Genomic DNA, 121,896 nt, shown 5'->3' with positions numbered 1-121,896 from the left:
CTCTCCCCAGCCCGCCCCCTCCTCCCCACTCTTCCTATCCTCCTCCCTGCCTCCCCGCCCCTCCTGCCCCCTCCTCCCTGCAGCCCTCCTAGCCTCTCCTCCTTGTCTCCCAGCCCCTCCTGCCCCCTCCTCCCTGCAGCCCTCCTAGCCTCTCCTCCTTGTCTCCCAGCCCCTCCTGCCCCCTCCTCCCTGCAGCCCTCCCAGCCCCTCCTCCCTGCAATCAATCAGTCGTATTTATTGAGCGCCTACTGTGTGCAGAGCACTGTACTGAGCGCATAGAGAAGCAGCGTGGTTCCGTGGAAAGAGCATGGGTTTTGGAGTCAGAGGTCGGGGGTTCAAATCCCAGTTCCACCAACTGTCAGCAGTGCGACTTTGGGCAAGTCATTTCACTTCTCTGTGCCTCAGTTACCTCATCTGTAAGATGGGGATTAAGACTGTGAGCCCCCCGTGGGACAACCTTATCACCTTGTAACCTCCCCAGCGCTTAGAACAGTGCTTTGCACATAGTAAGCACTTAATAAATGCCATTATAAATGCCACTATAAACCCTCCCTCCCCTCCTGACCCCTCCTCCCTGCAGTGAGCCCCCCGTGGGACAACTTTATCACTTTGTAACCTCCCCAGCGCTTAGAACAGTGCTTTGTACATAGTAAGCACTTAATAAATGCCATTATAAATGCCATTATAAACGCTCCCTCCCCTCCTGCCCCCACCTCCCTGCGGCCCGCCCAGCCCCTCCTCCCTGCCTCCCAGCCCCTCCTGCAGCCGTCCCAGCCCCTCCTGCCCCCTCCTCCCTGCTGGCCTCCCTCCCCTCCTCCCTCCCCACCCCTCCCCGCTCCTCCTCCTCCTCCTCCTCCTCCTCCTCCTCTTCCTCCTGCCCGCCCCCAGCCCCTGCCATAAGGGGAGCGAGGCGAGGCGGGGCAGTGAGGAGCTTGGTGTCGGACCCGTCCGGCTCATCCCGCCCCCGGGACCCCCGGCCATGGAGGGCCCGTGGGGGTGGGCGTTGCTGCTGCTGCTGGGGCTGCTGCCTCTGCTCCTGCTCCTGCTCCCGGAGCTCAGCCGCACCGTCAAGTTCCAGCTCAAGATCGGCTTCTACTGCCTGATCTGCCTGGTGGCCTCCGGGGTGGCCTCCCTCTTCTGCCTCCTAAGGCACGGCGGAAGGACCGTCGACAACATGAGGCAAGGACCGGCCCCGGGACCAGCCACCCAAGCCCACCCCTCTCCCCCCTTCCCCACTCTCTTCTAGTTTTGCCCCATCGCCTTCCCACCCCGCTCTCGTCTTCCGCTTCCCTAACTTTCTTCGCCTTTTCCCCGCGGTCTCCTCCTCCCTCTTGCCTTCTCGGCTGCGGGATCAGCCTCACAAGCCCCCCGACCCCCAGCCTGGACCCGGGACCCTCCCCACCTCCAAGACAACCTGCTGCCCCCCGCCCCCCAGGCCTGACAAGGCCCAGAAACCAGCTGACTTTTCCTGGGGCTCGTGTGTGTGTGTATATGACAGAGAATAATAATTGTTTTGTTGTCTGTCTCCCCCTTCTAGGCTGTGAGCCCGTTGTTGGGTAGGGACCGTCTCTATATGTTGCCGACTTGTACTTCCCAAACGCTTAGTACAGTGCTCTGCACACAGTAAGCGCTCCGTAAGTACGACTGAATGACTGATAAGGCCCAGAAACCAGCTGACTTTTCCTGGGGCTCGTGTGTTTGTGTGTGACAGAGAATAATAATTGTTTTGTTGTCTGTCTCCCCCTTCTAGACTGTGAGCCCGTTGTTGGGTAGGGACCGTCTCTATATGTTGCCGACTTGTACTTCCCAAGCGCTTAGTACAGTGCTCTGCACTCAGTAAATACGATTGAATGACTGATAAGGCCCAGAAACCAGCTGACTTTTCCTGGGGCTCGTGTGTTTGTGTGTGACAGAGAATAAGAATTGTTTTGTTGTCTGTCTCCCCCTTCTAGACTGTGAGCCCGTTGTTGGGTAGGGACCGTCTCTATATGTTGCCGACTTGTCCCTCCCAAGCGCTTAGTACAGTGCTGTGCACACAGTAAGCGCTCAGTAAATACGATTGAATGACTGATAAGGCCCAGAAACCAGCTGACTTTTCCTGGGGCTCGTGTGTTTGTGTGTGACAGAGAATAAGAATTGTTTTGTTGTCTGTCTCCCCCTTCTAGACTGTGAGCCCGTTGTTGGGTAGGGATCGTCTCTATATGTTGCCGACTTGTCCCTCCCAAGAGCTTAGTACAGTGCTGTGCACACAGTAAGCGCTCAGTAAATACGATTAAATGACTGATAAGGCCCAGAAACCAGCTGACTTTTCCTGGGGCTCGTGTGTGTGTGTATATGACAGAGAATAATAATTGTTTTGTTGTCTGTCTCCCCCTTCTAGACTGTGAGCCCGTTGTTGGGTAGGGATCGTCCCTATATGTTGCCGACTTGTCCCTCCCAAGCGCTTAGTACAGTGCTGTGCACACAGTAAGCGCTCAGTAAATACGATTAAATGACTGATAAGGCCCAGAAACCAGCTGACTTTTCCTGGGGCTCGTGTGTTTGTGTGTGACAGAATAATAATTGTTTTGTTGTCTGTCTCCCCCTTCTAGACTGTGAGCCCGTTGTTGGGTAGGGACCGTCTCTATATGTTGCCGACTTGTCCTTCCCAAGTGCTTAGTACAGTGCTCTGCCCACAGTAAGCGCTCAGTAAATACGATTGAATGACTGATAAGGCCCAGAAGCCAGCTGACTTTTCCTGGGGCTCGTGTGTGTGACAGAGAATAATAATTGTTTTGTTGTCTGTCTCCCCCTTCTAGACTGCGAACCTGTTGTTGGGTAGGGACCGTCTCTATATGTTCCCAACTTGTACTTCCCAAGCGCTTAGTACAGTGTTCTGCACACAGTAAGTGCTTAGTAAATACGATTGAATAAATATTAATAATAATAACAATGTTGGTATTTAAGTGCTACTCTGTGCTAAGCGCTCGGGTAGATACAAGCTAATCAGGTTGTCCCCCGAGGGACAGTCTTGATCCCCATTTTACAGATGAGGTCACTGAGGTACAGATAATCTAAGTGACTTGCCCAAGGTCACACAGCTGACAAGTGGCAGAGCCGGGATTAAAACCCACGTCCTCTAACTCCCAAGCCCCTGCTCTTTCCACTAAGCCACGCTGCTGGAAAACAGTGGAAAGCAACTGACAACAGCGGGAGGGAGCTGGAAATAATAATAATCATCATAGTGTTTGTAAAGCGCTTACTATGTGCCAAGCTTCGTTCTAAGTGCTGGGGTAGATACAAGGTCATCAGGTTGTCCCACGTGGGGCTCACAGTGTTCATCCCCATTTGATAGATGAGGAGACTGAGGCCCGGAGAAGCGAAGTGACTTGCCCAAGGTCACACAGCAGACAAGTGGCGGAGGCAGGGGTAGAACACACGTCCTCCGCCTCCCAAGCCCGGGCACTTGCCAATAGGCCACTCTAGAAAGACAGCAAGGCAGCCTGTCACATGCTTTCTAAATCTGTGCTAACAGCTAAGTGTCTGTGTGACTGTGTGTGACTGTGTGTGTGTGTGTGTGTGTTAGTGTCACCCGGCTGCTAGGGTTAGGTAGAGCCAGTCCGTTTGGGGAACGCCTCCTCAACTGACACTTTCAGTGAAGTTGAAACAGCTGCAAGGGTCAGAAGAGAAGTAGCGAAAAAGCTGATTCTTGTCGGTGCCCCTCCCTCCCCAGGAGCCCCAATCACTTTCCCATGGATCCTCTCCCACCTGGGGAAGAGAGCCCCATCCCCAGGACTACTAGAGAAGCAGCGTGGCTCAGTGGGCTTGGGAGTCAGAAGTCATGGGTTCTAATCCTGGCTCTGCCTCTTGTCAGCTGTGTGACTCTGGGCAAGTCACCTAACTTCTCTGTGCCTGTTAAAATGGGGATTAAGACTGTGAGCCCCATGTGGGACAATCTGATCATCTTGTGTCCTCCCCAGTGCTTAGAACAGTGCTTTGCCCATAGTAAGCACTTAACAAATGCCATTATTATTATTATTATTATTATTGTTACTATTTATTATTATTATTGTTACTGTTTTAAGTTCCAACTCCGGCAGAGCGGGAAGCCGAGAAGGCATCAGTCAGTCAGTGGTATTTACTGAGCACTTAGTGTGTGCAGAGCACTGTAGTAAACACTTGGGAGAGCCCAAAATGACAGTTGGTAGGTGTGTTCCCTAACCACAGTGAGTTGAACCAAGCTGAGGCATCATCTTGGAATTCTGATCTTGGCTCATTTTTAGGGTCTGGGGGTGATGCCTGTGCCTGCCAAGGGACACTGGAAGGTTTCTCTGTTTCTCCAGGAGACCTAAGTTCAGCGCATGGGGCCCCTGCCACACTACTTTTCTTCTGAATGATAATGCCCTCCAAGTGGGCTAAGTGTAAGAGCACCTGGATGTGTTAGGGCACTGGGGGGAGAGGGATGGACCCTCACTTGGGAGCTGGTGGGCTAGAAGTTAGAACTAGAGGAACATATCCCAAGAACCGCTGCTGGCTGAGGTCCTGTAGTCATAATGGGAAATTCTGAGGCTTTGCTGGAGCCTTTTTCTGCTGTCCTTTTGCTGGCTAGGAAAAGTTAAATCTAAAACAAACCAGAAAGGTCTTAGTGTTTCCTAAAGGGCACATTCTCCCCTGGGGCCTAACCCAATAAAAAAAAAAAAAAGTCTGTACAAAAGCCACAAGCAAGGTGGCCCTAAGCCAGATGGTTAGGTGGGGCAGAGGAACCAGGAATTAGTTGGAGACTGTATTGGAGGGGGGCGGGGGGGAACCCAACAAAAACACATTCTTTTTTGATGTTTCACAGGCTGATAAATTTCCAGTGTTTTGTGCTTCAAGTTGCCTAACAATCCTCTCTGCTGCATAAGAAGTGCTGCTTCTAGACTGTAAGCCCGTTGTTGGGTAGGGACCGTCTCTATAAGTTGGCAACTTGTACTTCCCAAGGGCTTAGTACAGTGCTCTGCACACAGTAAACACTCAATAAATACAATTGAATGCTGAGGTTTTTACTGTCTCAGTGCCTCCAGATGGACCAGATGCTTCCATGTGGGAAGAGGTGAAAACCAAAAAGGCCACTCTGGGAGCCCACCCTCTTCCCTAGGATGAGTTCCTATTTTGGGCAAGGGCAGTCTTTTTTTATTGTATTTGTTACATGCTTACTATGTGCTAGGCACTGTACTAAGTGCTGGGGTAGATACAAACTAATTGGTTTGGACCCAGTCCATATCCCACATTGGGCTCACAGTCTTAGCCCCCACTTTTACAGAGGAGGTAACTGAGGCATGAGGAAGTGAAGTGACTTGCTCAGAGTCCCATAGCAGAAATATGGCAGAGCCAGAATTAGAATCCATGACCTTCTGACTCCGGGCCTGTGCTCTATCCACTATGCCATGAGGAGGGTAGTAAACACAGCTGGCTTTTGTTTTGTTTTGTTTTTTGCTGTGTTGGGGGGTGCAATTTCTACACTCAGAATGAGCATCTTTTATAGCCAGTAGATCTAGGCTGAGATGGCTTTAGGTGAATAATATCCTGAGCTAGTGACTTTCACCCGCAATAGGTGTTGGGATACTTCTTGGGATATTGTATTTCTTCTTCTACAAAAGGAGCTTGCTGTTTTAAGTCCCGCGGTCTTTCAGTGGAGGAGCCGGAAAGCACTTGTGGAAGTATCATTATGTAATTTGCTCTCAGTGTGTCTTAGAAGCACTTCAGTTACCTTTCCTGCTAGGGAAATCTATCCCATGGCCTGACCCCTGAAAAGGGGTCAGGTGAGTTATTTGCATTGCCCAATTGTGCTTTATTAATAGGCCAGAAAAATCTGAAGTTTGACCTCTGTGTTGGACCTGGCCTCATTTAGAATTTCTTGGCCTCCTGAAGTATTTAAAGGCAAATGCTTATCCCATGGAATAGAAAGGACCACTGATTTGGCTTTTGTCCAGAAAGCTTCTTGCGGTGTGCTCTCTAAGTGGCTTTCAAGTGGAGAGTGGAGAAGGGATAAGGAGAAGTAGGAAGAAATTGTTGATGGGGAGACCACAGTCTGAAACAGTTCAGGATAGAGCCCTCCACGAGCCCAGACTGCCTCTTGGATCTTGGGCTCACTTGCAGAAATGTGGACTGGGCTTAGTCAAGATGGACTCCTTTTTCTCTCTTTCTCCCTCAAGTGGCTTCAGTGTGACTACAAACCTGCTTCTACCCATTTTGGAAGAAAGTTTGGGCCTAGATGTCTCCCCCTCTGGACTGTAAGCTTGTTGTGGGCAGAAAACGTGTCTGCTAACTATACACTGCACATAGTGCTCAATACATTCTACTGATAATAAACTCTGTACTCAGGAAAGTCCTTTCCTGACCCCATTATCACAATCAAAACTCGGGACCAGAGAACAAAAACTCAATGGATTTAAATGTCCAACTGGTAGATGGACACTGATGCCTTTTGGAGTAATGGTCTCTGATTTTCTTTTTTCTATTTGACTTCCAAAACCTGCATTGTTGTTTCTGTTACCCTTGGACGTGAGGCTTCTTCTTTGAAATATATATTAGAAATCACTCATTTTTATTAATGCCTGTCACCCCTTCTAGACTGTAAGCTCATTGGGAGCAGGGAACGCGCCTGCTAATTTTTTTGTATTATACTCTCCCAAGCACTGAGTACAGTGTTCTGCACCTAGTAAGCGCTCAGTAAATACCATTGATCACCCAGCTGTATTTTCTAAAACAATGAGCTCTGACTTAGTTTACGGCTTTCTAGCAAATGGGGAAAGTCAGATGCATTGGTCCTTGGTCTATTGGTGGAGGCTGAGGGATTGCTTGTGAAGCAGAGAACTTCAGAATCATCAATGATGTACTATATGCACAGAATAAACAAGTGATAATAATAATAATAATTGTGGTGTTTAAGCACTTAGTGAGCCAGACAGTGTACTAAGCACTGGGGTAGATACAAGCAAATGAGGTTGGACACAGTCCCTGTCCCACATTGGACCCATGGTCCTAATCCCCATTTTACAGATGAGGTAACTGAGACACAGAGCAATGAAATAACTAGCCCAAGATCACATAAGGGATGAATAGCAGAGTGGGGATTAGAATCCAGGTCCTTCTGATTCCCAGGCCCGTGCTCTATCACTAGGCCATGATGATTTCCGAGTGATGCATTCTCTGCCCACAGGAGCTTACCCTCTAACAGGAAAGACAAACGCCTTCAGCTAGAGTGATCAAAATAAGTATACAAGAGTACTAAGGTGGAGTGTAAATGAATTTGAGTATGTGTTCAAGTAGGAGGGTAGGGGGGCTGTACATGGTGAAGTGTGTGTATATGTATAATGGAAAGAGCCTGGGCTTTGGAGTCAGAGGTCAGGGGTTCAAGTCCTGGCTCTGACAATTGTCAGCTGCATGACTTTGGGCAAGTCACTTAACTTCTCTGGGCCTCAGTTACCTCATCTGTAAAATGGTGATTAAGACTGTGAGCCCCCTGGGGAACAACCTGATCACCTTGTAACCTCCCCAGTGCTTAGAACAGTGTTTTGCACATAGCGCTTAATAAATGCCATTATTGTTATTATTATTAAATATGTATAATTTATTCCTCATGGAAGACTCATTCATGGCCAAAGTGGGCAAGAGGCTATGTGAAAAGTGTCAGTGTTAAGCAGTAGTACCATGATCCACCATGATTAATATTTGCCACCCACATTAACCAGCTACCTTTCAGGATGCTTGCCAGGCCTGCCCACTTCATGGACCACCCAAACTGGTTATTCGGTCCAAAACCTTCACCCCAGGTGGCAGAACGTCTTCAGACAGAACTGGGATGGAAATCCAGTTCTCCTGATTCCCAGAACAGATCTCCTCTCACTGGATCAAAAGCAGCCTTAAACTTGGGGCTGCAGGCAGAAGAAAGATACAGGAACAAAAATCTAGACTTGCTCCTTAGCTCTCAAGATGCTCATGATATAAATGAGAGAAAGAGGGTGAGAACTGGCAATTAACACAACACAATCTTATTTATTGAGTGCTTACTGTGTGTAGAACATTGTACTAAATGCTGGGGAGAAAAAAATATATCAGAATTGGTAGACACAAGGAAAGAAAACTTAGGATAATATAACCACCTTCTGTTTCCCTGCCTTCACCAGTGAGTTGCTCTTTGTAAAGAAGATGCATCCAGAATGGAAACTAATATATATACTCAGTCATTGCTCTTGTCTCTGAGTTGTGTACTTTAAAGGGAAGTGTCTTATATGAAGAGCAATTGGCTGATACCTTCAGGCCGCCCCAGCCTCCTTCTGGAAGGCAAGATGATTCAAGGTGGTGCTTTTGAATTCTTTAGGCCAGAGTGGGTGGTGGCATTTGATTCCCTCCCTCCCCACTTCTCAGATACTCATCTGGCACTTAGAGAACTCATTTAATTACTCTTCCCTCCTCAATGAGCTAGACTGTCAGCCTACAAGAAGCTCTGGGACTTTCAGTAAGGGGTTAGTGATTAATCCAGCTCTGCACTTCAAAAGTGCTGTTCCATTTAAACTGTGGCAGGTGACCTACATGAGCACTGGAGAAGCTTATAAATATTCAAGTGTCTGGGACACCGATTCCTGTTTGCTCACCTGCCCAACCGGGCTTTGTTTGGCCGTTCTGCCTAGGGGATCACTATCAGTTACTTACTGCTGGAGTGCTTCTGGCAGAGAATGCCTTTTAGTGAATTTTTCCAGAAATGTTTAGGTGATTGGATGGGGACACTGATCCCTCTCATGTCCAGGTCGAGCATTTTCTCCAGCTTTCCATGCCGGAACTTCTTAGCAAGGATAATGAACACTGATGAGAAGCAGTGTGGCCTAGTGAATAAAACATGGGCCTGGGAATCAGAAGTCAGTCAGTCATCTTTATTGAGCACATACTGTGTTCTGGACAGAGAGGACCTGGGTTCTATTCTCGGCTTTGCCACTTATCTGTTGTGTGACCTTGGGCAAGTCACTTAACCTCTCCGTGCCTTAGTAACCTCATCCACTGATACTATCACCCCATGTGAGACATGGACTGTGTCTAATTTGATTAGCTTATAACTACCCCAACTCTTAGTATAGTGCCTGGCATGTAATTAGCACTTAACAAATACCACAAAAAAAACCACTTATGCTAAAATTTTTAAAACAAACAATACTGTGTATATTTCCACGTCTCAGATTCAGCATGTGAAAGGTCAGCTTGGATTATTCCCAGGGAAATGTTCCTTGTTGGGCAAAGATCATAGAATGTGGGTACCCTTGTCACTCTGTCAGAAATACAATCAGTGCTCCCACCGTGGCTGGGAAGTGTAGGTGAAGATGTAGTAATTGTATTTGCGTACCCACTGGGTGTGATGCATTGTACCAAGCACTTGGGAGAACTACAGCAGGAGCATGGGACATGTTCCTGTCACAAGGAAGAGTGGGGTTTGATTCCCCAATGGGGAGGCAGAGTTCTTCAGAGAAGCGCTGTGGCCTACTGGAAAGAGCATGGGGTTGGAAGTCAGATGACCTTGGGTTCTAATCCTGGCTCCACCACTTGTAAGCTGTGTGACCTTGGCCCATAGCAGAACAGAGGGAGGGCTAAGGATGGGCCAAGGCATTTAAAGTCTCTCTGCCATCTTCCCAGTTGCCCCTCTTCCCAACAGCCTCTGCACACCTCTTACTGTAAGATCGTTGTGGGCAGGGAATGTCTGTTGTTGTGCTGTACTCTCCCAAGCACTTAATATCATGATCCGCACAAAGTAAGCGCTCATAAATGCAATTGAATGAATGAATATGGTTTAGAAAGCTCCACACCAGCTCGGGTAGTTTGGCACAAGAGCTTAGCTGGGTAGGATAAGCGAAGAGATGACAACCCTGTTGGGAACTATTTTATGCTGAATTTTGGCACACTCCTTCATAGTAGCTGTTATTTGATATTCTTTTATTTTTGGCAGAAAAATCACGAACTTGACTGAGCAATGGGGAGGAACAAGACCTCTTCCCCAGTAACCCAGAGAGCATGCTTTGCTTATAGGCTACTCAACCTCTGGACTCACCCACCTCTGGCAGACAGTGTTTACTGTACAGTGCTGGAGATAGAACCTAGCCTCTATTTAAAAAATCACTTGGTTAATTCAAACCTAAAAATACTTCTGGCCCCATATATCCAAATAATACTGGGCCAAGAAAAAATTCTTTGACTGAAAATATCCAGGTAATTTGAACTCTAAAAAAAATTCGTTAGGCTTGTGGCCTAGTGGAAAGGGCATGGGGCTGGAAGTAAGAAGACCTGGGTTGTACTTCCAGCTCCAATTGCTTCTCTGATTTGTGACCTTGGGCAAGTCAGAATTCTTCAGTACCTCAGTTTCTCATCTGTAATATGGAGACTTGAATATCTTTCTCATTTAGAAGGTGATCCCTGCTTGGGATAAGACTGTGAGCCCCATGTGGGACAACCGGATTACTTTCTCCCCCAGTGCTTAGAACAGTGCGTGGCACATAGAAAGTGCTTAACAATTACCATTATTATTACTATATGGATTGTGTCTGACCTAATTATCTTGTATCTACTGTGGAACTTAGCTCAGTGCTTGATCCAAATAAGCACTTAAAATTATTATTGTTACCTTAGACTAATTTTCTAATGATGACCAGCCTAAAACTATAATAATAATAATAATAATAATGGCATTTATTAAGTACTTACTATGTGCAAAGCACTGTTCAAAGCGCTGGGGAGGTTACAAGGTGATCAGGTTGCCCCACCGGGGGGATAGTCTTAATCCCCATTTTACAGATGAGGTAACTGAGGCACAGAGAAGTTAAGTGACTTGCCCAAAGTCACACAGCTGACAATTGGCAGAGCTGGGATTTGAACCCATGACCTCTGACTCCAAAGCCCATGCTCTTTCCACTGAGCCACGCTGCTTCCTGGAGGCTTTCCGGTTTAAATCGTTTATCTCAATTGCTTAGAAAGATAGTTGCTCATCATGCCATTTCAGTGTCCATGGCCACAAAAAGACCATGCTGTTCTCAAACCCGGATTTAATTCCTTGGTATCAGGTTTCAGGTTGCCCTGAAAGGTTGGGGTTAGTGACGTCAAGCCCACTGCCTGGGTACATAAAACCTGAAGTTGCAATCTGGACAAGGTTCATGTCCTGTATGATTAGCCTGGCGGTCAGGGTGGCCTTTGGCGAGAGAAAAAACTCAACCTTGAATCAGTGGCCTGAATGTTGGCTTTGATAGCCATTCAGTCTACGACAAAATGAAAATCAAGGTGGCCTTTGGTGAGAGAAAAAACTCAACCTTGAATCAGGGGCCTGAATGTTGGCTTTGATAGCCATTCAGTCTACGACAAAATGAAAATCAGGATGAGGGAGACTAACTGGTTTTACTTATGAATGCTTGGTGTGGGATTAATAGCGATCACCTAGTCTCCGTCTCTGCCCCCTCTTTTATTTTTATTTTTTCCATTTCCTCTCCTGAGATTTGAAAGTACAGGCCATGTTTTGAAGGCAAAAGTATTCAGCCTGTCGTGGCCTGCCACAGTACTGAGAGGCTCAATGTATTCCAGTGCGGTTGGAAAAGGCATTGCCCATAATTGACAGAGAGACACGGCTCTAACCTCACACCCAAAACAGACAAGGGGGATATTTTTTTTTAACTCCCCAAATGCAACGAACTTGTTCATACACATCCAATTGGTTCTATAAAAAGAACTGTGGTACTGAAGTGCTTACTTGCACGAAGCATTAAATGAAGCTCCGGGGTAGCTACAGGATGATCAGGTCAGACACGATTCCTGTTCCACATAGTGCTCACAGTCTAATCGGGAGGAAGAACAGGTATTGAATTGCCATTTTACGGATGAAGAAATTTAAGCACAGAAGTTGTGACTTGCCCAAGATCACACGGCAGGCAGGTACGGCAGCCAGGTACTCTCCTTCTACAACCCAGCCCGCACACTTCGCTCTTCTAATGCTAACCTTCTCATTGTGCCTCAATCTCACCTATCCTGCTGTACGCCCCAGCACACATCCTGGAATGCCCTCCTTCCTCAAATCCAACAGACAGTTACTCTCCCCCTCTTCAAAGCCTAATTGAGGGTGCATCTCCTCCAAGAGGTCTTCCCAGACTAAGCCCCTCCGTTCCTCTTCTCCCATGCCCTGACTTGTTCCCTCTGTTCTTCCCCTCTCCCAACCCCACAGCACTTAATGTACATATCTGTAATTTATTTATTTGTATGGAAGTCTGCTTCCCCACCTCTGTTTATTGTTGTACTCTCCCAAGAGCTTAGTACAGTGCTCTGTGCAGAGTAAATCCTCAATAAATACCGTTGAATGAATGAATGAACCGAGGTCTCTTGATCCCCAGGCCTGTACTCTTTCCACTAGGCCATGCAACTTCGCTGTCTTCTATGACTTGGGCTTTTGGTTTGCCCATCTCTGATGGTCAAATACCAACAGAGGCCAGGTGGCCTAGTACAGTGACACAAGATCAGTAAGTATGTTCTGTGGTGAACGTGGCCTGTCAAGAAACCCTGTCCGCTCTCCCAAGCTGCTGTCATTCCAATTCGTGTAGGAAGCTCTGGAGTGTCACTACTCCCTCCTCCCGCACTCCCCGTTTGTGTGAGCACACACTGCTTGTGCACACACACATACACACAGAGTGTGACAGAGTTAACCACTGGGGCTGTTAGGTCACTCCCTGCTCAGATGAGCAACAGAAGCTGACTCGGAGATGATTGGCCCCCAGGGCCAGGCCATCCCAGTCTGAACTTCTGACTCATGACCAGTCTGGGCCTCCCACTTTTTACTGCCTTGTGGGGAGAGGACAGCCTGCCTTCCTGAGGACTTTGAGTCTCCGGAGTCCTGTCAGTCTCCTGTCCCAGCCCTGATGCCTAGCTCCTGGCACCTAGACTGACTTTAAAAGGCCCTGCTAAAAGCATCTCTCCCCACTTCTTATTCTTTCTGCGTAGGGAGGGGTGGGAGTGAGGGCCCAGAGAAGGGCATACCCAACTCCTGGCACTGTTTTAAATTGGTCTGGGGTTTGGGGGCATCAGAGGCAGGAGGGAGGGAGGTCACCGGCACCTTGGGTGATCTTACAAGCCACATTTGGCTTGAGGGTCTGTGATGGGACCACGCTGACTCTGGCATTAATTTGGTCAACTCTGAATAATAATAATAATAATAATGATGATGATGGCATTTGTTAAGCACTTACTATGTGCAAAGCACTGTTCTGAGCACTGGAAGGGGAATACAAGGTGATCAGGCTGTCCCACATGGGGCTCACAGTCTTTATCGCCATTTTACAGCTGAAGTAACTGAGGCACAGAGAAGTTAAGTGACTTGCCCAAAGTCACTCAGCTGATCATTGGCAGCATCGGGATTAGAATTTATGACCTCTGGCTCCCAAGCCTGTACTGCAGCCCAAATACCTTTCCTCCACTGCCTCTGGAGCCTGGGGAATATTTTTGCCTCAGAATGATCCAGGCCCTGACTATTGCAGAAACACCAAGCTTCAACCCACTCTCTGGGGCTTAGTGTCTCTCAAATGGAAACCTCTACTCCCTGGCTTGGGCAGGGATGGTATCAGGTCCTGAATATGATTGGGTAATCTCATAATATAATAATAATAAGTGATATTTTTTGAGCAATTACTATGTGCCAAGCACATAGGTGCTACATGGGGCAGTGAGGCTCAGTGGAAAGAGCCCAGGGTTTGGAGTCAGAGGTCATGGTTTCAAATCCTGGCTCCCCCACATGTCAGCTGTGTGACCTTGGGCAAGTCACTTAACTTCTCTGAGCCTCAGTTCCCTCATCTGTAAAATGGAGTTTGACTGTGAGCCCCACGTGGGACAACCTGATCACCTTGTATACCCCCCAGAGCTTAGAACAGTGCTTTGTACATAGTAAGCACTTAAGTGCTATTATTATTATTATTATTCTAAGTAGGAAGGAGAAATCTCATCAGGTCTTTCCCTCAGCTTTACCAGGTTCAGGGTGGCCTCATGTACAGTCTCGTGAAAACTTTTGAGGTTTTGGTGCTGGTCTGTGTGCCTCTTTTAAAAAAACAAAACAAAAACTTCTGGTGAAAGGATTGAACTTGGTGTTAGGGCTTCACATGGCTCATGTTGGCAGTATGAGAGCTTTGCTTAAAATAAGGTTTTCAAGGCCCACGCGTTCACTGTTTAACAACTGAAAATCCAACAACCTGTCTGCTGAGCTTGTCACAGCAGCTTCTTCTGACGTCTGGGTTTTTGGGTGACTAGAGATGCAGAGGTTCAAATTGGGGAAGAAGCTGATTCTTCCTTGCCTGAGAGCAATGTGGGGAGTGTGTTCTCTCTTTCTCTTTCTTGCTTTAAAAAAAAATGTCTGCTAGGAGACAGATGGAACCCACTCACTTTTAGATGCTAGGGACCCTCTCAAAGTCTCTCTGTGCCTGGAGTGAAGGTTATTAAACTTTTGCAGACTCAAGGGATGTGGAATTAGAGCAGCAATGAACTCAGTCTTTCATTTAGCTTTTTGGACTCTCAAGTTCATTTATCTTTAGGTATATATTTTTTTTTTTCTTAAGGTCTAGAAATGTTTCTGCAGTCATTATGCCCCACCTGTTCTCTACCTAAACTACCTTCTCTTGTTACCCTCAACACTGCTCTAGCCACTGAACTCAACTTCCTCTCTCCCCGCCCTGTGCCAATCTCATTCTCTTAATCTGCAGCCCTGGATCACCTCCACAGTCTGTCTCCTCTGTTCCTGTGTGAGAGTTACAGAGTACTGCTGGCAGAAATCCAGACAGACGTTGGGCTGACCTCATCCATCTCATTCATTTTCACCTGCTTCAACTCCACCCTCTCCTCTGCCTGGCAACATTGTTTCTCCACCTTTATTGATGCCCATGCCCACCCAAAACCCCCTCTCCCTCTGCCCTTCTGCTCCATCTCTTGTCTCTAATTTACCTGGCCACATATTTTATTGGTAAAATTGAAACCATCGGGTCTGAGTTCCCTAAAATCTCCCCTGTTCTTCTTCAGTCCCTCTCTCTGCTTGCCCCTTCTTTGACTCTCCTAGCAGTATCTCAGGTGAAAGTTGTTTGTCCACCTCCCCTCAAAATCTACCCTTTCCACCTGTGCTTCTGTCCCCAGCCCTTCAAGCCTCATCAAAATACTTGCCCTCTCCCGAGTGCCATCTTCAACTGCTCACTTTCCAATGGTTTGTTCCCCACTGCTTTCAACTATGCTGATTTTTCCCTTATTGTAAAAAAAAAAACCAAAAAACAAAAAACCCTCCCTTGGCCCACTAGCCTCCTCCAATTATTACCCCATCTCCCTCCCTCCTACTATTCCTCTCCAAACTCCCTGAGCAGGTTGTCTATGCCTGCTGCCTTCACTTTCTCACCTTGACCTTCTCCAATCTGGCTTCCACCCCTTTCACTCCATGAAAACTGCCCTCTCTAAGGTCACCGATGACAACCTCCTTGCCATATTCAACAGCCTCTACTCCCTCTTAAATCTCCTTGACCTCTCAGCTCCCTTTGACACTGTACCATCTCCTTAAAACTGTATTTAACCTTTGCTTCGCTGACACTATCCTCTCCTGGTTCTCCTAACCCTTTGGCTTCTCCTTCGCAGACTCCTCCACTACTGCCTACACTCTAACCATGAGGCTTCCTCGAGGCTCAGTCTGGGTCCCCTTTTACCCTCCATCTACACCCACTTCCTTGGAGAACTCATTCACTTAATAATAATGGCATTGATTAAACACTTACTATGTGCAAAGCATTGTTCTAATCACTGTGGGGGATACAAGGTGATCAGGTTGTGTCATGGAGGGGCTGGCAGTCTTCATCCCCATTTTACAGATGAGGTACTGAGGCCCAGAGAAGTTAAGTGACTTGCCCAAAAAGTCACACAGCTGACAACTGGTGGAGCCAGGATTTGAATTCATGACCACTGACTCCAAAGCCCGGGCTGTTTCCACTGAGCCACGCTGCTTCTTTATTCTTCTGCACTACTCTAGTCAACACTTCTATTGCTTCAACAACTAACACTACACATATGATTCTCAATTCTCCTCTCTAACCCTGACGTCTTTCTCCAGAGTCTCACATTACCTCCTACCTTCAGGATATCCTACTTTGATGTCCTGCTGACACCACAAACTTAACAAGTCCAAAACAGAACTACTCATCTTCCTACACAAACCCATAATGTTGGCATTATCCTAGATTTCATCTCATCCAACCCACATGTTCAGTCTGTCACAAAATCCAGTTGGTTCCATCTTTACATCATTAAAACCTGCTCTTTACTCTCCATCCAAACTGCTATGTTGTTACAAGCACTTATTGTATCCTACCCTGACTACTGCATATGCCTCCTTGCTAACCTCCCTGGCTCCTGTCTCTCCCCATTCCAGTCCATCCTTCACTCTGTGGCCATTTTTCTAAACAAAAAGCATTCAGCTCGCATTTCCCCACTCCTCAAAACCCTTCAGTGGTTGCCGATACACCTCTGCATCAAACAGAAGCTCCTCACCATTGGCTTTAAAGTACTGTCCAATCTTAGATGGTTTTTCTACTACATCCAGTTCTCATGCTTCGCTCCCCCCATGCTAACCTTCTCACTTTACCTTGAGCTCATTTATTTCACCACCCAAATCCTCCCTCTGATCTGGAATTCCCTCCCACTTCATATATGACAGATTACCACTCTTTCCTCAAAGCCATATTAAAATCACATCTCCCAGAAGCCTTTTTCCAAATAAGCCCTAATTTAATAACTGTGGGATCTGTTAACCGCTTACTATGTGCCAGGCACTTTACTAAGTGCTGGGTTGGATACAAGCAAATCAAGTTGGACATAGTCCCTGTCCCACATGGGGCTCCCATTCTCATTTCTCCTAGTCACTGTCCCTTCTGCATCACCTATGCACTTGGAACTATACTGGACCAACATCATTGACCAATCAGTCTGTCAATCCAACAATCTACAATCACCCTTCCCCACCCCCCTTCAAAGCCCTACTGAAGGCTCACCTCCTCCAAGAAGCCTTCCCCCTTTCCCTCAACTTCCCCTCCGTCTTGCCTGACTTGTTCCCTTTGCTCTACCCACCTTCCCCCACGGCATTTGTGCATATATGTACATATCTATAATTGTATTTATATTGATGCCTGTTTACTTGTTTTGATGATTGTCTCCCCGCTTCTAGGCTGTAAGCCCGGTGAGGGCAGAGATTTTCTCTCTTCATTGCTGAATTGTACTTTCCAAGCTCTTAGTAGAGTGCTCAGCACACAGTAAGCGCTCAATAAATATGATTGAATGAATAGGGGGAAAAAGCATGGACTTGAGAGTCAGAGAACCTAGGTTTTAAACCCAGCTCCACCACATATCTGCTATGTGACCTTGGGCAAGTCACCTCACTTCTCTGTGCCTAAATTACCTCATCTGAAAATGAGGATTGAGGCTATGAGCCCATGTGGGACATAGACTGTGCCCAATCTGATTAGACTGTACCTACCCCAGCGCTTAGTAATGTACCTGGCACATAGCAAGTGCTTTACAAATACCGTTGGAAAAACAACAACAAGAAAAAGGCTTTTTATCAAGCTTTTCCTTCATCCTGGAATGTTGTTCCTTCATAGCCCTACTGAGAGCTCACCTCCTCCAGGAGGCCTTCCCAGACTGAGCCCCCTCCTTCCTCTCCCCCTCCTCCCCCTCCCCATCCCCCTGCCTTACCTCCTTTCCCTCCCCCACAGCACCTGTATATATGTATATATGTTTGTATTTATTACTCTATTTGTACACATTTATTCTATTTATTTTATTCTGTTAATATGTTTTGTTGTCTGTCTCCCCCTTCTAGACTGTGAGCCTGCTGTTGGGTAGGGACGGTTTCTATATGTTGCCAACTTGTACTTCCCAAGTGCTTAGTACAGTGCTCTGCACACAGTAAGCACTCAATAAATATGATTGAATGAATGTTGGAACTGAAGCAATCAATCAATGGTATTTGAGTGCTTCCTGTTTGCAGAACACTGTACCAAGTGCTTGGGAGAATACTACAGAGTTGGTAGACATGTTGCCTGCCCAGTAGGCACTTAGTCTAGAGAGGAAGGCATATATTAAAATAAATTATGGATATGTTCATAAATGCTGAGGGTGAATATCAAGTAGTAATAGTAATAATTATTATGGTATTTAAGTGCTTACTATGTGCCATGCACTACTCTAAGTGCTGGGGGAGATACAAGATAATTGGGTTGGACACTGTCCCTGTCCCAGATAGAGCTCATTAAGACTGTCTTAATCCCCATTTTACAGATGAGGTTATTGAGGCCCAGAGAAGTCAAGTGTGTGTCCAAGGTCACATAGCAGACAAGTGATGGAGTTGGCATTAGAATCCAGGTCCTTTGACTCTCAGGCCCATGCTTTTTGTGCACTAATTAATTAATAATGGCATTTATTAAGTGCAAACTATGTGCAAAGCACTGTTCTAAGTGCTGGGGAGGTTACAAGATGATCAGGTTGTCCCCCGTGGGGCTCACGGTCTTAACCCCCATTTTACAGATGAGGTAACTGAGGCACAGAGAAGTTAAGTGACTTGCCCAAAGTCACAACTGACAATTGCAGAGCCAGGATTTGAACCCATGACCTCTGACTTCAAAGCCCGTGCTCTTTCCACAGAGCCATGCTGCTCCACGCTGCTGCTCTGAGTTGGATTGACAGGCTGGTCAATGATGTTTGGTGCTATTCTTCTACCTGACTTGTGTCTGTTCCAGAATGGGGCAGGAGATGGTGGGAGGGAAGTCAACTGTGAAGGGGAGCAATTGTTCAGTTCTCCCTTAAGGACAGAATAATAAACCCATTCTAAGCCCAAGTTGCTTATCTGAATCTTTAATCAGCTTCTTTAAGGACTCATTAGGGAAGGGAGGAGGCCTCATGTCACTGGGATCTCAGTCAAGAATCTAGACTTCTGTCCCTTTGTTTGGAAAATTATCATAAGAGTGGTATTTGTTTATCGCTTACTGTGTGTCAAGCACTGGGGTAAACCAAGTCCCTGTGCTAAACCAAGTGATGTAGAATTGAATTGGAATTCTCTTTGGGCAGACTGAACCCCTAGGGCTTGGCAGCATGTCTTGAATTCAATCAGTCCATCAGGGTTATTTACTGAGTGCTTATTGCTGGCAGAACACTGGATTTGGGAGAAAAAAATCTAGAGAGCAGGGATTGGGTCTTCCAACAGTAATCTTAAAATCTAGTGGAATTGACCAAACATGTACTGCCAAGTGGTGTTCTCTCTCCCAGGCCATCACCTTCTCCTACCTGATGAGTGGCTCAGATTAGAAGCTTCCAAATAAGGATTATACTGACCTCCTTACAACCTTAGGTGTCTCGATTTGAGACTTATTTTTTCTTCAGCCCTTAAATTTCCAGCAGATTGCTGCTTTCAGACCAGTACCTTTCTAATGCTATTTAAGGTAACAACAGGCACCAGTTTTGGTTGGCCATGAATCTCATTCCTGCCTGGTTTCATCCCAGATATGTGAAATCCTGCTGATTGTTCCAAGCTGTTATGTTCCTTCCAATTTCCCGCTATTCATACATTCATTCAATCAATCGTATGTATTGAGTGCTTACTGTGTGCAGAGTACAGTACTAAGCACTCGGGAGAGTATAATATAATAATGTTATTTGTTAAGGGCTTACTATGTGCCCAGTGACCTTTCAGTCTAGAGGGAGGGAAATGGATGTGAATACAAATAAATAAAAGTAATAATAATAATGATGGCATTTATTAAGTGCTTACTATGTGCAAAGCACTGTTCTAAATGTTGGGGAGGTTACAAGGTGATCAGGTTGTCCCATGGGGGGCTCACAGTCTTAATTCCCATTTTCCAGATGAGGTAACTGAGGCACAGAGAAGTTAAGTGACTTGCCCAAAGTCACACAGCTGACAATTGGCGGAGCCAGGATTTGAACCCATGACCTCCAACTCCAAAGCCCGGACCTTTTCCACTGAGCCATGTACATAAGTCCTGCGGGGCTGGGAGAGGGGAAGAGCAAAGGGAACAAGTCAGGATGACACAGAAAGGAGTGGGAGATGAGGAAAGGTGCTACAGCTGCTATCTCTTCAGTGATAGTCAAAACAAATACAAATTTCAGTTTTTTCCCTCTGATACAATAAAGGCTCAGGCTTCTGGTAGGGGAAGTGGAATCAGAGGTGCCAGTTCACTTTGGGAGCAGGGAGAAAATCGGCCTTGAACACTACATGAACCTTGGAGCAGTTAACACGCTGCACCCACTCTGACCAACATTCCGATCTGATAATGGGAAAGCACTCAACCGCCTCTTTTTGCATTTAGAGCCCAGAACCAGAGAGGAAACCAGACAGGTTGGCTTATTTTTCCTTCCTTCCCTGGCACGGGAGTTAAAGCAGACTTTTGGAGGTGAAGCTAGTCTCCCGTCTCCATCAGAGGAGTCCTCAGTCTGTGGTTGCCTGACTTCATCCGAAGTGTCAAATGCTATTCAGTCACTTCATTCAGTCAATCAATCATTCATTCATTCAATCATATTTATTGAGCGCTTACTGTGTGCTGAGCACTATACTAAGCGCTTGGGAAATACAAATTGGCGACATACAGAGACGGTCCCTACCCAACAAGGGGCTCGCAGTCTAGAAGGGGTAGACAGACTACAAAACAAAACATAAATCATATTTATTGAGTGCTTACTGTGTGCAGAGCACTGTGCTAAGCGCTTGGGAAGTACAAGTCGGCAACATATAGAGATGGTCCCTACCCAACAATGGGCTCACAGTCTAGAAGGGGGTGACAGACAACAAAACAAAACATGTGGACAGGTGTCAAGCCGTCAGAACAAATAGAATTAAAGCTCGATGCACATTAACAAAATAAATAGAATAGTAAATATGTACAAGTAAAATAAATTAATAAATCTGTACAAACATATACAGGTGCTATGGGGAGGTGAAGGAGGGGAGGCAGGGAGGATGGGGAGGAGAGGAAAAAGGGGGCTCAGTCTGGGGGTTCAGTCACTTCCTTGTTACCACACCTATCCAAGAGCTGAGGGCTCTCTACTCTGTTGGAGGGGCTAGGGGTGACTGAGGGAATTATTTACACTTTCTGATGAGTGCCCCCCCCCACCTTTTTTTTAAATGGTATTTGTTTAGAGCTTACTATGTGTCAAGTTTCGTTCTAAGCCCTAGTGTAGATTCAAGTTAATCAGGTCAGACGCAAGTCCCTGCATGAGGCTCTCAATCTTAAATAGGAGTGGGGGACAGGTATTGAATCCTCGTTTTATATTTGAGGAAACTGAAGCACTGAGAAGTGAAGTGACTTGCCCAAGGTCACACTACAAACAAGTAGAAGAACTGGGATTAGAACCCAGATCCTCTGACTTCCAGGCCTGGATTTTTTCCACTAGGCCACGCTGCTTCCCCTTTCTCCTTTCCTGCTTTGTCCTGAAATCTGCCTTCTACTTGTCTTGCTTTGCTGCCCAGACCTAGGAAGAGAATCTTATTTGTGTTTGGCCACCTGCGAATGGGCTTCCGAGCTGAACAGGAGAACTAAATCCATGCATTCTCTTATCTCACATAGTATCATCAAGAGGTTTGTCCAGACCTTCAAGTATATCTATGGCCTGAAGTTTGAGCTGAAAGGCTTGGAGAAATTTGAGATGAAAGGACCCTGCGTCATCATCTCCAACCACCAGAGCATTTTGGACATGATGGGTAAGTGGCTGGGCACCCTGTGTAGCCAAGTGAGGGCGGGAGGGGAGTGGGGAAGTGAGGCCGCCAGCAAGATGCTCGTAAACGGACTTGCAGTGTAAGTGGTCCTCTCCTGAACCCTACAACTGCTGACTCTCCTTCAAGGACTGAGCAGTCCCTTCTGGTGAACCTTGTCGAAGCCATCTAGTGCTGCACATGATTTAGAGAGCATGAACTGACTCATAGTTGGGGGATGGGGAAAAAAAAACTGGTTTGCCAAGGGGAAACTGAAAGGAGCAGATGTGCACGCTTAAGAAGATTGACACAGTGCCATCACTGGGTCACAGGACAAGTCAGTCCGTGATAGTGGCAATAGTTTCTCTCCTTGACACACAGATAATCTCATGGTTAGCGATGTACCAGCTACCATCCTAACTCTGCCCTTTACATCCCTAATTTTCCCTCTGGAAGCCCATGAATTATTTTGAATGTTTGTTTGAATCTACTGGTACATTTTGTCCACGCAGCTTCCTGTGGTGTCTTCCTTCCCCTCCCAGAATGTTTGCTCCCCTGAAATAAACACAGTTGGAACTCTGGATTATCAATGATCTATTCAGAATCCATTTCTTCCTTCTCAGGCATTTTTGACTCCCTGTCAGAGTGCAGCAATATGGAAATATTGGATAATGACCACATACCTGCTTCTTAATTCCCAAAGCAGAAACTTCCACTTTTTAGAGTGGAGTGGGGCTGGTAGGGCTTTGTTCATTTGTCCCACATGTTCCTGTTGGACATATTTACTTGTGCTAGGAGCAGGCAAGTGCTGAAATAAGCTGCCAACCCCCTCTCTGGTCCATGGTCTAACAGGTGTTGACTCTCCAATATTTGATGGGCAAGTGGAGGAGAAGAGAGGGCAGTTTCTTAAACTAGAGTGGCCCTGAGTTGTGCTGGAACTGAGTTTCACCTTAGTGATAAGAAAACCGGTTCCGCACATGAGCCAAGTGCCAGAGCCAAAGCAGTCAGACAGGTCTAAAGGGAATTGCTCAGCGAGTCTTTTTTCTGTAACTCTTTTGTCAGGTTCTTATAAGGGAGGGGTTTTGATGGGGAAGAGTGAATGTGTTTAGGGACAAGTGCTCTTGGCCTAATGACACAAGGAACAGTAGCCATTCCAGCACTCTTAAGATCTATCAGTGGTATTTATTGAGCACTTGTTGTGTAGAGCACAGTTCTAAGCTCCTGGGAGAGAACAGTACGACACAGTTGGTAGACACATTCCCGGCCGACAACACATTTACAGTCTAGAGGATGAGGGAAAAGGGAATGGGCAACAGAGGGGAAGGGCCAATGCCAGTTTTCAGACTGGAGAAGACATTTTCAGGTATCTAGATTCCAAAACATCTTGGAGGCTGTTGTCCCTTCCCAGGTGAAATGGGCAGGTTTAATAATAATTGTGGTATTTAAGTGCTTCCTATGTGCCAAACACTGTTCTAAGCATGGGGATGGATGCAAGATAATCGGATCCCATGTGGGACTCACAGTAGGAGGGAGGACAGATTTTGAATCCCCATTTTTTAGATGAGGGAAATGAGGCACAGAGAAGTGAAATGACTTGCCAAGGTCACACAACAGGTATGTAGCAGAGCTGGGATTAACCCAGGTTCTCTGACCCCCAGGCCCACACTCTTTCTATTAGGCCAGGCTGCTTCCCTTAATCCCGATACCTAAAAATACCCCATTAGCCTGGAACTGCTCCCTGGCATATAGACTGTGGGAAGAATTGGAAAGTGAGCGGAGGCTGCCAGGGGTACTGAACTCGCTCACTCCACCTGTCTCTCCCCTATCCTCTGGCATTCAGGCCTGATGGAGATTCTCCCAGATCGATGCATCCAGATAGCCAAGAAGGAGCTGATGTACATGGGCACCGTGGGCCTAATAATGTACCTCGGGGGTGTCATCTTCATCAACAGGAAGCGGACCAGCACCGCCATGTCCGCTCTAATGGAAGTGGGCGACACCATGGTGAAGGAGAATGTGAGTACCACCTCATTGCTCGGGTAGAGGCCGGGACCCATTGGATGCAGGTGGGAGGGAGACCTAGCACTGCTGTGCTAGGCTATATACTAGATGGCAAGCTCTTTAAGGGGAGGCATCATGACTACTAACTCTGTTGTCCTTTCCTGAGAACTTAGTACAGAGATTCGCAATCAACCTATTTAATGAGCACTTACTATGTACAGAGCACTGTACTAAGTGCTTGGGAGAGTACAGTATAACAGCTTGTAGAGATGTTCTCTGCCCACAGTAAGCTTACAGTCTAGCGGGGAGAAGACATTCAATAAACACCATTGACTGACTCAGGAGGTCCAGGCAAGAGCCCATGGATGGTTTGATGCATCCTTTCTCTTCTGGAAGGACTTCCTGAACTCTGGTCCTGCAGGCAGTGAAATACAAATCTTTGTAAGGGAGACATCCCCAACATGTTGGTCGCTCAGCTCAAGAGCAACTCTGTTGATGATCGTCCCTAATGAATCTAGAAAAGCAAATTCAGAACTGTTAGCCGCTCATTGGGAACACTGGACCCAGAGGGTAGGCAAAGAAGAACCATTCAAAAACCATGCTGGCCACAGCTGTGGCTGCAAAATAGAAGAGTTCGCCCATGAGCACTGAGAGGATGGAACTGTGGATCACACATGTCTTACTGGTCACTGAGGGTGGGCACTATTAGAGTAATGTGATGTCTAATATCAGGGGCAGATGAATATCTGTGGTCACAATAGCCCAAGGTGAGAGAACATGTCTGCTCTCTACTAGTTCACAGGTCTAGCCTGACTGTCAGACAGTTTTATCTTGGGCCTGGCCCCAACTGAATGTGACTATGGGCTCTCCTCTGTTGGAAAGCTTGACTTAGCTCTAGGGAAAAGACTTGTTCTGGATGTCAGCCGAGATTGTGCAGTAGCAGAAAGAACTTTAGTTTCTTGATCTCTTTCCTTCTCTCTTCCTCTCCTTGGATTCGCCAATAGCTGAAGGTGTGGATTTACCCCGAGGGAACCCGGAATGGAAATGGAGACTTGTTGCCCTTCAAGAAAGGGGCCTTCCATCTGGCCATTCACTCAAAGGTGAGGGGCTAGCATCTGTGGGGAAGAGGGAATTTGTCAGGCTCGTGTTGGCAGGGGGAAGAAGGGAGGACATGAGCGGGACTTAGCGGCAGCCCAACTGACTGTCCAGTCAAGAAAGAAATGCCTGCTCCTGGTTGGGCACCTCCTAACAGGATGGAGTGACCCTCTTTAGTTTTGAAAGCAGCAATGGGTGGAGGGGATTTCCCTGTGGGACCCATGGGTTCTCACAGAGAACCCCCTCTCCCACACACAGTCCTACACTGTGGAATTGGGCCTCAGACTCTGGCCATATCCTCCGTGTCTGAGGTGAAAATTGTATTTTTATACAATTTTACTTCCCTCAAGTGCCTCAATAGTATCCTGCAAGTAAAACCTTGAAGTGTTTGATTGCTTCATTGAAATGTCTTGTGTTGGAGTTCAGCCCAGAATAACGTAAAGTGTTAGACTGAAGCGATAAAGTTGGGTCATCCTCCCTCTGTCAGCTGTGAGACTGTCTTCTACTGCAGCTTCCTGACTGGCATGGAAGTTTGTCCAGATAATAGCAGGTGGCCCTGGGGACTACCTCCTCCCACCCCCAGGCATTCAGTCAATTGATCAGTGGTATTTATTGAGCACTTATTGTGTTCTACTTCTCTCTCTGCCAAGCTACCCAAAGTCAGAAGAGCAGGTCCTGGGGTTCAGAAAGGGTCACCACAATGATTCCGTGATTGGACCATGGGACAGCAATGGATTGTTCTTTCCCAGGTCTCCCCACAAGTCTTCCCAATTGGTTTTTCAGACACTTTCCTGTGGGGAGGGTAGCTCTGCTGCTGGGAATGACTCTCTCTCCCCCCCCCCCCCCCCCCCCCCCCCAAAACCCCATCCCATGCTCCAGGGAGTGGATCAAAGACAGGCTCTTGGTTGGAGATTTCCTGTACTCACATTCACACCCTTCCCTCAGCTTTGTGGGTTTGTTTTCCTGTGAAATCACTGGCTCTTTCAGAGGAGCCATATGGCTGGGTTTATTGCCTGAAAATTTTGGCAGTTGGCAGTGCTTAGGCAGGGGAACTGGGACAATCACAGTCCTGGCTCTGACTCCGTTCCCCACTGAGTGTGTTCTTACCTGTGTAAAATAGGGATCCTGCATCTGCCCTCCTGGTTCCTCTGCTCAGGCCAGGCAAGAGAGCCATCAATCATTGGTATTTGAGTGTTTACTGGGCACAGAGTACCGTACTAAGCACTTGGGAGAGTTTTATATTAGAGACTTGCTAGACACATTCCCTTGCCCACAGTGAGCTTACACCCCCAAAAAAATCAATCAATCGTATTTACTGAGCGCTTACTGTGTGCAGAGCTTGGGAGAGTATAGTAGCAGAAGCAGCATGGCTCAGGGGAAAAGAGCCCGGGCTTTGGAGTCAGAGGTCATGGGTTCAAATCCCAGCTCCGCCAATTGTCAGCTGACTTAGGGCAAGTCACTTAACTTCTCTGTGCCTCAGTTCCCTCATCTGTAAAATGGGGATTAAGACTGTGAGCCACACATGGGACAACCTGACCACCTTGTAACCTCCCCAGCACTTAGAACAGTATATTGCACATAGTAAGCGCTTAATAAATGCCATTATTATTATTATTATTATAGTATAACAGAGTTGGTAGACACGTTCCCTGCCTACGATGACCTTCGGCAGGTAAAGTTGTCCCTAGCCCTGTTTGGTTTCCTTTGTCGTGGCTACATAGGATGTTGCTCCCAAGCACTTCGTACAGTGCTCCGCAGAGTAAGCACTGAGTAAATACTATTGCTTGCCTGATGGGGCATTCCCTCTCTGTTTCCAGTCCCAGCAAAACAAAGCCTAAAAAACCTCTATGTATTACTCCATGGTAAATTCTTCTAGGTTGGAGAAAAGGGAGCACCTCTTGTGGTGTTGGGTTTGGATTTGAGAGGCTGGAGGTGGTTGATTTGTCCAGGGGCCATTTCCCCTCATCTTTTCACCCCACCTCCCCAGCCTGTTGGGAAGCTCAGCCCCTTTAAAGGGGTGCATGTAAGTGGCCTCTTAACCAGAAGGCAGTCTTAATCCTCCTTTTACAGACAAGGTAACTGAGCCTAGAGAAGTTATATGATTTTCTCAAGTTCACACAGCAGACAAGTGGCAGAGCCAGTATTAGAACCCAGGTCCTTTTGGCTCTCAGGCCCATCCTCTATCCACGTATGCCATGCTGCCTCTCAGCTAGTGGACTTGGATGGGGATGAGGGAGAGGCCTGAGAGGACTCTGAACTTGACAGAGGAAGGGACAGTGGGTGGTTCTGTGGAGGTTTCCAGTGACTCACTGGTACTAGTCACCCTCATCCACTGTCTCATCAGCTCAGATCTTGTCTCTTGCCACCTCCTCCTCCACTTCTTTCTTTCTACTAGGTTCAGTGGAGCTGAGTTTGTTCCAGTGTGGCCTCTATGTTCTCTCTTGCCGGCTATCTGGGGGCTGGGCACAGTGGCACCGTTCCCAGTAGGGGAGGAAGGGAACAGGACAGGAGTAAGAGTGGGAAAGCTGAAGGAGAGCAGAAGAGAGAATGGGAAAATGGGCCCAACCCCTCCTCTCCCACAGACATTTCAATTCTGAATCAAAATATCTGTCCAGGCAACTCCCAATAGACCATCCCCAATGCTGAGTAGACTTTGGTACCCCGATCTCCTCTAAATATGAAAACACACCCCAAGGAATCAGGACTTAATCATTGTGGTATCTATTAAGCATCTACTGTGTACTAAGCACTGGCATAGATATGAGATAAGTAGATCAGGCACAGTCCCTATCCCATAAGGGATTCTCAATCTAAGTAGGAGGGAGGACAGCTGTGGAAAATAAGGTCCAGAGAAGTTAAATGACTTGTTCAAAGTCACAAAGCAGGCAAAAATTTAGAACCCAGGTCTTCTGACTGACTGACACTCCCAGGCCCATGCTCTTTCCACAGGGCCACAGGGCTTCTCACTTGTTCTGTAAGGGGAGATGAGGAGGGCTGAGACTCAGAGACTTTATTAATCTTCATTTTTGTAATGATATTTGTATTCTCTCCACCCAAAAGGTTCCAGTCATCCCTGTGGTGTATTCATCTTTCACATCCTTTTACCGGCCAGAAACAAAGCTTTTCACATCAGGTACTTTGTGGTTTGAGGGGTTGGGGAGGAGGTTGTGTTGTATTGTTGTGTGTGTGTGTCCAGCCCTCCTGCCCTTGCCAACTTTTGCCCTTGGAAACCTGCATGAGGACCCAAGCAGCTGCATCCCTTGGGATTCCCTGTTCCAGCCACTGCCCTTGGGGGTAGTTTATAGTAATAACTGTGGTATTTGTTAAACTCTTACTGAGTGGCACTGTTCTAAGTGCTGGGAAGGTACAAGATTATCAGGTCTCACAGGGGTCTCGGAGTCTAATTAGAAGGGAGAAGCAGAATTAGAATTAGAATTGGAGAAGCAGCATGGTGCAGTGGAAAGAGCATGGGCTTTGGAGTCAGAGGTCATGGGTTCAAATCCTGGCTCCACCAACTGTTAGCTGTGTGACTTTGGGCAAGTCACTTAACTTCTCTGTGCCTCAGTTACCTCATCTGGAAAATGGGGATTAAAACTGTGAGTCCCCCCCGTGGGACAACCTGATCACCTTGTAACCTCCCCAGTGTTTTGCACATAGTAAGTGCTTAACAAATACCATCATTGTTATTAAGGGAGAACAGGTATTGAATCCCCATTTTGCAGATGAGGGAACTGAATGAAGCAAAGAAAAGTTAAGTGACCTGCCCAAGGTCACACAGCAGGTATGTGGCAGAGTGAGGATTAGAACCCAGGTCCTCTGATTCTCAGATCCATGGTCTTTCGACTAGGCCGTGATGCTTCTCAAATAGAAACTTTTAAGTGCTCTCCAGCTCCAGGGCCCCTACTTTTTCCATGCCATTTAGGGGTCTACAAAGCTAGAGCTCTCATGCTGTGCTAATTGGATTGTTGGCAACCCAAAGTCAAAGAGAGAGAGAGACAGACCTTGGTTCTGGTTAGGGCCACGTTTTGAGCTCTGAGTTGCCTTTGGCAGAAGGCAGGAGGCCCCTGACTTCACCAACTGGGGCCTCTGTGGGCAGCTGGCCTGGAGATTTTCGGAGATTTTCTCCTCTTTCTGGGGACAAGACATTCTGGAAGGTTATGAGGCTGAGAGCCCAGGGGGCTGGGTGGGAGCTGCCAGCTTCAGTGATGCTGGTATTCAGAGGTTGTGAATGGAGAGGTTGGGCCTCTCTGCTGGATTGTACCACCGATGGCTCTTGGACTGCAGAGAGCTGAGTCTTGTCTTTTCAGAGCTAAGAACAGTGCTTGGCACATAGTAAGCGCTTAACAAATACCACAATTATCATTATTATTATTTTTCTGCTGTTGTCTCTGACCCAAGCTAGGAATGGAATGGGTAGGCCTCTGCCTGACTCTCCCTCCCAAAGTTGAGACTGGTAGAGTACTGGAAATTCTCCAGGTGCTGCCCTGAGAGGGGTAAAGGGCTGACTAGAAAGGGCAAACCTTAGGATTTTTAGTACTCTCCCCCTATAGACTGTAAACTCATTATGGGCAAGGAATGTGTGCTAATTCTTTTGTACTGAACTCTCCCAAGTGCTTAGTATAGTGTACCAAGCATTTAATACAGTGCACATAGGGAGAGAGGGAGATTGCCTCTAATGATGACGATGGTATTTAAGTGCTTACTATGTGTTAAGCATTGTTCTATGCATTGGAGTAGATACAAGCTAATCAGGTTGGACAAAGTCCCGGTCCCACATGGGGCTTAATCTCCATTTTTATAGATAAGGTAACTGAGGCACAGAGAAATTAAGTGACTTGCCCAAGGTCACACAGAAGACAAGTGGCAGATCTGGGTTTTGAACCCAGGTCCTTCTGATTCCCAGGCCTATGCTCTATCTGCTAGGCCATGCTGCTTCCCTGTAATGGTTCCTTCTGTGTATGGAGCCACCTCCCCAGTCTTCCGTAGCAATAGTCCAGTCCCTGTGATGAAACCAGAGGGAAGTGGGGTGTGCGTGCGTGCATGCCTGGAGCAGTTTTGGAAGAAGTGACAAGGCTACCGTTCCTGCCCTCTCATTTCGGTCAGATTTATTGGCTGCTCTCCTTTCCAGCTGGCACGGCTCTCAGCCCAGCCTCTCCCTGCAAACCTTCAGTGGGAGAATCGGGTATTATGCTTGGGTCTGCGGACTGGACATTACCAGAATCAGATTTGGCTGGTGTCGGGGCTGTCAGGGTGGGCCAACCTGTGGGCTGGGCAGGATTTGAAACTTGAGTTTTCCTGCCCGGCCCTGGCATGGTCAGCCCCAAGGGGACACTGTGTGAGAGAGAGCTTGCATACCTCCTAGAAGAGCACCCAGAGAGAAACAAGACCTGGCCCCGAGAACTGACTGAGAATGCTGGGCAGGTGGGTGGGCAGGAAGACTGAGGGGAGAAAAGCTCCCCTTTTGCTTACCCATCCTTGTTTGGTATGGCCATGGGATGGGTAAGGAGGAGGTGCTTGGGATGGTCTGGAGCTATGTCCAGTTTCTTGTCGTCCTCTGGCTTACCTGAGCAGAGGCAAAAATCAGCATGTGCAGTAGAGAGGGCCCTATTCATGTCCCTTTTTCAAGGGACAATTTCCCTTGTCCCTTTCCTCCCGTGTGTGTGTGCGTGTGTGTGTGCGTATATATATGTGTGTGTGTATATATATATATATATATATATATATATATATATATATATACATATGCACACACACACACATCCATCCTTCTGTTCATCCCAGGAATCTACTTTCCCGCTGCAGCTGCAAACTTTAAGAAAAATAATAATTATGGTACTTATTAAGCACTTACTCTGTGTCAAGCACCGTTTTAAGTACTGGGGTAGATTCAGATTGATCAGGGTGGACACAGCCTCTGTCCCATATGGGGCTCACAGTCTTAATCGCCATTTTACAGATGAGGTAACTGAGGCCCAGAAAAGTGAAATGACTTTCCCTAGGTCACACAGCAGACATGGTGGAACTGGGATTAGAACCCAGAGTCTCTAGACTCTCAGACCTGTGCTGTAACCACTAAGCACACAATAAGCACTCAATAAATACAAATGAATGAACGATTGAATAAGCAACGCGGGTTCTCTAACTTTATAAACTGTTAGAGGATCCCTAGTTAATGACCGCATTGCCAGTCTGTAGTGCCCAAAATAAAATGGCCATGGATGTGCTGACAGTCGGGGAGTGGGAATCTGACACTACTACCTCCTTGCTTACCTTAAGCAGATGGCAGGGCAGATAGAGGAGCCAAGCAGGTGCCCCAGCTTGTGCAGTACTGCTTATCCCTTGTGTTTTTAATTTATCCCGCCCCCATCAGTACACTGACTTGCTTCCTCTCTCCTCTCCCTCCCCCTGCAGGAAAGATCAAGGTTGAAGTCCTCGATCCCATCGAGACCAAAGAGATGACAGCGGAGAACGTGCCTGAGCTCATGGAGAGGTGCCACTCCATCATGCGGGAGAGCTTTCTCAGACTATCCGATTTCCCGAACAAGGCCAATGGGGCCCATGGGACCACCTCTGCCCCAGCACAGTAGCCTAGGCCCATGTATAAGGGAAGTAGGGCAGGATGGTTGTGGGGGTTGGGGGCTGAGAGCAGGGGCTTCTCTGGGTCACCAAATGTTAAGGGCTAGCTCCTTAGCCCCTCCCACTCTCACCAAGTACCCCACCTCCATCAAGGCAAGTGTCTTCCTCTGGCCTCCCACGGTTCTGTTAATGGAAGCCGATCCTCCCCAGATGGAAGGATTTGACGCTGCCGTCGGCCAGCTCTGTCCTGTGTCTCACAAAGGTCCCATTCTCCTCACACCCCCAATTTCCTTCCTCTGGGGTCTTTGGATGCTGAGACGTTCCCTCCGGGGCTCCATCTTTGCCTCTGTGAGGAAGCCCAGGTGGTGGACCCCCATCCCTCCCAGCCCACCGCCCACATTGAGGCAGCATTTCTCTCTAAGGGCAAGGCCCATTCCAGGTGAATGGAAAGAAGGTGTGTGTGTCTGTCTGTCTGTCTTTCACCCCCACTACACCTCCAGCACAAACGATGGCATAAACAGAGCCTCCTGGCCTCATGCTCCCGTCCTGGGGTTCTAGGTGTTATAACCACAGCTCTGGAACTGTTGATCAATCAGAAAACTGCGTCTTGCTCAGAAGACTGGGGAGCATTAATGGACGCTTATTGTGCCTTCCTCTTCCTCTCTCCTAGCCATGGCCCTGAACTGCCTCCTCCCTGCAGCCACCTCCCAGCTGGCTAGCCCGCTACGTGGAGTCAGACCACCCAGCTAACCAGAGTGGGGGATGGGCTGGGGGTTGTGCTTCAGAGGGCTAAATTTAGGCCCCTGCACGCACTGTTCTTTCAGGCACGCAGGCAGTGAGGCATTCTGGTGGGTAAACAGACCCTGTCCTGTGAGCACCCAAGAGGGGAGGTATGCACCAGTCCTTGGGCATCCTTGTCACTTGTCCCCCTTTCTGGCAGCTGGCACAGGCTAGATGCCAGACTAACCTCCCCCCCCTCCCACCCACCCCCACCCCCCCCGCAATCTTGTGGGAAGGGAGTGAACTTTGATATCACAAGAGCTCATCCACAACCTGGTGGGAATTTTCAGGAGAGACTGAGGCAGGGCCCATACAAAGGGTAAAGGAACAGGGCTAAGGGATAGTGGTGAGAGGAAATGGAGAGAAAACCTCTCCCCTCCCCAAATCATGGAAGGTTTGCCTACTAGAGTGCAGTGTGTATGGTGGGGGTGGGGGGCAGGGGTGGTGGTGAGGGTGGGGGAGAGTCAGTCTGAAATGAGATAGGTGTAGGGGTGGAGAAAGAGAGGAATTACCTTAAATAAATGGTTAGGGTTGGCAGTCAGCTTCCATGCCAAATCCAGTGACCAGGGGAGGTAGAGAGCACAGCTATGGAATAAGCCACTTGACCTTCGCTGGATGCCTTATCGGCTGCTGGGGTGAAAGGAAGTAGCCCTAAACCTTATTGATCTAGCCGCTGCCTGTTGGTCCTCAGGCTGAGTCCCCAGAAGCTGAGGTTGCCAGGCAACCAAGGCTCATGTTAGTGATTGAAGAGATGGCCCAAAAGCAGGGTTTGCAGCCATTATGGGGTCAGGAGAGGTGAGGCAGGGTCACTAATGGGGCTGGGATTCGAGCTTCCTTCCTCTATCCTCTCCCTGCCCCCGCCCCAGAGCTCTGGGTAGCCTTCTCTTTTTGACTCCCAGCACTTCCAGAGAAAAAGCCATGTGTTCAAAGTTCCCCCTCCTTATCAGTGTTTACAGATAAGACAGAAAATGTATGTCATTGTGGGCATGCTCAGTTGATTTGAACTTGGAGAATGGGTGGAAGGGGGGTGTGTGTGTGTGCGCGCTCCAATCCATATTATGCTGAAATTAGCACTTTTGCAAATAGGCTTGGAAGTGGGTTGGCAGATATCTGGAATCCCTTTTCCTTAGTGAACAAGGAGGTAAATTACATCGTGAAGCTCCTGGTGGGAAATCTGCTCCTAGCCTGGAGAAAGGGACAGTGGGTGGGTGGGAACGGGAGCCTGCAGAGGGGCTGTTTGGCCAAAGATGGGCTGAAAGTGTTTGCTGTAAAAACGAATCTGAGTGCTTCTTCTGGAAAAGTGCCTCTGGACATACTAAGGCAGCTGCCTTCTATTGAGTTTTAGTTCTGTTAAAAATGTATATTTGATCAAACTTGTACAATTTTTTTTATAAAGGAATTAAATAATGCCCCGTGTGGTAGTCTGCTTGGAGGTAAAGCCATCTCAGTCATGGAAAATTTGAGATAAATGTTCCTTATCATTCTTTGTCCAGGAAATGAGGGTGGAGGCGGCAGAACCTGCCGTGATCTTTCCAGCTTGCTGCATGGGAGTCAGAGGAATTGTATTCTAATTCCAGTTCTGCCAGTTGCTTTCTGCATATCCTTGGGCAAGTCACTTAACTTCTCCGTACCTCAGTTTCCTCAAATGTAAAATGGAGATTCAATAACTGTTCTCCCTCTTGTACTGTGAACCTCATTCAGGACAAGGACTGTATCCAACCTAATTAACTTGTACCTATCCCACTGCTTAGAACAGTGTTTGACACCAAGTGCTCAACAAGTACCATAAAACAAACAGTTTTGTTGAGAAGCAGCATGGCTGAGAAGCAGCGCGGCTCAGTGGAAAGAGCATGGGCTTTGGAGTCAGAGTTCATGGGTTCAAATGCTGGCTCTGCCAATTATCAGCTGTGTGACTTTGGGCAAGTCACTTAACTTCTCTGTGCCTCAGTTCTTCATCTGTAAAATGGGGATTAAGACTCTGAGCCCCCCATGGGACAAGCTGATCACCTTGTAATAATAATAATAATGATGGCATTTCTTAAGCACTTACTATGTGCAAAGCACTGTTCTAAGCGCTGGGGGGGATATAATGTGAGCAGGTTGTCCCACGTGGGGCTCCCAGTCTTAATCCCCATTTTACAGATGAGGTAACTGGCTCAGTGAAGTGACTTGCCTAAGGTCACACAGCAGACATGTGGCAGAGCTGGGATCAGTCGATCATATTTACTGAGCTCTTCCTGTGTGCAGAGCACTGTAGCAAGTGCTTGGGAGAGTATAATATTCATGCATTCACTCAATCGTATTTATTGAGAGCTTAATGTGTGCTGAGCACTGTACTAAGTGCTTGGGAAGTACAAGTTGCCAACATATAGAGGCAGTCCCTATCCAACAACGGGCAACCTCCTCAGCGCTTAGAACAGTGCTTTGCACATAGTAAGCGCTTAATAAATGCCATCATTATTATTATTAAACAGGTCAGTGAAATATAATTCCTTTGCATGCCCATGAGGGGTTAACTGGAAGCCCTGATTCCCCTTCCTAACCACCTAGTCTTTAGATTCTCTGCTGGGCTCCTCCTGGCATGAAAATGAATTTCTGTACCCTGAAAGTTGGGTGTCTTTCTGTATCTGGAACAGCAAACCTGTAAAATAATTCAGCTGGGGCAAGTTGGCTACCAAGGCTCAGGATTGGCTAGCATTGCCACCTGCCCTTGGTGTCCACCAGCCTTCTGGGCAGGATCTGGTTCGATCATCATCATCGATCCTAGCCAGACCTTTGAGATTCAGCCTAGAGCCGTTTGCTGAGGGGTACAAGAGTGTTGGTAGCCTTGGCCTGCTAAAGTCAGGTTGTTGGATGGATAGCTCTGGCTGTAGCTGGGGAAAGGAGAAATGTGAGGAGCAGCTCAAGATGCCCTGTCTACAGTGTCTAAATATCATTTCACAGCAGGGCCCAAGGGAAAGAACTCAGGCCTGGGAGTCCTGGGTTCTAATCCCAGCTCCAATACTTGCTTGCTGTGTGACCAATTACCTTGTAAAATAGAGATTTTATAAGGTAAAATGGAATACCTCTTTTCCAGCCCTCCTAGACTGTGAGCCCCATTTTGGACAGGGACTGCTGGGCCTCATTATCTTGTATCTACTCCAGTGCTTAGTATACTGCTTGGCACAGAGTAAGCACTTAAATACCATGGCTGTTAGTATGGAGAACCAAAGTGGGCTGTATGACACTTCACTCCCTTCACAGATTATGACCTGAGCTCATGCCTGTATACAAACGTTCTCACCTTTGTCAGTGTAAATGGACAAAACAGGTTATTTCTTCTGGGCCAAGTTACCTAATCACTGCAGTCCTAATTGGAGAGAGGAGAGTCCACTGCCCTCCTATGCCTTCTACTTAGATTCCCTTATTACTTGGGCCCTGTCAGCTGGGTTTGGCTAAGGATGAGAGGACAAAAGCCAGATCCACTTTTCACTGTTTCTCTCCTTCTCTCCCTGTCTCTGCCTCTCCTCTAATCAGCAGCAGGCTTCACTATTCCAAGTCACTGTTTATAGCAATAACTTACGCCACTGGTCCATGCTGAGTGCTGGAAGGGAGATCAATGAGATCATGCATTGAGCTTGCAACAGCGTATCCAAACTGTAAGATGGTCATTCTCTCCATTTGTGCTTTAGCCTTCTTTTAATTAACAGATGCTGCCAGTTTTGGTATAATTGCAAACTTATTTAAATGTAAATTCCTTCTTGTGATGTCTCCAACCTCCCATGTTTTCTAGCCTTTGCTCCTGAAAGGGCTATTTGCCTTTTAGTTCTTTTTACCTGGTATCAATACAGAAACCCCTTGCTTGTTAGCAGTGGCAATGGGATGAGTTTCTCTGATACAACAGGCTTATGGCTACTGGGTGTCAAAGCAGAAAAGCAAGTCCCACAGATTGCTGTACTTAAAAAAAAAATCAATGGGTATTAATAACAAAATGACCCCTTAAGAGTTAATTCAGGGTAAAGGGCTTGTGAGTTGGGAATAGGAAATCCCAGTTTAACTATGTTTGTGGATTTTAATACCCTGTAAGTTAGAGAAACTGCCTGAGAGGACTGCTCTGCTGACTCATGCATTCATCTTAGAGTTTTAAATAACTTCTCTGATATTTTTTCCCCCAAACTCAAGAGCTGGAAGGACTCTATTCCATTGTATCTTCCCAAGCACTTAGCACAATCCTCTGTACAGAGTAAGCATTCAATAAATACCACTGATTGATTAAAGGGCATAAGTTCAGCAAATCCAGCCTACTGCCTCAAGGCAGGCATAAAACCACCATCCAGGACCAATGTTGTTTTCTTTATGGAATTTGCTAAGCCCTTACTATATGCCCTTACAGCACTTACTACCAAACACCAAACTAAGCAGAGAGGTAGATACAACCTAATCAGGTTGGACACAGTCCATGTAATAATAAAAAAAGTGTTACTTAAGTGCTTGGTGTTCTAAATGCTGGGGTAGATACAAGTTAATCAGGTTGGACCCCTGGTCCTTGTCCCACATGGGACTCACACTGTTGATCCCCATTTTACAGATGAGGTAACAGGCCCAGAGAAGTTAAGTGACTTGCTGAAGGTCACACAGCAGACCTAGCAGAACAGGGATTAGAACCCAGGTCTCTCTAAATCCAAGGCCTGTGCTGTATCCACTAAGCCATGCTGCTTCCCACATGGGGCTCACAGTCTTAATCCCCATTTTACAGAATAGGTAACTAAGGTACAGAAAAGTGAAGTGACTTACCCAAGGTCACACAACTCTTTCTTAAAGAGCTGTCTCTGGGGGGGATTCTACCACCTTTTGAATCATTCTAATTTCCTGGTCATCCACCCAGCATCTATCCAGTTGCATTTTTGATTCAGTCCTTTGAGAACAGGGGGAACATCTGGTCAGCATCCTCCCCATAAAATCCCTTTCATTAGACAAGAAGCAGAGTGATGTAAGGAGAAGCAGCGTGGCTCAGTGGAAAGAGCCTGGGCTTTGGAGTCAGAGGTCATGGGTTCAAATCCCAGCTCCGCCAAATGTCAGCTGTGTGACTTTGGGCAAGTCACTTCACTTCTCTGGGCCTCAGTTCCCTCGTCTGTAAAATGGGGATGAAGCCTGTGAGCCCCCTATGGGCCAACCTGACCACCATGTAATCTCCCCAGTGCTTAGAACAGTGCTTTGCACATAGTAAGCACTTAATAAATGCTATCGTTATTATTATTAAAGGGCCCAGGACCAGGAGTCAGTAGATCTGGGTTCTAATCTTGGCTCCACTGCTTACCTGCTGTGTGTCCTGGCTAAATCACTTAATTTCTGTGGACGGTGGCTTCCTCAGCTATAAAATGGGGAGTCAATATTTGTTCTCCCTCCACCACTAAGGCAGGGCCTGTAGCTGTGATTGAATTGTAGCTACTCTGGTTCTTGGCACATAGGCTCCTATGGGCAGGAAACACGTCTATCACCTCAGTTTTATTGTACTCTCCCAAGTGTTTAGTACAGTGCACTGCACACAGTAAGCACTCAGCAAATGACTGATTAACCAAAACCACAATCATAACGGTGATGAACCGGTCACTTACTCGGACCTTGACTTTTTCTAAATGAAGTTCAATTCCTTTAACCTCGCTTCTTCGGACCCATTTTTGCCCCTTCCTGAAGAGAACCTGCCTGGGATTGCAATAACAAATGATGATGATAATTAATAATAATAGTATTAAGATCTAACTACGTGCCAAGCACTGGTTGATGCAAGATAATCCAGCGCTTAGAACAGTGCTCTGCACATAGTAAGCGCTTAATAAATGCCATTAAAAAAAAAAAAGATAATGAGGTTGGCACAGTAAGTGAATAGTGCCCCACCTACTGGCAGTGAGGTAGAGAGACAACAGCGCTGAGCCTAATTTGAAATATTTACGACCTTTTCCAAGGTGGGGCAGGCACAGTGAAAATAGATTCATGGTTCAAATTACAAGTCCCCTAAAATCCTTGGATGTTATTCCCCCCTGCCCCACCAGACCCCTCACAGGTTAAAGAGAAACATGTTTTTCAATTTAAATCAATTTGTGCCTGTAGGAACTAGCACACCTGACACTGTAATCATGGTGGTAATTGTATTTAAGCACTTATGTGACAAGCACTGTACTAAGTGGTGGGGTAGATACAAGATAAGCAGATCAGAGCTTCACCAGTGGCTCACATTCTAAAGGGGAGGGAGACTGGGTACCAAATTCCCATTTTACAGTTGAGAAAACAGGCACAGTTAAAAAGCAGCGTGGCTTAGTGGAAAGAGCCTGAGGGTCAGAGGACCTGGGTTCTGATCTTGGCTCTGCCACTTGCCTTGGGTAAGTCACTTCTCTGTGCCTCAGTTCCCTCATCTACAAAATGAGAATTCACACTTTTTTCCTCCCTCCTACTTAGACTGTAAGCCCTATGTAGGACCTGATTATGGTGTATCTACTCCAATCAATCGATCTTATTTATTGAGCGCTTACTGTATGCAGAGCACTGTACTAAGCGCTTGGGAAGTACAAGTTGGCAACATATACAGTCCCTACCCAACAGTGGGCTCACAGTCTAAAAGAGTGCTTAGTACAGTGCTTGATATGTAGTAATTGCTTAACAGAAACCACCATTGTTATTATTTGCCCAAGGTCATACAGAGGTGAAAGGTAGAGAAAGGATTAGGTCTCACCTTTCTGCTTTTTACCTTAGGCCACGCTACTTCTCCAATACTGGAACCCAGGTCTTGCTAGGGCTCAGCAGAGTGATGCCCAGATCCACACTGCCATCAGACAGACTGCACACCTCAACCCTCATAATAGTTTCTGTGTCTGGAATTTAATTATTTGGTTTTATACAAGGGCTGGATGAGACACAGCAGTAACAAGCAGCACACACTTCCAAATCTGATGGGAGTCGAAGCGACCCTGTCGTACCTTCAGTCTCGCTGGTTTTGTCTAGACGGGTCAGCTAGTCTGGTGGAAGGTTAGTGGCCTGCTCCGTGTCTTCCTCGCCCCAGGGCCCAGCAGCCAGCTGGGGCCCCTTGATCAAAGCAGAAGGAAGTCAGGATGGGGGAGAGGTGGAGTACCTCAGTCATTGCCTCTCAGGGCTGCTGCCTGGTCAACTAAGTACAGGGTTGGGGCACGGCTCTAAATTGATGCTGACAGGAGGTCAGGGCGGAGCCTGGGTTGCTGTCCGAGGAGGTGCCAAGCCCTGGAGCAGCACCAGGTGACTTCTGGCCACCCTCGGGGCTGGAAGAGGCCTTCTGAACAACTCCTTGGCGCTATCGCAGGCTCCCTGGGAGCGGATGGGGAAAGGGAGGAAGGCCCTGGAAGTGGGAGTATAGGCAGCAAGCGGAGGACACGAAGTACCGGAAGTGATGAACGCTGGCCCGCAGGTTGAATCCATGATCTGGCTTCGTGGGGTGTGAGCTGGGGAAGCCTGCCTGAGGGTGGTGATTTCTACACAGAGCAAGAGACTGGCATCGTCCCTGAACTGGACCTTTGGCCCAAACTAGCTCTGGAAAAAAAATCACGCCAGGTAGTCCTGGCCTCTTGAAGTGGGGAATGGTGAGCTCTGCTGGTGGAGGCCATCCATTTGGTAGTGATGTCTTCACAGCTTGTTCTTGCATGAACCTAAATGGCACAGGGAAGTAGCAGAGAAGTGAGTGGGCTCTGGGCAAAGTGTCTGAGTTTCCAGGTCCCCTCGTCTTCTCCACCTCCAGGTCCTGGTTACTGTAGATGGGGCGTGGGCACCCCCACCTCTGAATTCCCCAACAGTCATCCCCAGGCTAGGCAAGTCTATCCCAGGGCCATGGAATCCAGAGCTCATAGTTAGAGTCAGGAGACAGAGTCAGGAGTCAGAAGGACCTGGGTTCTAATCCAGCTCCTCCACTTGTCTGCTGTGTGACCTTGGGCCAGTCACTTGACTCCTCAGGGCTGCAGTTCCCTCATCTGTAAAATAGGGATTAAGACTGTGAGCCCCTCCTGGAACAGGGACTGAGTCCAACCCAATTTCCTTGTATCTACCACATAGTACTTAACAAATACTACAATTATTATTATTATTATTATCACTGTTGGGTCCATCCTAATGATTCTCGACAGAAATCACATGTCCCACCCTTGGCTGATGCACATACGCCATTCCCTGTGATGGGATATATCTGAGTAACTCTGAACTTTTGCCTGAAGTATATTAAGACTAAAATAAATGGTGGTTTCAATAAAGTTTTCTATGGCTGCTGATATTGCTGCATCTTGAGCCCTGAAAGCCCTTTTTCCCACAGCACTTTGGCCCTATTCCTTCCTTTCAAAGGCAGAGACCACCCCTCGTTCCTTGGGAAAGGGGTCTTTGACACCAAAATTTTAAAACAGCTGGCAGAGACTCTTCGAACCTCTTCCATCTTGTTAGTTAGAAGGGAAAGAAGTTTTCCCAGGCTGTACAGCTTGACCCCAGAAGGGACTAAGATCAGCAGTGAAACTCCATTTTCCAAGGAAAGAAGGGGCAGTCAGACAACAAATATTTGTCAAATTCTTTATCCTGCACATAGGGTGACCAATCATCTTGTTCCCATATAGGGCAGTCCAATCTTCAGCAGATCTGTCCCTTGCTCTGTGTGCAGGTGTTGGGGGCAGGGGGGGGAGGCAGGGAGAGGGGTCAGTGGTCACCCTAGTTGTACCCCAAACCCTTAGCAGAAGATGACTTCCCCCTCAAGATGTTTCCAGATTGAAAGGGAAACTGAGGCCCACATGCAAACAATCAATCTGCCTATGCCCTCACAAGGATAATAGTTGCAAGCGTGAACAATGAGGAACAAGTGGATCATACATGACGTAAGCTGGCTGGAGAATGGGTGGAATCAATCAGGGAGGGCTTTCTGGAGGAAGGTGGCTCCTGAGCTGCAATGAATTGAAACTCAGAACCTCTCCTAACTTATTTCCACTTCAACATCTTTCCCACAAATGTTTTAGTACAGCCACCTAGGGACAGACTTGTGTTTCCTGCCCTCTTCCAGCCCAGGCATCACCTGGACCGGTGGGGAGTTGTACTGCAGAGCTTGTCTGCCATCATATGCAGGGGGAAGAAGTTGGAGTCAGAGGGGTGGGTAGGGAGAGGATGGGGGCCTCCTCTACCCACAATCTGCATCAGCAGCTCCCATTGAAGTTGCTGGATCTGCTGGCTGCTCTCCAACTCTGTGAGAAGGAGGGAGGTCTGTTTCCATCACCACGGAGTTTCTCCCTCCTCCCATGCCCTTCTCCCCATCTTATTTTTTTTTATAGTACTTGTTAAGTGCTTATTATGTACCAGGCACTGTATGAAGTGCTAGGATAGGTACAAGCTAATCAGGCTGAACACAATCCCTGTCCCACATGGGACTCACAGTCTAAGTCAGAATGGGGAGGATTTAATCCCCGTTATACAGATAAGGTAACAGACACAGCAAAGTTAAATGACTTGCTGAAGGTCACACAGCAGACAAGTGATGGAACTGGGATGAGAACCTAGGTCAGAGCTGGGATGAGAACCCAGGTCCTCTGACTCCAAGCCCTGTGCTCTATCCACCTGGCCAGGATGCTACCCTTTGGAAGCTCCTCCTTAGTGGGGCACCAGGTTTCTGGGGCCTGGGCCCATTTTCTTGGATTTGGGGAAGAAGAGAACAAAGAGGCCAGTTTCACCTGCTCTCTCTCAGTTTGACGTCAGTCATCCCACCACACAGAGACAGTAGAATGATGGATCTAGCTGCCTGGGGCACCAACCACTTCTCAGTCTCTAAGGAGGTTTAATAGACCTTTCTCAGATTCCTGAATCTCCAGATATTCCAGAATACAGTCTGCCCCCTGCTATGTCTCCATGGCCAAAGCAAGTGGAGGCCTTTACATGGGTAATTCCGTAAAAAAAACCTCCCATCCTCTGTGAGTTTTGGTATGGAGAACTGACCAAGTGATCCCGAGAATGCCAATAGGTGTTACATTTTGATTCCACTCTCGGAGCCTCCCAGCTCACCCAAGAGTCCTGAAGATCTGGGTGGTCCTGGCCAGTTCCAACTGCCCCCTTGCACCCCTTGGGCAGCTGTACAGACCCTGGGCTCTCAGTCCTGCTTCTTCCCTCCAACCCTACCCCGTGAGCTTTTTGGCTTTCACAAGGGGCTTGCCCTGGGTCTTGAGCTGCCACTTCATTGCTAAAAAAGCCAGCTGCAGAATGAGAGAGAGTGCCAGTCCCCCAGGTGCCTGGAAACAACCTGACCCAGCAGTGGAAAGAGCAGAATTAGGTGGCTTAGTGGATAGAGCATGGGCCTGGGAGACTGAGGACCTGGGTTTTAACAGCAGCTTGGCTTAGTGGGAAGATCCCACGCTTGGGAGTCAGAGGTCATGGGTTCTAATCCCAGCTCTGCCACTTGTCAGCTGTGAGCCTTTGGGCAAGCCACTTAACTGCTCTGTGCCTCAGTTGCCTCATCTGGAAAATGGGGATTGAGACTGTGAGCCCCATAAGGGACAGGGACTGTGTTCAATCTGATTTGCTTGTAACCACCCCAGTGCTTAGTACAGTGCTTGGCACATAGTAAGTGTTTAACAAATACCAACATTATTATTATTATTATTATTATTTTAATCCCAGCTCCACCACTTGTCTGCTCTGTGATCTTGGGTAAGTCACTTTAACTTCTCGGGCCTCAGTTACCACATATGTAAAATGGGGATTAAGACTGTGAACCACGAGGGACAGGGACTATATCCAACCTGATTACCTTGTATTTACCCCAGCACTTAGAACAGTGCTTGGCACATAGTAAGAGCTTAACAAGTACCATTAATATTACTAGTGGTTTACAAGTGAGATCAGGTAGTAGTCAACCTCCTAGGCACCCTCTGGAACAATCCACCACTCCCCTATTTCCCCTCCACTGGCTGATTACTCAGGGACAAAGTCTGTGGGGGGGACCAGAGACTGCCATGTTCATTTCAAAGCTCTTGTCCTGGGCTGAAGCATCTGATAACTCCCTGCCATCATTTAGCACTTAACTGTAGGGCACTCAAAGTGGCTGCATTAAGTCTGCATTTGCTGAGCAAAGAGAAATTGATCTCTCCTGAGGATGGAGAACCCAAGTCAGGGCAAACAAGCCAGACACTAGGGCTGGTTCCCCACTTCACTCCCCTCAAAGGGCCAGATGAAATGCTCTGCAGAACCTCATCTGGCAGGGGAGACCCAAGCATCATGAGGCCCAGTAGTATTTAGTCCTGCCCTTCAGACACTGTAAAAATGGAAAACCCCGGGGCCATGTCTACATCACCAGTTAGGACAGCTGAACTCATGTAATAATAATTGTGGTATTTGTTGATGTGCCTACAGATATTTTATACCCATTTTACAGGAATCTGAGGAAGTAGAGGCCCAGAGAAGGTGACTAGTCCAATGTCATACAGCAGGGAAGTGGCAGACCTGGGATTAGAACCCAGGTTTCCTGACTCTCACTGCTGTGCTTTTGCCTCCAGACCCTGCTGCTTTCCACCAGATCTAGGTTACCGGCCTGATTATACCCCCAACAGTCTCCCATGGATGGTGACCCAGCTGCTCTTAGGCTTGCAAGCTGCTCCCATCCACCTCAGAGGGCAGGCAGAGGAAAGGACAGACCTGAAAGCCAAATCAGCCCACCTGACTCTCTGTTAACAGCACTAGTCAAAGATCAGGGGAGGGAAGAACCTAGTTGCAAATATGGATTTCACTGATCTTCCATCCAGTCCCCTATTATCTCAGGCTTCTGAAAGCCAGCTGTAGTATGAACCAGGCCGCCCAGGAGGGTGGTGGTGGGCAGTGGCTAAAGTGTCACTGAGAGGAGTCTAACTGGAAAGCAGATCTAGTTGCAACCCAAGATGCCCCTGCCCAACCACAGCTGAGCCCTCTCTGGCCCTGGCACAGGGCACTTACAGGTCTCAAGACGCTCCTCCAGGAAAGAGATCTGCTCGCTCAGCGAGTCAATCCGGTCCAGCTGCTGGAAGGAGTGGGTGAGCAGGCTGGTGTGGTCGGGAGCCCCGGCATCCAGCGTGGGAGGGAGGAGGCTGTGTATCGGTGCCAAGGCCAACTGCAGTTTCTGAAAGAGAAGGGAATGGGCTTCAGTCAGATCGGGCAGGTCTCCCTCCATGCTGGACTGTCCCTGGCCGCACAGGGCCAGGAGTGGCCCTGGGGGCAGACGCCCACAGCACACCCCTCATGCCTCCAGGAGTCTTGGAGTAAAGGAGGAGCCGAGCGAACCTGCTGTAGGCAAGATTTGCTCCCACATGATAATACCCAGAGTAGCTGGGGCACAGCATGGCCTAGTGGGTAGAGCACTAGCCTGAGAGTCAGAAGGTCATGGGTTCTAATCCTGTCTCTGCCAGTTGTCTGCTGTGTAAACTTCGGCAAGTCACTTCACTTCTCCATGCCTCAGTTACCTCATCTGTAAAATGGGGATTGAGACTGTGAGCTCCATGTGGGACAGGGACTATATCCAGCCCGATTTGCTTGAATTACCCCCCAAGAGCTTCGTATAGCACATAGTAAGATCTTAACAAATGCCGCAATTACTATTATTATTATTTGTCCAGAGAAAGTCAGCTGGCCCTGTCAGTCCCACTTCTGGGCTCTCAAGAGACATTGGAAGGGAAAGATTAAAGAAAGTATTTACTGATGGTTTACTGATGGCATTGACTTGGATTTTCTTGCAGTTGTCCTTCTAATTAAAACACGATTGTGCAGCCGCACTCCATATGGGGCTTGGAAGCTCCCTCACTATTCCAATTAAATTGATCTGCAGTTGGAGGAAGCTGAGACCACTTAGTCCAAATATTAGCATAAGCTTTTGGCAAATAAACTGACACCTGCTTAACTGACTGTGCCAGATTCCCCCAGGCAGGGGACAGAGAGGAGAGGGAGGGGAAATAGAAAGGGGAGGGAGAAAAAATTAGCCCATCATTTATATGCATCCTCTGCTCCCAAGAGGCCCAAGTTACTGGTGAGCATTAAAGCACTTTATAAGCATCTCCCCAGTAGGGTGGCTTGGACTCACTTGAGGATTTTTAACAATTTACAAGGAGCAGAGTGCTCTCCTGGGAGTCAAAGGCTTAAGATCTTTGATTAGTCCAGCCACCGAGGTGCCAGGTGACCTTAAGAAAGAAGATTGAACTCTCTGAGCCCAGCGTCTCCTAGAGCCTGAAGCCTGAGTCTGCACAGCTTAAGCCCGTTTGGGAAAGATCATTTTCTTATAGGAAAAGTTTTTGGAATCTGAGTCTGCCCTTGGCATTAGAGACCAGAGTGGCCTAATGGAAAGAGCATGGGCCCGAGGATCAGAAGAACTGGGTTTTAATCCTGGCTCTGCTGCTTGCCTATTATTAGACCTTTGGCAAGTCACTTAACTTTCTGTGCCTCGATTTCCTCATCTGTAAAATGGGGATCTAATACCTGTTTCCCGCCCCGCAATTTAGAAAGATCTCCATGTCTCCTATCTTTTTAAATTGTTTCTACCCCAGTGATATTGGCCCCTAGTAATTGCTTAACAAATATCACCGTGACATTCCTCAATCAGTTAGTGGCATTTTTTCAGTGCTTACTGTATGCAAAGCACTGTACTAAGCACTAGGGAAAGTACAATACAACAGAGTTGGTAAACACATTCCCTGCCCACAAAGAGCTTACATTAAGTGCCCACTTAGCCCTAGGAATCATTCTGGAAATGGGAAAGACAGTTGGGTAAGGAACTTCTTAGTTCCCCGCTAAGTCTGCCCCAGGAAGTCTGAAGCCAGCAACACATCCGCTGATTGAACATCTTCATCATTTTTTATGGTACATGTTAAGTGCTTACTATGTGCCAGGCACTAAGTACTAGGGTAGATATAAGATAATCAGGTTGAACACAGTCCCTGTCCCTCAGGGGGCTCAAAGTCTAAGTAGGAGGAAGTACAGAGGAAGAAACTGAGGCACAGAGAAGTGAAGTGACTTGCCCAAGGTCACACAGCAGGCAATTGCCAGGACCAGGATTAAAACCCAGGTCTTCTGAATCCCAGGCCTGTGTTCTTTCCCCTGGGTCACACTGCTTCCATTTCTGGCTGTTCCCCTCTCAGCTTTCTCCCCAGATCCGGCTGCCACCCTGAAGCTTCTAAGCGCAATTGCCTCAGTCCACGCGGGCTGGTAATGGGATAAAAAGAGAAGAAAAGAAACACTGGAACCCTTGGGCCAGGCACTTTCAATCAGGTAGATTCCCACCCTGTTTGGAGTACTGCAGGAGGGTGCACCTTACACAAGGCTCTCTCTATTCCACATCCACAACTTGGCTGTGCTAAACTGCAGGAAAACATTCGCCTCATAAAACATTCTTGAAGTTTTGGGAGCACCAACCCAGCACCCAGAGATCTCCTGGAAGTTTTGCAATTAGTAGCTGGTTTGCTCTGGGTAGAATAGCCTCAGTGTACCCATCTGTGAAGTGCAGCCTCCCCTGAGGTAGGGCAGAGGGAGGCATCATTCAGGGAGAGTTTGGTAACTGACCGTACCTGGCCCCAACCGGCCAAATGGCCCTTCCAGATGTTTTCCTTTCCCACCCATTCCAAGCCTGCCATGGAGGGCAGAGGGCCACTCACCTGCTCCAACACTGCCACCCGACTTCTCAGTTCCTGTACCTCATCCTTCATCACATCAGAGGCTCCTAGTAGAGAGACCGTGACATAGGGTGAAATAGAGACAGAGAAAGAGGGAGACAGAACAGCGTGGCTCAGTGGAAAGAGCACGGGCTTTGGAATCAGAGGTCATGGGTTCAACAAATCCCGGCTCTGCCAATTGCCAGCTGTGTGACTTTGGGCAAGTCGCTTAATTTCTCTGTGCCTCAGTTACCTCATCTGTAAAATGGGGATTAAGACTGTGAGCCCCCCGTGGGACAACCTGATCACCTTGTAACCTCCCCAGCACTTAGAACAGTGCTTTGCACATAGTAAACGCTTAATAAGTGCTATCATTATTATTATTATTATTAGACACAGAGAGATATCAGAAGAGAGAAGGAGAGACAGAGAGAGAGCCTCTAAGTGAGTGAGACAAGTAGTGAGAAACCAGAGAACATGGGCTGCCCTCTACCACCAGGCCCTAAAATGCAATGGAAGTGAAGAGCCAGCACTATTCTGGGCTCTTCTCTGAGGACTTTGATCCCTGTTGCAAGCTTACCTGGATCGTTTAGACCAACTCTCCCCTCCCCTAATTTTTTATCTTGTTATCTGGGTTTCCCTCTTTCCCCCAAGACCTGATCCCCCATCTACTGCCCTGGAGTTAACGGGACAGAGCTACCTACGGCTGAGTCAATCCTGGCTACTAGGGGGCCTCAAGGGGCAAGACTCACAGTGGCACAGAGCAGCAGCAGGTGGCCACAGGGCCAGAAGGGCTAATATCGGGAGGGGGTCACTTGCCCTGTCCCCTTCAGTCCCCCACCCCCACCCCAACAACTGGAGAGGGCGGTGGGGAGTCGCTGATGGAGGAGGGAATGGAGCTAAGACTGAGAGAAGCAGCGTGGCTCAGTGGAAAGAGCAGGGCCTTGGGAGTCAGAGGTCATGGGTTCTAATCCCGACTCCACCACATGTCTGCTGTGTGACCTTGGGCAAGTCACTTAACTTCTCTGAGACTCAGTTACCTCATCTGTAAAATGGGGATGAAGACTGTGAGCCCCACGTGGGACAACCTGATCACCTTGTAGCCCCCCAGTGCTTAGAACAGTGCTTCGCAAATAGTAAGCACTTAACAAATGCCATTATTATTATTATTATTATAACTCCTGCAAGTATATTCTTTCCCAGCACTTGTTACAGTGCTCTGCACAAAATCAGTGCTTAGAGTGGCCTACTGGATAGAGCCCAGGCCTGGGAGTCAGAAGGACCTGGGTTCTAATTCTGGCTTTGCTGCTTGGCTCCTATGTGACCTTGGGCAAGTCACTTCACTTCTCTGGAACTCAGGTACTTCATCTATAAAATGGGGATTAAGACTGAGCCCCATGTGGAACAGGGACCGTGTCCAATCCAATTTACTTGTTTCTGTTCCAGCACTTAGGACAGTGCCAGGCACATAGTAAGCACTTAATAAATACCATAGTTATTATTATTATTATTAATAGTCCTCCCACTACTACTGCTGCTACTTTTACAACTGCTGCTGCTGCTACAACTACTGCTTCTACTCCTACTGCTTCTACTGTTGCTGCTATTACCTCTGCTACTGCTTATAATGTTGCTGATAATAAAACTACTACCACTACTATTGCTTAGAGTGTTGCTTCTGCTGCTACTACTACTATTACCGCTACTGTTTATACTGTTGCTGCTATTACTACTACTACTGCTGCTTCTACTACAGCCAGCCAGTTCAAGGCCCAGGGTTCCAAGTCCCATCTCTGCCCCAACTCTGCTCTTTCCTTGGCCCCAGGGGGAGCTTGCTGAGCCTCCCCTCCACCCTCTCCTCTTTGGGCCCTCACAGTCCCAGGGACCTAGGCCCCAGGCTCCCCGCACCTGGCATCCTCCGAACGCTGGTGATGAGAGGGAGAGTCCAGGCCCGGGTCCGTCTCCGGCGCTGCCAGCGCTACCAACCACGCATTATTACTCACGGTACGAGTTTGAAGCGTCACAGCGCGTACCAAAAGTAATAATGGGCAGTTGCCAGCTGTCACCGATGCTTCATTCGGCTTCCAAGAGGGGAAGCTGGAGGAATCCGAAAGGCTGCCATTGACCGGAACTCCCCCCGGCCATCCTCCTTCTCTGTAAGACCGACCCTGACCCACCAGGCTGCCTGGGGAGGGTCTAGTTCACTCTTCCTGCCTGAGGAACTGCTGCAGAAGGTTCCTTTGGTTACCTGATGGGTGTCCCCCGGGGGTGGTGGGGGCCGGGCCACTGGGGCAGGGAGGAGATCCCACGAGCTGGCAGAGTTTCCCATCCACGGAAAGTAGGTAGCCTTCCCAGCAGTCACAGCGGTAGCTCCCTGCCATGTTGACACAGCGCTGAGGGCAGCCGTGATGGTCCCCGGCGCACTCGTCCACATCTGGAACCGGTGGTGAGAGCAGGGTGGGGTGAGATAATGGGAGGTGGAGTGGCTGGCCTTGGGGGGCAAAGTGGAGGAGGCACTGGCAGAGGGCCACAGCAGACCAGAGAGTAATAGAGTCTCCCTGAGTTGGGGTGCTAGAAGTGCCTATCAGGTTTGATGAGCCAGCCTGCCCTTGTGTCACCCAGAATGTCCATAGATCTGAACAGCAACCACTCCGGAAGCCTGAGCGGGTGTTGGCCAAGGGGTAGTGAGGCTGGATGGGGCAGGAACCCTTTCTAGCTCAAGGTCCCTGCTGCCAGGCAGGACCAGAGCTCCCACGGATTCTGCAGGCCCCCGGTCCACCCATCCTGAGCCCGGCAGGGCAGCCTGACAATTCCAAGGCTCTTACCGGTCTGGCAGGCATCCCCTTGCCACCCCACGGGGCAGTCACATCTTCCGGGTCTGGCACAGCGCCCTCCATTTTGACAAGGCAGGTGACAAATTGCTGCAACCAAGAGGAGATTCATCATATTTATTGAGCACTTACTCTGTGCAAAGCTCTGTACTAAGCACTTGAGAGAGCACAATATAGCAATAAACAGACACATTCCCTGCCCACAGCGAGCTTGCAGGAGATACCAGTTAATGTACTGGGGGCCTCCTGCTGTTGGCCGAGGGTTACGGAAGGAAGGGAGCAGGGAAGATCCTCCTGGGACTGAAGGAAAGAAGCACTACTGTCTCAACTGGCCTGGAAATCAGACAGCTACTGAGATTGGGGAAGCACGATCCAGGCCCAGCTACTCATTGGACCCTCTGCCCTTCTGCTCTCAAGGGTGGAACCTGCTGGCCCTGCAAACCTGGGGTTTTTCAATTAACCAATCAAAAGTATCTATTGAATGCCTGCTCTATGCAGAGTATTGTAATAAACTCTCAGGAGAGTTCAATAGATGAAGGAGACCCTATGTCTGCCTGCAAGGAGCTTATGTTTTAATAGAGGGGGCAGACATAGTAATTTGCAGGCTGCAGGAAGACGTGAACAAATGGTAGCGTATATAAAGTGAAATGTACAAAAGTACAACTGACTGCAAAAATGCTGAAGCATTACAACATGGGAGAAGGAGAATTAATTGGGGAAAACCTTCTGAAGGAGGTGGGGATTTCAAATGATCTTTGGAGGGTAGCAGAACTGAGGTCTGGTGGACTTAAAGGTGCAAGATCTAGGCAGGAAGGAGAATGTGATCATGAGGTCAGAGGCGGGAGAGATGCGAACAAGACCCAGTGTGAAGGTGGGCTTGGGACGAACAGCACGAGAGAGCTGAGATATTGTAGAAGAAGATAGTGGATAGATAAGTAGGACTGAGGTGGTGGAATGTCTTAAAGCCCATGGTCAGGAGTTACAGTTTGATGAGAAGAGGACTGGGCAATCATTGAAGGTTTTTGGATAGAGTGAAGATGAAAGCAAGATAATGTTTGAGAAAAAAGGGGTAAAATAGGGGTTAATCAATGACATTAATTAAGTGCTCACTATGCACTGTATTAAGCACTTGGGCAAGTACAATACAATAGAGTTAGCAGACACATTTGCTGCCCACAACAAGTTTACAGTCTAGAAGGGGAGACAGACATTAATTTAAGACTGTAAGCCAACTGTGTCCAACTTGGTTAGCATTTAGTTCACTGCCTGGCACATAATAAGTGCTTAACAAATAACATTTAAAAAAGATGCTCTGAACAACAGCGTGAAATACAGTCTGGAAATGGGAAAGGTTGGAGGTAGGGAGGCCAGTGGGGAGCCTGATACAGAAGTCAAGTCAACATATGACAAGTTCTTAGACCAGCATGGTGCAGATTAGATCAAGGAATGTGAAGGAAAAACCTGTACGATTTAGTGACAGACAATATGTGAGTCGAAAAAGAAGACTGGATGATGCCAAGGCTGTGGGCTTTGGAGTCAGGTAGGTTGGTATTATAAACTGGGATGGGGAAGTTCGGGGGAGAAGAGGTTTGGTTGGAAAGATGAAGGGTTCAGTTTTGGACATGTTGAGCTAGAGGTACCGAAGGGACAGCCAGGTGGAGATGGTAGAAGGCAGGGGCAGATATGAGATTACAGATTGAGAGAGAAACTGGTTTTGGAAACTGGTATTCAACCCACTGCAAACCTCTGGCCAAAAGCCCAGGCTGCTGGAAGCCAGAGCCAAAAGAGAAGGTTTTGGGGGCAAATGCTGAAATCCCATGTTTGGCAGACCCAGGCCCTACTGGAAGTTTCAGATCCCAGAAACAAAGCCGATACTGGTTGTGCTCTCTCCTGGAAGGGAGACACTTCACCCTCCTTTGCAGCATCCTACCTCTTGTCATCAATCAATCAATCATATTTATTGAGCGCTTATTGTGAGCAGAGCACTGTACTAATTGCTTGGGAGCTTACAATATAATAGAGTTGGTAGATATGTTCCTTGCCCCATAGTGAAAGGGGGAGACAGACATTAATCTAAATAAATAAATTATGGATAATGTACATAAGTGCTGAGGGAGGACTGAATAAAGGGTGCAAATCCAAGTGCAAGAGTGACACAGAAGAGGGTGAGAGAAGAGGAAATGAGGGTCTAGTCAGGGAAGGCCTCTTGGAGATGTGTCTTTAATAAGACTTCGAAGGTGGGGAGAATGATCATCCAATGGATAAGAAGAGGGAGGGTGTTCCAGACCAGAGGCAGGACGTGGGAGAGAGGTCACTGGCAAGACATCCCCCCTCGCACATCCCTGCTGGCAGCAAATTCAGCAGCCCGCCCTCAACTTACCTCTAGTACAGCTGAAGGGGACACTGCTGCTCCTTCTCCAGCCAGGGCAGCAGGAGAACAGCGGCTGGGAGAGCTTCTTGGAGGCTTGGCGGTAGGCCGTCCTATAGATGGTTCTGTGGACAAGGTTTCCAGAAATAGTTGAAGGGGAGGAGGGAAGATAAATCCCAATGAACCAGTTCTCTGTAATGCCCGCCATGTTTCCCTCCCACTCCCCCAGCTCCTGATGACAGGCTGGCATTCTCTCAGAAGTGGTTTGGAGCTATTAAACAATGAGGCTTCAGATCTGTAAAATGGGGATTGAGACCGTGAGCCCCACATGTGACAGGGACTATGTCCAACCTAAATAGCTTATATTCATTCATTCAATCATATTTATTGAGCACTTACTGTGTGCAGAGCACTGTACTAAGTGCTTGGGAAGTACAAGTTGGCAATATATATGTATATATATCTATACATATATATCTACCCCAGAGCTTAGTACAGTGCCTGGCACATAGTAAGTACTTAACCAATACCATAATAATAATAATGCCTGCATCAGCAGCACTGCAGTCTTCTGGAGGGTTCCCAGGGCCAAGAGCCTTCTGAACTATGGAGCCTGCTCAGGCTAAGGAGGCTCCCCGAGAATAAGGGTGGGAGTGGGAAGGCGAGACCCCCTTCCAGTTTCCCTGGGCCCTGCCCACCGGAGCAGGAAGCCAAGCTGACCGAGCCATGCTGGGGGCTCCGCTCGCCACCTTGTGACTTCATGGCATCCCTCTGCCAAGGACGTGCTGGCTGGGAATCGAGTGAGAATGGATGTGTCAAATGCTCACAGGGGAGCAGGTTTTCCCCACAGCCGGGAGGCTAACTCTCTGAGGAGCCCCAAGGCAACCCTCAGTCTCCACCCTGGGTCTGCCCTCCCCTCCATTTGCTGGAAGAGTTTGAGCTGGTTCTAAGCTGATAGCAGCCGGGAAGCTCAGTAACTACCGCTGACTGACTGACTGGCTAACTGAGGGTCTGACTGACTGCTGTTGAGTTCCAAACTGGATAACTATCTGATTGAGTGTCTGACTGTGTGGTTGGCTGTCAGTCTGTCTGTCAGGGTGAATGACAGGCTGACTGCCTGGCTGTCTGGCTAGCAGACTGGGTGACTGGTTGTCTGACTAGCTGACTGGCTATCTAGTTGGCTGGCCAACTGTCCTCCATTCATTCATTCATTCATTCATTCAATTGTAGTTATTGAGTGCTTACTGTATACAAAGCATTATACTAAGCACTTGGCAAAGTACAATACAACAATAAACAGACACATTCCTTGTCCACAGTGAGCTTACAGTCTAGAGCGGGAGATAGACAACAAGACTAAGTAAATAAATGCTAAATAAATTACAGCTATGTACAGAAGTGCTGTAGGGCTGGGAGCCGGGGCTGAATACCAGGAGCAAGAGACAGGCAAACCAACTGTCTGTCTGACAGATTGTCTGACAACTTTCTGGGGCAGGTAGGAAGGGGAGTGGTCCTCACCTGTAGGTGCTGCAGGCCCTGTGGCCCTCGCAGGTGGTGAGGTAGGGCTGGTAGACGGGCTGTCTGTAGGACTCGGTGAAGGGGACCGTGGTCCATTGCGTGGCTACAGAGCACATCCTGCGGCTGAGCAGAGGGAACCGGATCAGACAGAAGCACGGGAGCAGCCCAGATCCCTCACAACCACCAATGGAGGGGGCTCCCACCCCATCCCTGAGGTTTCCAGAATTGTTTAACAGTTGATGGAAATGGGTAGGGAAGGAGGAAGCAGGTATGAGGTTCCCCATATTTCACTTAGATCTTAGATCATGATCACTTAGATCATGTTTCACTTCGAAGCGGCATGATGCTGTGGAAAGAGCATGGGCCTGAGCATGGGAGTCTGAAGGTCATGGGTTCTTATCTCAGCTCTGCCACTTGTCTGCTGTGTGACATTGGGCAAGTCACTTCACTTCTCTGTACCTCAGTTACTTCATCTGTAAAATGGGGATTGAGACCATGAGTTCCCGTGTGGGACAGGAAATATGCCCAAGATGATTAGCATGTGCCCACCCCAGAGTTTAGTAATAATAATAATAATAATAATGGCATTTATTAAGCGCTTTCTATGTGCAGAACACTGTCCTAAGTGCTGGGGAGGTTACAAGGTGATCAGGTTGCCCCACAGGGGGCTCACAGTCTTCATCCCCATTTTACAGATGAGGTAACTGAGGCACCGAGAAGTTAAGTGACTTGCCCAAAGTCACACAGCTGACAATTGGCAGAGCTGGGATTTGAACACATGACCTCTGACTCCAAAGCCCGTGCTCTTTCCGGTAGTACATAGTAAGCACTAAATACCATTATTATCAATATTATTATTATCTGGGGACTCAAGTAACACTAATAATAATGATGACAATAATAATAATAATAACAATAATAGTATTTTTTTAACTCTTATCCTGGGTCAAGCATTGGGTAGATACAAGATAATCAGATTGGACACCATCCCTGCCTCAAATGGACCTCACAGTCTCAGAGTAGTGGATAGAGAATATAGCGAGGCCTAGTGGATAGAGCATGAGCCTTGGAGTCAGAATGACTTGGGTTCTAGTGCCAGCTCTGCCACTTGTCTGCTGTGTTACTTTGGGCAAGTCACTCCATTTCTCTGTACCTCAGTTACCTCATCTGTAAAATGGCGATTAAGACTGTGAGTCCCATGTGGGACATGGACCGTGTCCAACCTGATTAGCTCCTATCCACCCCAGCGCTCAGTATAGTGCCTGGCACATAAGTGCTTAACAAATACCATAGTAAAAAAAAAAAAGTATTGAATCCCCATTAGGGAATTAGGGGGGAGATTAGGAAGCTGAGGCAAAAAGAAGCTAAGTGACTTGACCAAGTTCAATCAGCAGGCAAATGGGGGAGCCAGAATTAGAAGCCAGGCCACACTGTTTCTCCCGAATTCTGATGCTGGCTCTGCCCTAATTTCTCTACTTGTGAAATGGGGAGAAAGACACCAACATGCCTTGCTGGGGATGTTGGGAGTAAATAATTCAAATGACACAGTTGCAGTGTCTTTTCCCAATTCTGTTCCACATTCACATATTGAGTAAAGGGGTCCATTGCAGAGCTGTCATATTACTCCCCTCCTCAAAAATCTCCAGTGGCTACCAATCAACCTACGCATCAGGCAGAAACTCCTCACCCTGGGCTTCAAGGCTCTCCATCACCTCACCCCATCCTACCTCACCTCCCTTCTCTCCTTCTACAGCCCAGCCTGCACCCTCCGCTCCTCTGCCGCTAATCTCACCATGCCTCGTTTTCGCCTGTCCCGCCATCATCCCCCTGGCCTGGAACGCCCTCCCTCCCCACATGCGCCAAGCTAGCTCTCTTCCTCCCTTCAAGGCCCTACTGAGAGCTCACCTCCTCCAGGAGGCCTTCCCAGACTGAGCCCCTTCCTTCCTCTCCCCCTCGTCCCTCCTCCATCCCCCTCATCTTGCCTCCTTCCCTTCCCCACAGCAACTGTATATATGTTCGTACGTATTTATTACTTTATTTATTTTACTTGTACATATCTATTCTATTTATTTTAGTTTGTTAATATGTTTTGTTTTGTTCTCTGTCTCCCCCTTCTAGACTGTGAGCCCACTGTTGGGTAGGGACCATCTCTTTATGTTGCCAGCTTGTACTTCCCAAGCGCTTAGTACAGTGCTCTGCACACAGTAAGTGCTTAATAAATATGATTGATTGATTGATTGCTGTCTGGGATTTTCTCTTCAAGCATCTGCAGTTTTCATCCTTTAGACACCTGCCACCTGGCCAGAAATGAGATCCATTGTCCTTCTAACAGGGAAGTCTCCACTAAGCTCTGCTATGGCTGAACTGAGGCTTGCGAATCCTTTCCTCCACCAATGCCTCCTATTCCTCCAGAACCAAGGAAGTTAACCAATAGGCCTGATTTCATGGGGGAGAAATGGAAGGCAGATGGGAAGGTGGGAATCTAGATTTTTGAAGGGAGGAGCCATACTGGACTGATATTGGTGGGGGGGAGGAGGGAGAGAGAGAGAGAGAGAGAGCGAGAGAGAGAGAGAGAGAGAGTGTGTGTGTGTGTGTATTAGGATGTGTATGGAGGAAGAAACAGAGCAAGAGAGAGAGATACATGGGACATTTTTTTCTTATCTGAAAAATGAGAATAAAATGTCTGCTCTCTCCCCACCACACCTTAGACAATGAGTCATGGGTAAGACAGAGACCATATCTGATCTGATTATCCTGTATCTACCCAGGTTTAGTAGAGTGCTTGGCACATAGTAAAGAGGTTAATAAAGGCCATTATCATCATCATCATCACAAGGGTGTGTGTGAGAGAAGAAAGGGGGGAGAGGAGAGGAGGGGATACACCCACACATCCTCCATCTCAGACAGTGGGTGAAGAACCACAGTTCACATATGCTGGGTGGGTGACTCTCCTTCCATGTCAAACCAGGACCAGTCAGTGGGAAACTGGTGGATTAAACTGCCCTTCCTGTCCTCTGTGCCCTCTGCAGACAGAACCCTCCCAGGTGGGTGGAGGCCCAGCCCCTGGACTAGAGCCCTAGGGGCAGACTTACCCCGGACGGGAGAAGTGCTCTGTTCCTGTGACACTCAGGATGACGGCCCATCCGGTGAGAAGGCAGCCGATCCCCCACATCGCGTGGCTGCCGCCGCCGCCGCCACCACCACCTGGATCCCCTCTCCGGCTAAGCAATGCTGCGTGGGAGGGGAGCAGCTCGTTGCAGGTCCTACCACATGGCCCCGCTCACCAAAGTGACCTGAAAGCAGAGAGACCTCACGATCAGGGGCCTTTTCTTGATGCAGATCCCTTGTATTTGAACTCTTCAGGGCCATCATTTTGTTCTTCGGGGTGACCCTAGACCTGCCTGCTACTCTCGCTTTCCCAGCAGCACCTGCCTGAGCCCCAGCTGTCTGTCTCTTGAGGCAGTGCTCTGGTCCCAGCCCCCAACCCTGAGCAGCCCCTAGGCCACTCAAAGCTCAAACCCAGAATGCGGGTACCTCTGCAAATATGGCCCTAGAGACTGAGGAACTATGGATAGTTCAGACAATCCGGACACCCAAGTCCTGGGACATCCCTGTCTCCCAGGGATGTCAGAGGAAATGAGCCTGAGGACCAGCCCATAGAGCCACCCGGGCCACCTGGGGGAAGGAGGGGGCCAGTGCCATCCTCCACTAGCCACAAAACTCCAGCCTCCTGACCTCCCACCGCCAGCCTTGAAGCAGTGCTCTGACCCCCTCCACCAACACCCGTGGCTTAGTGGAAAGAGCATGGGTTTGGGAGTCAGAGGTTGTGGGTTCTAATCCTGGCTCCGCCACTTGTCAGCTGTGTGACTCTGGGCAAGTCACTGAACTTCTCTGCGCCTCAGTTACCTCATCTGCAAAATGGGGATTAAGACTGTGAGCCCCACATGGGACAACCTGATTACCTTGTTTCTACCCCAGCACTTAGAACAGTGCTTGGCACATAGTAAAGCGCTTAACAAATACCATCATTATTATTACCACTATTACACCTCTGGACCACCATCCCAAGGCACACAGCTCTCAACCAGAACCCAGGAGGCAGGAGGGAAGCTAAGAAGAGTGAATCAGCTCAAATTCCAGAGTGAACATCCAGAATTCTCCCTGCTCCTCTTCCCCGTTCCCTCTTCCCATGGAGAAAATAAAATCTCCATTTCACCACTGGCCTATCAGCTCTGAGGAGTCCCAGACACCCCCCGCCATGCCCTCACACACACACACACAAAGTCACAGCATAAACCAAGGGGGAAGTACCAGACCTCGGACAGAAGTCATCTAAAAAGCTCAAGAAGACGTATTTGAGGTTCCCTTTTTTGGCTGAGGGAATTGATGGGGTAGTTGAGATGACTCTGGTCTGGTTGACCATTATCTGACTTTCTTTCTGATGGTCTTTCTCCCCCTTCTAGACTGTGAGCCCACTGTTGGGTAGGGACCGTTTCAATATGTTGCCAACTTGTACTTCCCAAGCGCTTAGTACAGTGCTCTGCACACAGTAAGTGCTCAATAAATATGATTGATTGATTGATTGATTGATTGACTGGGGCAAAGTGGCAGTGTCTACCCCAGAACTTAGTACAGAGCTTGGCACATGCTAAACACTTAACACTTAAGCCAATGGAGCTTATGGGGGAGACCAGAGAATGGTAAGCAAGTGATGAGGGAACTCAGCCATCAATATTAATGCCACCCCATCAGCCACCTTAACACGTATTTTTCTGTTTGTTTCTTATCTTTTCACTTGGGTCCATAATTGATATCTACTCTCTCATTCCTTTACTGTACATTCATCAGTTTATATCTACTGCCCCACCATTGGACTGTAAGCTCCTCAGGGGCAGGGATGGCAATTATTTTCTTGTGTTGTTGTTTTATGCTGTCAAATCATGTCTGACCCATAGCAACACCATAGACACATCTCTCCCAGTATGTCCCACCTCCATCTGCAGTCGTTCTGGTAGTGTAACCATAGAGTTTTCTTGGTAAAAATATGGAAGCAGTCTACCATTGCCTCCTTCCATGCAGTTCACCTGAGTCTCTGCCCTCGACTCTCTCCTGTGCCGCTGCTGCCCAGCACAGGTGAGTTTTGACTTGTAGCAGATTGTCTGCCACTAACTAGCCACTGCCAAGCTAGGAATGGAATGGATATGCCTCTGCTTGACTCTCCCTCTCATAGTCGAGACTGGCAGAGTACTGGAAATTCTCCAGGTGTGACCCTAGAGATGAATTCTTTTCTTACTCTTTTGTAATAAAAAGGTATTCTTTTATTACATTTTTGTAATGAAAAGTATTACTTTTATTACTCTTTTGTGTTCCCCAGTACCTAGTCTAGGGTTCTATACACAGAGGGTACTCAAAAAATTCTGTGCATACTGATCCTGATACTGATAAGCAAGTAAGTAACTTTGAAGGTTTGCACAGTGGAGGAAGGTTTTAAAATCCATCAGTGGCATTTACTGAGCATTTACTCTGTGCAGAGAGCACTGTACTAAAGACTTGAGAGAGTACAATGCAACAGAATCAATATGATACCTGTCCACAAGGAGCTTACAGACTAGAAGAGATTAAAATGCCTAGACATGTTGAATTTAATATATTACTAGCATTAATAACAGTTTTTACTAAAAAAACCCTCTATGGATCCACTACCAGAACGATTGCAGATGGAGGTGGGGCGTTCTGGGAGAGATGTGGCCATGGCGTCACTATGGGTCGGACATGACTCGATAGCATAAGACAACAACAATAACAGTTTTACTTACCACTCTGTTGTATTGTTCTCTCCCAAGTGCTTAAAACAGTACTCTGCAGAAAGTAAGCGATCAAAAAATACCATTGATTGATTTGCACAACGAATGCAACAATGCAGTAAACAGTTCTGCAGAGGTTATCATTAGTGATATTTATTGAGTGCTTACTATGTGCAGAGCACTGTACTAAGTAGTCAGGAGACTGCAATACAACAGAATTGATAGGCACATTCCCATTCCATTCCCTTTCCATAATGAGCTTACAGTCTAGGGGTGTGACAGAGTTGTGCTCCTCTCAAAGTGTCCAATGCTTTAGCTATGGGACAATTAGGCTCTGAGACAATTTATTCCATCATATTTACTGAGCACTTACTGTGTGCAGAGCACTGTACTAAGCTCTTGGGAGAGTACAATACAATAATAAACAGACACATTCCCTGCTCACAACGAGCTTACAATTGTATCCCTAATAGTCACCTGTTGCTAAGATCTTAAAAAAAAAATCTTGCTCCTGTGACACGTATTCAGATCATCATCCCTATCAAGGAATTACTATTATCACATTATAACTGGGGGGCGGGGGGGGAATCTGCATAGTAATAATGATGTTATTTATTAAGAGTTTACTATGTACTTTAGTCTGTAAGATAATAACAATAATAATAATGGTATTTGTTAAGTGCTTACTATGTGCGAAGCACTGTTCTAAGCGCTGGGGGGATAACAAGGTGATCAGGTTGTCCCACGTAGGACTCACAGTCTAAATCCCCATTTTACAGATGAGGGAACTGAGGCACAGAGAAGTTAAGTGGCTTGCTCAAGGTCACACAGCTGACAAGTGGCGGAGCTGGGATGTACACCAACTCTACTCAACCTATCGTACTTTCAGTCGCATTTACTGAGCACTTTCTGTGTGCAAAGTATTGTACAAAATGCTTGGGAGAGTACAATATAACAATAAGCAGACACATTCCCTGCCCACAGCAAGTTTACAGTCTAGAGTGGGAGACAGACATTAATAGAAATAGATAAATTACAGCTATGCACATAAGTGCTGTGGGTCTGGGACAGGGGATGAATAAAAGGGAGCAAGTCAGGGAAAAGAGGAAAGGAGGGCTTAGTTAGGGAAGGCCTCCTGGAGGAGATGTGCGTTCTTTCTGTGCTTAGTACAGTGCTCTGCACACAGTAAGTGGTCAATTAATAGCACTGACTGATGGATTAAATGCAATTTTAATGCCTGTCTCCCCCTCTAAACTGTAAGCTCCATCCATCAACCAGCAATAGAAGTTCCAACAAAGCCTAGACTCAGATATTCATTTTCCTCTCCCCCCATGCCCACTCCACCCCACACATTTCAGGGTTCTTGAATTCACTTTCAGACACTTTTTTTTCTTCTTCTGTTTGCGGTGTCGGCGGGGACGGAAAAGGGGTTGAGATTTTTTCTGTAACTGAATTGAGAGACTTGGCCTCAGAATCCCTTCTGGAATTATTTCATGTCTCGACTCACAGTCCTCCACTCAAAATGACATTGTCCAATTCAAAGAGCAGGACCACCGGGGTGAGTGGATCCCTTGCTGAACTAGGGCGAGCCCAGTAGGGTACCCATGGTGGCTGGAGAATTTCCCAGAAACTGAACTCCAGCCAGCCTATTTCCATGGGCTCTGTACTTAAAACAAGTTCCTTTCCCTCTTTCTCTGACTGACATGAGATTGGCAAGGAGGAGGGAATGGGAGGAGAAAAGGCTGAGAAGCAGCATCAATTTGGCAGGCATCTTGTCCAGAATCAGAATTTCCACCCTGCAGGCCTCTGGGCATCTGAGATACGAAGGGTGGTGCCAAGCTGGCTGCTGAAAGAGAGTGGCCACACAGCCTTTGGGTGCCTTGTTGGTCACTTGATCTTACCCAAGAAAGAAAATTTCCATCCTAGAATTAATTGCTCCCCAAATTAGAATTAGCCAATCAGGGCCAGGCTTGAAAGATTTTTAGGGGAGATCATTCAGGAAGATTATTAAATTCAGAAAATCTCTCTTTCTCAGCCAAAGCACACAACCCAAACTCTTGATAGCCCTGTGTGTACATTTACAGGGGATTGACTCTTCTCTGTGAATTTCCATAATGATACTTTTTTTTTAAACAAGAGAAATATGGCAATTAAATGGAAAGACTACTCATATTTTTCCTGTTTCCAAAAAAAGCAAATCTGAAGTTCTAGTTATCCTGGGAAGGCTATACACTTTCCCTCCCAGGGATAAGAAGAACGTCAGTCTACTTATACTATTGCATTGTGCTCTCCCCAAAAAAGGAAAGGCAGGGCCTGAGTAGGAGAGGCCCTAAGATATCATCTCCTAGGCAAACATTTTCTACCCCTCAGGAGGCCTAGGCCAGTGTCTCTAAGGACTTAGTCAGGAGAGTCCCCATCCCCATCCCATCCTCAGTCCCCATCCCCCCCGCCCTACCTTCTTCCCCTTCCCACAGCACTTGTATATATTTGTACAGATTTATTACTCTATTTTACTTGTACATATTTACTATTCTAGCTTGTTAATGATGTGCATATAGCTATAATTCTATTTGTTCTGACAATTTTGACACCTGTCTACATGTTTTGTTTTGTTGTCTGTCTCCCCCTTCTAGACTGTGAGCCCGTTGTTGGGTAGGGACCGTCTCTGTTGCCAACTTGTACTTCCCAAGTGCTTAGTACAATGCTCTGCACACAGTAAGCACTCAATAAATATTATTGAATGAATGAGAGGACGGGTGATTCCGAGAGAGGGTGGGCAGCTTGGGGTGCAGTATTTCCTGGAGGCTGGGGTCAGCCATGGACAGGAAGCAGCAATGGGAACGGATTGGGTTAGTATGGTGCCGAGCATTCGGTATAGTGCTCTGCGCACATTAAGTGTTCAAAAAATACCATTGAATGATGGATTGATTGATTGATGAACTGCTCATGTGAGTTCTACCAGGCTGGCAGAGCCCAGAGCAATGGGCCTGGGTAATCAGCTCTTACTTTTTGCTGATCCAGGCACTGGGAAAGTCAGCCCACACAATTGAAGTGAAATCAATCGATCAACAGCATTTACTGAGAATTTACTCTATGCAGAGCAATGTGCCACTAGGTTACAGCCAAGTTCCTTGAGGGCAGGGATCTACTCAATCTGTTGTGCTCTCCCAAGCATTTAGTACAGTACTCTGCACAGAGTAAGTGCACAATAAACACTACTGATTTACCATGGTAGTTTCCCAAATATCACTGATGGATTTGACTCAAAGCCAATTATGTAGCATTCAAGAAAATATTTTATTCTCCTCTGTCCCCACTTTCCTGTACAAATGAGTCAGGTTGATGTTTTCTAATAAAAGCAGATCATAGATTTGGCCCTGGTTCAGAGGGAACTAGTCCTAAAATCACTCTGGAGTGATTTTGTATTAAACACAGGACTCTCAAGTCTGACTTACTGTCCATCATTAAAACAGGAGCAGCTCTCAGTTATTTTAATCCAGCCCTGAAATCTAAAGAAACAGTGTTGATTTTTGGAAAGGCAAAGAGCCAGAACAAGTGGTTTCTTTCTGCCCCTGGGTGAGATGGGAAAGATATCTGGTGTTTTTTGTCAATTGGGAGGATTATTTCCTGGAGAAGAAAAAAAATATATCTTCCAAAATGCCTAAGGGAATGGCATTCCTTGCCTCATTGAAGGCAGGAACTATCCGAGGTGAGAAGAAAACTCTGAATAGATAGAAGGGGCTGGATTTGGTTTCAGGCATTGCATTTCACTCTGCTTCGACAGGCCAAGGAGAAATGATTCACTGATTTAGCTCCAGAGTTACAATGCAGCATTTTCCAATCCTGCATGGTTAAACAGCACCAGAGGTCGGGGATACATGCATGAGATGGAATAGATTTTGCTTCATTCTTATGCAGTGCCATTCCTTATTTATTATTATCATGGTATTTGTTAAGAACTTACTATGTGCCAAGTACCTTACTAAACACTGGGGTAGATACATGATAATCAGGTTAGGTATTTTATTGTTGTACTGTATTCTCCCAAGCGCTAAGTACAGTGCTCTGCACACAGTGAGTGCTCAATAAATGTGACTGAATGAATGAATCCCCATTGCACAGATGAGGAAACTGAGGCATAAAGAAGTAAAGTTAAGAAGTCCTCTAGACTATAAGCTCATTGTGGGCAGGGAATGTGTCTGTTTATTGTTGCATTGTACTCTCCCAAGCTCTTAGTACAGTGCTCTGCTCAATAAGTGCTCAATAAATATGACTGAATGAAAGTGACTTGCTCAAGGTCTCACAAGCAGGCAAGTGGTGGAATCGGGAATGGAACTCAAGTCCTCTGACTCCCAGCTCTGCTCTCTTCCACTGGGGATGGGCTAACAACCTGGACTCTGAGTGTCTCAGGTCATCTTGCAAGATTTCCAAAGCTGATACCCAGCTTGGGAATCAGGTGACCTTCAAACCATCCACCCCCAAGTTTCAATGGACTCCAGCCACCAAGCCCCACCAATACTGCAGTGTCCAGTCCATTCAAGTGAGGACTCCAGGACAATGTCAGACTCAGTGATTGGGAGCCAGGCCTGGCCCAGTCCAGCACTTGACAATTGTCTGGTGCTTCTCACTTCAGAGATCTCAGAGACTTGGATGAAAACTGCCAGGCCCTTCCAATGTCCTTAGAAGCAAACATTCTCCCCCCCCTACCCAGTGTCAGAGAGGGATAAATGGAAGCCAAGCTCTCTATCCCCCCCCCACCCCGTCCCTGCTGTTTCACCTAATTCCACCCTGCATCCTCTTGCATGTACTCTGGGAATTCCAGGGATGGGACATCCCCTTTATTTGTGACCAAATCCCCAGGCTTCAGAAGAGCCCAGGCCTCAGGACTGCAATGTTTCTGAGTCCCAGGCAAAGAGAAAATTCAGGATCACTAAACAGCCCTTCTGAACCTGAAATCACTCAACCTCAGAAAGGGATTTGGGAGGCCAGAAGAGGGGAAATTCCAGCAGATTGGAAATTTCCCCTCCAAAAGCATCAGCAAATTACATTCCCTTCTGTTTCTGAGTGACCAGACTCAGACCCCGTCAGCTTTAAAGGTGCTCACCAATGGATTGTCATTTTACACCCCAACTCTGGTGCTAAATCTGCCAGGGACCCCAGGACCTCGGTCAAAATCTAGTCCAAGGGCAGACACCAAAATAAAAATGGTCTCAACACCATTCCTATTTCCACACCTTATTCCTGATCCCACCTGAAAACTGGAAACTCTTGGGCTCATTCCCTCCCTGACCTGCAGAACAGCCTCTGGCACCATCTGCCAGGCAGGAAATGCCAAACAATAGCACGGACCTCTCTTCTGCCAACCTCAGCCTTGGGTTACCACTTCTGACTGTTGCCTCAGTGGACATCCATGTCTGGCCAGGAATGGCTCCAAAGGACCGTTGGTGGAGGGTCCCTTTTCCAACGGGCCATAACCCTGGCCACCAAAGTGCCTCAACTTACTGGTCCAGGACCACCTCCCCCTCCGGTTGCTCAGCCAACCCTATCCCTGTACCCAATAGTTCACACCTCCACCTCTGTTCTCTCTATTAAGGGCCAGACGTTCACAGAGGGTCCCAAATCCTGGGAATGGAGCCATACTGGGCTTTACCAAGGAACTATTTAAAGGTGTAAAAGAAGAATTTCAGCTCTCTGAAAGTGTCATGGTGTCATTATTATTATTAATCATGCGATTAATAATAATGGTGGGAATATGAGCATCCCACCAGGCCCACACGAGGTCCAGGAAACCCAAACTAATTGTGGTATTTGTTAAGCACTTACTGTGTGTCAAGCACTGAACTAACCACTGGGTAGATATAAGATGAGCTGGTCCCAGATGGGGCTCACAGTCTAAGTAGGAGGGAGATCAGGTATTAAATCCCCATTTTGCAGAAGCACAGAGAAATGAAGTGACTTGCCCAAGGTCCACACAGCAGGGAAGTGGCAGAAGCTGGGGCAATGAGTGGATGAGGAAAGGGGGATGGGCAGGAGGCTGAAGTGGGGGTCAGGGCTACTGGCTTTCCCACCTACCCCTCTGTCAAATTCCAGGATCACTGACCATAGCGTGACACAATGCTCTGAGGGCCAGGCCAGGAATTTCTCTCTAGGGAAAGGAGAGAACCTCAGGGGTAGGAGAAACACCCATCAGCAGGCGAACAACCAGAAGCATGGCTGTCACCCGGCCTGGGATACGACTCTCCAGAGCAAGTTCCTCCCTCTATCTTTCCAGTCATCTAAAAGTCTAATTCACTCCAGATGTGTTTTGTCCTTCTTGACTTCTCAGCTCTGGGTTACCCCCACCCCTCCCCAGCCCCATAATGGTTCAAAGCTGCTTAGAAATTGAAAATCACTCATATGTCCGTATGTAAAAGAAAGACCCCCATTTTTTAAATGTCACGACATTTCCGTCTTCCAGGCAACTGACACTGAGCCTTTGGCAATTCCAAGCCCTGGAGGGTCTGTGTAAAGTCAAATGTTTCATTGCCCGGGCGCTCTAAGGGATGGGGCAAGTCTCATTTCAATTTGATAAGCAATAAGCGTTTCATTTAAAAGCTTTTCCATCTGGCCTCAGCTTTTGCAGGCCCCTTCCCGTGCCCAACCCCCACTCCTGAGCCTCTTCCAGTTCCGTGTGTCGGGAAGGGAAAGCGTGTTGGTTCCTGATAAATGGCGCGGAAATCCGAACGCAGGGCACAGCTGCCAGGGAAGCCGACCTTGCGGCTGCGGCCACCAAGGGGAGACCTTCCCCGGGGCTCCTGGACTCAGGCGTCCCTCCCCACCGGCTTAAGGGGGGCAAGCTCAGCACTGAGCCCCCAGCCCCTTGACCCCTGACCCTAGCCCCCCTAGGAGCGGGATGTGGCGGCAGGATGGTCCCGGGGAGCATCTCATTCATTCAGTCATTCAATCGTATTTCTTGAGAAATTACTATGAGAGCACTGGACTAAGCGCTTGGAAAGTACAATGCAGCAATAGAGACAATCATTCATTCATTCAATCATATTTCTTGAGCGTTTACTATGAGAGCACTGGGCTAAGCGCTTGGAAAGTACAATGCAGCAATAGAGACAATCATTCATTAATTCAATCATATTTCTTGAGCGCTTATTGTGTGCAGAGCACTGGACTAAGCACTTGGAAAGTACAATGCGGTAATAAAAAGAGACATTCATTCAATCGTATTTCTTGAGCTCTTACTCTGTGCAGAGCACTGGACTAAGCGCTTGGAAAGTACAGCTCAGAAATAGAGACATTCATTAATTAATTCGTATTTCTTGAGTGCTTATTGTGTGCAGAGCACTGTAGTAAGCTCTTGGAAAGTACAATGCTACAAAAAAGACAATCATTCATTCATTCAATCGTATTTCTTGAGTGCTTACTGTGTGCAGAGCATTAGACTAAACACTTGGAAAGTACAATGCAGCAATCAACAGAGACATTCATTCATTCATTCAATCGTATTTCTTGAGCGCTTACTGTGTGCAGAGCACTGTACTAAGCGCTTGGGAAGTACAAATTGGCAACATATGGAGACTTCCTGCCCAACAACGGGCTCACAGGCAAGAAGCGGGGAAATCTGTGTCCACAGGGCGACTTTCCTAATTATGTACATACCTATAATCCTCTTTCATTCATTCATTCAATCAATCGGATTTATTGAGCACTAACTGTGTGCAGAGCACAGGACTAAGCTATTTATTTAAATCGATACCTGTTTACTTGTATTGATGTCTGCCACCCCCTCCCTGCCTTGGTGGACAGGGATGGTCTCTCTGGAGAAGCAGCATGGCCCAGTGGAAAGAGCCCGGGCTTGGGAGTCAGAGGTCGTGGGTTTTAATCCTAACTCCACCGCTTGTCAGCTGTGTGATTTTGGGCAAGTTACTTAACTTCTCTGGGCCTCAGTTCCCTCATCTGTAAAATGGGATGAAGACTGTGAGCCCCGCGTGGGACAATCTGATCACCTTGTATCCCCCCCAGCGCTTAGAACAGTGTTTTGCACTTAGTAAGCATTTAACAAATGCCATTATTATTATTATTAATAGAATAATAAGAATAACTAATAATCAGCAATAATAAATAAATAAATTAGAAGAAGAAGAAGAAGAAGAGAATAATAACAAGAGAAGCAGTGTGGCTCAGTGGAAAGAGCACGGGCTTGGGAGTCAGAGGTCATGGGTTCAAATCCTGGCTCCTCCACTTGTCAGCTGTGTGACTTTGGGCAAGTCACTTAATTTCTCTGTGCCTCAGTTACCTCATCTGTAAAATGGGGATTAAGCCCCACATGGGACAACCTGATCACTTTGTATCCTCCCAGTGCTTAGAAGAGTGCTTTGCACATAGTAAGCACTTAACAAATACCAAAATTATTATTATTATTCACTCATTCATTCAGTCAATCGTATTTCTTGAGCGCTTACTGTGTGCAGAGCACTGGACTAAGCGCATGGGAAGTACAAGCCGGCAACAGACAGAGACGGTCCCTCCTCAACAACGGGCTCCCAGTCTAGAAGGCGTCGTACTTTCCCAGCGCTTAGTACAGTGCTCGGCAATCAATCAATCGTATTTATTGAGCGCTTAGAACAGTGCTTTGCACATAGTAAGCACTTAACAAATACCAAAATTATTATTATTATTATCCACTCATTCATTCAATCGTATGTCTTGAGCGCTTACTGTGTGCAGAGCGCTGGACTAAGCGCTTGGGAAGTACAAGTTGGCAACATCATAGAGCCAGTCCCTACCCAACAGTGGGCTCACAGTCTAGAAGCGCTCAGTACAGACGATCCAATTTGTACTTCCCAAGCGCTTAGTACAGTGCTCTGCACACAGTAAGCGCTCAATAAATACGATTGATGATGATGGTGATCGAACGATTCAATCAATGAATGACCGACTCCCCAGACCCCCCTTCTCTGCCCTCTGCCGCCGGGAGAAAACTTCTCCGGTCTGGCCCCGGCTCGCGGGGGAAACTGAGGCCCGCGGTTCCCGCCCCCCTCCCCCCTCCCCCCTCCCCCGGGAGGAGGGATCTCCAAGCGCCCAAAGCGTCCCCAGGGTACTCACTGTAGCGGGTGTCGGTGCCGGGGGCGGCTGAGAGGGGCCTGGGGCGGTGGAGTGCCCCGCCTCGCCCCCAGCCCGCCCCCAGCCCCGCCCCGCCTCGCCCCCCCTCCGCTTTGGGAGCGTCCTAGCCGCCGCCTCCTCCGCGCCGCCCTCCCTGCATGCCTGCCTCTCCATCCCCACCCCACCCCCGCGGTCCGAGGGTCGGAGGGCCCACCCGGGACAACCCCGCACCTGGCCGGACTCCGGGGCCCAGGGGCCCTCCGCCCACGCCGGGCCTGGAGGGACGTTGAGCGCTTAGTACAGTGCTCTGCACACAGTAAGCGCTCAATAAATACGATGCTATGGATGCCTGTCTACTTGTTTTGTTGTCCGTCTTCCCCCCTTCTAGACTGTGAGCCCGCTGTTGGGTAGGGACCGTCTCTAGATGTTGCCAACTTGCACTTCCCAAGCGCTTAGTACAGTGCTCTGCACACAGTAAGCGCTCAATACGATTGAATGAATGAGTGAATAAATACCACTGAATGAATGAATGAATGAATGACGGGCGGGGGGGGGGTGGGGGGCGCCGGATCCTCAGGGGTTAAGCCGCCGAGGCCTCCTCTCCCCCGCCCCCCTTCCTCCTTGCCCACCGCCCCCTTTCATTGATTGATTCATTCATTCATTCATTCAATCGTACTTATTGAGCGCTTACTGTGTGCAGAACACTGTACTAAGCGCTTGGGAAGTACAAGTTGGCAACATATAGAGACGGTCCCTACCCAAAAACGGGCCCTGCTCCGGGATCCCCGCGGGACCGCCTGGACCCACCGGGACCCGCATGGACAGACGAAGCCGGAGACGGACACGCAGACAGACGGACACAGGGACAGGCTCACAGACAGACAGACGAAGCTGGAGACGGACATACAGACAGACGAAGCTGGAGACAGACACACGGACAGACAGACAGACAGAAGAAGCTGGAGACGGACATACGGACAGACAGACAGACAGACGAAGCCAGAGACGGACACACGTACAGACGGACAGACAGATAGACTAAGCTGGAGACGGAGAGACGGACACACAGACAGGCGGACAGACAGACGAAGCTGGAGACAGGCACACGGACAGACAGGCAGACAGGGGAAGACAGAGACGGACACCCGAAGCTGGACACACAGACGGACAGACAGACGAAGCCGGAGGCGGACACACGGACACACGAAGCTGAAGATGGACAGGCAGAAAGACGAAGCTGTTAATGGACACACGGACAGGCAGTCAGACAGGGGACACTGGAGACGGACGCAGGGACAGACAGACGAAGCCGGAGACGGACACAAGGACAGACAGACACACAGACAGATGAAGCCGGAGACGGACACCCAGACCCGCACGGACACGCGGGCAGACAGGCGAAGCCGGAGACGGACACACAGACAGATGGACAGACGGACAGACAGGGGAAGCCGGAGATGGACACACGGACTGACGGATACACAGACAGGCAGGCTGACAAAGCCGGAGATGGACACAGGGACAGACAGACAGATGAAGCCAGGAGGAGCAGAGCCCCCCCACCCAGACCCAATTTTGTGCTGGCCCCAATGAGAGAGGGGAAGGGGTGCGGGGGAGGGGACCCCGAGCGGGTGGGCAGGAAGGGATGAGGGTAGGGGTTCTTGTGCCCGCCTCTCCGCCCGGCCCGGCCCGGCCCAGGACCCCTGCCTCAGCTGGGGGGCTCCCCAGGGATTGGGGGACCCCAGGATCTCCAGTTGGGAGGTGAGGCTTGGGGTGGAAAGCTGGTCTCATTAGGATGGGTCATAGGGTGCTTTCTGGATTTTGATGTGAAAACAGCCCCACAGTGACTTTTTGCTCTCAGGAAATTCCTCCCTCCTTGTCCCTTCTAAACCCTGTTTAATCTCCCTCTGGACCCAAGCAGCCCCGGGTGAGAAGGGCGCAGGACTGGGAGTCCAAAGCCTGGTTTCTAATCCTCACTCTGACTCTTGCTTGCCGTGTGACCTTAAGCAACTCATTTGACCTCTCTGTGCCTCAGTTTCCTCATCTGTAAAACGGGAAGTCTATACCTGTTCTCTGTCCTCCTTAGACTACGAGTCCCACATAGGACAGGGACTGTGCCCGACCTGCTGGTACTGAATCTACCTCAGGACTTGGCACACAATAAAAGCTCAACACATGTTATTATTATCATTGTTTTACTAATAATAAATAAATAAATAAATAAATAATAAAATAGTAATAATTCAACCCAGGCCAGGGGGAGTGCATGGGTAATGAGGCATTTTCCCTAGCACCTGGCATGGACCTTCCATATTCCCAGTTCCCCCAAGCATATCCCTCCCAACCTACAGTCGGGGAAGTCAGGCCCGGTCCCAGCTGTGGTTTACAAACTGGGCTCCCAATCAATCAATCAATCAATCAATCGTATTTATTGAGTGCTTACTGTGTGCAGAGTGGGGTAGGTGTCTTGAAGCACCCTTAATGGGAAATAGGATATCTTAAACTCACTGGAGTCCCTCAGATTCCCTGGGCCTAACATCCCAGGGCTTGGATGTAGCCTCTGTCCAAGCCTGAAGGTTTCCTCCTTCCAGGCCTGAAGGAAATCTTGGATTGAGGAGTGTGGGAGGAGCCCGGGGCTGGGAGTGGGGAATTTGATGCCTTTGAGGCAGGTCTCTCTAATCCTGCCTGGCCCCTTCCTTCCCTCCCACTGTGGCTCAGGGGCCCATTCATTCATCCATCTCCTGGGTGGACATGATTAGGGACTGCCTTGCTGCTGCTGGAACTTACCAATTGGCACTGGGGAGAAGTCAACATTAATCTCTCGAGGAAGGTACTCAGAACAAGGGGTTAAAGTTGGCTGCAAAATGGGTTTCTAACTGTCCCTCAATCAATCCTGGCTTATCAGTCACGAGCGGGAGTCAGACCAACCAGGGTTCTAATCCCAGTTCCGCCACATATCTGGTGTGTGACCTTGGGCAAGTCACTTCACTTCTCTGGGCCTCCGTTACTTCATCTGTAAAATGGGGATTAACAGCATGAGCCCCATGTGGGACAGGGACCGTGTCCAATCTGCTTAACTTGTATCTACCCCAATGCTTAGAACAGTGTTTGGCACATAGTAAGTGCTTAACAAGTACTATTAGTATTATTATTAATCAGTGGTCTGTATTGAACCCTTATTCTGTGCAGAGCACTGCATTCAGCATTTGATAAAGTACAGTAAATAAATGTTATTGATGCCTATCTACTTGTTTTGTTTTGCCGTCTGTCTCCCCGCTTCTAGAATGTGAGCCTGTTGTTGGGTAGGGATTGTCTCTATTTGTTGCCGAATTGTACTTTCCAAGCGCTTAGTACAGTGCTCTGCACACAGAAAGCACTCAATAAATACGATTGAATTAATGAATGAATAAATACAGTTGGTAAATATGTTCTTTGCCCTAAAGGAATTTATAATCTAATGGGGGAAGTAGACATTAATCAGCCAACTACCCACTCCTCTTAAGCCCTTCCCTCCGAAGCAGCTCTCCTAGAATCAGTAACATCACCATCGTGCCGGTCCTGCACTGGGCGCTCAAACAGTCTCCTCCCTCACCCTGCCCTGTTGAAATCGGCCAGCCGCTCAGAGGGCTCGGGAGCCTCCTAATTACTGATGGAAGTTTAAAAGAGGGAGCTAAAGAAAAGAAATGAAGACTCCAGCCAACGTCCAGGATTTGCCACACTCCCAGAGAGGGAGCCTTCTGTGCCATTGCGGTCTTCCCCAGTTGGATCCTTTGAGGTCCCCACTTTAGAAGATGGGTTGTGAGTGTGGCTGTGGGCTGCTAAGCGGTTATGCTGAGAAGCAAATTTGCTTTCTCTAGTGCTTCATTTGTAACGGGAGAGAAGTTGGGGCTCAAGAGATTGTACAGTTTCGCCTGTTACTTTTGTAATGATTTTGAAGGGCAATGAACAGCCAAGTCCAGGGTTGCCTGGAGTGAACTCTGGCAAGCCATAGTGCAAATTAGACACCTGCCTGTAGTAGTGTTGGGTAGCCCATGAAAGACAGGAAAAGTGGAAAAAGTTATGGCTGGGAAGGAGGTGAATGGGATCAGAGTGGGCGCTCTGTTTCCCAGACTACCCCACTTCAAATTAGGGTGTCTGTGTTTCATTCATTCAATCATATTTATTGAGCGCTTACTATGTGCTGAATGCTCACTGCATGCAGAGCACTGTGCTAAGCTCTTGGGAGAGTACAATGCAGCAATAAACAGACACATTCCCTGCCCTGAATGAGCTTACAGTCTAGAGGTGGGGAGACAGACCTTCTACACTGTGAGCCCGCGATTGGGTAGGGACCATCTCTATGGTGCCAACTTGTACTTTCCAAGCGCTTAGTACAGTGCTCTACAGTAAGCGCTCAATAAATGCAATTGAATGAATGAATGAATGACAGACATCAATACAAATAAATAAAATTACAGATATGTACATAAGTGCTGTAGGGCTGTGAGGGGGAAAGAGAAAAGGGAACAAGTCAGGGCAATGCAGAAGGGAGTGGGAGATGAGGAAAGGTGGGGCTTAGTCCGGGAAGGCCCCTTGGAGGAGATGTGCCTTCAGTAAGGCTTTGAAGGGCGGGGAGAGTAATTGTCTATTGGATTTGAGGAGGGAGAGCTTTCCAGGCCAGTGGCAGGACGTGAACTTGTTTAAGTGGGGGGGCTTCTTTCCTACCTGCCTGCTTTCACCCAGGGAGCTCTGCCTCAGAGGATCTAAACTCAGGATAGCACACTCAAAGGGGATCCAATCTAAATAACTGGAAAAGTGGAGACAGGATTGGAATCCAGTACTTTGTTTTAGTTTGAGAATCAGAAGGAAGTTCTGTCTGGAAAAAAGAGCTATAAAAGCCTTTTCAGATAACAGTGGGAAAGGGGGTGGGGAGAGTAGAGAAAGTCAAGGCTAAAGGCCCTAGTAACTATTTTTATTTTAACCTTTAAGATTTTGTCTACAAATTGTGAAATTGTGACTCTTAAATTCACCTGGGCTCCAAACCTCCAGGAATCATTATTCCAGCTAAAAGCTTCCACTTTGGTTGCAAGTAGAGGCTTCCTGTAAAAGCATCTTGCCAGAGAAAGACCCCAAACAGGCATCTTCTCATTACCTTGCTCAGATTAGCTAATCTTGGGTGGAATCGTTTCATCCCATTAAAAATAAACCCCCAAATCCTACCCTATACCAAAATCCCCACAGCTCTTCATAGTACCCCAGAGGCTAAGAATAGCTGGTCTTTCATTGTGAGCTTGTTATTATTATACCATTCTATATGCAGAAACCATGAACACCCACATCTCAGAGTGACTCTCTCCCTCACTAGACTTGGAAGCTGCTTGAGGGCAGGGATTGGGTCTACTAACTCTATTGTACTCTCCCAAGTGCTTAGTGTGGTGCTCTAAGGATGTAAAGTTTGGGGGCTTTTATCAGAACACCCTGATGCTTTTGAGTAAAAGCTATCTCCTCATTCTTGCGGGTAGCAAAATTATAGCTGGAAAAAGCTGCACCAGAGTCAGTAGAAGAATCCAGGACATCAGGTTCCCAGACCATTAATTATGGTATTTGTTAACTAGGTGTCAAGCATTGTTCTGAGTGCTGGAGTAGATACAAGGTAATCAGGTTGGGCATAGTCCACGTCCCACATGGGACTCAAAGTCTTAATCCCCATTTTACAGATGAGGTAACTGAGGCACACAGAAGTGACTTACCCAAAGTCACACAGCACTGCTCCCCATCACACTAAGCTCTTTGCCTTTTTTTGCCCCGTGAATCTGCTCAACCATCATTCAGCCAGAGGATGTTTTGTAGATGCATCAGAGAGCCACTCACCTGGTTCATAGCGTGCCGTCATTTGTCTGGAATCGGGATGCTTCTTCTAATTGCCACGTTCTGGAAACTTTGCTATTGGAACAAGGGAAATCAGAGAAACATGATAGATTACTTTCACAGCAAGTGGCACAGTTTTGCTGATTTGAAAATGAAGATTTCCAAGAAAGATGTGGTGGAGATATGCACAGATTTTTAAACTATAAAATTAAAAGTTAAAAAGCAAAGTGCAAATCATGATGATTCTCTCTTGGTGTTGCGGTGACACCCTTGCAGTTTGCCACAGATGGGGGCCAGCAACAACTCAGGACAGGCTAGTAGTAAAATAATAAAAAGCCAACTGACAGTGAATCTACTTTCTGTGGGGAGAAGAAAAGGATAGAGAACTGGTATATTTGTTGGAAACAAAAGGTTGGGCTACTGGGATTCAGATTTCAACACTTTTTAAGGTAGACAATGCAAATTCCCAAAGATGTACCCCCACTAGGAGGAGACAGGAGCCTGGAGCCGGGGACGGCTGAAATTCCATTTATGGGAAAGGGCCATCAACTGCTGCAATCCCCTGCCACCACCCAGAGGTGGCTTCTGCCAAGACCAGATTCTTATTTTAGTGGGGCATTGACTTGGGGCAGTCACAGGAGAGAAGACAAGTTGGCCTTTTAAGATCAGCATATACAGGCTTTTTTGTTTGTTTCTTTTTTTAATCACCTGAAATACCGTAAGTGCTACCTTTCACAGCCACGATGATGTGTACCTGTCCAAGATTCTCCAAGGAAACATTCAGACAGGTCCCAAATGAAATAAAAGGAAGTAACTTGCCACTTCAATTAAATTCTTCTCACTCTACATTAGGATTGTTCGATTGCAGGGAGAATTTACTCTCTCACCTCCCAACTTCAGCTGCAGCCCTTAGGGGCCTAAATTAACTGGGCACACTTGGTTTTTTTTGTTTTGTTTTGTTTTGTTTTTAAAGCCTAGGTTACTGAACCACTTAATTATCAATTACAAAGTTCTTTTCCTTAATTTAGCATCTTTGCAGGTTTTTTTGATCCCTGAAGGTCCGTATTTGCCTATGTATTCTATTGCAAAATTTCTTTAGCAGTTTCTCACTAAAGGTAACAGAAGACACAAAGGAGACAGTGGTCCTGTAAATGAAATGATCCAAAGTTGCCAAGGTGGATTCTCCATTAAGAGGGGATTTCTGAATATTTCTCCTCTGCCAGTGCTGCCTGAACAGTGGGATCAGAAAGCTCTGTTGCTCAGGGCCTCCACAACTAAATTACAATTGCTCAGGTGGTAGGACCTGGAATCAGGGCCAGGAGGAAAGAATTCCTCAAATACCCTTCCCAGTTGACACACATTCTCCTCTCTTGGCCCGCACTATGATTTTACAAGGTCAGGAAAAAGGCACCGCCAAATCAAAGGTTAAAAGATCTATTTTAAAATTGAAATTCTCTTGTCACATTCCCAACCACACAGTCTCATTTGTTTGACACCTCAACCACAGAAGCCTTCCAATCATTGGGAAGCCCAGTGGGTTTTGAGCTGCTCTGCACAGAGGAATGGGCCCATGTCCTCAGGGTTCTAGGCAAAGAGTACTTCTCAGAGGGGATTGAGGGTTGGGAAATGGCTGGATCCCTACCCTACATAGATTTCAGGAGCCTCAGAGCGGAAGCAATGTACAGAAGATTATCATGCACAGTGATATTTACTGAGTGCTTACTGTGTGCAGAACACTGCACTAAGCTCTTGGGAGAGTACTGTACAACAAAGTTGGTAGATATATTCCCTGCCCACAAGGAGTTTACAACCTAGAGGATGTTCAGGATGCTCTGGAATGGCTACCATTCATAGGAGAGGGGGCCAGTAAAATTGGGCTGGTTAGCAAGCTTAGGGCCAGGACTGAGTGTGCATGTATGTAGTCAGATAGTCGGCACACATTTCTACTCCTGCGTTCAGTCAGTCAGGATTGTTCATGCTCAGAAATCATGTCAGGTGGCCCAAGTTGGTGACCCCACCACATGGCGCATTCAGTAATTCTGGACACCAATTTTTTGCTCCCCAATAGGGGCATCTCTTGAGAGCATGTTATCATGTGTCTGGGGAGCTCTCCTCCTCGTGTTAACTTTGGGTCTGCCTTAGGACCTCTTCCCCAAGCTCTCCTCCTAAAATATCTCTGGGCCCAGCAGTGGGCTAGGTCCTCCTCAAAACAAGTTCACCCAAGGCTCAGCCTGCTGCAGGTGGAGCAAAATAATGCACCTGTCTTAAGTCGAAGGAGTGGCTGGAAAGGGGCATCTGTCTTTTTTGGGGGCTAAGCTGAAAACAGACTTTTTTGAGGGCAAAGAGAAGCTGTGAGCCTTAGTAGAAAGAGCACAGACCTGGGAGTCAGAAGACCTGAGTTCTAATCCCGGCTCTACCACTTGTCTGCTGTGGGACCCTGGGCAAGTTGCTTAACTTCTCTATGCTTCAGTTACCTCATCTGTAATACGGAGGTTAAGTCTGTGGGCTTTTGTGGGACAGGGACTGAGTCCAACTTTATTATCCCCCAGGGCTAAGTTCAGTGCCTGGCACATAGTGCTTAACAAATGTCATAAAATAACCCCAAGCGCTTAGTACAGTGCTCTGCACACAGTAAGCGCTCAGTAAATACGATTGAATGAATGAATGAATATCAACAACAACAACAAAAAAATTTCCTTGGTTTGAGCTTTAATGAGAACCCGTAATATAACACCTATCCTAATATAACACTGCTTAGAGAGGCAGTGTGGTTCAGTGGCAAGAGCCCGGGCTTTGGAGTCAGATGTCAGGGGTTCGAATTCCGCTCCACCGCTTGTCACCTGTGTGACCTTGGGCAAGTCACTTCACTTCTCTGGGCCTCAGTTACCTCCTCTGTAAAATGGGGATTAAGACTGTGAGCCCCACGTGGGACAGCCTGATCACCTTGTAAATTCCCCAGCGCTTAGTACAGTGCTTTGCACATAGTAAGCACTTAATAAATGCCATCATCATTATTATTATTATCCAAGGGTCTTACTTTAGGTACTGCTGTCCTAACGAGTAGACTAAACAGCGATTCCTGCCAACCTGGCACCAGGTTTCTGGAAAAAGATCTAAACCTAGAGAAACACCATGGCCTAATGGTTAGAGCATGGGCCCTGGAGTCAGGAGGACATGGATTCTAATCCTTGCTCCATCTATTATCTGCTGTGTAACCTTGGGCAAATCACTTAGCTTCTCTGTGCCTCAGTTACCTCATCTGTAAAATGGGGATTAATGTCATGAGCCTCACTGTGGGCAGGGACTGTGTCCAACCTAATAGGCTTGTATCTACCCCAGAGCTTAGTACAGCACCTGGAACAGAGTAAGCACTTAACAAATACCATTAAAGAAAATCTTTAACCTTCTCTCTGCACCCCCACTTGGGGTTCCCTTTGTCTCTGGAAGTTGAACTCTAAGGGGTTGTCAATCCGAGAGGCTCCCCCCATCCTGCTGATACGATACCTGTGACCGCTGCAGGACCATCCCAGGCTGCCCCGCCTCCGCCTGCTCTTTTTGGGCCTTCGACACACCTCTCTGAGCCTCCCAACAACTCTCCATAGCCCCCGTCGTGCCCTTCTCTGTTGGGGCCGCTTGTCCGCCGGTGCCCAGGCCACCCAACCTGGTTGCCTTCCGACCTCCTCTCTGATCCTGGTACCCTGCAGATCTGGTCACTCAGCTGCCTGGAGGTGGGAGGCCCCTCTGGAGGCTGGAAGGGTGGCTTTTTATGCTTTCCTTCCTGTGTAAATCAGGATTGGGATGGACAATCCCAGCCCGGACTTCCTGTGTGTGTTGCTTGCTGATAAAGAGAGTTCTGTCAGCAGAACAAACACACCATTGCCTGGCCTGAGTGGTCTGGTGGGGGCAGGAGGAAGGGGGGTGGAGGAGGGTCTAAAGCAGGGGGAAGGCAGTAGTGTACCTGGGGAAATGTTCCTGGGGACCCGCAGGCACGTAAGACTTAAAGGGACAGGAGGCGCCCAACTTCTCCAGTGAGGCCTTGCTCACCACATCCATCGCTCTACAAGAAGCTCCTACCTGTGAAGGGGAAAATGTTCCATTAAGACCCATCTCTCTGTGGCAGATGGCTTGGGCCTCAGTTTTTCCACCAGTTGTGACTGACTTTTAGACAAGTACTGAGACTAATGAAGCTATCCATGCAGATTTTTGTTAATCACTTCTCAGGTTTCTGGTTTCTACTAAAAGGCAGACTCTCAACTCTCAGTTTGACCTTCTCTCCCACAGACTGGCCCACAGACGCCACTTTGCTAAAAAGTCATCAACAGACCTGTAGGTTCCTTGGAAGGAAGAGATGGTAGTGGATTCTGAACACTGGTTACTTACTCATGTTCATTCTCTCTCTCTCTCTCTCTCTTCCCCCCCCCCCCTCTTTTTTCTCAGTGACTAAGACCATGCTCAGTATACAGTGTTTGCTCAGGCAATACTGCTGGCTATCTAGCTGACTGACCAGAGGACTGAATGACATATGTGACTGGGCTGGCTGGTCCTTTGCCCATCCTGTTCTCCACTTGACTACCAAGGTCTGGGCACCTTAACTAGAGGTAAGTCCCAGAGCAGTTTGGAGAAAACCAGAATCAAAACCAAAGTCTCCTCTTTCAAGTACCTAGAGCATACGTGCAGGGGTGAACGTGTTTTCAGGGTTTGTTTTCTGTTTTTTTGCTGTTTTCTGTCCCTGCTTCCCTTCCCTTCAACACCCCAGCCCCAGGGGGTCCAACAGGATGGGACCAGTTTGCCCTCCCACCTGTGATAGTTTTCTGTCCAGTGTCTGCTGGTGATAGCACTGGAGTCTCAGAGACAGCAATCTCAGACACCTGGCAGGAAGAAGTTGCTAGATATGTTTCCAGGCTCTTCCTCCACTCCCACTGCCAATGGGATACCCAGACACACAAGCCTCCAAGGCAGCAAGACCATGCTGCCCAGGCAGACTTCCCTGCTTCCCACTAATGCCCCCTCTAGCCCTCATGGTTTTCCATGTTCCCCCTGGGGAAGTTCTCTCTCCTGCCACAATGGACACCTGGTCTGGTCGGGGGAGCACTGGGCTGGGATTCAGGAGGCTTGGGTTCTGCCACCAATCATCTTGGACATCTTGGGCCAGTCTCTGCCTTCTGGCTGGGAATCGACTTTTGGAAGGCTGGGGCTCATGTGAAGGAATCAATATGAGAGGCTCCTCCCAACATGTCTCTACCCATGCTGTTTGCCCAGGCTGGGTGCAGTTACAGGGCAGAATTCAGGCTATTCAAGACATTCAGGAGGCAGGGGCAAAGCAGAAAGGGAAAAGTTAGTTGTTTCCCCAGGTGACTGTGCACCCTTTGGTGGAATTCCTGGTTCAGGAAGGTGGTGGCCTGAGAGCAGAGGTGGGGCAAGTTTTTTAATGGTATTTGTTAGGCATTTCTATTTCTATACATCAAACACTGTTTTGAAGAGTTAGATAAATGCAAGTTAATCAGATTGGACATAATCCCTGACCCACAAGGAGCTCATAGTCTTAAGCCCCATTTTACAGATGAGGTAAAAGGCACAAAGAAGTTAAGTGACTTGCTCAAGGTCACACAGACAAGTTTTGAAACCGGCATTAGAACTCAGGTCTCTTGACTCCTAGGTGGGTGCTCTTTCTACTAGGTCCTCCTGCTTCCCAGTGATCAGTGGCAGTTCTCAGTGGTTCAACAGTTTAAAGCCACCCCAGCTCCTCACCCTTGGACTCAGAGCATCCAGAAGCAAAATAAATTTGGAAAACACCCTTTGGTCAATTCTTGGGGAACCTGAGAATTGGGGAAGAGAAAAGGGCTATGTTTTCTCTTGCAGTTGCCTCTTGAGAGGAAAAGGGCAAAGGAAAGAAGAATGAAACAGAGACATGTGGTGGAGGAAGCATGCTCTTTACCTCTCTGATTTATTTCTGTATCTGCAAGTAGAAATAATATGTTACTGTCCCGGTCCAGGTTTGGCCAGTATGTGTTAGCTACATCCTTGGAGAGTAGTTGGACTGTGTCCAATTTGATAGTTTGTATCTACCCCAGAGCTCAGTTCAGTGCCTGGCATATAGTAAGCGCTTAATAAATACCACTGAAAAAAAACAGTGGATGGTGCTGACACTATTCATGAATGTGAGAAGTGACAGGGAGGAAGCATTCTTTTCTTCACTTTCAGCAAACCTCCTTTTTCTCCTCTTCCCTCTTTTTTCTCCTCTTCCTCATCCTTCTTCCTCTTCCTCCTTTGCTCCTCCTTTTCCTTCCAGCCTCTGATTCTGCCATCCCTTCCCAGAATTGCCCATCCACTCTCATATCTAGACAAGGTTCAGCCAATCAGCTTGCTCTGGTCCCAAGTGTCCTGAAGCCAACAGCCTCCCACCATCAGAACTCAGGACCCTTGGGGAGGAATAACATCGAATGTAGATCCTTCAGAGCCCACACCATGCTGCTTTTCAGAATGAAATGCTCCATCGCCTGCCTGTATCCTTCATTCCTGCCAGTATCTGCAGGATAGGGAAGGAGAGGCCTCTCTCAAAGGGGTCACTCGGGACCAAGGACCACATCCAGGGAAGTGACTCCTTGGGAGTTTTCTTGAATCAAATCAAATTGCCAGTTTAGGAAAGTTCCTCCCACAGGCAGGAGGATGGACCAGTTGACCTCTTTAGGCTCCTGCTAGTTCTGTGTTTAAAGGGGGCTCACTGCCGCATTTTGATTCAAGAAAATATGCCTGATGGAGCATCTTGGGATCCAGCCCATAGGTACTACAGAACTCCCAGGATCCCAGTCCATTTCCCAGTAAGGATTTTCCTCCCCAACCCTCCCAAACCTAAAACGGAAAGCGGGTTACCTTTTCCAGTCTGGCTTGGCGGGAGCTGGGGCTCCAGTGGGGTCAGAAGACCAAGCTGGAAGTTGTCTTCTCCTAGATCCTTGGTTTTCCACCTCTACCTCAGTGGCTCAGGAATCCAGGCCCACATCATTGTGACTGGTAGCATAGCATCTGTCTGTCCATCCCCATGGTCCCAGGCAGCTGTGTGACAGGTGGGCTATTCGGACCTCTCCATTTCAGCCTTCAGGGGAGAAAATGTTGAGAAAGGGAAAGAAAACATTTCCTGTTTGTTCAAATATATGAGTGAGAGAGAGAGAGAGAGAGAGAGAGAGAGAGAGAGAGAGAGAGAGGAGAGAGAGAGAGTGGTCAGCAAAGGTCCAGGGTGGCGTTTTTCACAATTGGAGGGACAGATTTTTTACTTCAAAGAGCTTTTCCAAATCTTTCAGTGCTGTCAGCAGGGACATTTGGGGAGGATTCGCTCCATTCTGGCAGAGGTCCTAGGAGCAGCGCAGTGGGCTGGGGGTGGGGATGGGAGGAGGGATCCCCGCAGAAAGAATCTGTTTGCTTGGGTTTGCTACCCTCTTTCACAGGGACTACACCCACATCTGGAGTGGGGTCCACTTTACTACCAATGGAAGGTGTCATGAGCAGGCTGGGGGCACTGATGAGCGTCCCATTCCCCAGGATCAGTGAGAATTGCTGAGAGCAGCCAATCCCCTTCAAGCCATGAAAGCCACAGGGGTCACATGGGGTTTGGGAGGGGATTTTACAGGATCTACAGGATGGGGTACAGGGGTCATTGGGGAGTGACTTGAGAAGCTGCGTGGCTTAGTGGAAAGAGCATGGGCTTGGAAGTCAGAGGACATGGGTTCTACTCGTGACTCCACTACTTGTCTGTTGTGTGACCTTGGGCAATCCACTTAACTTCTCTGTGCCTCAGCTACCTCATCTGTAAAATGGGGATGAAGACTGTGAGCCCCGTGTGGGACAACCTGATTACCTTGTATCTATCCCTGTGCTTAAAACAGTGCCTGGCACATAGTAAGTGCTTAACAAATACCATAATCATTATTATTATTATTATTATTATAGCAGCATGGTGGAATGGAATGGGAGTCAGAAGGTCATGGGTTCTAAACCCGGCTCCACCTCTTGTCTGCTGTGTGACCATGGGCAAATTACTTCACTTCTCTGGGTCTCAGTTACCTCATCTACAAAATGGGGATTGAGACTCTAAGGCCCACGTGGAACAGGGACTGTGTCCAACCTGATTTGCTTGTATCCACCCCAGAACTTAGTACAGTGTCTGGCACATCATAAGAGCTTAACAAATACAATCATTATAATAATAATGATAATAACAATAGTATGGTATTTGTTAAGCACTTACTATGTGTCATGGGATATTCTAAGTACTGGGGTAGGCACAAGTTTATTACGTCTAGGTGAATGTAGGTTTCGACATCACACCACTCCTGAAGCCCATGGCACCGTTGACCTGGGTTCTGCACCCGATCAGGAGCTGTAAGGGCACTACAGAAGGAAAGAAGTAATGATGAGTTTCACAGATTTAAGGGACATCTGAAGGAAATGCAAAAATCTAAAACTGCCAGGAGCTGGCATGACCCAACTGGAGTAACAGAATCCCTTTTGTGCAGACAGAGGATGTAAGGGTTTTGAATTTCCACCTACGTGCCCTGTTCCTCTTAGCACCACCTTGATAAATCTGCACAAATTCTGATTCCTGTTAGGGAACTGGACTGAAGCCTAGATTTGTTTAATTTTCCTACCAAGTGGTTAGGTGTGCCTCAATGTCCTTAACACTCTCTTTCAAGTTGGGCAGACAGGATTCTTGCCATGAGATTGTGTCCAAGGAATCCACTTGACTGATTGCTGTTACCCAAGATGCTGAGGGCAATAACCCAGATCTCCTGACTCTCAGAGTCCTGCTCTCTTTCAACTAGGCCACTTTGCCTCTCCTAGGACACCTCTGATCTAGAACTGGAAGGCAACTATGATACAGAAGGTTTGGCCAAAAGAGGAGAGTGGGCTCTCTTTCATATCACTTTTTTCCATGCCTTTCCCAGGGCTTTGCGATGTATAGCCCGTATCAGGCTTGGTTTTTAAGAATCTCTCTTGGGAAAGGTTAAGATGTTGAAGAGAAGCAGCGTGGCTTATTGGGAAGAGCACAGGCCTGAGAGTCAGAGGACCTGCATTCTAATCCCAGCTCCCCCATTTGTTTGCTGTTTGATCTTGGGCAAGTCACTTACCTTCCCTGGGCCTCAGTTACTAAATCTGTAGAGTGTGGATTAAGACTGTGAGCTCCATGTGAGACAGAGACTGTGTCCAACCTGATTATCTCTTACAGCACTTAGTACAGTGTCTGATACATAGTAAGCACCTAACAAATACCATTTTAAAAAGGATTTACCCATGAATTTTATATTTTGGTTCAAAGACAGCAGAGACTACTAGCAGCTTAAACATCTTGAACTCTCATCCCAGTTGAGATTGACATTTTTTGTGTTTCTAAGCCTCTGCACCCTCCCCTCACTTACTGGACAGAGCTGTTAACATGAAGGCTGAGGTGTTAAGAAGGTTGAGGGTCGGCAAGATTTCTGGGGGCTTTCAATCAGTCGGTCAGTCACCAGTGCAGCATTTACTCTGATCTCTGATTGCTGATTGCCTTCTGTGTGCCTTGGGCAAGGCACTTAACTTCTTTGTGCTTCAGTTTCTTCATGTGTAAAATGGGGGTTCAAAACCAGTTCTCCCTATTACTTAGACTGTGAGACCCATGTGGGACAGGGACTGTGTCCAATCTGATTAACTTGTGTGTACCCCAGTGCTTAGACTAGTGCTTGACACATACTAAATGCTTCATAAATACCATTTAAAAAAGGACTACCCAAAGCATAAGTGGTGTACACTGCAGCCATAAAAATCCAGAATCAGTCTATAGACCCCAGTCAGCTTGCACAAAATGGGCCTTACTTTGTGTTCGAGACAGGCATCTTCTACATTTCAATTTTCTACATTTCAATTATTTGACCAAAGTCATCATTTAAAAAGCAGTGCTCTGCACATAGTAAGCGCTTAACAAACGCCATTATTATTATTATTATTATTATTATTATTATTATTTAAAAGGTTTTTGAATTTACCCATAATCCAGAATTACACTGGGCACCTTTTAATGTGAACAAAGGAATCCGAAACAATTTTGGAAAAACAAATTCAGAGCCAGAAAGAGGAAGAGAGAGGGAGAGGGAAAAAGAGAAAGAGGTCGATGGGAAAGAGTGAATAAATACTCAAATTCCCCATTGGCAGAAACAGTAAAAATGACTGGCTCTGGAAATTCAAGAACAGAAGAAACAGCCATTTCACGGCAGGAGGCCCAGTCAGTATTCAGGGCTGAAAAACACCACCAAGAGGCAAAGTCCTGCTGGATCTTGATTCTGTTTGGATCCTCTCAGATGTTCAAAGATAGTTCATTAGCTGAGTGTTCACAATCCCATCATCCTGGCCTAGCGATGGAGGGAACAGTCTGGTATGAAATCTCTCCTAGCTTTCATTCCCAGGAGCTCATCATTATTATTGAGGAAAAAAAGAAAAATAAAGGAAAAAAAATTGAATTCATGAACAGTCCATCACTAGATCAATCAAAATCCATTGCTCAGTGGTATTGGTTGAACACTTGCTGAATGCAGAGCACACTGTATTTGTTGCTGCGGAGAATCCTTCACATGGATTTTGTCAACTTTGAATTGATTTAAAAATCTGAGGTTCACTATTCATATGCAAACCATTTCCATGGAAGGAAAGGGCACCTTCATGTACAAATACCCTCACCACCCCTCTACAATGTCCATTACCAGCACTTGGATTGGGGGTGAGGGACTTGCCTATTGTTTAGGGTACAGGACAGCTGAGGCCAAGAGATCCTGGAAGCACAGTAAAGTCACTCACAAGGGCAGTGGGTAGAGAAACAGTGTGGTCTAATGGAAAGGCTTGGGGGTCAGTGGACCTGGTTTCCAAACCCAGCTCTTGCTGGGCAAGTCATTCAACTTCTCTGTGCTTCGGTTTCCTCATCTGTAAAACAGGGATTCAATACCTGTTCTCCCTCCCCACTAGACTGTGAGCTCCATAATAATAATAATAACAGTAAGAAGAATAATTGTGGTATTTGTTAAGCTCTCACTATGTGTCAGACACTGTACTAATTGCTTGGGTGGATTCAAGAAAATCAGGTTGGACACAGTCCCTGTCCCTTGTGGGGCTCACAGTCTCAACCTACCTTTTCCAGATAAGGTAACTGAGGCCCAGAGAAATGAATTGACTTGCCCAGTCACACAGCAGAAAAGTGGCAGATCCAGAATTAGAACTCACAACCTCCTGATGCCCAGGCCTGTGGGACTGTGTCTGACCTGATTTTCTTGTGTCTACCCCAGTTCTTAGTTCAATGCTTGGCACATAGTAAGTGCTTAACAAATATTATTATTATTATTTCAGGTGAGGAACCCAACTGAAACAACTCTTAGCTCCCAGCCTAACCTGGGGACAGCAGCAATAGTCAATCAATCAATCATATTTATTGAATGCTTACTGTGTGCAGAGCACTGCACTAAACGCTTGGAAGAGTACAATATAACCAAAATGGCAGACAAGTTCCCTGCCCACAAGGAGCTTACAGTTTAGCAAGGGGAAGATTTCCTCTCTGTTCCAACATTTCCTTTTCTGACTTGCTGGGAAGTTCTCTGCCATAGATCCCATTTTTCTTGGAGAACTTGACATGGCAGTCTGGGAGAAAGTGTAAGCTAACTCCACTTAGAGTCTCCACTTCCCTTTCACCCGTTTCTCAAATTCCCAGCCAAGATGCAGGGGTGACTCTAGAGGTTCTGATCCTGTGTTCCACAAAAGCTTCGGTGAATTTAGCAAGCCACTTCTCCACAGACACACATCCTGATTCAGGCTCAGAGAATGCTGCCATCTGTGACTCAGTACCCCACGACAATAACTACTCAAAAATGAAGTAACTCTGCCCTTCTGGTAAATTATATTATATTTAAATTACGAATTATAAATTATTTATTTATATTTATACATGTCTCCCCCTCTAGACTGTAAGATCCTGGTGGGCAGGGTCTGTGTCTGCCAACTCCATTGTACTGCACTCTCCCAAGCACTTAGTACCATGTTCTGCACATAGTAAGCACTTAATCAATACCACTGATTAATTGAATGATTGATTGATTGATTCTGGTAGACACAATTCATCTTCCCCTCAAGACTGCAAGTTCCCTGTGGGCAGGGATAATGTCTACCAACTTTATTGTATTGTACCGTTCCAAGTGCATAGTACAGCACGTAGAGAAACAACATGGCCTAGTGGAAAGACCATGGGCATGGGAGTCAGAGGACCTGGTTCCTAGTCCTGGCTCTGCCACTTGTCTATTGGGTGACCTTGGGCAAACTGCTTACCTTCTCTATGCCCCAGTTCCTCATCTGCAAAATGGGAATTTAATACCTCTGCTTACTCCTACTAGAATGTGAGCCCCATGTGGGACCTGATTATCTTGTAGTTATCCCAATGTTTGGCACATAGTAAGTGTTTAGCAAATACTACAGTTATTATTACTATTACATACTCTGCAAACAGTAAGCGCTCAATAGATACCATTGATTGCTTGATTTAGTAATCCATGTTCACAAGCACCAACTCAAACCCTCAAGGTTTTGATTGAGACTGGGTACCATATTGGCCAGAGAGAAATAGCCAAGAACTTTTACCACTATTTTACGGAGTGAGGAAGTAAGGTGGGGCTCCCACTTAGAGATCCCAATGGTTTGAGTTCCAAGTCTGAGCAGGGAGGGTTTCTTTGGAAGGCTATCCTACATCATAGACTGAAAGATCCTCCACTAGATTATAAATTCCTGGAGGGCAGGGGTTATGTCTACCACCTCTATTGTACTCTCCCAAGTGTTTAATACTAACAGCACTCAGTGTTAAGTGCTAAGTGTTGGGCACATAGTAAGTCAAGAAGTATCATTTAGAAAAATAGTGTGGCCTCCTGGAAAGGGCACAGACCTAGGAGTCAGAGGACTTGGGTTCTAATCCTGGCTCTGCTACTAGCCTGCTGGGTGACCTTGGGCAAACCACTTAACTTCTCTGTGCTTCAGTTTCCTTATCTGTAAAATGGGGATAAGATACTTCTCCCTACACCTTAGACTGTGAGTTCCCCGTGAAATAGGGACTGTATTTGACCTGATTCTTTTGTATCTACCCCACAGAATAGTACAGGGCTTGGTGCATAGTAAGCACATAGCGGATACCACAATTGTATTATTGATTGGAATGGAGGGCTTGTTTAAGGGCCATAAAGAGAAAAAAGAAAAAAAAAAGCATTGCAGCTATAGAATTCCACTTCCCCTCCCAATGCCTGGCTTTTGCCCCAGGGATCCTCATAAGCGAGCCCTCTCAGGTTCTGCTTCCCTTTCCACTTTTTCCATCATCAAATGAGGAGGATCTTTCCTCATCAAATAGAAACATCCAAAATAACAAGAGTCAAATCAGGAAAAAAAAAAAAATCACAGACGTTTCCTCTCACTTAGGGATGTGGCGATGGAGCCCTTCCTGTTTCGAAACCTGATGATCAGCCCTGACGGTCCACGAAGACCTTCCAAATGAATCAGGTCTGAAGGAATCCCATGTGAAACCTGGGTGCAAAGACTATAGCCTCTCATTGGAATGTAGGCAGCCAGACCCTGGGCCTCTGTCTCGGTATGGTCTTTTGTGATCTGTGGCAAAGGGAAGGGGCAGTATCTAGAATGGAGAGTTTACATGATAGTTTGGGTATTAAACTACAGTCTACAGTCTCTCATCTCTCAGGGCCATACCTGGAGAGTTTCCAGGACTCAACCAGTCTCAACTATGGGAGGGAGAATCAAGCAGAGGCATATCCATTCCACTCCTAGCTTGGGCAGTGGCTAACAAGTGGAAGGCAAACTGCTACAAGTTAAAACTCACCTGTGTTGGGCAGCAGCGGCATGGGAGAAAGTCAAGGGTGGAGACTCAGGTTTACTGAGCAGAAGGAGGCAATTGTAAACCCCTTCCATATTTTTACCAAGAAACCAGAATGATTGCAGATGGAGGTGGGGCATTCTGGGAGAGATGTGCCCATGGCATCGCTATGGGGTGGACATGACTCAATAGCATAAGACAACAACTAAGACTTTATCCTCCTTGTGGGCAGGGAATGTGGTTATCCACTCTGTTGTATAGTACTTTCCCCAATACTTAGTACAGTGCTCTGCACACAGTAAGCACATGCCATTGATTAAATTGATCAATTTAATTAATTGATTAATTAAAACATCTGCCACAATAGGATGGAACAAACTACCTCTCAAGTCCCTCTGGGGCTAGACTTCTAGGAATCCTATCCCTTCATCTCCCTCATAGGTTATGAACCTCTTAAGGGACAGAGCATATGTCTGATTCTCACCTTCCCAGCGATTAGCACTATGGTCTGCACAAAGTAAACAATACTATTACTTCTTTAGAAAAGTCTAGGTTCTCCACAGAGCAAAAACGTTACTTAGTTACCAACTCTCTTGTATTCTCTCACATGCTTAGTACAATGCTCTGCACACAGTAAGCGCTCAGTAAATACCACTGGTTGGTTGACTGGTTACCATCAATGCATTCCCATTCTCATTTATAGCTTTAGAAGCAAACAGAAAAAAAAATCACAATTGAGTTAGATAGACTTTAAGCAATGGAGAGCTAACTCTTCGATGCCTGAATTAATGCCTGACTGGAGGGCTGTTGTTCCACGGGGCATATGGAAAACATTATTTTTCAAAGAGAGAAATGCAGTGTATTCTTCACTTCCTCTGCTTTGCTCCTTCTCCCTTCCCCGTTACTGTTGGTAGTTCTGGAAGATTTAAACCATTCATAGGGAGGAGAGAGAAGATGACAGTTTTGCCCTGGCCAAAGAGTCTTTGATGAACAGAATGAAAACCAGAGGAAAGAGTGATCATCAGGGCCAGTGGTTGTAGAGAAGAGGAAGTCAAATGCACAAGTAAAGCTTTTTGCAAAAGCACTCCATAAATAGACCCCCACCAAACAAGTTGAAGTCTGGGAAAGAAAAACAGCCTCGGACTTATTTCTGTTACAATTTGAAATTTTCCAAAATGGCCACCCTTGTTTCATGTGTGAAAAAAACAATAAAAAAACACACAAAAAAAACCTCAGCTACCTAGCCCAGAGGAAAAGGAAATTCTTAAGAATGCATGGTCATTAAGCCAATTAAATAGAATCTAATGATTATTTTTGGTGGTATGAGCTTTCATGCCTTTGCCTTCTGGTAGCTCATTTAAATTTCCTAAATATTCATTACATTACTCCCATCTCACCCCTTCCTTGACTGTGCTTTACATCCGAGTTGCCAAGAGGCTAAGGATATTATGTCTTCTCATTCTGCTTCACCACAGGACCCCTTGGCCCTAAAGCAGCCCAGGACCACACTGCATTGGCACCCGGTTATTTTTTCATATCCTTAAAAAAGGCATCTGCTCAGCCCAGTGAGAAATCTGTATTTCCTGTCCTGTCAGGAAACAGGAAGTGAATGCAAGGGGGAGATTTGGAGTTTGCTTGAAAGAACAATTGAAACCTCAGCCGGAGGGGAAAGGGAAGTGCGTCAAAAGGAATTCACATTTTTAGGGGGCGGGGGGGGAGGGCAGGAACTCGACCTTTAGTTTACAAACCTGGAAGAATAAAGGTCTCAGCAGTTAGCATTGATGGCGTAAATATAGCCATAAAGACTTTCCTGAGAAGAGGTCCCCGGGCTCACTAGTGGTATAGACAATTAGTCCAGGGCGACTGAGCGTGTGTGTCTGGCCATTGTAGGGACCGCCTCGACATTTTGGGGCAGAGGGTTGGTACTTTGGTGTCAGAAGCAGCTCTCTATGGGCTTTTGTGTGTTTTCTAAAACCGCCAGCCCATGGTGAATAATAATAATAACTATGGTATTTGTTAAGCACTTACTGTGTGCCAGGCACTGTTCTAAAGATCTGAGGTAGATACAAGATAATCGGGTTGGACAAAGTTCCTGTCCCACGTAGGGCTCACAGTTATAATCCCAATTTTACAGTTCAGGGAACAGAAGCACAAAGAAGTTAAGTGACTTACCCAAGGTCACACAGCAGACAAGTGATGGAGCTGCCCCTTGCCTGACACCAGGCCTCCTCCCCACCAGTTGGTCAAGCAATCGGTGGTGTTTATTGAGCATCTACCGTGTGCAGAGCACTGTACTAAGTGCTGGGGAAAGAGATCAGGACAAATGAACAGTGCTGGTTGTTAAGCAATCAATCACTCGACGTCAGTTATTAAGCCCTTACTCAGTGCAGAGCACTGCACTAAGCAATTGGGAGAGTACAATATAACAGAGTTGCACAAGGAGCTTACAGTCTAGAAGGGGAGACAGACACTAAAATGAATTTCAGTTAGGGGGAGATAACACAGTTTAAGGAGTGAGTGCTACGGGAGTAGGGGGGCATGGAGAGGGGCAACTTTCCATGTGCTTAGGTGATGCAGAAGTGCTGAAATGACAGTAGAGGGCCAGGAGATGAATGATTAATCAAGGAAGGTTCCCTGAAGAAGATGCGATTTCAGAAGATCTTTGAAGGTAGGGAGAACAGTGGTCTCCTGGAGGTGAAGTGAAAGGGATTTCCAGGCAGAACAGAGGGTGTTCACAGGAGGTTAGTGGCCACAGTAACAAGAATGAGGCCCAGTGAGTACGCTGGCTTGGAGAAGCAAAGCAGGGTGTGTGGGAGAAGGGAGAGGATTAGATAGGGCGGGGTGGGGGAGAGCTTATTGAATGCCTTAAAAGTGATGGTCAGGAGTTTCTGCTGGATGCCCAGAGGAATGAGCAACCATTGGAGGGTTTTGGGGAGTGGGGATCCAAGCAAATTGATGTTTTAAAAAAATGGTCCAGTCAGGCAGCAGAGTATCATATGGACTGCAGAGGGTAGAGGCTGGAAACAGGGAAGTCAGCGAGGAGGCTAATGTAGTAATCAGTCAATCAATCAATCAATCACATTTATTGAGTGCTTGCTGTGTGCAGAGTGCAGTACTGAGCATTTGGAGAGTACACCACAACACTATAACAGACACATTAGAGCTTACAGTCTATCCTGGCTCTGCCAACTATCAGCTGTGTGACTTTGGACAAGCCACTTAACTTCTCTGTGCCTCAGTGACCTCATCTGTAAAATGGGGATTAAAACTGTAAACTCCCTGTGGGACAACCTGATCACCTTTTAACCTCCCCAGTGCTTAGAACAGTGCTTTGCACATAGTAAGCGCTTAGCAAATACCATCATTATTATTATTATTATTAGAGCAGAAGGCAGAATTAATATAAATAAATAAATGACAGCTATGTACATAAGTGCTGTGGGGCTGGGATATCGAATTGGGTTATGAAAAGTTCTGGGACCAGCATGGTGGCAGTTAGGATGGAGAGGAGAGGATGGATCATGGAGAGTTGTGAAGCTAGAACTGACAGGATTTGGTGACACCAGCCCTTCCAATCTTCTCTCAGTCAGTCATCAATTAATCATATTTATTGAGTGCTTATTTGCTATGTGTGGAGCACTTTATACTAAGCGTTTGGGAGAGTGTGATAGAACAAAGTTGGTAGATATGTACCCTGCCCACAAGGAGTTTACAAGTCTCTCTATGCTCCAGCTGACAGCTTGTTGGGCTACTTGTTCACAACCCCAGAGAGTCTCAGAAGCAATGGTGCCAAGATCTTATGCCCTGTTCTGAGGACTTCCTTCGGAGGTGCTGAAAGGCGGGTGGTCTGAATTTGGCTGGAACTGCAGCTGTTTGAATCTGGTTCTCCCCTAGTGTTTATTGGAGAGCAAAAGCACCAGGAAAACTTTCAGGCTGGCCATGCCTTGATAATCCTATTGAGAAGCAGCATGGCTTAGTTGAAAGAGCATAGGCTTGAGAGTCAAAGGTGGTGGGTTCTAATCCCAGCTCTGCCACTTACCAGCTGTGTGACTTTGGGCAAATCACTTAACTTCTCTGTGCCTCAGTTACCTCATCTGTAAAATGGGATTAAGACTGTGAGTCCCACGTGGGACAACCTGATTACCTTGTAAGTACCCCAGCGCTTAGAACAGTTTTTGGCAAATAGTAAGCCCTTAACAAATAATATTATTATCACCTTGTAACCTCCCCAGCACTTAGAACAGTGCTTTGCACATAGTAAGCACTTAATAATAATAATAATAATGATGGCATTTATTAAGTGCTTACTATGTGCAAAGCACTGTTCTAAGTGCTGGGGAGTTTACAAGTTGATCAGGTTGTCCCACAGGGGACTCACAATCTTAATCCCCATTTTACAGATGAGGTCACTGAGGCCCAGAGAAGTTAAGTGACTTGCCCAAAGTCACACAGCTGACAAGTGGTGGAGCAGGATTTGAAACCATGGCCTCTGACTCCAAAGCCCGTGCTCTTTCCACTGAGCCACGCTGCTTCTCTTAAACCAATGAATGCCATCATTATTATTATTATTATTACAATTGGACCATATTTCTCAATCTTCTCTTTGTCCTCTCTCATTCCCCACATTGATATTTAAGGACTCCGTACCCAGATCCTAGCCTTCCCCATCCCACCAAGGAGAAGAGGCTATTGCCATCTCTGTCCCACCCTTATCTTAGTGGCTGTGATCTGTGTGGGACAAAAAGTCCACTCCTGCCCAATTCCCCCAAATAATCTCGAAATGGACTCTCAGCCCGGGCTGTCCATCCAACTAAAATATTTGTTAGATTCTTGAACTAACCACGGGGGCCAGATCAACAGTGAGAGCCGCTAAATTGTCAGGGTGGGGCAGGCACTCTGAAGTGCACAAACGCACACATACACACAGCACAGACACACTCACATGCACGCACACACAAAGGCAGGTCCAAAACAATGTCCAGCTACAGTGGAAAGTTCCTTCCAAGTGCCAGATTAGATTTTTTTTCAGCAAAACTGGAAATCTATTTTGGTTAAATACCTAATACCATCAGGCACTACTGAACTATGTTATTGGAAGGGTTCCCTCATTGTTCTGGAAGTTTGTGAAACTGCCACAGAACAATCAGACGGGGCAGACAGAGCTGCTGAATTTATCACTGTTTCTCCTTAAGTCCCTCTGAACCTCAGTGGAGGCCGATTATGAGGGTTTCAGAGGGCCAAGAGAGTCAGTCTCCAAACAGGTCTCTCTGTAAGACCTCCTTTCTCCTGACTGGAGCCCAGCTTAGTTGGAGTCGATGTTGCATTCCACAGAACATTTGGCAGTAGAAGGATGGGGATCCCCAGACCACAGAATCAACCTAATGAAAACCATCGCTAAGGAGGAATCCTCAGCCTGTGAAGGGACTGTTTGGACAGAGAGATTTGAGGAAGGCACAGGATGAATTGAGATGTGAACTCTGTAGCTTAAGCTCCCTTCAGAACCTTCAGGTCAAAGAACACTCCTTTGTAGTTTCTGTTTATAAGACACTCAAATTAAGGAGAGTCAGAGTTTATCAGTCAGAGGAGGGTGCCCAGCTGTTCTCCATCCCTACAGGGGGTTGGGAAGGAGGAAATGTGTTTAAACCACAAGAAGAAGGACTCGGGTTTGATTTAAGGAAGAATTTCCAGGCAGGAAAGGTTGGAGGAGGTCACGATGGGAAGCAAAGCGGCCTTGTGGAAAGGACGCAGGACCGGGAGTCAGAGAACCTGGTTTCTGGACCGCAAGCTCGTTGTGGGCAGGAAACGTGTCTACCAACTCTGTTGCATTGTACTTCCCCAAGCGCTTAGTACAATGATCTGCACTCTGTAAGAGCTCAATAAACACCATTGATTGATTGATTCTAATCCTGACTGCTACATGCCTGCTGTGTGATTTGGGGCAAGTCACTTCACTTCTCTGGGCCTCTGTCTCCTCAACTGTGAAATGGGGATTCAATATCTGTTTTCCCTTCCCCTTAGACCGTGAGCCTCATGTGGGACAGGGACTGTGCTTGATCTAATTACTTCATAACTACCACAGGGCTTGGCTCATTGTAAGCAGTTAACAGATTTGCCTTCTCACTGTCCCTTGATCTAGCCTGTCTCGCCGCCGACCTCCAGCCAACATCCTACCTCTGGTCTGCAACGCCCTCGCTCCTCAAATCCAACCGACACTCAGTCTTCCCCTACTGAAGGCGCACTTCCTCCAAGAGGCCTTCCCAGCCTAAGCCCCCTTTTCCTCAGCTCCCCCTCCCTTCCATGTCACCTCAACTTGCTCCCTTTGCTCTTCCTCCTCTCCTTGCCCCACGACACTTACGTATGTATGTATATATCTATAATTCTACTTATTTATATTGATGCCTGTTTACTTGTTTTGATGTCTGTCTCCCCTTCTCTAGACTGTAGGCCCACTGTGGGCAGGGATTGTCTCTCTTTATTGCTGTATTGTACTTTCCAAGCTCTTAGTATAGTGCTCTTCACACAGTAAGCACTCAATAAATACGAGTGAATGAATGAATGATGAATTATAATCAGGGTAGGGCTCTCCCCAGGGCCTGACTCTAGTTTCAGAAGTGGGACTCATTCCCACTTCCACCCCAATCTCAATTCTAACACCAGGTGGCCGCAGGCTGGACACCCCTAGGCTATGGACTTCCTTCTTCTGGACACGCTTAAAAATAAAAGTGTCCACTTGGTCCAGGGGAAAAAACAGGAGGCTGGGAATCAGAATGCTTAGGTTCTAGTCCCAGTTCTGCCACTGTTCTGCTGTGGGCACTGTGTGATCTCAGGCAATTCACTGAGCCTCTCTGTGTCCTGATTGCCTCATCCGTACATCTGCCTCATCTGTAAGATTCTGGCTCTCCCTACCTCCTAGATTGTGAGGTCCCATGTGGGACAAAGACTGTGTTTAATCTGATGGCCTTGCATCTACTCCAATGCTCAGCACAGTGCTTGGTACCTAGAAAGAGCTTTAATCAGAATAATATAACCATAAACAGACACATTCCCTGATCACAATAAATTTACAGTCTAGAGGGGGAGGCAGGCATTAATATAAATAAATGCTCCCTACCCCCAGCCACCCTGCTGTGGCCCAGGAGAGTACTTAGATACCAATCCCTGCCCTCAAGGAGCTTACAGTCTGTTACATGCAGAGCACTGGGCTGAAAGCTTGGAAAGCAGCATGGCTTAGTGGAAAGAGTTTAGCAGAGAGTCAGAATACCTGGACTCTAATCCCAGCTCTTCCATTTGGCTGCTCTGTGACCTTGGGCAAATCGCTTAACTTCTTTGTGCCTCAGTTTCTCAACTGTAAAATGGAGATTAAATACCTGTAATCCCTCGTACTTGGACTGTGAGCCCCACATGGGGCATGGACTGTGTCCAACCTGATTAACTTGTATCTACCTCAGCACTTAGAACAGTGCTGGACACATAGTAAACACTTAACAAATACCCTAAAAATAATAGAAGAGAGCTGAATGTATACTTGAGAAGCAGTGTGGTTCAGTGGAAAGAGCCCAGGCTTTGGAGTCAGAGGTTGTGGGTTCAAATCCTGGCTCTGCCTATTGTCAGCTGTGTGACTTTGGGCAAGTCACTTAACTTCTCTGGGCCTCTGTTCCCTCATCTGTAAAATGGGGATTAAGACTGTGAGCCCCCTGTGGGACAACCTCATCACCTTGTAACCTCCCGAGCGCTCAAAACAGTGCTCTGCACATAATAAGCACTTAATAAATGCCATTATTATTATTATTATTACACTTTATACCCCTCACCTTCTTCCTGGCCACAATCCTCTAGACCGTAAGCTTGTTAAGGGTAGGGAATGTGTCTGTTTATTGTTATATTGCACTCTCCCAAGTACTTAGTACAGTGCTCTGCACACATAAAGAGCTCAGTAAATACTATTGGCTGAGAAAGTGCTCAGGAAATACTATTGGCTGACTGACTGAGCATCTCACTAGCATCTTCGAGCTTGGGTTCTACGATTAACTAGATTTGGAGTCTTGTGAGCATCCCTTACCTCTACTGCTCACCTCACCATCACTAGAGCCCTCAGGCAGAAAGGTCGGTCCCTGTGAATCTTTTTGCCTAAGGCCCAGGAAGATGATGACAAAACCTTGGTGGACTTTCAAGCTTCTTCTGAGGTCCCTGTTGAAGGCAGGATTCTGGTCTGAATGGGCCACAGATCTGAACAAGTCATAGAATTGCTGGTCTTTTCTGTGTAACTGTCTGACCCTGATTGTAACCATTTACTGGACTGTAGATTTGCATCTCTATCTTTGGAGTTGAGAGGGCAGCCTCTCACTGGCACTGGACACTGATGGGCCCCAAGCCAGCCCGACCCTGTGACAGGACTGTGGCCCTTCTGGGCGATTCTGGGTAGCCTCCCGTGTACCCTTGGGACAGTTCCCAATACAGTGGAGCAGCAGCCATCATAGACAGTTCTGATGAAGCCTATCAGGTGCATGGCACTGTAGTAGGCCCTTGGGGGAACAAGCAGGAGTATAAGATGTGAAACCTGACCACAAAGAGCTTACATTCTAGAAGTTAATAGTAGTTATTATTAATAATAATAATAATAATAATAATAATAATGCTATTTGTTAAACACTACGTGCCAATACTATGGTAGATATAAAATAATCAGGTCTAGCACAGTGCTTATCCCACATGGGAGTCGCAGTCTTTTGGGGAGAAGAACAGGTATTGAATCCCCATTTTACAGATTAGATCACTGAGGCACAGAGAAATGAAGTGATTTGCCCAAGGTCACACAGCTGGCAACCGGAAGAGCCAGGATTGGAACACAGGATCTCTGACTCCAAGGTCTTTGATCTTTCCACTAGGACACACTGATTCCCATAAAACAATTTGAGAACAGACATACATAGTAAGCAGAGGTAGGTAAATAAATTGGTAATGAACAAATCAGCAGAGAAGTGCATGAGGGATGATGTGATGGCAGGACTATGAAGGTAGGGAATTGATTGGGGAGTAGCTCTTGGAGGAGAAAGATTTGGGGAAAAGATTTAAAGGGAAGTTTGCTGAAGTTGATTTGGGAAAGCATTCCAGGCTAGGAGGAGAGGTGTGAGTAGTACGGCAAAAAACAGGGACAGTTTGGAAGTTTGCTAAGAGGGAAGAATGCAAGCCCAGGGATTGAGCAGGGGCTAGAAGCACACATTTGAGGAGCAACTGGAACCAGCCACACAAACCAGTTCCCAAACTTCTGGGCCAGAGAGAAAATAAGCGGCAGGCAAGCAGGAATTTTATTCTATCAATTACATTTATTGAGTGCTTACTCTGTGAAGAGCACTGTACTAAGATCTTGGGAGAGTGCAATGCAATTGAGTTGGTAGACATGTTCCCTGCCTACAAGGAACTTAGAGGCCAGAGGGGAAGACAGACATTTAAATAAATTACGGATCTGTACATAAGTGCTGTGGGGCGGATGGTGAAGTGAATATCAAATGCTTAAAGAGGACAGCTCCAAGAGCTTAGGTGACACAGAAGGGAGAGGAAGCAGGGGAAAAGACCTTAGTACAGTGCTCTGCACACAGTAAGCACTCAATAAATACGATTGAATGAAAAGAGAGCTTAATCAGGGAAGTCCTCTTAAAAGTCCATGGTGTGCCCTTAGGACTGGTCCTGCCTTTTTGAGTGACCATTGCTAAGGACATAGGGTGGGAAGACTTGTTGTGGACAGGCAATGTGTCTGTTTGTTACATAGTACTCTCCCAAGCATTTAGTACAGTGCTTTGCAGACAGTGAACATTCAATAAATAAGATTGAATGAATGAATAAATGAATGAACCTTTGGAAGGAAGGAAACACCAGTTAAATCAATGGGGCAAAAGGGTCTCATCAGAAGAGCTGATCTTGGCGACTGAAAGGAATAGGGATCCGATATCATTGTGGCCTCATGGTTGGTTTCCACCAATTTTTTTTCCATTAAAGCTTAGGAAGCATTTTTTTTTCAATTGTCCTACCATGGGGATTTTAAGACTTCCCAGCCATTTAGCCTGGCCAAGAAGGAAATTGGTAGTCAGGATGTTGGGCTACTTGTCTTATATTGCCCTGTGGACACTTTATCTCTTGGTACCTGACCCTCACGTAATATGGGGGTGATAACCCAGATTTCCATCAGGAGGAGATGAGTCAGACTTTGGAAATTCTTTGGAATTCTTCAGGGGGAATGGCCCACATTTAGCAGATATCTTCATTTTCATTGACCCATATCAATCTGTCTACACCCATTAGATTATAAACTCCTTGAGGGCAGGAATCACATCTTTTATTTCTGATGAATGTCCTCTGAATACCATTAGCTCAGTGCTCTAAGCACAGAGTGTGCACAGTCAGCACTGTTGTTGATGATGATGATGATGATGATGATGATGTTTTGGGAGAAATTATGTCTAGTCAGTCATTAGGGGCCTTTTGGGGAAGACTTTCTTCACACTGAAGTCCTAGGTTCTTCCACTCTGTAGAGTTCCCACCCTACTTTCTGGTAGAGAGTGATTGGTGCCAATACAACCAGTGGGAGACATTCAGATTTTGAGTATTTGCCCCAAGTGAAATCAGTGAGGTGTTGTTTCCACAAATCACTGTTCACGGATGAGCAAGATCCGGGCTAGGCAGCCAGATAGCTGAAGACTTGACCATTGCTTGCAGTTAAAGTTCAAACAGGGTAAAAAATAAAGAGAAAGAAAACTTAAAAAACTTAAAAAAAAGTTGTGAAAGCTTTGAACTGTCTTTCTCTCACAGAAGAGCCATCCCATTGACTGTTAGGACAGACCTATTGTTCACTCCAGCCAATCAGGGCCAGGTGAGGTCAAAGAGAACACAGAGAGTAACGGTCACTTCAAAGGGCACTAACATCTGTTGGACCGGTGATAAAATCTCCAATGGACACTGGAGCCCAGAAACCAAGTCTACTGGAGCATAACTCCACCCCTAGATGGGGTTTTCAGCCTTTGAAAGTGAAAAGTTGAGATTAAACCAGAACATTCTTTGACCCACCTTGGCTTTGTTGGGAGATTTATTTAGCCTTATGAGGCTATTGGCCCGAAACCATGCCCTTTTACATCAGCTCCCTGAACCCCCTCACTTGCCCCTCTGCAGATATTTTATGGCTCCTCTGAGGGTTCAGAAGTTTCTTGGCATAAATGTAAAAAGACCCCCTTCTTGGAGTCCCATCTTACAAGGTTCATTTAGGACAAAGTGTTCCCCCCACCCCCCACCCAGGCTTTTCATCGGATGATGTAAAATACAGGGTGTGTTTCTCAGGAAACGTTGCCTTGCCTTGGGTTGAAAGCCATCCACAAAATGGCCACCTGGCTGGCTTCCAAGTTTTGCTTGGAAGAATCCACATGGAGGACTTCAATAGTAAACAAAGAGCTACTTGACCTCTCCCTCTCCTCCACCCTTCTCCCCCATAATGCCAAGAGGCCGCTGTACAAATGCTGGACTTTCTCTCCAAAGCCAACAGAAGCATGGTGAGATTCCCCTATCCGACAAGGGAAATGCCCACACCCAGCTCAGACCCTGGCAGACCAAGGAAGAAGAAAGTAAGGACACATTACGGGGAGCTTCTCCCCCTGGACCCTGTATGGAGACCCGCTGTCTTGTTTACCGATTGGCACAGTTTCACATCTGGCCAGGAATACCACCCATCTCCCCAAACAAGCCTGGGAAAGACTATTTTAAAAGAAACAATGTCCAGCATGCAAGTTATTTTTTCCTCCCTTTAAAAGAGAGCTCGATAAGAAAATGAATTCAGTGCAAAAAATCCTATAAGCCTGTAGTAAGAGCTAGAAGGCCAAATCAGAATGGGGAATGGGGAGGTTTTGATTTGCAAAAAGATTTCCAGTCCATAGTGCCAAGCAGGATGTCCTGTTTAAAGTCATCTTCCTGTCCCTGCTGCAGACTCAGTCAGCATTTCCATGGGAGACTATCTTTTCCCCCATCTCCCCACCTCAGTTCCACCCCCAACCACCAATCCTTCTTCAGGGAATTGCTCCTAGACCAGGATATTTTGTACCAGGCAGGAATAACTTTCCTTTGCAGGAATGGTCTATTCTTTCGTTGTTGTTGTTGTTGTTGTCAGTTGCTGTAGAAAGCAGGTGCAATTTAAGAAGTTTTTCATTTTGGGGGTAATTCTGATCCCACCCACTTCTGAAAATTTTTTGTGTGTTTGCAATATCTCAGGCCATCTCTCCACAGGTCTAAATTCTTATACAGCCCTGGTCCTCCTACGTTGAGAGGGTTGGCTTCTTCCAAAATCTTACACAAGCTTACACAGGCCCATATTTTCTGAAGAGCCCTCCCTAACTACTTGTCAGCATTCTAGTCAAACCTGATATGCAAAACGCCCATCATTGTTGGACTGAGAGGTAGGAACTTCTGCAAGTCCACAATCGGGACAATGCATGGTCTTTGCCCACACTGTTCCATTGTCTTAAAGTTGGGAAACAATGGATCCTTAGGATTGTTTTATGGTATTTGTTAAGCACTTACTATGTTCCAGACACTGTACCAAGAGCTGGGATGGGTACAAGCAAATCAGGTTGGACCCAATCCCTGTCTCATACGGGGCTCACAGTCTTAAAACCTATTTTTTACAGATGAGATAACTAAGGCACAGAGAAGTGAATGACTTACCCAAGGTCACACAGCAGACAAGTGGTGGAACAGAAATTGGAACCCAGGTCTTTTTGATTCCCAGGCTCATGCCGTATCCACCAGGCCTTGCTGCTTCTCTAGAATTCAGGCAGAACCATTGCATTTGGGTTCAGTTCCCCTTGAGAGAGTTTCTCGAATTGATCATGAGTATCTTTCTGTGATCACGAGCCAGTAGCTCTACCTTCATTCATTCATTCGATCATAGTTATTGAGCACTTACTGTGTTCCGAGCACTGTACTTCTAACTCTAGAACATACAATATTAAAATAAACAAATTCCCCACCCAACAAGAAGCTCTATCTCTCTGATCCAAGTTACCCCATGTGTAAATAATAATTATGGTAATAATTTTGGTATTAAGTGCTTACTATGTGCCAAGCACATGCCAAGTGCTGGGGTAGATACAAGATAATAAGATTGGACACAGTCCCTATCCCATGTGGGGCTCATAATCTAAGTGCTTAGTACAGTGCTCTGTACACAGTAAGCACTCAATAAATATGATTGAATGAATAATCTAAGTAGGAGGGAGTAGGATTTAATCCCTATTTTATAGAATAATACAGATTTAATCCATATTTTATGGAATAATACCTGTATTTTTTTAACAGTATTTGTTCGGCGCTTACTAGATGTCAAGTACTGTCCAAAGCACTGGGGTAGATACAAGTTAATCAGATGGGGCATTACCCCTATCCCATATGGAACCCACAGTCTAAGTAGGAGGGAGAACAGGTATTGAATCCCTATTTTACGGTTGAAGAAACTGAGGCACAGAGAAGTTAAGTGACTTGCCCAAGGCTGCACAGCTGCCAAGTGGCAGAGCCGGGATTAAAACCCAGGTCCTTTGACTCCCAGGCCTGTGCTCTTTCCATTAGGCCATGCTATACTCACTGTGCCTCTCAAGGGTTTGGGGAAGACAAATGAAATGATTTATAATAATAATAATAATGGCATTTATTAAGCACTTACTACATGCAAAGTACCATTCTAAGCGCTGGGGAGGTCACAAGGTGATCAAAATGTCCCACGGGGGGGGGGGGGGGGGGGCTTACCGTCTTAATCCCCATTTTACAGATGAGGCAACTGAGGCCCAGAGAAGTTAAGTGACTTGCCCAAAGTCACACAGCTGACAAGTGGCAGAGCCGGGATTTGAATCCTCGACCTCTGGCTCCAAAGCCCGGGCTCTTTCCACTGAGCCATGCTGCTTCTCTGTGACATTTATGTGACATGCTTTGAGACCTAGGAAGGAAGGGTCTGCATTAATGAAAAATACTGGGATTTTTATTAAGACCCAAAGACCTTGGATAGCAGTATCTGATTTTTGTTTAGCTGCCCTTTGACTATGAAGCGTGCCCCTCTCTCTATACAATGGAAGCAGAATTTAGGAACAGTATAATTCTCAAGAGGATTTCAACTTTCACAGAGGTGGATATTTCAGGCTTGCTCTGTAAACAACCTCCCAAATGGAATTCTGCATAAACAGTGCTTACAACAACCAAGTGAACAGGAGTAGGCTTATAAACCAAGGACCAACATCTTCCACAATCTCAATCTTGGAACAAAAGTACTAGGGCATATGGAACTCAGCCTTTCCAATCCATCCCCTTGGGCAGGCGGAATCCTTTAGAACAGGAAACATCTGTAAATCTGCCTCTGGAGTCATCTTGGGGTTTACCTGGGCAGGAACTTCCAGTACTATGGTGTTTGTCCTTAGAGAGACGTTTCTGTTGCCAGATTGATTTTAGCAAGCATATGTTTAATTTCTAACTCCAACCCCAATTTGCTGTGTGACCCAGGATAAATCTCTATATCTCTCTGTTTCCCAACAAAATTTCCATTCGTGCTTTCTTCTGTTGACCTAAGGGACTAAAAAAAAAGTGTCCACAGTGCTAAACGAAACCATTTGGTCTGAAAGGAATTGGATAACTTCTCTATTACCTCTGAGAAGCAGTGTGTCCTAGTGGAAAGAACCTGTGCCTGGGAGTCAGAAGAACTGAGCCTCAATCTCAGCTCTGCCACTTACCTGTTATGTGAATTTGGGCAAGTCCTTTAACTTTAGTGTGGCTCCGTTTCCTCGTCTCTAAAATGGGAATTCAATATCTGTTCTCCCTCTCATTTAGACTATGAGCCCAGATGTGGAGCAGGGACTGTGTCCAATGTGATTATTTTGTTTCTACTGTAGCATTTAGTTCAGTGCTTGGCACATAGTAAGTGCTTAATAAGAACCATGATTATTAATATATACCACAACTATCCAACTATCACTCTTATTACTCCGAGTTGGGAGAGAGCAGTCTAAAGTGTTCTATGGTCCAAGCTGGCACCAGGGTTCTCTTAACTGAGTGAAGTAGGGAGAATGGAAGAATCTAGAAAGAAAAATATGGTATTTATTAGGCACTTAGTATATGCCTAGCTCCATACTGAATGCTGGGGTAGATGCAGGTTGGATAATAATAATAATGTTGGTATTCGTTAAGCGCCTACTATATGCCAAACACTGTTCTAGGTTGTTCCACGTGGGGCTCACAGTCTAATTCCCCATTTTACAGATGAGGGAACTGAGGTCCAGAGAAGTTAAGTGACTTGCCCAAAGTCACATAGCTGACAAAGTGGCGGAGCCGGAACCCATGACCTCTGATTCCCAAGCCCAGGCTCTTTCCACTGAGTCACGCTGCTTCCCTGTGCCAGATGGGGCTCACAGTCTAAGTAGAGGGAGTGGGACTGAATCACCACTTTACAGATGAGAAAACTGAGGCCAGAGAAGTTAAATGATTTGTGCAACGTCACACAGCAGACAAGTGTCAGAGACGAGATTACACTGCTTCGAACAGGGCCGCCAACAGTATCATTGGCTGTTGAAAATGCATTTATTCTCTAGGAAGTCAGGAGGCACAGAGTGACTCAGCCTAGATGCCCGGCCAGGCTGCTGATGAGTACAGAAGCCCTGGATTGTCCACAGCAGCTCTGCAAATCCTCGGAGCTCAGGGAGACAAGGGAACATCCGTGGAGACCAGCCGAATCCCCAGCCCCCTCCTCACTCCAGCTGCCAGAAAGGGCTGAAATCAGCCCATATGAAACCTGGTCAGGTATATTTATGCCTCCTCAGGGAGCAGAGAACAACACTCTACTGGGGACTTCTCTGGGGCTGAAGAACAGCTTTCCACCAGGACAGAAGTCAGTTCGGGCTGGGATAGAAAAGCAGAAATTGTGGTTCAGCAGGGAGCCTTTTCCAGTTGAACAGTGGGACTGTTCTCAGTACAGTGGCCATGGGTTCTGCAGAAGGGGTGGGTGTCTGTGTCTTTCCCCTCACTTTGAGAGTGAGCTGGAGGCAGGAGTGGAGGGGATCCCAAGCTGAACTGCCAAATAAGGCTGGCATAGTTTCTTAGGAGCTAATTCTTTTTTTCCCCTCTGCAGAGGTAGCTCATTTGCATCAGCTCTGCTGCCACTAGGCCTGCTGAGCACCTAGCTCTGGCTGCAGGTCAGAGCTCAGTGGTCACTTCCAGGAATGGAAGGATTCCAATCCCCCACCCTCCCTGACCATATGACTCCCGTGAGGGTGCCAGGTAGCTTTCAGTGACTCAGGTATCCCAGGTCCAGTCCATCCCTCTTCTCCACCAGGCTGAGAGAGCCAAAGGACACTCGTCATGACCACTCAGGGTTTGGAAAGTTCACTTAGAGCCAATCAATCAGTGGTATTTCTTGGGCTTTTACTGTGTGCAGTACAGAGGGAGAGTGCAGCAGAGTGAGGGGATATAGTTCTACCCTCTCGGTTCCTACAATCTAGTGGAGATGATAAAATTTACTTGAAAATCCCCCAGTTTCACCCAGATCCTGCGGGCTCACTTAACCAAGGGATCACTGTGAGACATAATAATGATGATGGCATTTGTTAAGTGCTTACTATGTGCCAGGCACTGTACTAAGTGTTGGGGTAGATACAAGCAAATCAAGTTGGACACAGTCCGTCCCGTGTGGGGCTTTCAGGTTCAATCTCCATTGCTTTCTGCCTCTCCCACTGTGCCTGCCACCTCCAACTGAGTACCTTGCAGGACAAAGCAGGCTTGTGGGGTACTCTGCATGGGAGAGAAGAAAGCTGGGGATCAGCTCCACCCCTGTTTCAACAGAATCAACCACAGCTTGAAGGTTAGTCCTGGCAGGAAGAGCCCAGACGGAGATGAGAGTTTCCGGCTTCAGCGGAGCGAAAGAGCCATGAGCAATCTGTCAGAGGGCCCCCGAGTGTAGGGGCAAGATAACTCCAGATACTGAGCTCAGAGGCCCTGCATCACTTCCCCCTTTTGTCCCTGGCTTTTTTCAGGTCTTCCTGAGCAGCAAGAATTCCAGGGTGAAAAGAATGTCGTTGTTCCATGCGGGCGAGCAGTTCGGTTCACTCCCAGCTGCCGTGGAGCTGCTGTTTTCTTTTTCCTCCCTCACATCCCCAGCCCTGGCCTTGAAGGCCGAGGGCCAACTGGTTTCCAGGCTCCCTGAAACCCACAACAGGGCCCTGAGCAGGAGACAGGCCGGCGACGGCTCTGTTCCCTTACGGGAGGGGCTCGGCAGGCTGGAATTAGAGAGGGGTGGGTGGAGATAACTTCCATCCCATCATCCCATCCGGAGTCCAGGAAGATTTGAAATCATCCCCCTTTTTCCTTTGGTAGACAGCGGGAGCCAGCCTGGAGGTGTGGCTCCCAGCTCACAACCAGAAGAATCCATGCCCACCCTGAGCGGGATCTTGTAGACTCTCAGAGCCAAGACCTGCTACTGCTTTGGCAGACTGGGGAGAGAGGGGTGGTGGCTGGGAGGAGTGCCCATGGCTGACAGGGGAAAAAAAAGTTCATGCTGCCCTGATTTTTGGCCTGAGAGCCCTAACTGACCAGTAGGCAAACTCACTTGGCTCTAGGGAAGTTCAGCTTTTCAGGAAGATGAGAGGGAGTGGGAAGAGCTGCCTGGAAATCACACAGACCAGCCCCTCTTAGATTCAAGAGAGCAACAGGTGCAGGCCTCCATTTTCCTTCCCCTAGAACAAGGTGGCAGTGCTCTGCTGAGGCAAAGCACCCGTCGCCAACAGATGGGGAAGGAGCCCATCTGACTGGTCGGTCGGCACTGATCAAACAGGTTTTGTGAGGAGAATCCTTTGGTAGAAAAAATACACTTTGACCCCAATCTATCCAGGAAACACCTAGTCTTGGCAGTGATTGCACCAAACAGCTCAAACAAAGCTAGGAGTGCCTGTTCCACTAGAACCTACCTTAATGTCCTCACCTCACCCCCATGACTGGCTGACAGTATCAGGGGTGTCTCCAGCCTCTGGTCCTTTGCCTGGCACAAATGTGCCATTAGACTCTGGTGGCAAACTAGCAGTTGATGCCAGTTTGGAGTCTATGAACACACAATGATACTCTCCTCCAGACCTGGATCATGTGCCAACAAGCATACCCTTTTCAGCCCAATCCACTGCTGCTCAGCTCCTGGAAAAGCCCAGGGAATTCACTTCCCCTCATTGCTGCTCCCCCTGGATTCACCTTTGCTTTACAGCATTCATCTTTCTTTACTACATTCACCTTGCTTTATTACATTCACCATGTGCACTGAAGTAAGGGTGTCCTAGTGAGAAGCAGTACTGCCTGATGGATAGAGCATGGCCCTGGGAGTCAGAAGAGCCTGGATTCTAATTCCAGCCACCACTTGTCTGCTGTGTGACCTTGGGCCTCAGTTACCTCATCTGTAAAATGGAGATTAAGAGTGTGAGCCCCATGTGGGACAGGGACTGGGTCCAACCCCATTTACTTGTATCCACCTCAGTGCTTAGTACAGTGTCTGGCACATAATAAGCACTTAACAAATACCACAAATTATTATTATCATGGGAACACTCAAGAGGCTTCCATCCCCAAAGCCAAAGCCTCCCTCCCCTCCTAGCACCTCCAGCAGAGAATCTATCACTTGCAGGACACATTCATCTTTCAACTCTAAAGCCCCTTGTGCAGAATTTAGCCATCAATATGTGTTTTAGGCTGCAGTTGTCCAGAGTCAAGCTCACCCTGGGAGTAATTCCTTCTGTGAAACTGTTAGACGTAGAAGGCGAAAGGGGAGTCCAAATGAGTAGGAGGAAAGCCACAAAGGAGGATCAAAAAGAGGCCTCAGAAGCCTGGCTTTGGAGTGCTGTCCCCTGGTTACTGAGGGGCCCTGCTAGTTTTTCATTCTTGGAAAGAGCTAAAGACCAGGGTTGGAATCCTCCCTCAGCCTTTGGAAGACAAGACCCCTGCTGCTAATCACACGGAGACCCCACCAAGAGAGAGAGGAAGCCAGACTGGTCAGAACTGGGGCTTGGGGGACCGTGGGCTATGGACTGACCAAGAGGCAGCCACCCAGAGGAGTGGGGCACCTATTCTCATCTCTGACCCTGACTGACTGTGACCCTAGACAAATCCTCTGCTTTATCTGTAGTCTCAATGACGCTGACTCCCTGCAGTTCTGGGTTTTCTGAATTGTGGCCTGTGGGAACTGTTTGTGTTTTCTCTCCCCTCTGGCTCTTCTCCTTTGACCTTCTAGAGTAGTACAAATGAACTCAAGATTGGTGGTTGGTGGGGGGGATTCTTGGCTTCTTGCCCTGTGGGAAAGAGGAAAGCCCAAATGAAATACCTTTGAAACTTTTAAAACTTCTGAAAAGGCCCATGGAGTATGCTAGGCCCTGGTATATAAGGCCAGATGTAGAGAATATAAGCCAGGGACATTTCCCTCTCTTCCAGTACCCTGATCACTGTGGTCCCATTCTGAATTCTCTGCTTGTTGTTTATCCCATCAACCTCCTCTCTCAAACATTTAGCACAGTGTTTTGCACATAGTAAACGCTCAATAAATACCATTGATTGATTTAACTGTGGTCCCTAGCTGGGGCTGGAAAAAACCTGAAGTCCACATGAGGAGTTGAGAGCTACAAAAACCCGAGTTTGTTCCATTTCTGATCTTATTATGAGATTGCTGTGCAACTGTGGGCAGGTCATATAACCTCTCTGGTCCCTACTTTCCCCATCTATAAAAAGTCAACTTTGGTTCTCCATGCCTTCCAGGGGCCTAGAGAGAATTTGTGAATTTAAAGGAAAAAAAAGCATTAGGAACACCTTGAGACCCTCAGAGATGGGAAGTCTAAACCCTGCTTTGACATCCACAGTGGCCTTCAGGGAAGAAAAGGGAAGCAGCAAATCCTAGTGGAAAGAGCACGAATCAGGGAGTCTGAAGACTTGGGTTCAGATCCTGGCTCCACCACCCGTCTGCTGCATGATCTTGGACAAGTCACTCAACATCTCCGTGCCTCACTTCCCTCATCTGCAGAATTGGGATTCAATACCTATTCTCCCTCCTACTGTGAACCCTATGTGGGACCTTGAAGATTCTGTAGCTGACCCAGTGCTTAGTACAGGACTTGGCACATAGTAAGCACTTAAATACTATTATTATCATTAATGTGGGAGGAAAGCCACAAAGGATGATCAGAAAGAGGCTTCAGAAGCCTCATTTTTTGAGGGGCCCTGCTAGTTTTTGCGCTTTGTAAGAGCTGAAGACCAGGGTTGGAATCCTCCCCGAGCCCTTGGAAGAGTTCACCCCTGCTGCTAGGGGTCATTGTATATGTAATAATAATGATAACAATAAGTCATTTGATGACCGGGGAGAATTCATTTTTCAGTTTTCCTCTCCAGAAAGACTTTTTTAGACCGATCTATGTCCAGCTGCACCAGCAGGGTGCTACACCAGTTAGTGGTCTGGGGGACCGAAGGGGAGACCGATGCTCCTGATTCCTCATTCTGGGGCACAGGGGGCAGAAAGCCTGTGTCCATAGACAGTAACTTGGTTTCTTCTTTCAAACAGGGATGGTTTAAATGGCCAGTTATAAGAGCTGGGCAAGAAGGTGGCTATGCTTAAAGTGTCCTGAGGGAAAGGAAAACCGAAGAAACTGAATACCTGAAACCCTGGATCCCCTGCATCCCAAATCTATCTTCGGGAGAGCAGAAAAGAAGAAATCCAAGATGAGGAAGAACTCTGTGGTGTTTTCCCAGCATGCCCAAGTTTGGCATCTTTTCAGTAAGCTGACCACAAAGTGGCCTCTTTAATTAGGATCTTCCTGCTGCCAAGTCGGGCATACCCACACCCTTCCTTTAATCAGTTTATTTATGGAGCACTCACTGTGGGAAGAGCACTGAACTGTGAGCTTGGGAGAGTACAATACAACTGAGTTGGGAGCCACATTCCCTGCCCACAGTGATCTTACAGTCTAGAACAAGCTTACCGATGGGAGTCCAGGGCACATAAGGAAAAACCCTTAGGGCAATCCCATGAAACTTTTATCTTTGCAGAGGCTGGCCTGCCCTCCTCAGGTAGGGCCCAGTCACTCCACAGCCCTCATCTCCCAAGTGCCCCAGGCATCCTTGGGCAGCCTCTGGAACCAGGCTAGACCACTTCCTTCTCTCTGACCCTGGGCTGGACAGGAAGTCTGGTTCAACCATAGAAACAATTAGTCTCTTCTGAGGTGGGCATTGGAGGAATGGGCATTTGCTGTCCCCTGAGCACAGTGACTTCCTGTTGGAGAAAGGGAGAGGCTTGTCTGACATCCTCCCTTCACGTGGTCCAAGTACAGCAACAACAAGGCTCTAAGGCAGTTCCGTTGGAAGAGTTTCTGCATTCAAGGAGCTAACTGCCATTCCCTTCAGTTTTTTTGAGGCAATGGATAGGCTACAGGAAAGGTGGAGGGTGGGTTGTCCTGTTCCCCTAGATATCTGAGAACTTCAGCGGTGGGTCCAACAGTTTGAGCCTGCTGAGCCATGGAAGGGGTAGGCTGGAGGTGGGGGGCGGGGGGAGGAAGAGAGAGAGAGAGAGAGAGAGAGAGAGAGAGAGAGAGAGAGAGAGAGAGAGAGAGAGAGAGAGAGAGAGAGAGAGAGAGAGAGAGAGAGAGAGAGAGAGAGAGAGAACGAACCAAGCCAGGGAGACTGCCAACTGGTGAGAAAGGAAGAGGAAGTGGGGCCCCTTAGTGTAGTGACCGTTACGAGGTTATAGAGGGAAGCAGGTCAGGGAGTTATCCAATCTCTGGGAGCAGACATTTCCGGCCGGCCGGCCCTAACGAGACATCAATTCTTACGCATTAATAAATCACGAGTTGCCTCCTCCCCATCTCCCTGGCCCTCCACCTCCCCTCACAACCCAGAATTGCCTTTCAGAAATGAAACAGGCACCGGCAAAGGAATGTGGCTGAATGCTTATGAAGGAGCAGACGGAGTGGGCCTCCCTTGTAACTCTGCCCCAGCAGATCGGCTGCTCTCTGCTGCTCTGAGTCCAAGGCCCAGCAACCCTTTCCTTGGGAAGCAGGCAAGCTAAACTCCTGTGCTGCGGAGCTGAGGTTGCGTACCATCTGCCTCCCCTAAATCCACAGAGCCCTCTCTTCTATGGGCAGTCTAGGGTTCCTGCAACAGAGATGTGTACTGAAGGCAAGGCTGGAGCCATGGGTGAGGTGGTCAGGAGGCACTGATGGTGAGAGTTGACCAGCCTGAGGAGAGTGTTGCTTACGATGGGCTCCCATGGCATTTTGGCCTACCCTAGCATACAAGAAGCCCAGGTCCTGGCCAGGGGCAGAACAGCAGGAGCAGAGAAAAGGATGGGATAAGGCATCAGAGATATCATGGGCTTTCCCCTTCCCAGACCTTCCAGCGTACCACTGGGTCAAAGTCAGGGAGAGCAGAGAGCCCAGATCTTGGCTAGTTAGTCTGGGGCTGAGCTGAGCTTAAAATCTGGGTGTTCTGACTTTCCTCTTTGCTCTTTCCCTGGAGGCCCCCGTTCCCAGGGTTGGACTGGGACCTTGGCCCAATTCTGACCCAAGTCATCCCTGCTGAAGGAGCTCTCAGCACTTAGTAAGGCCTTCAGCTCCCTGAGGGATAATTCCTCTTTATACTGAGACCCCCTCTGACAATCTTGCCTATTAATAAACTATGTTTAAGAAGTCATCTTATAGCTTGGGGCCAGAGCAGGCAGGGAGGTGGGTGGGGTGACATGTGGGCAGGCTAGTTCAGCTGCTCTCAGAACTCCTCAGATGTGTCTGGTCTCCTGACTACTGGCAAGGTTCATCAAGCTATCCCTGGAATCCTCTCTCACCTCCAATCAATCAATCAACCAAACCACCCTCCACCCTCTCTCCTCCTTGGGCCTCTTCAGGAGAGACCTTGGAACCAATCCCTCTCCCACACCCTCCCTCCATCCCACCTTAAAAATAACAATCCTTATGGTATTTTTTAAGTACTAACTATGCATTAATAACTGAAAGAGCAAGGGCCTGGGAATCAGAGGGCCTGGGCTCTAATCCCAGCTCCACCATTTATCTGCTGGGTGACCTTGGGCAAGCTGCTTAACTTCTCTGTGTCTCAGTTACCTCTTCTGTAAAACAGGCTTCTGAGTCTGTGAGTCCCATGTGTGACATAGACAGTTTCCATCCTGATTATCTGTCTACCCCAGCACTTAGTACAGTATCTGGCACTTAAATATCATTAAAGCAAACAGAATTATTCTAAGCCCTGAAGTAGATTATAATAAGAATAATTATGGTATTTATAAAGCCCTTATTATGTGCAAGGCACTGTGTACTAAGCACTGGGGTAGATACAAGCAGCAAAAAGAAGCAGCATGGCTTCGTGGCAAGAGCCCGGGCTTGGGAGTCAGAGGTCATGGGTTCTAATCCCACCTCCGCCACTTGTCAGCTGTGTGACTTTGGGCAAGTCACTTAACTTCTCTGTGCCTCAATTACCTCATATGCAAAATGGAGATTAAGACTGTGAGCTCCACGTGGGACAACCTGATTAACTTGTATATACCCCAGGGCTTGGAACAGTGATTGGCACATAGTAAGCGCTTAACAAAAACCTTTTTTTTTTGTATTGACACCCATCTACTTGTTTCATTTTTTTGTCTGTCTCCCCACTTCTAGATTGTGAGCCCGTTGTTGGGCAGGGACCATCTCCATATGTTGCCGATTTGTAATAATAATAATAATAATGGCATTTATTAAGCACTTACTGTGTGCAAACCACTGTCCTAAGCACTGGGGAGGTTACAAGGTGATAAGGTTGTCCCACGGAGGGCTCACAATCTTAATCCCCATTTTACAGATGAGGTAACTGAGGTGCAGAGAAGTTAAGTGACTTGCCCAAAGTCGCACAGCTGACAATTGGCAGAGCCGGGATTTGAACCCATGATCTCTGACTCCAAAGCCCGGGCTCTTTCCACTGAGCCACGCTATGGCATTTCCCAAGTGCTTAGTACAGTGCTCTGTGCACAGTGAGCGCTCAATAAATATGATTGAATGAATGAATGAGTACAAGCAAATCAGATGGAACACAGTCCCTTGTCCCATGTGGGGCTCACAGTCTCAATCCCTATTTTGCAGATGAGGTAGCTGAGGCATAGAGAAGTGAAATGACTTGCCCAAGGTCACACAGCCAACAAGTGACAGAACCAGGATTAGAATCCATGACCCTCTGGCTCCCCGACCCATGCTCTATCCACTACACCATGCTGCTTCCCCGGTAATTAGGTGGTATACGGTCCCTGTCTCACTTTAATCCCCACTTTACAGATAGGAAATTAAGGCACAGAGAAGGTGATATACAGAAGGCAAGCGTTTGTGCAGAAATGCTCTGGGCATGTTACTCCCCGCCTCAAAAATCTCCAGTGGCTACCAATCAACCTACGCATCAGGCAAAAACTTCTCACTCTCGGCTTCAAGTCTCTCCATCACCTCGCCCCCTCCTACCTCACCTTTCTTCTCTCCTTCTACGGCCCAGCCTGCACCGTCTGTTCCTCTGCCACCGCTAACCTCCTCACTGTGCCTCGTTCTCGCCTGTCCCACCGTCGACCCCCGGCACACGTCCTCCCCCTGGCCTGGAATGCCCTCCCTCCGCACATCCGCCAAGCTAGCTCTCTTCCTCCCTTCAAAGCCCTACTGAGAGCTCACCTCCTCCAGGAGGCCTTCCCAGACTGAGCCCCCCTCCTTCCTCTCCCCCTCCCCATCCCCCCAGCCCTATCTCCTTCCCCTCCCCACAGCACCTGTATATACGTTTGTACAAATTTATTACTGTTTTATTTTGTTAATATGTTTTGTTTTGTCGTCTGTCTCCCCCTTCTAGACTGTGAGACCGCTGTTGGGAATGGACTGTATATGTTGCCAACTTGTTCTTCCCAAGTGCTTAGTACAGTGCTCTGCACACAGTAAGCACTCAATAAATACGATTGAATGAATGAATGAATGAATATGCCCAAATTCCCACAGCAGGCAAATGGCTTTCCACTTGGCCACACTGCTCCTTCTCTCTCTTCCTCCTCCTAACTGCCAAGAAAAATCCCAGCATTCAAGGAGAGCAGGACTGCTCATGGCTGGATCATGTCCATGTTTCCTCAGTCAACAGAGGATCTTTCCCAGACTCCTCCTACCTCCTGGGTCATTCCACAGTCTTCCATGAGTCAAAAGAGTCTAGTTTTTGTTGTTGTTTTATGGGATTTCTTAGTGCTCACTATATGCCAAGCATGGTACTAAGCACTGGGATAGATACAAGCTAATCAGATTGGACACAGCCAATGTCCCACATGAGATTCACAGTCTTAATCCCCATTTTACAGATGAGGCAACTGAGGCACAGAGAAGTAAAGTGACGTGTCCAAGTTTATACAGCAGACAAGTGGCAGGGCTGGGGTTAGAACTCAGATCCACTAACTCCCAGGCCCATGCTCTTTCCAGTAGGCCATGTTAATTCCCTAGTTTAGGTAGTTGGGTCCTCTTGCTCTCCTTCCAGCGAGGCAGGCACTGTAGAAGCAGAAAGTCTTAGCAGAGCCAAGAAAAAGGTTTTGTAGAGGTTGCCATGGCATTTATTCAGCACTTGCATGGATTTGGGGAAGCCTGTTCAAAGGAGATGCACTCAAGCAAACTCTTTCGTCTTTGAAGTGGGTGAAATGGCCCTGAGGGTGCCGGCCAATCAAATGGAAGGAGCAGAAGGCTGGATAATGCCACCTTGGAGTTCCTGGGATCACCGGGCTTGCTTGGGGCTCAGTCTCACAGAACACAGTTCTCTAGGAGGGAGGAAGGGATTTCCAGTACAGAGGTCTGAGGCATCATGGAAGGACTGCTGGAGTGACTTAAAGCCGTCTGTCTCCATGCCATTCTTTTCAACTGGAGAGTTCAGAGTGTTTGCTCCTCCAAGAGGAAAATAATAATGATTATGGTACTTATAAGTGCTTACCATGGGGCAAGCAGTGTTCTAAGCGCTGGGGTAGATACGAGTTAATCAGATCGGACACAGTCCCTGTCCCGCATGGAGCTCACCGTCTTAACTCCACTTTACAGATGAGGTAACTGAGGATCAGAGAAGTGAAGTGACTTGCCCAAGGTCACAAAAGAGACAAGTGGCAGAGCCAGTATTAGAACCCAGGTCCTTCCGAGGCCCAGGCCCGGTCTCTATCCACTAAGCAACACTGGTTCTCTGCAGGCTCGGTGCTCCACCTGGACTCAGTTAAGAATGGCCCACTTCAGTCATCTCAGGCTAACTTCAGCCTTACCTTTTCCATCTAGGTCTTGATGCCACACCCCAGAAACTAGGCCCACACATTGACATCCAACCGCCCACCACAGACCCGTCCCCCTCCCCAGTCCGGGCCCTGGGGCTGCGCGCTGTGGCCGGCTGCCTGGCCCCCACTGGGCTGGCCCAGATAACCACTGGGCTGCCTGGTGGATGGACAGGGCCGGCAGCGGCAGGAAAGGATCAGGGCCCTGGCGCTGCCCAGCCACTGTATCTTTTTACTAGATAAACACCAGGGGAGCATTCCTGTCCCTGCCCCGGCTTTATTCGCAGATGTTTGAGCACAGATAACCCAGGCACGGTCCTTGGGGACTGGGCCCGTTTAAGCTGTTTGACTCCCTGCACTAGCAGAGAAAGAGAATGATGAGGGCGCGGGGCGGGGGGCAGAGGATGGGAGGGGAGAGAGGCAGGAAGGCACTTCAAGAAGCGGGGTGGCTTAGTGGAAAGAACACAGGCTTGGGAGTCAGAGGACCTGGGTTCTAATCCCAGCTCTGACAATTGTCTGCTGTGTGACCCTGGGCAAGTCACTTCACTTCTTTGGGCCTCAGTTACCTCAACTGTAAAAGAGGGATTTTAATATCTGTTCTCCCTCCTACTCAAACTGTGAGCGCCACGTGAGGCAGGGACTGAGTCCGGCCTGATTAACTTGTATCTACCCCAGCACCTAAAACAGTGCTTTGCACCTAGAAAGTGCTTAAGAAATATAATAATAATAATGATAAGCAGCATTGCCTAGTTGATATATCATGGAACTGGGATCAGAAGGACCTGGGTCCTATCCCGGCTCTGCAACTTGTCTGCCTTGTGACCCTGGGCAAGTCTCTTCACTTTTCTGTGCCGCAGTTACCTCATCTGTAAAATGGGGATGAAAACTGTTAGCCTCCTATGGGATATGAACTGTAACCAATTTAATTATCTTGTATCTACCCCAGTACTTAGTACAGTGCCTGGCACAGAGTAAGCACTTAATCAATACTATTTAAAAAAATGACTATACACGCCATTTCCCTCAAATTCTTCTTGATCTTGAAACCAAGATACTGAAGCTTTACACTTCATTCCTCTTCCCTGGCAAGCCACAGCCAGATGTAGGAGGAGAGATCTCCTAACAGCCCCCACCATCCACCTGGCCCCAGTCCTGGGGGTTTTGCCTCTTGGAAGTCTGGTGGCAAATCAGTTGGCTCTCAGTGGGCAGAGTGGGAAGGGGAAATGGTGGAATGAAGGGAATGATGCTCTCTGCTCTGCCTCCACACACTATTTCTTTACTGTGGTGTTTGTTAAGTGCTTACTATGTGCCAAATATCTGTTGACAGTCCCCTCTGCCCCTTTTTTGTTCTTAGATTATGATTTCCCCACCTCCACACCCCAAAGGCAGGGACTATGTAATTCCCACCTGTGTATTCTCTCCCAGCACTTAGTATGGTACTCCACACAGAAGTGATTAATAAATACATTACCACTTCTACTGTTATTACTATTACTACAAGAACATCAGGTATGACACAGTCCCTGAGTCTCACAGTTTAAGTGGGAGGGAGAACAGATATTTAATCTGCAAGTTACACATGAGGAGCATCTCTCTCTCTCTTTCTCCTTTAGTAGGTTTTTAGTTTGGTGTGGAGCTAATAATTCAGGAATGTGACAGAAGTTCAGTGTTTTGGCATTTCATCCCCCTGGCTGACATCTTTCATCTTGTCTTTAAGGAAAATTTTGTGGGGGCTTTTGTTTTTCTTTCTATCAAGCTAAAATATATTATTCTCCATCAAAGATAACTTGTCATCCTCTCTCTTCTCCCTGGCACCCTGTGTCTTTAGGCATTGGACTGATTTCTTGCACCTGACATTCTAAATCTACTCAACCAGCACTCAGCCCGATACACAGTACCCTGAGACACAGAGAAACTGGCCCAAGTCTGAGGGTCAAACCAACTTCTGCTACGTCCAGCTCCTCAGCAGGCATGAGCACTTACCTTTTTGTTTTTTTAAATTTGTTAAGTGCTTACTATGTGCCAGACACTGTTCTAACTGCTGTGGTAGCTTTTAAGTTGGACACAGTCCATGTCCCACATGGGACTCACAGTCTTAATCTCCACATTTCTCTGAGGCACAGAGAAGTTAAGTGACTTGCCCAAGGTCACACAGCAGACAAGTGTGAACAGGACTAGTAACCAAATTCTTCTGACTTCCAGACCTGTGCTCTATCCACTAGGCCATGCTGCTTCCTGTTCTCCCTCTCCCCTTTCCCGTTTTCGCATCTCCCCGTTCACGTCCCGGGCTCCCAGTCCATGGCTCAGAGCCGTCATTCAGCAAGTTTGGCATTTCAGGGTTTTTTCCAACGCCAATTGTGAGAACTGTCCTCCAGAGTCAAGTGTTCTGGACTAATGCCTCTGGCAACATGAAAGTGTAACGGGGCGAGCCGAGAACCAAAGCAACTCATGAGGGTCTTTCCAGAGCTTGGGTGAGAAGCTCTGTCTCTGGGGGCCTTTCCTCTCCCTCCCAGATCACCAAACGCTCATCCTCTGACCACCTGCTCTATGAGAAGAAATATGGACACTGAGAACACTGTCCGGGGAGCAGACAATTGTGTCAAGTGCCCAGATCCTGAGAACACTGGTGAAGAATCAGTTTAGTCAGAATTGTCAAAGTGTCCAGACTTTTCAATCCAGTGGCCGGACTTTCACAAGAGCCCCCCTACAGAAAATTCCTAATTATCTGCAAGTGGAATTTTCCACTGTGGAAAATTTCTAAGCTCTCATTCATTCAATCATATTTATTGAGCACTTACTATGTGCAGAGCTCTGTACTAAGCACTTGAGAGAGTACAATACAACACTAAACAGACACATTCCCTACCTGCAACAAGCTTACAGTCTAGAGACGAGTTTAGTCAGTCTTGCTGGACAATAGCACCCGTCATCCACAACAGTGACTCTCTCCTTTGAGGGACCCTACACCATCCTTCTAAAGTGAGGGAGGGGGAAGTCCTCCTCCCCCAATCCACCATCCCTGCCCTCCTCACCCCCATATACTGGCTCAGAATAGCCTGCCCATGTCATCCAGAGAGAATCTGGAATCTCCTCTCCTGGGGACCACTGTTTCCCAATATTTGTTGATTTGTATGATCTGAACCATGATTCCCCTTTATTAGAGCCATTGATTAAGGGACTGAGCCCTATAAAATGGCTGAATTTTAGTTTTGTCACCTTACCTTCCTCCCCATTCTCTCCCTGTCTCCCCATCCTCTTCCTTCCTCTCCCAATTTCAATGTAGGAGGATTTCAGAGATGCTGTGACCCCACTCAGCAACCTATTCCAGGGCCTAACAACCCTCCCAAGCAGGAAGGTCTTCACATCTAATCGAAATCCCTCATGCTGTAACTTCAATTCATTTCCTCTTGCTAGATCCTCTGGGGAAACAGAGAACAGGCTGTTGATTTCAAGGTGAAGAGGAGATTTATGAATTCTGGTAGCATTTGCTTAGCTATTGATAGGCCAGAGCCTTGTTAAGGGTCTTGGAATAGAGGGTAACTGTGCTTTCATAGTGGACTTTCAGTGTGGTGAGCAGGCAAAAAACAGTTTCTCCCTCTAACCTAGGGGGAATCCAGTTAAGGTTGCGCAAAATAGCAGACACCCGTCTGACCTGGATTCATTCAATCGTACTTATTGAGTGCTTACTGCGTGCAGAGCACTGTACTAAACACTTGTTTACTCATTCACCTACGTGGAGGCAGGAGGCTGGAATATAGCCCGAGACTCTTATCCACTCCCTTCTCCAACTGCACCCCAATTTTCATTTCAATCTTTCCAAGTTCACCTTCTCTCACTATGCCTCATTCTTGATTCCCTCACCTGTGGCTCCTGGCTTTCACTGGATCTATAAATGCCCCAGAACACAACTCTCTCCATCTTCAAAACCTGCTGAAATCCAATCTCTTCCCTGACTCATTTTCTTCATTCCAGGTCATCTTCACCCTGTTCTCATTTCAGACCTTTTGCACTCACTATTCTTCATTAAGTTCTTATACATAAAGTTTTATAGGCTGTATTAGGTGATCCTTGATTCCTTCTATTGGTAAATGATTCTATGAATGTCTCCCTGCTACACTGTAACTACTCTGTGGGCAGGGATGGTGTCTCCTTCTACTAAACTCTTCCAAGCTAATAGCCTAGTGCCTGCATTCATAGTGTGTATACTCAATAAATCCACTACACTCAACAGATGCTCTTGATCGATTGATGGCTTTGAGCCTCTTTCAGCTCTCGGGTTTTATGACTCCATGCTGTGAGTGGGTATCACGGGGAACACCAGCTACAGGGGAGTTTTCTGTTCCCAGGAGGATAAAAATTACAAGTAAGAAATGTTCACTGCTCAGGGGACTCAAATTCCTTGCTGTTAGTGACCATCACTTCGGCAAACTGAGCTTGCACTGAGAAGGGCAGGCCACTGAGCGGGGGTGATAAAAAGGGCTGTCAGATTCCTAGCAAGATTGGGCATCACTGAGACCCAGGAATGACAGAATTAACGTGCTTCTCTGTTAGATCCTCCTGAAAGTCAGGGGCAAAAAGCAGTAGCAACAAGAATATCCACAGACAAATGTATTTCTACTCTTCTGTGAATACCAAACACTTCAAACAGGAGTTTGAAGTAGCATAGTCTAGTGGAAAGAGCATGAGCCTGGGAATCAGAAACCTGAGTTCTAATTCCTGCTCCTCCACTTGCCTGTTGTATGACCTTAGGCAAGTCACTTCACTTCTCTGAACTGCAGTTTCTTCATCTGTAAAATATGTATTTAATACCTGTTCTCCTTCCTACTCAGACTGCGATCTCCGTGCAGGACAGGGACTGTGTCTAACCTTATTATTTTGTGGAACAGAGCTTGACAGATAGTAAGTGCATAACAAATATGGAAATTATTATTACTATTATTGTGGTTATTTTAATGATATTCAAGTGCTTATTATTTTTTAAGCACTGGGGTAGGTACAAGTCAGGTCAGACAAAGTCCTTGTTCCACATTGGCCTCACAGTCTAAGTATTATGAAAGCACTCCTTTATGGGTAGTATTAAAATAAGCTTCTCAGCACCTCCTTTAGGGAGGTAAGTAAGCTATATATTAGATCCATTTTACAACTGAGGTCCAAAGAGGTACCTGAATTTGCCCTAGCACACACAGCGGAGCAGTGGGAGAGCTAGTCTCTGGTCTCAATCAGTTCTCTAACCACCTGCCCACCTTGCCACTCTGAGAAGGCAACTTCAATGTAAATACATCTGAGTATGCAGCAAGGGAGAGGCCCCCATCTGGTGATCTAACAGGCAGGGGAGAAATGGAGGACTCCAGGTTTGATTCTGTTCTGTCACTCACTCACTGTCCAACCAGTGTGGGTCACTTGTGGCCAGAGAAGTTTGGAAAACAGACTCTCTGCTCAGTTTCCCAGCCTCAAACTCTCCCCGCTTCCCCTCCTCCCCAACCCCCGCCCCAAGCTTCTCCAGGGTTGAAAGACCACACTGCCAAGGAAGGAAAGCTAATTTCCAGTTAATCAGATCACAGAGCACCAAGAATGTTAGCACTTAATTAGCCCAACAGCCATCTTCAATCTTTCCAGACTTGTGCTGTCCACCGCCTGCCTGTACTTGGCCCAGAGGGTCGAAATGAATTTTCCTCCAGGCTCTCCCATGACACTCCTTTCCCTCCTCTCCTTGCCATCCCACAGTTTTTCTGACTGCAGTGTTCTCTGCCCCTGATCTGGGATAGAAATTGGGAGTGTCTGACCCAGATCTCCCAATCCTCAGCCTCACCCATCACCAATGAATGCTTCCCCTTGGATATGGCTCTTGGCAAAGCTTAGGGATCTGTCTACCCAAGTACCCCAGGGTCTCTTTGGCCAACAGGTTTGGGCTGAAACCCTTCCTAAAACATCACCATCCTTTACAGGAGGCTAAATCCTGGTTGAGATGTTCTGGGTCCACGTTACAGAGCAGAGCAGAGAGTTCTGCCCTCAGGGAACCACCAGAAAAGTGAAGCTCTATAGAGAGGCTCTAATCAGGCAGGAAACTGCAAAGGGAGGTAGCCTGGGTCATTTATAATCCAGCCCATGAGTCGTTTGGAGAAGGTTTCCATGGCATGCTTCCCATGGAGCACTGCAAAGCAGCTTCTTCCAGAATGCAGGGATTTCTGCCCCAATCATCAAGGCTGAACCCCCCTCTGGGGGTTGAAGCCAGAGGTGGACAGAAAATGGGCAGGAAGTGAGCAGACCATTCCTTGTTTGGGGATTTGGGGATACTCATAATCAAAAAAAAAAAAATCCAGGAAAAAGACAAAACAAAACAAAACAAAAAACCCACCAGGAAACGAAACCGGCCAGGAGCACACTGAGCTTCAACAAAGGGAGTAGCAGTACTAATATTTTTTAAGTGCTTAGAATGTGCTGCATTAAGCTCTGGGAAAGACCATACAAGTGGGAATTAGACATTGTCTCTTGGCCCCGGGGGCTTACAATCAAGAAATTAAAGGACAGAGAAGGGTACTAGACAGATACATAAGGAGCAATGAAACAAAATGTTAAAACAACATAAAGATGAAGTCAAAAGCACAAAATTCAGACAAAGATCAGTAGGATACTGTGGCAGGAGGAGCAGAATTTCCAGCTCCTAGTGGCTCAGTGTCTACAGTCACTACTACCACCACAGAGACCATTATAGCAGCAGCTGTTGCAGCTGGATTAGCAGAGGGAAGGCTGGAAATGGGGGTCCCTCAGTTATGTGGAAAAGAGTTGGTGAGGGAGCTCTGCAGGGGGAGACAGGCTCTGAACTCCAGCCTGTGGATTGTGGAGAAGGTCAATCCTGATGGGGGGGAACTGGGGGGTCTCAGAGCACAGAGCCATCCCTTTGGCCAACCCAAGGAGGGATGCTGTAGGGAGGCACCCTGCTCCCTCCTCTGAGTTCGCAAGGTAGAAGAAACATCTGTTTAGGATCTCAAGATGAGGAAACTGGGTTCCCCTGGCCCCTTCCCTGCCTCCCTCTTCTTCCTCTCCAGGTCTCCGGTTGAGTTGCTCTTAGAAATCCAGCCAAGGGCCAACAGGCCATGTCAGGGAGTTGGGGAAGGGGGGAGATCAAGGGCCTGTCAGTGAGTTGAGTTCTGGCAGTCACGGGGTGGCTGCAAAGCTGAGCTGACATTCCAGCTGGGCTCCCAAGAATTCAGAAATTCCACAGAGGCAGATAATGCAGATTTTTTTTGCAGGGTGGATAATCTCACAGAGGAGTCATGCATCAAAGTCCTCCCGTGTTGTCTTTCAAACCTTTTCAGCCCAGTCCCATGTCTTATCGCTATAGCCTGCGGAGCCGGGGTCCAGCTCCATGGCGTCATTTCAATTGCTTGCTCAGCACCTGGAAAGGTCAGGGTTTTCAGAATGGCAGGAGCAAAGTAAAGGAGTTT

The 121,896-nt window shown here is 47.4% G+C and overlaps 2 protein-coding genes across 3 annotated transcripts; one reads left to right on the top strand and one right to left on the bottom strand.

Moving 5' to 3' along the window:
* The first annotated feature begins 919 nt into the window (after positions 1-919).
* On the top strand, positions 920-32,374 carry AGPAT2 (1-acylglycerol-3-phosphate O-acyltransferase 2). Its single transcript, XM_038745069.1, has 6 exons — positions 920-1,179; positions 21,618-21,751; positions 23,583-23,758; positions 24,748-24,843; positions 27,899-27,971; positions 31,250-32,374. The coding sequence occupies exons 1-6, from the start codon at positions 980-982 to the stop codon at positions 31,423-31,425; spliced, it is 855 nt and encodes a 284-aa protein (XP_038600997.1). The 5' UTR covers positions 920-979; the 3' UTR covers positions 31,426-32,374.
* Positions 32,375-39,026: 6,652 nt separating this feature from the next.
* On the bottom strand, positions 39,027-77,993 carry EGFL7 (EGF like domain multiple 7). 2 transcript variants are annotated; one of them, XM_038745337.1, is made up of 10 exons: positions 77,778-77,993; positions 74,277-74,348; positions 56,622-56,822; positions 53,530-53,652; positions 52,024-52,136; positions 49,638-49,733; positions 49,061-49,246; positions 46,816-46,880; positions 44,135-44,297; positions 39,027-39,843 (listed from the first exon to the last, which is right to left on the bottom strand). In XM_038745337.1, the coding sequence occupies exons 3-10, from the start codon at positions 56,699-56,701 to the stop codon at positions 39,821-39,823; spliced, it is 849 nt and encodes a 282-aa protein (XP_038601265.1). In that variant the 5' UTR covers positions 56,702-56,822; positions 74,277-74,348; positions 77,778-77,993; the 3' UTR covers positions 39,027-39,820. The 2 variants fall into 2 exon arrangements, with proteins under 2 accessions (XP_038601265.1, XP_038601266.1); XM_038745338.1 differs by lacking the exon at positions 49,061-49,246.
* Positions 77,994-121,896: the final 43,903 nt, after the last annotated feature.

This window comes from Tachyglossus aculeatus, chromosome 4 (assembly GCF_015852505.1).
Source record: "Tachyglossus aculeatus isolate mTacAcu1 chromosome 4, mTacAcu1.pri, whole genome shotgun sequence".
Taxonomy (NCBI): Eukaryota; Metazoa; Chordata; class Mammalia; order Monotremata; family Tachyglossidae; genus Tachyglossus; species Tachyglossus aculeatus.
Note: the sequence above shows the minus strand (reverse complement) of the source record. Positions and strands in the feature narration are given on the sequence as shown.

Excerpts from the sequence above, each read along its gene's own strand:
- AGPAT2 (XM_038745069.1), top strand. The coding sequence starts at position 980 with ATGGAGGGCCCGTGGGGGTGGGCGTTGCTGCTGCTGCTGGGGCTGCTG. Across the intron at positions 21,752-23,582 it reads GAGCATTTTGGACATGATGG|GCCTGATGGAGATTCTCCCA; the intron begins GTAAGTGGCTGG and ends TCTGGCATTCAG. Across the intron at positions 27,972-31,249 it reads AACAAAGCTTTTCACATCAG|GAAAGATCAAGGTTGAAGTC; the intron begins GTACTTTGTGGT and ends CTCCCCCTGCAG.
- EGFL7 (XM_038745337.1), bottom strand. The coding sequence starts at position 56,701 with ATGTGGGGGATCGGCTGCCTTCTCACCGGATGGGCCGTCATCCTGAGT. Across the intron at positions 44,298-46,815 it reads GGGTGGCAGTGTTGGAGCAG|AAACTGCAGTTGGCCTTGGC; the intron begins GTGAGTGGCCCT and ends CTTCTCTTTCAG. Across the intron at positions 39,844-44,134 it reads GGAGGAGCGTCTTGAGACCT|GTTCATGCAAGAACAAGCTG; the intron begins GTAAGTGCCCTG and ends TGTGCCATTTAG.